Genomic DNA, 122,146 nt, shown 5'->3' with positions numbered 1-122,146 from the left:
CGCGGTTTAACGTAGTCCGTTAACGCCGACATTACTGTCAATGGCAGACACATCGCTAGCGCAAGCCCACAATGGGCGTGCGCAAGCGATGTGCTGTCATTGAGTGACGGACCCGAGACGCGGGCTGCAGCGTTTCCGGGTCCGTCACTGCTAGCGCAGATGGAGCTAGCAGATGCTCCATCTGCACTAGTGCTGTGCAAACGTCAGCACTTGCGCTAGTGCATTCCGTTTAACGGATGTGTTGAACGGACTGCACAACGCAAGTGTGAACTTAGCCCTGCAGTAACCACCGATCGACCAAACCGCTGCATGACCAGCTCTATCCTCACCTACTGTATCCTCACCCATCCCTTGTAGATTGTGAGCCTTCACGGGCAGGGTCCTCTCTCCTCCTGTACCAGTTATGACTGGCATTGTTTAAGATTATTGTACTTGTTTTTATTATGTATACCCCTCCTTACATGTAAAGCACCATGGAATAAATGACGCTATAAATAATAATAATAATAATAATATGCAGGGAATACTATAGCCACTGCCATTACAGGAATCTGATCAAGAGTATAGAACAATTCCAAGGAACCTGGATGGTAAAAGCATTAATAATGGTCTTCTTTATACAATGAAGGGTCGTATAGTTACTTCAGTGTTCTCAAGTAGGTGCAGGTGCGAGTTATCGGCCGGTTGGACATTACTTATTGGTTCTACCTGGGACAACACAAAAACTGACCCACAGGCTGATAGAATCTGTTTTATTATTAATATTATAATTATTTAACAGATAATCTAAAATAAGCCAACGTTATCATTCCACCCCAACAATGGGTGAGCACCCAGCATTCCTCCTGAAGAGGGAGAGGGGAAGAGCAGATGTCCACGGCAGGCGGTCACGCGGGAGCCTTAATTCATTCCACAGCGGGGGACTGCAGGTGGCCTCTTCTATGCTCTGACAGTAAAGCTCATTTTATTCTCACCCCACTTAGGTGCCACTAACATTCTTCCAAAGCCACGGCAAAAAAAAAAAAAAAAAATGCAAATATTTGCTCTCAATAGGATAATAAACATTAGCCAGAAACGGCAGTGCCACCCATAAAAAGAAACAGGAGAAGAAAAGAAGGTAAAGAAGAGAGTCAAGAAGGAGATCGTAACAGATAGAAAAAAAAAAGAAAACAAAGGAAGAAACAAAATAAAAAAGGAGAAAAAAAAAACTTCAAGACACAAATATAAATAAGGTGATACTTGGTGCAACATCCTGCTAAAGATAAGAGCGAGGTCTGCTCCCCATCAGGCTGGGGTAGTACAGGCATGGTTCTCCCCTACTCCAAAACCGGCAGCGCAATACCTAGAACCCCATTTCCCCTGTGCTTTGAGCCGGAAGGTCAGCCAACTCTTTATAGGGGTCAGGGCACGCTGGGATGGGGGCAGTGGAAGGAGAGAAAGAGGGACGTAGGGGAAGGGATGTGGAGAACAACTCATCTCTCCTTTACATGGTTCTGTGCCCCTCCTGTAGCCCCTGCTGCCTCCCGGCTGTCCTCCATGAAGAGCATCTCAGATAGGTCGTCCAGAATGGCCGTCTCCTTGGTGTCCAGTAGGTTAAACTCCCGAATAAAGAGGAGGAAGTGACTAAAGAGAGTGTTTAAGTGTCCGTGTAGTTCCAAAGCGACAATCTCCTTGAAATGAGCTGAGTAAATATGAGCAGTAACATGGAATAGATATCTGCAGATCTTTTTTACCAAGGAATCGAAAGAGCTGGGGAATTCCCTGCCTGTACAACGAATAAAAAACAAATTAACAGAAGATTAGAGAGTGACTATGGAAGAAATGCAGAAAGACATCACATTGTACAATATCCACATCTGCCGATAAGTCTCTCTGTGTCAACCTTGGTTCTCCTCCACAAACAGAAACTTTACCCTTTTAGAACCTTGTCAATTGCCTCTCACCTAGACAACCTCTTAAATTAATAATAATAATCTTTAATTTTTATATAGCGCTAACATATTCCGCAGCGCTTTACAGTTTACACACATTATCATCACTGTCCTCATTGGGGCTCACAATCTAAATTCCCTATCAGTATGTCTTTGGAATGTGGGAGGAAACCGGAGAACCCGGAGGAAACCCACGCAAACACGGAGAGAACATACAAACTCCTTCCAGATGTTGTCCTGGGTGGGATGTGAACCCAGGACTCCCGCGCTGCAGTGCTAACCACTGAGCCACCGTGCTGCCCAAAATAAAGATTATTATTTATTACACTGGGAATGGAGTCGAGGTGTTCCCCTGTGTACTCCCCACAGCTGTGAGACATGCAAACAGCTGATCGCTGGAGATATTGGGCCCAACAATATGATACAGATGACCTATCATATGGAGAAATCATCAATATTATAGTACTGAATAATCCCTTTAACGGATTAACCTCTTCTTCCCATTGCCACTTGTGATGGCGTCTTTGCTCCGACATACTGCAAGTTTGTCCATATCACCATATTTTAAGGCCATGAGAAAGAAGTTTGATACTTGAAGGTCTCACCTCACGGACCCGGACCCATGTAAAAAAAAAAAAAAAAAATAAGGGGGAAGGGGGGGGAGGGTAGGGGGTGTTTTTGGGGCAGGGTCAGTATAGCCCTGTCCCGCATGATAGAACAATCTGTTTTATGGAAGCTATGGGAACAGCCATGTTAGTGTGCCTCAGTAACTCTGTGAAGGTGCGCTCACCTCTCCATTCATTGTCTGGCTGGAATGACCGGACCCCGTCACCAGCAGGAGCACCTAAAATCGACATAGTTGTGGGTCCAGGAGGAGTGTGGCTCAAGGTCTGATAGAAGACCTCTGTACTGGGGTTGTGAGGAGCGTGCTGCGGTTCACACACATTATGCTGAGGCAGGAAGAGAAAGGACCCTTCATCATTCAATCACAAAAGTAGGAAAGTTTTCGCTCACCGTATTTGGTGGGGAAGACGTCCTCGTCTGTCACCAATTTTTGTACAGAACTCATGACAAAATCAATATATTGAGGCGCTGTGCACTTTATCTTCTTTCCCCGCTCGTCATACCAGTAGTACTGTCTGTAGAAGCAGAGTAATATGCGCAGGTTAGCATGGTCAGCGTACAGGTGGAGTCATAACCCGATGGGGCAGCCGGCGGGGAGACCCTCTATACACGCAGCGGCACGGCCTCCTCTACACCACAGGCAATTATACTTAAAGGAGAAATACATAGTCAGGTGAACAATATAGAGAAAGGACACTGTCGGGATACGCCAGACCCAGTATAGGCGATGGATGAAAAATGGTGATGACTGGATAAGAAGGGAATGAGAACAGAGCGTGCTAAAAGGAGTATTTTACGAATATTGACCCTTAGGAAGAATTGGTGTAAAATAAAATAAAAAGTAACCTGTGAGCCCAAGTTTTCACCACACTCTGGTTACTGCCTGTACTTTCTTCCACCGCAGCCACGTGTCAAATATGCTGGCATTAATGCTGAGAACAGCGATTGGCTGCAGCGGTCACACATGCACAAGGACAGTACATCACCGATGCAGGAATCAGTGAGCAAAGATTAGGCCGCAGCACTGAGAATAATACGGACCATAAGACGGCACACTATTGTACACCATTTACTCCTCGGAGTTAATTTTCTTAACGTGGTGGAAAAGCCTTTCCTAAATGGCAGAAGACTCACGTGTTGCAGGCAGCCATGGTCTGGCAAGTCTCCCCTGTGCAGAACTCGGAGATGGTGCTGTACTGAAGGTTGATGTGGTTGAAGAAAGTGGTAACTGCAAGAAGCGCACAGGAAAACTCAGAATAAAAGGACGTCCGGCACTCCATGGACTTCACCCACAATTTCATTAATTCGGCACAATGAACAAGGCAGCAGCAAGTTTTAGACTAATAAAAACGTGATTTCTAGGAGCACAAGCCCCCTTTACGCTGTAGTAATTTCACAGCACCAGACCTTCCAAACGTTTCCGGCTTCTGAACTCTGAGCTGGAAATTTTGAGACCATTTTTGGGTAAATAACAGGCCAAATGCATTTCGATGAGGCCATGAGACCTGCCCCTAACCTGATGGCATAGCCGGCTCTTTCTGAGATTGTCCAGCCCGGCGCTACATCTTTGTGGTGGCCAGACGCACGTGATGAAGCGTTAGGCCAGCTAACAGAAGAGCCATGGACGTTTGGAGGTTCTCATGGATCTTGTCAGAGATCCATAAATCACCGACGTGGCCAATAGACCGGGTCCTGCAAACTGATGTGCACCAACTCTAATATTTCCATGTTCTCACTATGTGACATATCACTAGTATGGGTTGTTACATTGCGACCTCAGATGAGAATAAAGGGTCAGAGGTTCTTTAACCCCTTAGTGACGGAGCCAATTTTTTAAAATCTGACCAGTATCACTTTATGTGATAATAATTCTGGAACCCTTCAACATATCCCAGTGATTTTGAGACTGTTTTTTCGTGACACATTATACTTTATTATAATGGTAAATTTAGGTCGATATATTTTGTGTTTATTTATAAAAAATATTAGAAATATGTGAAAAATGTAAAAAAAAAATAGCAATTTTCTAACTTTGAATGATTATCCCTTTAATCCAGATAGTCATACCGCAGAAAAACACTAATAAATAACATTTGCATTATGTATGCTTTACATCAGCACCATTTGTAAATTGTTCTTTTATTTTGTTAGCATTTTAGGAGATTTAAAAATGTAGCAGCAATTTTTCATTTTTTCAAGGAAATTTACAAAATTTTATTTTTTAGGGACCTATCCATATTTGAAGTGCCTTTAGGGGTCCCATATATTGGGAAACCCCCAAAAGTTATACCATTTTAAAAACAGCACCCCCTGACATATTGAAAACTGCTGTCAGGTCGTTTATTAACCCTTCAGGTGATTTTCAGGAATTAATGCAAAGTGGCATGATAGAAATGAAAAAGTGTATTTTTACCACCTAAATGCCTTTAACTTCTGATCAGATTACTACAGCCGCCAGACTCTAAAGCCGCTATTTGGTCATGAATTGCCATCGCAAACATCAGGACCACACAATCATGATCTGAGGGCACCATTTGGGATAAAGAGGAAGCCCCCACACTCTGTTAACCATTTATATGAAGTAGTCACTATTGACAGCAGTATCTAAGGGGTTAAACAGATTTGGACGGTGCAAACACTGCTCATGGCTGATGAAGCAAGTTGTCAGCTATAGTGTACAGCCGACAACTGCTGGATTGTCACCTGTATGGTGATGCTATTCTCTTATATCTCAGGTCAGTTAAAAGACGTATCAGCGGTCATTAAGGGGTTAATACTTTCTCTCCTTTGACATGCAGGACCCTACCATTAGACTCCATGATCAGAAGACTATCGGGGGAAACTCTCACCGGGATTGCCAGATCTACAGCACAGAGGAGCAGTTTCGGTCTAGAAGGTCATGGCTGGGCTATCCCTTTGTCATGGAGACACTTGCCCCTATGTCTTACGTGCACACACATTACAAGCGGCCACTTACTATTGCTTGCCAGCCACTCGTTCAGGTCTATCTCCTGCGGTAATGTCACTAGTTGCTTGAATTCAAAGTCTGTGACTCGGACACGTGTGTATTCTGGTTCCAGGTATAATTTCTTCTCTTCTGAAACTGGCTTCTTACCGTTGGGCTTAGTCTTTGATTTTCTGCAAGAAATAAAGTAGGAAATGTTGATCATTGTATGAACTGCAATAAAGGGGACCCTACACAAATCCAGGGAAAGCAAAAACTGCAGCAGTGTCTGGAAGACACCAGAAGGGGTATATGGACCGCTTCACAAACATGAAAGCTAGTGTATACAGAGGAACAGCCTGAGCTGTATGATTCATGCAGAGAAAGTCAAGTGACTACCAATACTGCAACCATAAAGCACATATACTTAAAGGAAATCTGTCAGTAAGATCAATCCCCCACCCTGCATATATGGGCATGCGGGTATTTGACAAAAACTGATCGACACCTTTATATCTTCCATCTGTTGCTGCATTCAAGAGTAATTAGCGTTTTCATTCATAAGCAAATAAGAGAATTCCACTATTAGCTGTGAGTGGCATTATTGTAAAGTGGAAGTATTTAGGAGCCAAAGTACAGATCAAGTAAAGTTACAAAGTGGGGTCATTGAGCGCTAAGGTGTGTAGCACATAAGTCTCCAGCGCTCCACCAAACTGCACAACGGGAGCGTCATGGCATGCATATCCATGGCCGAGCAGCACTATGGAAGCCTTACATCACCAAGCACAATGCTAAGTGCCAAATGGAGTGGTGTAATGCACCCGACTCTGGAGCAGTGGAAACATGTTCTGTGAAGTGACGGATCCAGCTGCTGTATCTGACATCTGGTGAGTATGTCTAGGTTTGGCGAATGCCATGCAATCTTTACCTGCCTGGCTGCATTGTGCCAGCTGGAAAGTCCAGTGGAGGAGGGATAGTATTATGGGGTTACTTTGCAGAGGTCGATCGAGGCCCCTTTGTTTGGGTAAAAAGAAATCTTAAAGGGAACCTGTCACCCCCAAAATCGAAGGTGAGCTAAGCCCACCGGCATCAGGGGCTTATCTACAGCATTCTGTAATGCTGTAGGTAAGCCCCCGATGCATCCTGAAAGATGAGAAAGAGAGGTTAGATTATACTCACCCAGGGGCGGTCCGGTTCTGGTCCGATGGGCGTCGCGGTCCGATCCGGGGCCTCCCATCTTCTTACAATGACGTCCTCTTCTTGTCTTCACGCTCCAGCGCAGGGGTACTTTATCTGCCCTGTTGATGGCAAAGCAAAGTACTGCAGTGCGCAGGCGCCAGGAAAGGTCAGAGAGGCCCGGCGCCTGCACACTGCAGTACTTTGATCTGCCCTCAAAAGGGAAAATAAGGTACGCCTGCGCCGGAACCACAGCGTGAAGACAAGAAGAGGACGCCATCGTAAGAAGATGGGAGGCCCCGGACCGGAGCGCGACACCCATCGGACCGGAACAGAACGGGGACCGCCCCTGGGTGAGTATAATCTAGCCTTTTTTTCTTATCTTTCAGGATACATCGGGGGCTTATCTACAGCATTCCAGAATGCTGTAGATAAGCCCCTGATGCCGATGCGCTTAGCTCATCTTCGATTTTGGGGGTGACAGGTTCCCTTTAATACTTCTGCACAAGACAATGTGGACAATTGCAGCTTCAACTTCATGGATACAAGCAATGTGCAGTCAGTAACCACTGTGGGTTGGATGCTGCGTACTTGTGTAGTGTCCAACCCGCAGTAGCCAGATTTTACAGTATTGTGGATGGGATTTTTAAAAATCCCATCCCCACTATGCGTCCAGAGACGCCCATGGATCACCTGTGGAGACGGACATTCGGCGCGTCTCTCCAGACTGCAGCATGCCAATTTGCGAGTCTCCACAAAAGAAATTTCAACCGTACAATGTTTCAATGAACATATGCGGATTCACCTGCATTCAATAGACGGCAGCGCTTTGAACGCTGCCAATTCTGGATCGTGGGCACATACCCTTAGGCTTAGGGGAAGTTCCTTTCTGTTCCCCGTGACTTTGCCAAGTGCATAAAACCAGGTCCACAAAGACATGGTTTTGGAAATTGGTGCAGAAGAACGTAACTAGCATGGGAATTGAAAGCTCAGCCCTCGCGTCCAATATCAGGGTCTGACCTCACAAATGCTCTTCTGGATAAATGGGCAAAAATTCCCACAGACACCTCCAAAATCTTGTAGAAATCCTTCCTAGAAGGGTGGAAGATGTAGCTGCAAGAGGAGGAAGGGGAGCAACTCCATATTAATGCCTATGGATTGAATGGAATATCATAGACGCTCCTGTAGGTGTAATGTGCGGGGGTCTTCATTCTTCTGTCTATATATTGTATATCATTTAGAAATCCAGAAGAACTGGATGCCATGCCTGTTAGGTGCTTTAATAAACTTCATAGGTTGTCACCTAGATTTTCAAAATATAATTATAGGGGCATTGTCTTCTCAAAAAGTCATGGCACATTGCTAGGATACACCATCATTTTAGGATTGTGGGGGGTCCAATTTCTGTGCCCTCCACCACTGATCCTGAGCGTAAAGTAACTGCAGCCCAGAGTCCAAAACTGCATCAGGTCCATTCATTTTAATGGCTCCTTGTTGCGCCTCCCGGCACTTACGGGTGGCTGCAGTGCCCATTTATTCACCTATCCATGCCGAACATTGGTGCCGGCTCCCAGCAGTCGCTTCTGCTTAGATCATAAAGTGATGGCATATCCAAGCATAATATCATCACCCCTTGTCTGTGAACAGCAGGAGAACAGGCAGAAATGTCATCTTACCAACTCTGGCCTGCCTACAGAAGGTAAGGAGTCGGAGTTTTGTTGTACCTTGGAATGACAGGGTTAAGAAAAGAACGATCCCTTGCCAGCCTGGTCTCCCCATGCCCTTATTCTCAGACAAGTCTTTTTCCTTAAAAGGAATCTCAGAGCTGCCAGCGACTCTGGGAGATGGAGGATGAGGAGACGGGGGCAGTGCCCAGGCATGTTACACATACCGCAGCCAGAGCAAAACATGCCTAGGAAACAGATGGGCATGGCGAGGTCAGGTGCCAACACAAGGACCAGCGCAGGACGGGAGCAGTAATGCCAGACGCCAGCCTTCCTGCAGAATAAAGGCCGCTTCTAGGACTACAAAAGTGAAATTGTTACGCACACCATCCTTTCACAGCACTGTCTAACTTCCCTATCATTCTGTCCTTGGATTGTGGGAGGAAACTGGAGAACCCGGAGGAAACACGGGGAGAACATACAAACTCCTTGCAGATGTTGTCCTTGGTGGGATTGCAACTGAGGACCCCAGTGCTGCAAGGCTGCTGTGCTAACCACTGAGCCACCGTGCTGCCCATATATGACCGTGAGCAGCATGACCAGCGATGAGAACGATGCCCACATTACTATGGAAGAATGTTGGAAACTTTGGAAACTGTTTTCAGTCTACAATGACATCTAGATGAGTGGTGCCCAACTTGGCATGTTACTGATGTCCAGGACCACATCTGATGCCCTCGCAACATGAATTTAGGAGTGTGGATTTTGCAGACAATTCTACAGTCTCACTAGGAACAGTAATCCAGATAATAAGGGTTTCAGGGATACCGGTGAAACGTTACACATCAAAGTTGGGACACCCACTGGAGTCTCTCCCCTCCAAAACAGCAGAGAGCTGCAAAAACAATGTAGAGACAAGGGGTGGAGAGTCTAAATTTAAAGAAAACCTTTCACCTTGTGTCCCAATATGGAAGTAGTGATATGGCTGTATAGGTGCTTACCCCTGAATAAAAATGGCACCTTCTTTGTAGAGATCCAATGTGCCAGTCATGAGGAATCAAGTGGGGAAAAAATATGCAACTCAGACCGGAAGGGAGCTTGGAAGCTAAGTGGACCTCCAGCATGATTTACTTGAGGCGTCCTGCTCCATTTCTCAAGGCACTTGGGTCATTTGCAAAACATGTATCATTTTTATTGGGGGCAAGCACTTAGGCATACCACCACTTCCATATGTAAAAATATGCTGACATGTTCTTTTAATTATAACTAGAAATGGTAAATGAACTAGCCACTCATCGAAAAGGTTCTCCAGTTCCAGAGTAGTCCGGAAAGGAATGGTTTAATAGAACCATATACATAGAAAGAAGTCAAATACACGGCTGCAGAAACTGCAGGATCACTTGCACATCACAGTATAACTCCCGAGTCACCACAACTTCAATCTGTCCAGTAAGGAAGCGCAAGGGATTGCAAATTTATTTCGCCTTCTTTGGTGCATAAGAAAACAACATGTACAATTGGTGGAGATGATGGACCTAGGTCTTTTTTCAACCTATGTATCTATGTAAAAGGAGCACAGGAGAGACAACCTCCAAGGAGGGAATGACACATAGGTTTTGACAAAAAAAAAAAAGACTCTCCTTATCCTTTCTGACAGATTCTTCTCCGATTTTGTGTTTTTTCTAGTGTTCTTGCCAATAAAAGTAGCACAACAAGGTACTTGCAGCCTATTCAGGTTTCAGAGTCCAGCTCCTTCAGGATGACACACCCATACGTACCACCACAAGAAAGTTTGGAGAGTCCATCAGCAGTGTCAAGAACATGAAGAAAAAAGCCAGGACACAGACTCAAACACGAGGAGAGATGGACAGGGCCATAGCAGAGCACCAGCCCAGCAGCAGGACTGGTATCTGCTCCTTTATGCAAAGAGGAACATGAGGAGAACTAGCGCCATACTGGAGGGAATGATTCTGGCCAAACTGTCAAGCAGACTTGATGGTGCAGGTCACGAAGGCCCGACTTCTCGTAGTAAGAGCAGTACTCAAAGCTCAGGGCCATGAGACTATTAGCATTTGTCATAGAACATCAGAATAGCTGGTCTTCCCGTTCACAGATGACAGCAGGATCACACTGAGCACATACGAAAGCCATGAAAGCCTGGAGATGCCGTGGAGAACCTTGTTGCCTACATCATCATCCAGCATGACCAGCTTAGTGGTGGCTCAGTGATTGGGCAGACATACCATTGGTGGGTAGTGCAACCTCCAGATAATTGCCAGCAATATCCTGAGAATGTGTGCTGGTGTAGTGGCGCAGAGTCCCCCCTTGGGTAGGACAACAACCGGCCTCATTTCGTCATTGTGTGAAGGCAGTTCCTGGATCAAAGTGCACCCAACGCCACCAACCAATGCCATGACTGTCCAGAACCAACTGATCCGGGTCGGAGGAGCTCTCCCCCCACCATTTTATCAGGAGCACGCTCAGATGTTGTACAAAGTGCATGTAGACATGTGGGGACCAAACACACTATTGAGTCACATTACGAGTTGCTGTAATGAAATTGGATCTTCCTGTGATTCTAAACATTTGCTTTGATTTTTCTGAGAGATTTGAACACTAGCCCTCATCTGGTTGATGAACTTGGTTTACTCAAACATATTATTTTGTCCTCAAAGAATTACACATTATATATCAGTAAGGATCAGCAACCTGAATGTTTCACACATAGAGATCCGCTGTGCCCGTTGAGCGCTCCCTTACATTTTTTATTTTAGCAGCATAGGTTTGGTCATTTTGATTCCAGCAGAACAATTGGCCAACAATCTCCCTTCCCTGGAGATATACCCTGTATAAGTCTGATTGACAGCACAGCAGAAAAATGGTGGTTGGGTAAAATATTATAGGAAATGCCTTTCTTATGTTTTAAGGAGGGAGGGGTGGTCCTCTCGGGGGAGGGAGGGGTGGTCCTCTCGGGGGAGGGAGGGGTGGTCTTCTCGGGGGAGGGAGGGGTGGTCCTCTCGGGGGAGGGAGGGGTGGTCCTCTCGGGGGAGGGAGGGGTGGTCCTCTCGGGGGAGGGAGGGGTGGTCCTCTCGGGGAAGCTTGCATGGGCTTAGCAATCACCATGAGATCTTCACTCATCCAATCACCGATAATGGCCAAAGTGGGAATCAGGGCGCAGACACCGCCACCAAAGCTAAAATGATGCAGGAGAAGCGCGGAGATGACTTCTTATCCTAACAAAGAGTTAGGCGGCTACAGACGGGAATATGAACAATCGTCAGAGTTTTAGCCAGAAATCTTTATCCAAGAAGTATCGTTTCTCCATGAAGAGATCGACATGCTAAGCATGCAGAGATGAGGAGACAAAGCCGCAATGCTTCTCTGGGTAATATGCTAATTATGCAAATTGTCTCTTCGGAGAGGAAGAGAGCTAGAACTCTAGTGCCACCTATTGGAAGTAGCAATCCTACAAGTCAGTGTCAACCCTTCAATGAGCCTTGTTACATGACTTAGGATAATAGCCAAACCAGAATCTCAATTTGCAGACACTGTTTCCGGGCACTGCCCCTCGTCACCTTCCAATAGGTGGCACTAGAGTTCTAGCTCTCTTCCTCTCTGAACAGTCAGAAATCTTGGGATGATTTTTTTTTTTATCCGTCAGATTTTCACAGTGTCCCATTTTTTTTTTTTATTTTTTTTTTTAACATCCATGTGCGATCCGTATTCATACATCCACACTAAAATACATGATCAAATACAGTTTTCTAGTTTAATAATAGAAATGTATCTGGAAACATCAAAGGCTACTCTGATTTTTAGCGTGGGATCTGTTTTTTTTACGCACCCATACACTTGAACTGGTGAGTCTTGTGAGACTGGGAGAATGTAGGACATGCTGTGATTTTTATCTTACAGACAGCTGGATAAACATGGGTCATAAAAATCGGACTTTCAATTTATGCGCTGGTCGGCATGAGCCCCTACACAGACAATATCCCTTTAACAATACCTTAAAGGCTCATTACACTTTACATACCTCTTTGAAAGTGCTAGTGTTACAAACCTATCCTAACCTTATTTAGGAAACTTCCCCCCAAAAGGTGACTCCATGCGACATGTACAGACCTGCCTGCAGGGATTGCGCCAGTCTGCAGATGTTATCGGACTCCGTCTAGTGCGGGAAACACTAACAAAGCGACTTCATGTCTCTGCACCAAATGCGTCATGTATAAGCCACGAGGGGTGAGGGAAAGTACGGACCAACCCGCACCTATGGGCAAAGCTTTCCCAGCAGACACACTGCACTTTATGTTTCCTAAAGCAGCTACTGATGGGAAACTGAAGAACAAAACAAAACACCTCGGAATCTGAGCAGTTACTAATGGGGTTTTTTCAGATGATACTACATTAATGGAATTTTAAAAAGGGGTTTGAGGTTCACTTTTTGTGATGCTAAGGTTTTATTTAATTTGTTAATTTCTTTACAGTCTATACTAAAAACTTATTTAGGGGTTAACCAGGGGTACGCAGTCTATGTCCCTTCACGTCTCAGACGTCCTTACAGTCAGAGGAATTATATATTTTAAAGCTGAAATGAAGCGTTATCAGACTGACATAATAGTGCCACCTAGAGGCTAAACAGGAAACACTGTGTGGGAAGCGTTTACAGCATTTCTCTTCTGATTATATATATATATATATATACACATCAATGCATGTTATATCTGCGGGAGGACCACCCCTCCCTCCCCCGAGAGGACCACCGCTCCCTCCCCCCGAGAGGACCACCGCTTCCTCCCCGGAGAGGACCACCCCTCCCTCCCCTCGAGAGGACCACCCCTCCCTCCCCCCGAGAGGACCACCGCTCCCTCCCCCCGAGAGGACCACCGCTCCCTCCCCCCGAGAGGACCACCGCTCCCTCCCCCCGAGAGGACCACCGCTCCCTCCCCCCGAGAGGACCACCCCTCCCCCGAGAGGGCCACCCCTCCCTCCCCCCGAGAGGACCACCGCTCCCTCCCCCCGAGAGGACCACCGCTCCCTCCCCCCCGAGAGGACCACCGCTCCCTCCCCCCCGAGAGGACCACCGCTCCCTCCCCCGAGAGGACCACCGCTCCCTCCCCCGAGAGGACCACCGCTCCCTCCCCCCGAGAGGACCACCCCTCCCCTCCCCCGAGAGGGCCACCCCTCCCTCCCCCCGAGAGGACCACCGCTCCCTCCCCCCGAGAGGACCACCGCTCCCTCCCCCCCGAGAGGACCACCGCTCCCTCCCCCCCCGAGAGGACCACCGCTCCCTCCCCCGAGAGGACCACCGCTCCCTCCCCCGAGAGGACCACCGCTCCCTCCCCCGAGAGGACCACCGCTCCCTCCCCCGAGAGGACCACCGCTCCCTCCCCCGAGAGGACCACCGCTCCCTCTCCCGAGAGGACCACCGCTCCCTCCCCCGAGAGGACCACCGCTCCCTCCCCCGAGAGGACCACCGCTCCCTCCCCCGAGAGGACCACCGCTCCCTCCCCCGAGAGGACCACCACTCCCTCCCCCGAGAGGACCACCACTCCCTCCCCCGGGCGACAAGCATGGACAGAGGACAGGAAGCTGACTCAACGCTGAGAAAACAAAGCGCTGCACATCCGCCCCCATTTACCTAAGAAGATCAATACGGTTAATGCTCCATTACCTTCCATCAAAGGCAGTGTAGATGAGCAAGAGACACTGAAATCCCCTGACTAGAAACTCTCAGTATTGCGCTCTTACCAGGATCTGGAAATTGCTTTATTGGTAACATTTGCATCTTTCCACCACATTTGGCGAACGAACAATGAAGCCAAGTTAACATTGCTGGCCAGGGTTACCACTGTAGCCAGTAACAAATCACCAGATGCGGAGAGCCGGAATGGACCCTGGGCAGAACGCGGACCATCTGTGTCTGCTAATAGTGTACTGCCGGACATTTACCTAAAATGTCCCATGAGCCATATTTGAAGACGATAACACCTGGCCACATGTTAGTCATGCTACTGTGAGCATCCTGCATGGCCTAAATTAGCTACCATGGCCTGTAGCGTCACCAGACTTGCCTCCCACTGAGCACATCCAGTTCATTGGTTTAAAATTACAAAGGTAGCTGCCAGCAGAGGATCTTGATGAATTCTGAGTCCAAATTAATACAGCAATGCAGAACAATCCTCAGATATCCATTAATAACCTCATTGATAATAGCAATGTGTGTAAGTAGCAGAATTTCTGCGTGTGACACTCAGTTGATACTGATTAACTCAAGATCCTTTGAAAATTGTGTTTACATTTTTTTTTAATTTGCATATAAGTAACATATCTGTCCACCTATTGATTTCCATAATTCCACGACTTTTCCTGACTGGTGTTGCAACTTCAAAGTTGAGTGTGTATATATGTATATGTGGTGGGGCATAAATATCTCTCCATGTTGGATAATGCCTAGCTACATTGGCAACATGGTCAACACTTGGGTGTTACGGTATTTTTCACCCCTTTGTGTAGGTGTATACATACACATACAGTTGTATCCACATTTTGAGACTGACAAAAAAAAAAAAGAGTTTTCATAAAGTATGCAGTTTCAGTTTTAATAGTGACAATCTGCATTAAATCTAGATTGTTATGAAGAGTGGTCAGATGGATTGCAAAAAACTGCAGCCATTCCTTGCCATGAAGATTACTGAAAAATACAGTAACTTAAATCATTAGGGAAAAAAATTCCACAGATTTTCAGCACTGCCACAAAATGACCTACCGATATGTGATCTTCTCCTTAGCTTAAGAAAAAGTGTTAACAAGGACAAGGCAGCTGATATGCTTTCATGCTAATTGAATCATAAGATCAGACCGGTTGCTTTGAAACAATTGTATTTTTCTGTTACACAGAAGGAGCAAGGCAACAAGTGCAGTCATCCATGTTTTGCATTAAAAAAAAAAGCTTTACAGGCAAGGACATTGCTGCTTATAAGACTCCCTCAAAATCAACCATTTATTGGATCATCAAGAAAAGAGGTTTTATTGGTGTGAAGAATGATTCAGGGCACCCAAGAAAGTTCAGCAAATGCCAGCAGAAGCTGCTAAAGACAATAAAACTATGAATAAAGTGCAGAACTTGCTCAGGAGTGGTAGCAAGTAGGGGCAGGTGGCCAGTGCATCTGCACAAACAGTAAGGAGCAGGCTTTTGGAGTCTGATCATGATGCCTAGAAGGGCAGCAAAAAAAAGCCACTTCTCTCCAAGAAAATCATCAAGGACAGGCTGACATTCTGCAGGAAGTACAGGAACTGGACTATACAGAAATGGAATAAAGTTATTTTCTCTGATGACGCCCCCTTCAGACAGTTTGGTGATGTCTGAAAAAAAAAATGATTCTTAAGAGAAGAAAAGGTGAAATCTACCACGAGTCCATTCGTGTGGGGGCTTTTTACTCATGGATGAGACTCACTCACAGTTTTGCCTAAGAATAATCTCAAGTATTAAAACTGAGATCTAAACATCATAGAATGGTATAGCTAGAAGGGACCTCCAGGGTCATCGTATCCAACCCCCTGCTCAATGCAGGATTCACTAAACCATCTCGGACAGATGTCTGCTCAGCCTCTGTTTGAAGACTTCCATTGAAGGAGATCTCACCACCTCTTGTGGCCGCCTGTACTCCCCATGGATCACCCTCACTGTCAAAAATTTCCCAACATCCAATCTGCATCTTCTTCTTAGGTAAAGAAGGGTTGTCATTAGTAAGGATTTGGCCCAGCAGCTGATATTCAACTGCCAAAGTCTTGAAAGATTGGGTCAACTCTGAATATCCAGTCACTATATAAACTTGATGGAGTTGCCAGTAAAAGTTTAAAAACTTACGAGATGCTGGAAATTATACTTACCTAACAATAGAAACATCCGACTAAAAGATTGAAAAAAAATTGAAGAAGCAAACACAGTGCAAACCAACATTTGCATCAGTCTCAAAACATTTGGCCACGACTGACTTTTTTTTTTGCCTATCTCTACGTTACCACGAAAAGTACTTGGTGAGTTTTTCATGTTGTGGATTTTATACTTCTATTAGATATGGATATTGGTGGTTTTATTGCTGCAGTTTCTTTTTGGATGTCATGTTATAAAGCTGCTTTGTTTTTGTTTTTTTATACTTCTAGATATCTGTCTTAGACAAAACTTTACTTATAGAGTCATGTACAGATAACATGCGTCTTTACGTGTGGATTTTCTGAATGTAACCAAAATCTGTGTGGAAAATCTGCACATAAAACTGTGTACCCGCGAGAGAAATTGACATGTTGTGGATGTAAAAGACGCACCGCAGGTCGGAGTATAAAAAAATAAGAGAAATTGACATGTTGTGGATGTAAAAGACGCACCGCAGGTCGGAGTATAAAAAAATAAGAGAAATTGACATGTTGTGGATGTAAAAGACGCACCGCAGGTCGGAGTATAAAAAAATAAAAATAAATTAATAATATAAAAAAAGCACATTGTGCAGGAGATTTCTACAAAACCCATCCACTTTGCTGGAACTGTAAGATGCTGGATGTTTTGCACATAGAAAATACAGAGCGGCAATATCTCATCCTGGGGAGGAAACCTAAGGAGGTTTATGTATAGCAGACCCGGCCTGCTGCAGTAACCACTTTAAGGCTATGTGCACACGTTGCGGATTAGGCTTAGGAATTTTTGGTGCGGATTCTGTATCTCTTGGCAGAAAACGCACCTGCGGATTTTACGCGCTTTTTTGTGCGGATTTACTGCGGATTTTTTGCAGACTTACTGCGTTTTTTACCCCTGCGGTTTTCTAAAATGGAATGGGTACAAAAACGTTGCAGATTCACAAAAAAGAAGTGACATGCTACTTTTAAACCGCAGTGTTTCCGCATGGAATTTTCCACACCATTAGCACAGAATTTTTTTTTTTTTACCATTGATTTACATTGTACTGTAAATCACTTGCGGATCTGCGCGGAAAAAAACGCTGTGGATCCGCAGGAAATCCGTAACGTGTGCACACACCCTAAATGGCGTCAAGATGCATGGATGGAAAACTCGTCACCCATGTGAGCAATGCTGGTGAAACCCTGTGCACAAGGAAGGTGGCACCGTCACCCACCTGTACCAACAGCTACAAATATCCCCCACTGTTTCAGGGTCCGAGGTGATCGGGAAGAAGAGTACATGACATAATGCAAACACACAACGGCGTGCAGACTGGTGCATCGGGCGTGCCAAATATCTCACGTGTGGTTTAATTAGGAGATGCCAACCTAATGACATAAATGTAGAAAATATTCACTGCATGCACTTACAGGCATCGGGCTTATAGCAGTCATGGGAGGGGTGAAGGGTGAGGCCGCACCAAAGTGTGGTGTTCATTTTTACACATCATCCTGCCAACCCAGAGTTTCCACCTCACTCAATAAGGCCACCTATTTCCCAAGTAATAGGACTCAAACTGGTTGTCCCTTGGCACAGTTTGTTATAAAATAAAAAATTAACTGAACTTTATGGTCCCCGGTCCATCACCGAGTCTCTGCCAGTGCTCCCGATGTCTGATATATGTCAATATTATGGCCGCCCATCAGTGAGCTCATAAGCTCTGAGCGGGGCGTTTCTTCTACCTGGGCAGAGCCGCCGAGCTCACTAATCGGCAGTCAATAATGGAAACCAGGAGTAGCAGCAGGTACTGGGATTGGGACGGTGCGTAAACTGGCATTTATACACATACATACACACACTGCCCAAAAAGAAAAGAACAGGAACGCTTAAATACCATAATGTAACTCCCAAGTCAATCCCACTTCTGTGAAATCAACCTGCCCAGTTATGAAGCAACGCTGTTTGTGAATGAATTTCTCCTGCTGTTGTGTAAATGGAACAGACAACAGGTAGAAATGACAGGAAATTAGCAATACAACCCCTATAAAGAAGCGGTTCTGCGGGGGGTGACCACAGACCATTTCTCTGTTCTCATTCTTTTTGGCTGTTGTACTGGTGACTTTTGCATTTTGTCATTGCTCCATCTGTCGGAAGCAGACTCCATGAGGGTAGTATAAGGGCCCGACATCCACAAGGAAATGTTGTGCTTACAGCCCAACACTGTGCAGGACGCTTGGCATTTGCCAAAGAACACCAAAATTGGCAGATTTGACATTGGCGTCCTGTGCTCTTCACGGATGAGAGAAGATTCCAACTGAGCACGTGACAGAGTCTGGAGACGATATTGAAAACATTGTACTGCCTGAAACATCCTCCGGCAGGAGCGGTATGGTAGTCTGTCAGTAATGGTGTGGGGTGGCATTTCTTAGGAGGGCTGCACAGCCCTCCATGTGCTCACCAGAGGTAGCCTGACTGCCATTAAGTACTGGGATGAGATCCTCAGACCCACTGGGAGACCATATGCAGATACTCTGATGCCAGACAACGCTAGGCCTCACGTGGCTGAAGTGTGTCAGCAGTTCCTACGTGATGACGGCATTGATGCTATGGACTGCTCTGCCCACTTCCCAGACCTGAATGCAATCGAGCACATCTGGGACATCACGTCTCATTCTTTTCACCAATGCCACGTTGCACCACAGACCGTCCAAGAGTTAATAAAAGAGTAAAGTTCATTCAGCTCACCCCTGGTCAGTTCCCATGGAACTCAGAAGACAAAGCACAGGATCTCGTCTCTGCCAGACACCGTGGAGAACAATTTCAAGTGAAAAGATCCATCTTCTGTAGGTAAAATTAGGATGCTTTATATGAATCCATTAAAATGGTAACATAGCTGCCAAAGACATACTCAGCCGGGGATACCGGAGGAAGAGTGGCACATGGGGAACGGAACGAGTTTTGAACACGCTATGTGGCACTCTTCCTCCGGTATCCCCGGCTGAGTATGTCTTTGGCAGCCATGTTACCATTTTAATGGATTCATATAAAGCATCCTAATTTTACCTACAAAAGCTGGATCTTTTCACTTGAAACAGTCCAGGAGTTGACTGATGCTTTACTTTTGATTTAGCATGAACTTTGATTTACCGTATTTTCCAGCGTATAAGATGACCCCCAACTTTTCCAGTTAAAATATAATATCTTCTCAAAAGTCGTTGTCTTATAGGGCGGGTGTGGAGCAATCTGCGGTCGCCGCATATGGTGGGGTGAGCGGTCCTGATGACTAGGTGAGGGGGCGCATCACAGAGAAGGTGTAAGTGAAGCAAACTGCAGGCGCCCGGGGGTATGGAATAAAGAGAGCGGCGCTGTGCCCAGAAACACACACCTCTTTCACTCATCGGGCCTGCCCTAATATCCTATTACCTCCCTCTATGCCTCTCAGCTCCCGAGGACTGCAGTGAAGCGGCGCAGGCGCATGTGCGAGATCTGAGAGGCAGAGAAGGAGGTAATAGGGTACACGGGCGGGCCAGACGGGTGAAATGTGTGTTTTTCTGGGTACAGCGCCGCTCTCTTTGTTCCATAACCCGGGCATCTTCCTTCATTTACACCTTCACAGTGAGGCGCCCCCTCACCTCGTCACCGGGACCGCTCCCCCACAATATACGGCAACCGCAGACTGCTCCGCGCACCCGCTCTATAAGACGACACCCGACTTTTGAGAAGATTTTTCAGGGGTTAAAAAGTCATCTTATACGCTGGAAAATACGGTACATGGATCATTTTTAGGTTTTATTGTTCTCAAGGCATTCCACTATGTAATGAACATTTGCAAACAGAATATTTCATTCAGCGATATCTAGCATGTGGGATTTTAGTGTTCCCTTTATTTTTTGAGAAAGCAGACAACCCCTTTTAAGCCTAAGGGCTTATTCACGTGACCAAATTTGAAAATCGTAATTATCCTGAAAAATGGGACGTTTTGACAGTTTTGTATTCGCTTATATCGGAACACATGCCCGTTTTATGTCTGTACATTAATCAAGTCAGTTTTTTCCTCTTATTACACCCGGATCTGTATGTTATCAGGTTTATATAAAACATGCACTTCTCTACTGTCCTAACTTACTGATTATTTTAAAATACGACCCAAAATTTAAATTAAAAAAATTGGAGCCTTTGTTTGATCTGTGTAAGGGATCTTTTTCTTTAGTTGGTTTCATGAGTCAATTTTCATCCATACTAGGATTTATTTTGTTAAAATCAAATTTACACTGTGTTTGTGCCATTTTATAATCATTCATATGACTGGAGGAGCGGTTTTCAGATGTTACCTATCCAAATCACAAGTAAATCTAAAAAGCAGCCATATGAATAAGCCCTAAAAAATACATTTAGGCTTCAATCACCATCAGTCTATGTTCAGTACCTTTTGTGTCTGTCAGCCATTAACATTTACACAAAATATATTCAATTCGTCCATGCCAAAAATTTTTGCCCCAACTTTGCCACAGTTTTTGAATATGTTATTACATATTAGGCCATTTCCCTTTTATGTGCCTTAATCCTGGGAATGTGTGTAGATCATACAATACACATTCTTAAGAGAGAAGAGGATTTTTAATAAGAGGTAAAATGAAAAGTTCATTGGTTCTACAATCACTTTTCAATTTTACCTGTTTTAGAAGCTAAGCAAACTGCTTAAAGTATCAATGTGGGATTTTAAGTAGCTAAAAAATAAAAGCAAGAAATGGAATAAAACAGCAGGACCATGGAAGACCATCTCTACTACACTACGGGATCTATACGATAGTAAGTCATTACACTATCACCTTATAGCTACAATTATATGCAGGAAAAACAGGGAATATATAAAATAATGTAAGGGAAGTACAATGGCAATCATTCTCCCCTGCCGTAGCAGTAATAAAAATCGTGTAAAATGCTGCAGAATCTATTGGTGGCATAGAAGCATAAAAGAAGCATAAAAGATATATGGAGCATTTCAGCGCCACGTGTGGATGTATGCCGCACATCTGCTCCACACCTTGCGGCATCCCAAGAAGGGGACGAGCAAGCAGCACAAAGACAGCCATGTCAGAGGATTGTAAAGACCCTGGGGAAGGAATCCTCAACAATGTCAGATCAGCAGCAGCTAGAAAGGTAAGAGCCTGGAGCAAACCCAGGAGAGCACTGGCCAGAGTATAGCCGCACTACCAGTATTCCTGGATGTGCACAGAGGAATGGGTTTCTGAAGTGGGTCCACTCTGAAAAATGCCCCCCAAAAAACTAAAAAAACAAACAAAAAAAGGCTTAAAACACTCACTCTCTTCATTCCTATTGTAATACAACTTGCTTATCATATCTTCAGTCTCAGAAGTGTTTTTCCCAACTTAACCCAGCGGAAGAAAAAGTGGATGTACAGTAATTCCTTTGCAGGATCTCCTGAAGGAAAATGTTCCGCTCTAGGCACAGTCACAAAAAAACAAACAAAAAAAACAAAAAACAAAAAAAAGAGTGTTGCCTGGGTCGGTACCCCCTAGAAAACGTATTGTTTGACAGCATTATTATTATAGCGCCATTTATTCCATGGCGCTTTACATGCGAGTATCTAAGATAACCCAGTCTTCATACACCCGCATAGGGTATATTCGCACAACTTCTTTTAGATGCTGTGTTAGGGTATCCTCTGAGTTTGACAAAAGTTCACACTTGCTTCTGGAGCTTTGTAATCTGCTCTTAAAGAGGTTCTATGAGACCAGGAAAATGGCTACTTCGTCCAGAAACAGCGCCGCTCTGATCCACAGGCTGCGTCTGGTGCTGCCAACGTCCCGCATACACATGAGCTGGAATACCAGACTGACGATGAGAAGTCACTCACATAGGAACTATATTGTTACCGGTCTACCCCGGGTCCTGGATAGTTGCCAGATCGCTGTGCAAATGGAATTAACACTTATAAAAAACCCTCTGAACACATAAGACATGATTAAAGTCTTCATAGGGGAAATCATACTCAGATTACCCCTATGACGATGGCATTCGGGGCCATGTTCTCATGTGCTGAAACGTTGCATTATTTGCACCGATTCTTGCACTTTCTAGCGGATTTTGGTGCAGATCTTTTAAGTGAAGAAACGCTACGACTCCGCACAGAAAACGCTATTAAGTATTTTCCAGGCTCCTGACAAAAGCCTATAGGGGGAAAAAAACACACCAAAAATCTGCACATAGGGCATTTTTTTTGGAACTGTTAAAACAGTTTTGCAAAAGAAAACATGATAGATGGGAACACGGTCAGACTGAAATCGATTCGCTTCCCCTAATAGAAATGGAAAAGAGGATAAAGGGACAATACGTATCCCACCCTGGGGAAGGCAGTAGGTATGCAAGGTACAGCAGAGCAGAAAGTAACCGGACAACCCTACACAGGTCTGGAGGACGCAGAATTCTTCGTAGGACTATGTAACTGAATCAACAAGCGAAAACCACAAGCCGTCAGCTCACCGTACCTCAGCACTCTGCCCACCGCCTGCAGGACCATCTTACAGGTAAATCCAGACTTGGTGCCGGCCACAAGCAGGGTCCTGTCTGCAGGGAGTGGTGCGGGGTCCCCCAGCATTCTCACCTAAGAGGGTCCCCCCTCCAGTATACCAGAAGACAGCACAGTGACAGGACCTGCTCCCAAACTTCCAAGCACATAAAGCAAGAAAAAAAAAAGTGGGAAAAACCATGCCCTAATAGAGGCTCCTCCAATGGTGGAGTGAGGAGGAGAAAGGGAGGGAGGCGAGGAGGAAAACAAATAGTCTGAAAGGTCTTATTCATAGAGAGGAGGAGAGTGCTCACATCCAAGACCCCCTCCAAACATTGCCAACACTATGCCAGAAGTTTGGGAAGACTGCTCTAATATTTGTTTTGGAGGAGGCTGCTCTGTTCAGGTGAAGGGGCTCAGATACCCCCTACAGTGTGTGCACAGGAGTAGAATAACAGGATGCACATGAAGTCTCACTACAACACTGTTCTGTAAAGGAAAGTGCTGGCTGCGGACATTTCTGCGTGAGGCGGAGGAGCGCAATTGTTCTACCAGCTGCTCACATAAGCAACGCGGAGGACGCAATCACGCTGCCCGCCACATCTCTACAGGCGGGCAAAGTATTCCCAAAGGAAATCCGTGTAAGGCCAGGGTCAAGCCGCTAAGCCCTTCTCCAACCTAAAATATGGATCCCCTCCATAAAGAGACGCTATGTCCTGGCTATCTAGGTGCCTACATGCCGGGAACAAAAGGACTAGCAATGACAATGTGTCACCTTACCATGTCCATGCACATAGCTACGCTATTTACCATGGTTTGATATACAGAAAAAGAAAAAAAAATCTAATATATATGCATACACACAAAAAAGTTATATGTACATACACACAAAAAAGTTATATGTACATACACTTTGTTCTTTATTCATTTGCACTTTTCTTTTTAAAGATGGACATGACTATCCAGGGAAAAGATGGCAGGAGATTGAGGCTATAAGTGGATTTCTGACCCACTTCTCATAAATGAACAGACACCTCTATTTGCGCCATGTTTGTGCCCTATGTCAGACATACAGAATAAATCTATGGCGCCATAGTGCAGACATTTTCTCAGGAGCAGTTTTATGGCGCACACATGCAGGTAGCTATTTTAAGTCCTAATGCATATGTCAGGGAAGTGTGGACTGGGACTAAACATCCCCACGGCATGACATTACAGAGATATTGGGCCACATTTATTATTTATTGGTGGAAATGCATAGCTGACCATACGTAAATATAAAGGACACAAAATTGGAAACAAATGGCTAACCTGCACTGCTGTCGAAGGATAGGAAAAATGGATGTCAACGCGTTTCGGAGTTTACAACTTCATCAAGACAAACTATGGTAACGAACCACAACCATCAGTGGTTTGTTCTGATGAAGTTGGAAACTTCTAAACGGGTTGTCGAATAAACCGCATACATTTGGATTCTGTTTTTCTCATCTTTCTTCAATGGCAGCACAGGGTAACCCATTTGTTTCCAGTTTGGTTTCCTTATTTTCTCCCCATGGGTCTGCAGCAGCCTTATCAGTGGTTGTGTGCACACGACCCAACCAGGTGAGCACCAGTGTGCATGCCCTTTAATCATTTTATACCCAGATTAAAACCTATTGCGCTTTTTGTCCTTTCCAATTTTTCTCCCCACATATGTAAAAATACACTCACAAATTCGGATAATTATTAATGCACCAGATTTATTATGATGTGTACATCGGTCTATAGGGGAAATTCTCTCTAAATAGCCTCTGCAATCTCATAGGCGTAAAATATGCCATACTAATAAATGAGACGCAGTGGAGCACACTATAGCAGCAGTATTTGCTGGAGAGGATCAGACGCAGCTGTACGGTTCGCTCATAGGTTGTGGTAAGACAAGTTTAGAACAAACTTTTTCAAAACATTGACAAAAAAAATAACAGGTCTCCCATTGGAGTGCCGCAGCTCTAGGAGAGTCTGACTTTCTACAAAGGCACGGGTGATGTGTATGGAATCTGACAAGGCATGCTCCATCTGATGCTATATGTACCCAGACTATGGTTTCTAGGGGAGGATAGCTCCGAGAGCTGCACACACCAGTACAGGGGTTGGGAAGGATCATTACACATGGCTCCCCTGCTTACATGAGGCCTTCAGTTACAGTCACAAATTGCCGCTTCAGTGCAAAAAAATAAATGGATAAAAATTCAACAGCAACATCCAAACTTTCTCCCACCTTTATACAGCGCTGTAAAATAGTTACAAGCCTTAGGCCTGTTTCAGAGGAGCATATTGTGGACGCAAGTCCCGGCCCGACTGCCAGTCTAATTACCCAAACTGGCAGATTCATTGGGATCCATAAAACTGTCAGTTCGGGCCACTAAATCTGGAGTTGGGCTGGGACTTGTGTCCTTAACAAGTTAGTCTGAAAACAGGTTTTTTATTATACTATTATTGCTCATTCACAGAAGTGAAGATAGATAGGACAGTGAGGGAATATCCACATGTGAATAGGGTTCTCTGCACAGCTAGGATCCCCAGCGGCTCTCCTGTTATGTAGGTCCCATGCAGATACCTCCCCCTACCCTCCAGGATCCCCAGCGACTCTCCTGATATGTCTGTTACAGCAACCTCCTCCTACCCGCCAGGATCCCCAGCGGCTCTCCTGATATGTAGGTCTCATACAGATACCTCCCCCTACCCTCCAGGATCCCCAGCAGCTCTTCTGATATGTAGGTCTCATACAGATACCTCCTCCTACCCGCCAGGATCCCCAGCGGCTCTCCTGATATGTCTGTTACAGCAACCTCCTCCTACCCGCCAGGATCCCCAGCGGCTCTTCTGATATGTCTGTTACAGCAACCTCCTCCTACCCGCCAGGATCCCCAGCGGCTCTCCTGATATGTAGGTCTCATACAGATACCTCCCCCTACCCTCCAGGATCCCCAGCGGCTCTTCTGATATGTAGGTCCCATGCAGATACCTCCCCCTACCCTCCAGGATCCCCAGCGACTCTCCTGATATGTCTGTTACAGCAACCTCCTCCTACCCGCCAGGATCCCCAGCGGCTCTTCTGATATGTCTGTTACAGCAACCTCCTCCTACCCGCCAGGATCCCCAGCGGCTCTTCTGATATGTCTGTTACAGCAACCTCCTCCTACCCGCCAGGATCCCCAGCGGCTCTTCTGATATGTCTGTTACAGCAACCTCCTCCTACCCGCCAGGATCCCCAGCGGCTCTCCAGATATGTCTGTTACAGCAACCTCCTCCTACCCGCCAGGATCCCCAGCGGCTCTTCTGATATGTCTGTTACAGCAACCTCCTCCTACCCGCCAGGATCCCCAGCGGCTCTCCAGATATGTCTGTTACAGCAACCTCCTCCTACCCGCCAGGATCCCCAGCGACTCTCCTGATATGTCTGTTACAGCAACCTCCTCCTACCCGCCAGGATCCCCAGCGGCTCTTCTGATATGTCTGTTACAGCAACCTCCTCCTACCCGCCAGGATCCCCAGCGGCTCTTCTGATATGTCTGTTACAGCAACCTCCTCCTACCCGCCAGGATCCCCAGCGGCTCTCCAGATATGTCTGTTACAGCAACCTCCTCCTACCCGCCAGGATCCCCAGCGGCTCTTCTGATATGTCTGTTACAGCAACCTCCTCCTACCCGCCAGGATCCCCAGCGGCTCTCCAGATATGTCTGTTACAGCAACCTCCTCCTACCCGCCAGGATCCCCAGCGGCTCTCCAGATATGTCTGTTACAGCAACCTCCTCCTACCCGCCAGGATCCCCAGCGACTCTCCTGATATGTCTGTTACAGCAACCTCCTCCTACCCGCCAGGATCCCCAGCAGCTCTTCTGATATGTAGGTCCCATGCAGATACCTCCCCCTACCCTCCAGGATCCCCAGCGGCTCTTCTGATATGTAGGTCTCATACAGCTACCTCCTCCTACCCGCCAGGATCCCCAGCAGCTCTCCTGATATGTCTGTTACAGCAACCTCCTCCTACCCGCCAGGATCCCCAGCAGCTCTCCTGATATGTAGGTCTCATACAGCTACCTCCTCCTACCCTCCAGGATCCCCAGCAGCTCTCCTGATATGCCTGTTACAGCAACCTCCTCCTACCCGCCAGGATCCCCAGCAGCTCTCCTGATATGTCTGTTACAGCAACCTCCTCCTACCCGCCAGGATCCCCAGCGACTCTCCTGATATGTCTGTTACAGCAACCTCCTCCTACCCGCCAGGATCCCCAGCGACTCTCCTGATATGTCTGTTACAGCAACCTCCTCCTACCCGCCAGGATCCCCAGCGGCTCTTCTGATATGTAGGTCCCATGCAGATACCTCCTCCTACCCGCCAGGATCCCCAGCGACTCTCCTGATATGTCTGTTACAGCAACCTCCTCCTACCCGCCAGGATCCCCAGCGGCTCTCCTGATATGTCTGTTACAGCAACCTCCTCCTACCCGCCAGGATCCCCAGCAGCTCTCCTGATATGTCTGTTACAGCAACCTCCTCCTACCCACCAGGATCCCCAGCGGCTCTTCTGATATGTCTGTTACAGCAACCTCCTCCTACCCGCCAGGATCCCCAGCGGCTCTTCTGATATGTCTGTTACAGCAACCTCCTCCTACCCGCCAGGATCCCCAGCAGCTCTCCTGATATGTCTGTTACAGCAACCTCCTCCTACCCGCCAGGATCCCCAGCGGCTCTCCTGATATGTCTGTTACAGCAACCTCCTCCTACCCGCCAGGATCCCCAGCGACTCTCCTGATATGTCTGTTACAGCAACCTCCTCCTACCCGCCAGGATCCCCAGCGACTCTCCTGATATGTCTGTTACAGCAACCTCCTCCTACCCGCCAGGATCCCCAGCGGCTCTTCTGATATGTAGGTCCCATGCAGATACCTCCTCCTACCCGCCAGGATCCCCAGCGACTCTCCTGATATGTCTGTTACAGCAACCTCCTCCTACCCGCCAGGATCCCCAGCGGCTCTCCTGATATGTCTGTTACAGCAACCTCCTCCTACCCGCCAGGATCCCCAGCAGCTCTCCTGATATGTCTGTTACAGCAACCTCCTCCTACCCACCAGGATCCCCAGCGGCTCTTCTGATATGTCTGTTACAGCAACCTCCTCCTACCCGCCAGGATCCCCAGCAGCTCTTCTGATATGTAGACCCCATGCAGCAACCTCCTCCTACCCTCCAGGATCCCCAGCGGCTCTTCTGATATGTCTGTTACAGCAACCTCCTCCTACCCGCCAGGATCCCCAGTGGTTCTTCTGATATGTCTGTTACAGCAACCTCCTCCTACCCGCCAGGATCCCCAGCAGCTCTTCTGATATGTAGGTCCCATGCAGCTACCTCCTCCTACCCTCCAGGATCCCCAGCGGCTCTTCTGATATGTAGGTCCCATGCAGCTACCTCCCCTTACCCGCCAGGATCCCCAGTGGCTCTTCTGATATGTCTGTTACAGCAACCTCCTCCTACCCTCCAGGATTCCCATCTTTTCTTCTGATATGTAGATCTGATGCAGCTACAGTTATATGAAAAAGTTTGGGCACCCCTATTAATCTTAAGAAATCTTAATGTTTTATAAAAATTGTTTTTTTTGCAACAGCTATTTCAGTTTCATATATCTAATAACTGTTGGACACAGTAATGTTTCTGTCTTGAAATGAGGTTTATTGTACTAACAGAAAATGTGCAATCTGCATTCAAACAAAATTTGACAGGTGCATAAGTATAGGCACCCTTATCATTTTCTTGTTTTAAATACTCCTACCTACTTTTTACTGACTTACTAAAGCACTTTTTTTGGTTTTCTAACCTCATTGAGCTTTGAACTTCATAGCCAAGTGTATGCAACCATGAGAAAAGCTACTTAAAGTGGCCACTTGCAAGTTGTTCTCCTGTTTGAATCTCCTCTGAAGAGTGGCATCATGGGCTCCTCAAAACAACTGTCTAATGATCTGAAAACAAAGATTATTCAACATAGTTGTTCAGGGGAAGGATACAAAAAGCCGTCTCAGAGATTTAACCTGTCAATTTCCACTGTGAGGAACATAGTAAGGAAATGGGAGAACACAGGTACAGTTCTTGTTAAGGCCAGAAGTGGCAGGCCAAGAAACACATCAGAAAGGCAGAGAAGAAGAATGGTGAGATCAGTCAAGGACAATCCTCAGACCACCTCCAGAGAGCTGCGGCATCAACTTGCTGCAGATGGTGTCACTGTGCATCGGTCAACTATACAACGCACTTTGCACAAGGAGAAATTGTATGGGAGAGTGATGCGAAAGAAGCCGTTTCTGCAAGCACGCCACAAACAGAGTTGCCTGAGGCATGTGTTATGATCCGGTGACCTTGGAGCCGCATGGAACTTTCTCTGAGTTGGTGGAAACTATACTGACCGCAAATCCTGAACTTATCAACGCAACTAGAAGTAGCCGTGGGGTGTGCCTAACAAATCCTAGACACCTCGACACAGCCAGAGGACTAAATACCCCTATAGATGGAAATAGGAATACTATCTTGCCTCAGAGCAGAACCCCAAAGGATAGGCAGCCCCCCACAAATATTGACTGTGAGTAGTAGAGGAAAAGACACACACAGGCAGGAAACAGGATTTAGCAAAAGAGGCCACTCTAGCTAAAATAGGAAAGGATAGGACAGAATACTAAGCGGTCAGTATTAAAATCCTTCCAAAAATATCCACAGCAGAAAATACAAAAATTCCACCATCTAACTAAAGATGTGGAGCGTATATCTGCAACTCCAGAGAATCCAACAAGACTGAGAAAACACTGACACAGTCTAAGCTGGACAAGAGAAAACAAATGAATAGCACAGAATTATTAAGCACACAGCATGTGTGCCACAGAAACAAAAACCAGACACTTATCTTTGCTGAATTGGCAGCAAGGCAGGAGGAACCAGACAAAGATCCAAAACCTCCCAGAACCATGGACAACTGGCAAGGACTAATGAATCCTGCACAACTAAATATCCCAGTCAGAACTGCAATCAGCAGATACACCTGGCCAGGACTGCAACTCAGGGACAACTACATTCCCACCTACAACCACTGGAGGGAACCCAAAAGCAGAATTCACAACAGTACCCCCCCCCTTGAGGAGGGGTCACCGAACCCTCACCAGAGCCCCCAGGATGATCAGGACGAGCCAGATGAAAGGCACGGACCAAATCAGCAGCATGGACATCAGAGGCCAAAACCCAAGAATTATCCTCCTGGCCATAACCCTTCCATTTGACAAGGTACTGAAGCCTCCGCCTCGAAAAACGAGAATCCAAAATCTTCTCAACCACATACTCCAACTCTCCATCAACCAACACAGGGACCGGAGGATCAACAGACGGAACAACGGGCACCACATATTTCCGCAATAAAGATCTATGGAAGACATTATGGATAGCAAAAGAGGCCGGATGCGCCAATCGAGAAGACACCGGATTAATAATCTCAGAAATCTTATAAGGACCAATAAAACGAGGCTTAAACTTAGGGGAAGAAACCTTCATAGGAACATGATGGGAAGATAACCAAACCAGATCCCCAACCCGAAGCAGGGAACCAACACACCGACGACGGTTAGCAAAACGTTGAGCCTCCTCCTGAGACAACACCAAATTGTCCACCACATGAGCCCAAATCTGCTGCAACCTGTCAACCACAGAATCCACACCAGGACAGTCAGAAGGCTCAACCTGCCCAGAAGAAAAACGAGGATGAAAACCAAAATTACAAAAGAAAGGCGAAACCAAAGTAGCCGAACTAGCCCGATTATTAAGGGCAAACTCGGCCAATGGCAAGAAGGCCACCCAATCATCCTGATCAGCAGACACAAAGCATCTCAAATAGGTCTCCAAAGTCTGATTAGTTCGCTCGGTCTGGCCATTTGTCTGAGGATGAAATGCAGAAGAAAAAGACAAATCAATGCCCAGCCTAGCACAAAAGGCCCGCCAAAACCTAGAAACAAACTGGGAACCTCTGTCGGACACAACATTCTCCGGAATACCATGCAAGCGAACCACATGCTGAAAAAACAACGGAACCAAATCTGAAGAGGAAGGCAATTTAGGCAAAGGCACCAAATGAACCATCTTAGAGAACCGGTCACAAACAACCCAGATAACAGACATCTTCTGGGAAACCGGAAGATCAGAAATAAAATCCATAGAAATATGCCCAATCCTGTGGATCGCAACGCAGCAGGGAGATGATGATTTTAACCTGCTGAATGGAATCACCAGAGGATCGAGGTCTCAGAGCAAAAAACAGTTTATAGTTGTTTTTTAAGCTCAAAAATTTGGACCTGTCACCAAAAAACAAATCAGGAGTAGGAATCTTCGGCTCTAAAACAGGAGTCTGAACAATATAATCAGAAATACCCTGTACCCTAGCAGCAAGCTGGTCCACACGAGAAGCTAATTCCTGAATATCCATGCTAGCACAAGACTCCTCAGCCACCCAGAGATAAAGAGGGAAGAGAAGAGAAAGCAGAGAAAAAAAAATGGCTCAACACCTTTCTTCCTTTCTTTTGAGATGCATTTAACTCATTATAGGCCAGTTGTACTGTTATGAACCGGTGACCTTGGAGCCGCATGGAACTTTCTCTGAGTTGGTGGAAACTATACTGACCGCAAATCCTGAACTTATCAATGCAACTAGAAGTAGCCGTGGGGTGTGCCTAACAAATCCTAGATACCTCGACACAGCCGGAGGACTAAATACCCCTATAGATGGAAATGGGAAATCTACCTTGCCTCAGAGCAGAACCCCAAAGGATAGGCAGCCCCCCATAAATATTGACTGTGAGTAGTAGAGGAAAAGACACACGCAGGCAGGAAACAGGATTTAGCAAAAGAGGCCACTCTAGCTAAAATAGGAAAGGATAGGACAGATTACTAAGCGGTCAGTATTAAAATCCTTCCAAAAATATCCACAGCAGAAAATACAAAAATTCCACCATCTAACTAAAGATGTGGAGCGTATATCTGCAACTCCAGAGAATCCAACAAGACTGAGAAAACACTGACACAGTCTAAGCTGGACAAGAGAAAACAAATGAATAGCACAGAATTATTAAGCACACAGCATGTGTGCCACAGAAACAAAAACCAGACACTTATCTTTGCTGAATTGGCAGCAAGGCAGGAGGAACCAGACAAAGATCCAAAACCTCCCAGAACCATGGACAACTGGCAAGGACTAATGAATCCTGCACAACTAAATATCCCAGTCAGAACTGCAATCAGCAGATACACCTGGCCAGGACTGCAACTCAGGGACAACTACATTTCCACCTACAACCACTGGAGGGAACCCAAAAGCAGAATTCACAACAGGTATGCAAAAGCACATTTGGAGAAGCCAATTTATTTTTGGAAGAAGGTCCTGTGGACTGATGAAACCAAGATTGAGTTGTTTCGTCATACAAAAAGACGTTATGCATGGCGGCCAAAAAACACAGCATTCCAAGAAAAACACTTGCTACCCACAGTAAAATTTGGTGGAGGTTCCATCATGCTTTGGGGCTGTGTGGCCAATGCCGGCACCGGGAATCTTGTTAAAGTTGAGGGACGCATGGATTCCTCTCAGTATCAGCAGATTCTTGACAATAATGTTCATGAATCAGTGACAAAGTTGAAGTTACGCAGGGGATGGATCTTTCAGCAAGACAATGATCCAAAACACCGCTCCAAATCTACTCAGGCATTCATGCAGAGGAACAATTACATTGTTCTGGAATGGCCATCCCAGTCCCCAGACCTGAATATCATTGAACATCTGTGGGATCATTTGAAGAGGGCTGTCCATGCTCGGCGACCATCAAACTGAACTGAACTGGAATTGTTTTGTAAAGAGGAATGGTCAAAAATACCTTCATCCAGGAACTCATTAAAAGCTACAGGAAGCGACTAGAGGCTGTTATTTTTGCAAAAGGAGGATCTACTAAATATTAATGTCACTTTTCTGGTGGGGTGCCCATACTTATGCACCTGTCAAAGTTTGTTTGAATGCAGATTGCACATTTTCTGTTAGTGCAATAAACCTCATTTCAAGGCAGAAACATTACTGTGTCCAACAGTTATTAGATAGATGAAACTGAAATAGCTGTTGCAAAAAAACCTATTTTTATAAAACAATAAGCTTAAGATTAATAGGGGTGCCCAAACCTTTTCATATAACTGTACCTCCCCCTACCCACCAGGATCCCCAGCGGCTCATATGATATGCAGGTCTGATGCTGCACACGTATGAGGTTTTGTTGGGCCTGCTAATCGGAAGAGACACTGGAGGAGACTGAAAGTAGGAGTAGGTTTACAGGGCTTTACTGGCAGGCCACGGATTACCAGCATAGATGCTGGACTAGGGTCTTGCACATCTTTTCGCCAAATTGTAGAATACAACCATAATCCTAAACAACAAGATTATGGTCAGAACTCTGGGTACATGGATTTTGTTTGTCGGCACGATTAAACCTGCATCAAAAATGCGTAACTACTGCCCGACGGGAAACAAAAAAAAGCGCCAAACTATTACAGATGAACTCGTAAAAAAGAAACCACTTCCTTTCAGTGGATATATTGTTGGTGCCTTCCACTTTCTAGTCTGGTATTAATACGTATCTTCAGCAGTCACATTCCTCCTGGCTCTATCAGGACGCAGGGACAGAGCTGGATGGCGATGGAAAGGCAGCATTTTGCATTTTCGTGTAGTTGCATGGAAAGTGACTCATTTTGCACAAAAAGACCCAGAGCTTGCAACTCCGCATGTAAAAAAAAATAAAAGACTATATCTCAGTATCACACAGTGAATAAGATCTGGCTGCTGATCATTTATTTAGGCGCTGTTCACACGCTGCACACATGCCTGAATGTGGGTTTGTAGGTTCTAGCTGGAATTGTACTAAAAACTGCACATCGCAGTCATAAAATAAATGCTCTAGTTTACCTGCAGTGCTAACAAAAGTCACAGAAGACATGAGCAGTACGACTTCACAATGGAAGCCCTGTTACCACTCCACACACAAGCACGGACATTCAGGTATTTCACTCAATGATGGCGCTAGGAGGGCTCCGGACGGCTCTGACGTTATAGGAGCCTCCGCGCTCCAGGGTGAATGCTTCCTCTGTCCAGTCCTCCCAGCGTTCGCCAGGTGAGACCATCAGCGGTAATTGTGCTTCATTACCCAACCTACAGTACTGGAAAAAACATTCAACAATGGCTCTTTAAAAAAAACAAAAAAAAACACCCCTAAGTTTGGGTTCACAAGTTGCATATTTGATGCAGATTTCATCCACAGTATCTGCACATGTCACGCAGATCTGCTGCAGACTTCTTATTATCTTTTGCAAAGTGAAATATTCAGCAGATTCTGCACAAAATCTAAAAGCTGCAAATTTAAAAAAAGGGCAACAAAAAAAACTTCTGCGCCGAATAAAGCACAGCATGTGCATGGGATTAAGGCCAGCCCCGCATTTGGCGCGGATTTTTTGCAAATAAGATCTGCAGCATTTTACAATATGATCAAAGTGAAATAGTTTCATCTTAATCCCATCCACATGCTATGGCTTTTTTGGCATGAAATCAGTGTGGAAATGGTGTTTGGTAAAGTTTGGGGCTTCTTACCCGCAGCATGTCAATTCTTTGTGCAAAATCAGTGTGGATTACACCATCTGCAAAGTAAAGGGTGAAATCTGCACCAAAATCCACAGCATAGTCCACAAGTAAGATACATAGAGGTGCTGTGGAAAAATCTGCCCCAAATCTGCAACATATGAACCCACACATCTGCGTGCTGCAGTCCGAGTACAGACCGGGATGCATAACCTAGCCGCGGGCTTACTGAGACTCATATGTGCCAGGATCCCCAGAAACAAATGGTTGTGCGCCCAACATTAAGGATACATTTTACACAAGATTTTTTTGACAGCATGGTTAAAGGGAATCAATCAGTAAGCAGATTTCTGCTACCTTATCTGAGAACAGCGTAATGTAGGCCAAGAGACCCTGATTCCAGCGATGTGTCACTTCGTTTACTGGGTGCAGCTGTTCTTACACAATCAAGTGTTTAGATTTAGCAATGCAGCAGAGCTGAGAAAGCTAACCCCGCCCACACCAGAGCATGTATGTACATTGTCTATTGACAGTGAGTGGCTTATCACAGGAGGGGCGGAGTCAGACTAGCAGTCACCTGTATGCAAGACCTGGCAGCGATAATGTCCTATTGATAAAACCTTCACTGTAAGTAAACAACAGCACACAGCCTGATAAGTAACAGATCATTGCATTCTGTGCTTTAAAACCTACCTCATGTAATCCTCAGATTACATAGCAAAAACCTGCTGACAGATCCCCTTTAAAACCGGCATCAAAAACGCCTGCAATTTTACTACAAGTTGCAGTGGTTTTGCACTGTGGCTTTAATTTTTTGGCTGCACATATTTTACAGGTGAAGAAAGTCAAATAAACAGATTCCACCTGTAAAAACCACATTACAAAACAATGATGTTCACACTGCATCTGAAGTGTCTAGCAAACACATACATAGGGATCCATTAACCCGACAGAGGCAAAAAAAAAAAAAAGCCTCCCTTTGGTTCCAGTAAGTGGCAGGCACTTTTTGCCCATACAGTGCGCTTTACCATTCAGAGTGCCCCAACAAAAATAATAATGATAATAGTAATACACCACCTCCTGTAAGGCCTCACTCAGACGTCCATTTTTCATGTGCATGTTCTATCCAGTTTTTGACAGATAGGATTAGTACATGTTACAGTCTATGGGCTTGGTGACATATCTGCTTTTGGACTGAGTTATGAATAAAACACGTCTATTCAAATCATCGTGTCTGTGAAGATGAAAACTGATGGAACATGAAGAATGGCATCGGTGTGTCATCCGAGCCATGCCTGTTTATTTTTTACTATTTAAAGAGAATCCGTCACCAAATTTTTGCTGCCCATCTGAGAGCAGCATGATGTAGGGGCAGAGACCCTGATTCCAGTGATGTGTCACGCATGCTGTCTTTTTCTTAAAATCCCTGTTATCTCTGCTGCAGAACTAGCAGTTCTCTGAATGCTGAGCTCTGTATAACCCCGCCCACACCACTGATAGGCTGCCTTTCGTGTACACTATCAATGCACAGAAAGCTGCCAATCAGTGTTGGGGGGTGTGGTTGGACTACATCACAGCAGGTTTACTAGTCCTCTTATGATAAAAATCACAGTTTTATCAGCAGGAGATTATCAAAATTACATTACACAGCCCAGTAAGTGACACACAGCTGGAATCAGGGCCTCTGTTTCTACATTATGCAGCTCGCTGATCAATCGGCAGAAACCTGGCGACAGATTCCCATTAATGGGTAGGCGACTTTTCCATTCGAGAAAAACAAATACCAAACTGCCGGTAAAAACGGACATAATTTAACTTAAGAAAAACTATATGTTTTTTCTCATTTGCAAAAAATGCATCGAGCCTTGTCTATTTTCTGTGAAGATGAAGACTATGTATTCTCCTTTATCAGCCAATGTGATGAGGCAGGTGGTCCAGGGCAATATACGCTCTCTGCATGTACACAGGGGCAGAGCGGTAAGATGGAGCTGTGCATTACTAGGATCTATTGGACTGCAAAGGGCCCTTCCTTATAGTGATCTCACACAGGGGCCCGCTTCTTTGTGTCCGTCCCAGTTATATATGAATGATACTAGCAGCATAAAAATCTGGGAGGGTAATGGGAGCGGGCACAATGATGGGCACCGCATGGCATGGTGGCAGCAGACTGGGAGAGAGTTAAACTGGAGGAGCAGGAAGCAGGAGGGAGGGGCGGCAGTGCCAGGCAGGGAGCGGCACACCCCACCTGCTATAAATACAGTGGCTGCAAATATAGAAGAGCCAGGGGCAGACAGACCTGGAGGGGAAAGGAGCACAATCTGCTGGAAGACACAGTAACATAGTTAGTAAGGCCGAAAAAAGACATTTGTCCATCCAGTTCAGCCTATATTCCGTCAGAATAAATCCCCGATCTACGTCCTTCTAAAGAACCTAATAATTGTAAGATACAGTAACATGGCAAGGCCGAAAAAAGACACTCAGCAGAAACAGCTCTCCCCAGCCGCCTCTGAATCACCATTCAGCCGCCACGGAGGGAGGATTTTCCATGAGATCGGCTACTGTTAGGACTTTATAAAGCAGAGCAAAGCTGAAAATAGTACAAAGCTGCCCCCACAGTCCTACAGAGAGGGGTCCCGGGCCGTGCTGGAGAGGAGCATCCCTTCATATAAACACCATCATCCACACAATACAGCGCAGCATTTAACCCCTTAAGCCCCGAGGGTGGTTTGCACGTTAATGACCAGGCCAATTTTTACAATTCTGACCACTGTCCCTTTATGAGGTCATAACTCTGGAACGCTTCAACGGATCTTGGCGATTCTGACATTGTTTTCTCGTGACATATTGTACTTAATTTTAGTAGTAACATTTATTCGATATTACTTGCGTTTATTTGTGAAAAAAACGGAAATTTGGCGAAAATTTCGCAATTTTCCAACTTTAAATTATTATGCCCTTAAATCACAGAGATATGTCACGCAAAATACTTAATAAGTAACATTTCCCACATGTCTACTTTACATCAGCACAATTTTGGAACCAAAATTTTTTTTTGTTAGGGAGTTATAAGGGTTAAAAGTTGACCAGCAATTTCTCATTTTTACAACACCATTTTTTTTTTAGGGACCACATCTCATTTGATGTCATTTTGAGGGGTCTATATGATAGAATGGTGTCACACTTGGGTATTTTCTAAAAACTGCACCCCTCAAGGTGCTCAAAACCACATTCAAGAAGTTTATTAACCCTTCAGGGGTTTCACAGGAATTTTTGGAATGTTTAAATAAAAATGAATATTTAACTTTTTTTCACACAAAATTTATTTCAGCTCCAATTTGTTTTATTTTACCAAGGGTATCAGGAGAAAATGGACCCCAAACATTGTTGTACAATCTGTACTGAGTACGCTGATACCCCATATGTGGGGGTAAACCACTGTTTGGGCGTATGGCAGAGCTCGGAAGGAAAGGAGCACCATTTGACTTTTAAATGCAAAATTGACAGGAATTGAGATGGGATGCCATGTTGCGTTTGGAGAGCCCCTCATGTGCCTAAACATTGAAACCCCCCACAAGTGACACCATTTTGGAAAGTAGACACCCTAAGGAACTTATCTAGATGTGTGGTGACCACTTTGACCCACCAATTGCTTCACAGAAGTTTATAATGCAGAGCCGTAAAAATAAAAAATCATATTTTTTCACAAAAATGATCTTTTCGCCTCCAATTTTTTATTTTCCCAAGAGTAAGAGAAGAAATTGGACCTCAAAAATTGTTGGCCAATTTGTCCTGAGTACGCTGATACCCCATATATGGGTGTAAACCATTGTTTGGGCGTATGGCAGAGCTCGGAAGGGAAGGAGCGCCATTTTACTTTTCAATGCAAAATTGACTGGAATTAAGATGGGACGCCATGTTGGTTTGGAGAGCCCCTATTGTGCCTAAACATTAAAAACCCCCACAAGTGACACCATTTTGGAAACTAGACCCCCTAAGGAACTTATCTAGATGTGTTTTGAGAGCTTTGAACCCCCAAGTGTTTCACTACAGTTTATAACGCAGAGCCGTTAAAATAATTTTTTTTTTTTTCGCAAAAATTATTTTTTAGCCCCCCAGCTTTGTATTTTCACATGGGTAACATAATAAATTGGACCCCAAAAGTTGTTGTCCAATTTGTCCTGAGTACGCTGATACCCCATATGTGGGGGGGAACCACTGTTTGGGCGCATGGCAGAGCTCGGAAGGGAAGGAGCGCCATTTGGAATGCAGACTTCTGCAGGAGTCACGTTGCATTTGCAGAGCCCCTGATTTACCCAAACAGTACAAACCCCCCACAAGTGACCCCATATTAGAAACTAGACCTCCCAAGGAACTTATCTAGATGTGTTGTGAGAACTTTGAACCCCTAAGTGTTTCACTACAGTTTACAACGCATAGCCGTGAAAATAAAAAATCCTTTTTTTTCCCACAAAAATGGTTTTTAGCCCCCCAAATTTTTATTTTCCCAAGGATAACAAGAGAACTTGGACCCAAAAAGTTGTTGTCCAATTTGTCTCGAGTACGCTGATACCCCATATGTTGGGGTAAACCCCTGTTTGGGCGCACGTGAGAGCTCGGAAGTGAAGGAGCACTGTTTTACTTTTTCAATGCAGAATTGGCTGGAATTGAGATCGGACGCCATGTCGCGTTTGGAGAGCCCCTGATTATAAATGAAACCCTAATCCAAACGCACCCCTAACCCTAATTCCAACTGTAACCCTAACCACACACCTAACCCTGACACACCCCTAATTCTAATCCCAACCCTAATCCCAACCGTAAATGTAATCCAAACCCTAACCCTAGCCCTAACCCTAATGGGAAAATGGAAATAAATACATTTTTTTTAATTTTATTATTTTTCCCTAAGGCTAGGTTCACATTGCGTTAGGGAAATCCGTTTAGCGCTAGCGGATTGCGCTAACGCAATGTCTTTTTAGGTGTCGTGTTTAGTGGTCGCGTTAATGTCCCCGCTCTGGAAGATCGGGGATCGGACCTCGGGCGCGCCGCGGACGCTGCAAGCAGCGTCCGAGGCGCGCCACAAAAGAATGGCACCTTGCTAGCGCGAGCCGAAAATGGCACGCTCTAGCGATGCGCTACACCCGAAAATCACATTGCTGTCAATGGTTGTGCTAACGGACCCGTTGCACGGCGTTAATTGTGACATTTTCGCCGTGCAACGCTGTCCGTTAGCGTTAACCCATTAACGCAATGTGAACCTAGCCTAACTAAGGGGGTGATGAAGGGGGGTTTGATTTACTTTTATAGCGTTTTTTATATCGGATTTTTATGATTGGCAGCCGTCACACACTAAAAGACGCTTTTTATAGCAAAAAAGTTTTTGCGTCTCCACATTTTGAGACCTATAATTTTTCCATATTTTGGTCCACAGAGTCATGTGAGGTCTTGTTTTTTGCGGGACGAGTTGACGTTTTTATCGGTTATATTTTCGGACATGTGACAGTTTTTGATCGCTTTTTATTCCGATTTTTTGTGAGGCAGAATGACCAAAACCAGCTATTCATGAATTTCTTTTGGGGGAGGCGTTTATACCGTTCCGCGTTTGGTAAAATTGATAAAGCAGTTTTATTCTTCGGGTCAGTACGATTACAGCGACACCTCATTTATATCATTTTTTTTATGTTTTGGCGCTTTTATACGATAAAAGCTATTTTATAGAAAAAATAATTATTTTGGCATCGCTTTATTCTGAGGACTATAACTTTTTTATTTTTTTGGTTATGATGCTATATGGCGGCTCGTTTTTTGCGGGACAAGATGACGTTTTCAGAGGTACCATGGTTATTTATATCTGTCTTTTTAATCGCGTGTTATTCCACTTTTTGTTCAGCGTTATGATAATAAAGTGTTGTTTTTTGGCTCTTTTTTTTTTTTTTTTTCTTACGGTGTTCACTGAAGGGGTTAACTAGTGGGCCAGTTTTATAGGTCGGATCGTTACGGACGCGGCGATACTAAATATGTGTACTTTTATTGTTTTTTTGTTTTTTTTTATGTAAAGAAATGTATTTATGGGATTAATATTTTTTTTTTCTGCTTTATTTAGGATTTTTTTTTTTTTTTTTTTTTTACAAGTGTGGAAATTTTTTTTTTACTTTTTCACTTTGTCCCGGGGGGGACATCACAGATCACCGATCTGACAGTGTGCACAGCACTCTGTTAGATCGGTGATCTGACATACAGCCGGGCAGGATTAGAGCTGCAGCTGCAGCCTGATCCTGACCCGGAAGTGCTCCCTGCAGGACCCGGATGCAGCCCCGCGGCCATTTTGGATCCGGGGACTGCAGGGAGAAGACGCTCGGTACACGGTGAGTACATCACCGTGTACCGATCGTCTCAGGGAAGCCCGCAGGGAGCCCCCTCCCTGCGCGATGCTTCCCTGCACCGCCGGCACACCGCGATCATCTTTGATCGCGGTGTGCCGGGGGTTAATGTGCCGGGAGCGGTCCGTGACCGCTCCTGGCACATAGTGCCGGATGTCAGCTGCGATAGGCAGCTGACACCCGGCCACGATCGGCCGCGCTCCCCCCGTGAGCGCGGCCGATCGCATATGACGTACTATCCCGTCCCTGGGAATTAAGTCCCAGGTCACCTGGAGGGGATAGTACGTCATATGGGATTAAGGGGTTAAAGGTCTACAGTGGGCACACTTTGCTAGGATTAAGACGTCAGTCGAAACGCGTTGGTATAAGCTGCTATATGTGCATAATGCTGTGATATACCAACATTCACATGTGGTTATGGTTAAGAATGAAACATTTTTATTTTAATATGGATTAATAAAAACAGAATTTTAATCTTCATTCCTGCTGGATTCGTCAAACTTTTTTTTTCTTAAAATCCCCTTCACTATGCTGTAACATCTGGATGTTGTACACAGCATCCAATCCACAGCCAATCTGCCACATGGAAACATGCCCTAATAGATCTCCGTCTCTCAGCCGGCAGGATCTTCAGCAGACCGTTCTCACCACATTATCGGTGTCCTACACCCTTTTCGCTGCATCACGTTATCAAATGACAGCAGAGAACCTATAAGTTAAATGAATGCCCTATATTCTACAATAATGACAGTATGAATAGGACTGGAGCAAACTCATCTAACCCCCGTGTAAGAAACTTGCAGCATAAAACTGTCCCGTAGAGCAGAAGCTCAATTAACGCTGCACATTTTCACCACATTTTACATCTACAGCAAATGCCAAAAGATAATATACCAAAAGTTTCACCACCGGCAAAAATTAAGAGACCACTGCAAAATTTTCACTTTGTCTGATTTTTCTCTTTATAGGTACCGTATTATTTGGACTATAAGACGCACCGGACCATAAGACGCACTCCAAATTTTCAGAAGGAAAATCGCGAAAAAAAAATGTGTCAAATGGGGGTCCGTCTTACAGTCCGAATTCAGCTTACCAGGGAAGGGATCGGCACAGGTGGAGTGGTCACAGGGGTCGTTCGGTGGTCCAGGCTCATGGGGTGGCCTCCGGGAAATCCCATCCCAAGCTGGTGCGGGCACTCTGCGCTCCGGGGCAGGGGCGCGCTGCGCTCCGTGCGGGCTCCGCCAGCATTTCATCAAAGCCTGGAGGCCCCCGCACATCCGTTGCTGTCATGTTACGGTGGCTGCCGGGCTCTGTGGTGTGGTGGCGGTGGGCTGTGTTCCGGGGCAGTGGCAGCGGCTCTCTGTGCTCCGTGGGGGGGCTCAGCCAGCATACCACACCACAGAGCCCTGCCGCACCGCCACAGCTTTTGTAAGTATATTGCAACCATTAGATGCACCCCATTTCCACCCAAAAAAATTTGGGGAAAAAGTGTCTAATGGTCCGAAAAATACGGTATATTTTTGAGTAAAATGTAAATTGTTCAATTATTCTACAAACTACTGACAACATGTCTCCGAAGTTCCAAGCAATACATTTTGCATTTATTTTCTGAAAATGAGAAATGGTCAAAATAACAAAAAATGCATTGCTTGCAAACATCAAATAATGCAAAAAAAAACAAAACAAAAAAAAACAAGATCATAATCATTTAGAAACAACAATACTAATGTTTTACCTCAGGAAGAGTTCAGAAATCAATATTTTGTGGAATAACCATGATTTTTAATCATAGCTTCCATGTGTCTTGGCATGCTTTCCACCAGTCTTTCACACTGCTTTTGGGTGATCTTGTGCCACTCCCGGTGCAAAAATGTAAGCAGTTCTTCTTTGTTTGATGGCTAGTGACTATTCATCTTCCTCTTGATTACATTCCAGAGGTTTTCAATGAGGTTCAGGTCTGGAGATTGGGCTGCCCATGACAGGGGTTTGATGCGGTGGTCCTGCATCCACACGTGATCAGAAGGAATCAACTGATTTTTCCAGGACAGGATAACCTTGTATGCAGCTTGAGTCGTACGTCCATCACAAAGAGCAACCTGCCCAATTCCAGCCTTGCTGAAGCATCCCCAGATCAACACCTGGTCGTTTAATGGTTAGACGGAGACATGGAGAGGCGTACAAGCCACAGTGTCTTGCACCCACTGTGAAGTTTGGTGGAGGATCGGTGATGATCTGGGGAGGCTTCAGCAAGGCTGGAATTGAGCAGGTTAATCTTTGCGAATGACATATGAATCAAGCCGCATACAAGGGTATCCTGGAAAAACAGTAGATTCCTTCTGCTCAGGCAATGTTCCCCAACGCTGAGGACTGGTTTTCCAGCAGAACAATGCGCCATGCCACACAGCTAGGTCAATCAAGGTGTGGATGCAGGACCACCACATCAAATCCCTGTCAGGGGCAGCCCAATCTCCAGACCTGAACCCCATTGAAAGCCTCTGGAATGTAATCAAGAGGAAGATCTATAGTCACAAGCCATCAAACAAGGAAGAACTGCTTACATTTTTGTACCAGGAGTGGCATAAGGTCACCCAAAAGCAGTGTGAAAGACTGGTGGAAAGCATGTCAAGACGCATGAAAGCTGGGATTAAAAATCATGGTTATTCCACAAAATATTGATTTCTGAACTCTTCCCGAGTTAAAACATTAGTATTGTTGTTTCTAAAGGATTATGAACTTGGTTTTTTTTTGCATTATTTGAGGTCTGCAAGCAATTAATGTTTTTGTTATTTTGACCATTTCTCATTTTCAGAAATACAAAATTTATGGCTTGGAACATTGGAGACATGTTGTCAGTAGTTTATAGAATAAAAGAACAATTTACATATTACTCAAAAATATACCTATAAAGAGAAAAATCAGACAAACTGAACATTTTGCAGTGGTCTCAATTTTTGCCAGAGCTGTATATGTATATAATTGAAAAAAAAAATGTCAATGGCAAGATGTATGAAGCTGTATGAGAGTGGAATTGGCTGAGTATAGTTTGAAATATATCTGGCAGGATAAAAGTAAAAAATGTGAAGCGCGTGATCGTACTGAGCAGCATGGTTCTTCTGCAAAAAGGCCAGAATCAAAGCCATACCAAGCATTCACATGTCCGCCACCCTTCCTGCATCGATGAAACACAAAAAACAAATAAAGAAAAACAAAGCATTGTGTAGTAACAATAGAAAGCTTCCTCCCAGCCCGCGAGACGGCGGCGCCCGCTGCCGGAGCCCTGTACTGTGGGACAGAAGGGTGCGGAATCTGAAATAGTCACACGTTTACTTACACCGGACAATTGAGCCCAGCAGACGTGCCTTCCATTCGGGTATGTGCACACAACGTCTTATTCAGATGGGTTTGAGGCAGGTCTGCTCCGAAACCCATCTGAAAAAGTACTAAAAAAGCATGAACATAACTTTCCCAAACCTCCAGCGATTGTTTGCACTTCCTAAACATTTACACACTGGTACACGGCCCAGGCACAACTTTTTGCAGAGGTGTTACTGCCACCATCAATTTCTAAAGGAGTTCATTTTTCCCAAAAGAAATGGTAAAATGTCCAACATTCAACCTCTGATCTGTGTCCTATGTTCTATTGAGAATAAAACAGGTTTTAAGAACATTGTATTCTGATTTTCTTTACATTTTACACAGCGTCCTGACTTTATTTTGGAATTGGGTAATACATGTCTATACTCATCAGCTATATGATGTTCTCAGAAATTAATTCCAGATGCCCTGGGCACATATGCCATCATGTTTGCACCTAAAGTCTTTGGTTGTGGGATGCATTCAATTAAAAGAGAAATAATATTTATATGGAGAGAAATGCAGGATGCGCTGTCCCAACACGTTCCACACTTCTCTCCTAATGTGAGTGTGTGAGGTCTTATGCCCGGTCTGCTAATACATATGGAAGGTCTGCAGAACATCCACAGATTAGCATCTCGTCCCATTAATCGCCTTCATCCATCCTAGATGGCATCTCCGAGACACAAGCACAACGCTCTCATAGAATCAATGGGTCTGGATCTACTCTGACAACCGAGCCATATGAGGTCATACGTGTGGCCACATATACGACCCGTCTGCGCACTAACACAAAACGGAATAAGGGAGCGAGACTCAAAATAAATGAGAAATATACTATTGTTCATTATTAATGTTTGTTCAGGAACCTAGCAAAGCACGTTAAGAAAAGACCATGAATAAGGAGAGACTTCTTGGTGTGCGGGAGGGAGACTGCCGGGCTAATCAATGTCTGCAGTCCGTTATCACCATTTACTGCAGCATCCAACCTTGTGTCTATTGATTCTTCTAATACACCGATGACAGCAGTCATTGATCAGCGCAGCAGAGGCACCACTCACATGTGATGGGATACCAGTCACCTAACACCAGACTGAGTCCCATGTTCTGCTACTCCTGCTTTCACAGTTACACCCATCAGCGGTTCTGCGAGTTGTTCCTCTAACAGAAGATGTCGGAATCATCTTATATTTGTTGCTTCTACATTACTACTGGGCGCCTGGCTGGAAGGTGGTCTTAAAGGGTTAATGTACTCTGAGTATCTTAAGAATAAGTTGCCTGTGTGGACATGATTAATAAGAACACTATCTCTGGTCATTATGACTTGTAGCCTGCATTTCCACCAGTTTTCCCTTCCAAAAGATCCATCTATTAATTTGCAATTGACTCTGAGCTGGTGGGCGGAAGCTAGCTAGTATGAGGTCTCCCATACACAGCACACAGATTTCTGCTAATCATTTCTCAGTTAGCACATAAAACGAGCAGCGATAGCATGGAGGACAACACACAGCAATACTGAGCTGTGTAGCTGTGAGTCCAGCTCTGAGGGTGCTTTCACATTGTGTTTAGTTACACACTCCGTGGCATATGTCCAAATGCCCTCAACAAAACAGGGTTCGGACGCATGCGCTGATGGGGCCATAGACCATAATAGTGCTGGCAGGCCGAACGTGCGCTCTGCCGTGCAGCATTTTTGAGCATATATACATATGCAAAATAGCGAATGTATGCTCTGCCGTGCGACCTGTAGGGACCGTTCTAGTCTACAGCCCCATCAGCACATACGTCAAAGTCATGTTTTGCAGGATTGGGGGGGGGGTGTTCGGACGCAACCCCCGACGGAACTCATGAACGTATAACTAAACGCAATGTGAAAGCACCATTAGGTGAGGTACAAGACTTGTTGGAAAGCTCAGCACATTTTTCTGTGTCTACCCCTGTTCCTTCTCCCCTTTCCTCTCTTAGTAGCGTAGGATCGGATGTGTAACCCTGTATCTCAATGTGCTTGCTGTCCGTCAAGTTGAACTGTTTTTAATTTTGTTTTTTTTTTGTGTGTCAGAATGGAAGATAAGTTCAGGATGAAGGTGGCTCATAAGTGGGCAATTAAGCAGTTCACTCTAAGATTACAAATTTTCTAAAATTCGCTTTAATATTGATTTATGAATGAAAGTACAGCTCTCACTTGAATGGATAATCACAAACACAACACCTAGCTAAATTACCCGGTGTCCTCCTTTTCAATCATTCTGGCATGGTTTCTCCGATTCCCCACTTGATTTAGGTGAGATTGTTGTACGTTTTTCAGATCTCCTCCATGTTCTCCGCTAGTCCTTCCAAGAGCTTGGGAGAGATTTTCAGACTAAAAAAAGTAGAAGTTTCTACAATACACTTTTCACATAGGAAAACCCACTCCGTTCTACATTACTTCGCACGTACCCACTGGACTAGATAGGTGATAATTATTTGATTGGTGTGCTGGACCCCACCACCGTCATAGGGAAGGCCTTACAGCCCATGCTCTTTCAGAGTGGACCATTAGTTGAAAGACTGTGGCCAGAAGGAACTGAATTTAACCCCTTTACCCCCAAGGGTGGTTTGCACGTCAATGACCAGGCCAATTTTTACAATTCTGACCACTGTCCCTTTATGAGGTTATAACTCTGGAACGCTTCAACGGATCCTGGTGATTCTGACATTGTTTTCTCGTGACATATTGTACCTCATGATAGTGGTAAAATTTCTTTGATAATACCTGCGTTTGTGGAAAAAAACAGAAATTTGGCGAAAATTTCGCAATTTTCCAACTTTGAATTTTTATGCAATTAAATCACAGAGATACAGTGGGGCAAAAAAGTATTTAGTCAGTCAGCAATAGTGCAAGTTCCACCACTTAAAAAGATGAGAGGCGTCTGTAATTTACATCATAGGTAGACCTCAACTATGGGAGACAAACTGAGAAAAAAAAATCCAGAAAATCACATTGTCTGTTTTTTAACATTTTATTTGCATATTATGGTGGAAAATAAGTATTTGGTCAGAAACAAAATTTCATCTCAATACTTTGTAATATATCCTTTGTTGGCAATGACAGAGGTCAAACGTTTTCTGTAAGTCTTCAAAAGGTTGCCACACATTGTTGTTGGTATGTTGGCCCATTCCTCAATGCAGATCTCCTCTAGAGCAGTGATGTTTTTGGCTTTTCGCTTGGCAACACGGACTTTCAACTCCCTCCAAAGGTTTTCTATAGGGTTGAGATCTGGAGACTGGCTAGGCCACTCCAGGACCTTGAAATGCTTCTTACGAAGCCACTCCTTCGTTGCCCTGGCGGTGTGCTTTGGATCATTGTCATGTTGAAAGACCCAGCCACGTTTCATCTTCAATGCCCTTGCTGATGGAAGGAGGTTTGCACTCAAAATCTCACGATACATGGCCCCATTCATTCTTTCATGTACCCGGATCAGTCGTCCTGGCCCCTTTGCAGAGAAACAGCCCCAAAGCATGATGTTTCCACCACCATGCTTTACAGTAGGTATGGTGTTTGATGGATGCAACTCAGTATTCTTTTTCCTCCAAACACGACAAGTTGTGTTTCTACCAAACAGTTCCAGTTTGGTTTCATCAGACCATAGGACATTCTCCCAAAACTCCTCTGGATCATCCAAATGCTCTCTAGCAAACTTCAGACGGGCCCAGACATGTACTGGCTTAAGCAGTGGGACACGTCTGGCACTGCAGGATCTGAGTCCATGGTGGCGTATTGTGTTACTTATGGTAGGCCTTGTTACATTGGTCCCAGCTCTCTGCAGTTCATTCACTAGGTCCCCCCGCGTGGTTCTGGGATTTTTGCTCACCGTTCTTGTGATCATTCTGACCCCACGGGGTGGGATTTTGCGTGGAGCCCCAGATCAAGGGAGATTATCAGTGGTCTTGTATGTCTTCCATTTTCTAATTATTGCTCCCACTGTTGATTTCTTCACTCCAAGCTGGTTGGCTATTGCAGATTCAGTCTTCCCAGCCTGGTGCAGGGCTACAATTTTGTTTCTGGTGTCCTTTGACAGCTCTTTGGTCTTCACCATAGTGGAGTTTGGAGTCAGACTGTTTGAGGGTGTGCACAGGTGTCTTTTTATACTGATAACAAGTTTAAACAGGTGCCATTACTACAGGTAATGAGTGGAGGAAAGAGGAGACTCTTAAAGAAGAAGTTACAGGTCTGTGAGAGCCAGAAATCTTGATTGTTTGTTTCTGACCAAATACTTATTTTCCACCATAATATGCAAATAAAATGTTAAAAAAACAGACAATGTGATTTTCTGGATTTTTTTTCTCATTTTGTCTCCCATAGTTGAGGTCTATCTATGATGTAAACTACAGACACCTCTCATCTTTTTAAGTGGTGGAACTTGCACTATTGCTGACTGACTAAATACTTTTTTGCCCCACTGTATGTCACACAAAATACTTAATAAGTAACCTTTCCCACATTTCTACTTTTCATCCGGACAATTTTGGAACCAACATTTTTTTTTGTTAGGGAGTTATAAGGGTTAAAAGTTGACCAGCAATTTCTCATTTTTACAACACCATTTTTTTTTTTAGGGACCACATCTCATTTGAAATCATTTTGAGGGGTCTATATGATAGAAAACACCCAAGTGTGACACCATTCTAAAAACTGCACCCCTCAAGGTGCTCAAAACTACATTCAAGAAGTTTATTAACCCTTCTGGTGTTTCACAGGAATTTTTGGAATGTTTAAATAAAAATGAACATTTAACTTTTTTTCACAAAAAAATTAATTCAGCTCCAATTTGTTTTATTTTACCAAGGGTAACAGGACAAATTGTACAACAACTTTTGGGGACCATTTTCTCCTGAGTACGCCGATACCCCATATGTGGGGGTAAACCACTGTTTGGGCGCATGACAGAGCTCGGAAGCGAAGGAGGGCAATTTGACTTTTTAATGCAAAATTGACAGGAATTGAGATGAGACGCCATGTTGCGTTTGGAGAGCCGCTGATGTGCCTAAACATTGAAACCCCCACAAGTGACACCATTTTGGAAAGTAGACCCCCTAAGGAACTTATCTAGATGTGTGGTGAGCACTTTGACCCACCAAGGGCTTCACAGAAGTTTATAATGCAGAGCCATAAAAATAAAACAAAAATTTTTTCCCACAAAAATTATTTTTTAGCCCCCAGTTTTGTATTTTCCCAAGGGTAACAGGAGAAATTGGACCCTAAATCTTGTTGTCCAATTTGTCCTGAGTACGCTGATACCCCATATGTGGGGGGGGGGGGGGGAACCACCGTTTGAGCGCATGGTAGGGCTCGGAAGGGAAGGAGCTTCATTTGGAATGCAGACTTAGATGGATTGGTCTGCAGGCGTCACATTGCGTTTGCAGAGCCCCTAATGTACCTAAACAGTAGAAACCCACAAGTGACCCCATATTGGAAACTAGACCCCTCAAGGAACTTATCTAGATGTGTTGTGAGAACTTTGAACCCCCAAGTGTTTCACTACAGTTTATAACGCAGAGCCGTGAAAATAAAAAATCTTTTTTTTCCCACAAAAATTATTTTACAGCCCCCAGTTTTGTATTTTTCCAAGGGTAACAGGAGAAATTCGACCCCTAAATTTGTTGTCCAATTTGTCCTGAGTACGCTGATACCTGATATGTTGGGGTAAACCCCTGTTTGGGCACACGGGAGAGCTCGGAAGGGAAGGAGCACTGTTTTACTTTTTCAACGCAGAATTGGCTGGAATTGAGATCGGACGCCATGTCGCGTTTGGAGAGCCCCTGATGTGCCTAAACAGTGGAAACCCCCCCAATTATAACTGAAACCCTAATCCAAACACACCCCTAACCCTAATCCCAACAGTAACCCTAACCACACCTCTAACCCTGACACACCCCTAACCCTAATCCAAACCCTATTCCCAACCGTAAATGTAATCCAAACCCTAACCCTAACTTTAGCCCCAACCCTAACTGTAGCCTTAACCCTAGCCCTAACCTTAACCCTAGCCTTAACCCTAATCCTAGCCCTAACCCTAGCCCTAACCTGTTGTGAATTCTGCTTTTGGGCTCCCTCCGGTGGTTGTAGGTGGTAATGCAGTTGTCCCTGGGTTGCAGTCCTGGTCAGGTGTATCTGCTGATTGCAGTTCTGACTGGGGTATTTAGGTGTGCAGGATTCATTAGTCCTTGCCAGTTGTCCATGGTTGTTGGGAGGTGTTCAACCTCTGTCTGGTTCCTCCTGCCTTGCTGCCAAATCAGCAAAGTGTCTGGTTTTGTTTCTGTGGCACACATGCTGTGTGCTTGATAATTCAGTGCTTTTCATTTGTTTTTTCTTGTCTAGCTTAGATTGTGTCAGTATTTTCTCAGTCTTGTTGGATTCTCAGGAGTTGCAGATATACGTTCCACGTCTTTAGTTAGATTGTGGAATTTTTTGTATTATCTGCTGTGGATATTTTTGGAAGGGTTTTAATACTGACCGCTTAGTATTCTGTCCTATCCTTTCCTATTTAGCTAGAGTGGCCTCTTTTGCTAAATCCTGTTTTAAGCCTGCGTGTGTCTTTCCTCTCCTACTCACAGTCAATATTCGTGGGGGGCTGCCTATCTTTTGGGGTTCTGCTCTGAGGCAAGGTAGAATTCCTATTTCCATCTATAAGGGTATTTAGTCCTCCGGCTGTGTCTAGGGTTTGTTAGGCACACCCCACGGCTACTTCTAGCTGCGGTGTTCGTTCAGGATTTGCGGTCAGTACAGTTACCACCTACTCCAGAGAAAGTTTCATGCGGCTCCAAGGTCACCGGATCATAACACTAACCCTAGCCATAACCCTAGCCCTAACCCTAGCCCTAACCCTAGCCCTAACCCTAGCCCTAACCCTAGCCCTAACCCTAGCCCTAACCCTAACCCTAACCCTAGCCCTAACGGGAAAATGGAAATACTTTTTTTAAATTTTTCCCTAACTAAGGGGGTGATAAAGGGGGGTTTGATTTACTTTTATAGCGGGTTTTTTAGCGGATTTTTATGATTGGCAGCCGTCACACACTGAAAGACGCTTTTTATTGCAAAATAATATTTTTTGCGTTACCACATTTTGAGAGCTATAATTTAGCCCTAACCCTAGCTTTAACCCTAACCCCAGCCTTAACCCTAACCCTAGCCTTAACCCTAACCCTAGCCCTAACCCTAACCCTAGCGGGAAAATGGAAATACTTTTTTTAAATTTTTCCCTAACTAAGGGGGTGATAAAGGGGGGTTTGATTTACTTTTATAGCGGGTTTTTTAGCGGATTTTTATGATTGGCAGCCGTCACACACTGAAAGACGCTTTTTATTGCAAAAAATATTTTTTGCGTTACCACATTTTGAGAGCTATAATTTTTCCATATTTTGGTCCACAGAGTCATGTGAGGTCTTGTTTTTTGCGGGACGAGTTGACGTTTTTATTAGTAACATTTTCAGGCATGTGACATTTTTTGATCGCTTCTTATTCCGATTTTTGTGAGGCAGAATGACCAAAAACCAGCTATTCATGAATTTCTTTTAGGGGAGGCGTTTATACCGTTCCGCGTTTGGTAAAATTGATAAAGCAGTTTTATTCTTTGGGTCAGTACGATTACAGCGACACCTCATTTATATTTTTTTATGTTTTGGCGCTTTTATACGATAAAAACTATTTTATAGAAAAAATAATTATTTTGGCATCGCTTTATTCTGAGGACTATAACTTTTTTTTTTGCTGATGATGCTGTATGGCGGCTCATTTTTTGCGGGACAAGATGACGTTTTCAGCAGTACCATGGTTATTTATATCTGTCTTTTTGATCGCGTGTTATTCCACTTTTTGTTCGGCGGTATGATAATAAAGCGTTGTTTTTTGCCTCTTTTTTTCTTATGGTGTTTACTGAAAGGGTTAACTAGTGGGACAGTTTTATAGGTTGGGTCGTTACGGACGCAGTGATACTAAATATGTGTACTTTTATTGTTTGTTTTTTTATTTAGATAAAGAAATGTATTTATGGGAATAATATTTTTTTTTTCATTATTTAGGAATTTTTTTTCATTATAATATTAGTTTATTTTTATTTATTTTTTTTTTACACATTTGGAAACATTTTTTTTTACTTTTTTACTTTGTCCCAGGGGGGGACATCACAGATCTGTGATCTGACAGTTTGCACAGCACTGTCAGATCGGTGATCTGTCTGATAGCAGTGCAGGCTGCTTCACAGTGCCTGGATCTGAGCCTGGAGCAGGGAGGGAGGTAAGGAGACCCTCGGAGCAACGCGATCACATCGCGTTGCTGCGGGGTCTCAGGGAAGCCCGCAGGGAGCGCCCTCCCTGCGAGACGCTTCCCTGTACCGCCGGCACACCGTGATCATGTTTGATCGCGGTGTGCCGGGGGTTAATGTGCCGGGGATGGTCCGTGACCGCTCCTGGCACATTGTGCCGGATGTCAGCTGCGACAGGCAGCTGACACCCGGCCGCGATCGGCCGCGTTCCCCCCGTGAGCGCGGCCAATCGCTATGACGTATTATCCCGTCGAGGGTCAGATAGGCCCAGGGCACCTCGACGGGATAGTACGTCTAAGGTCAGAGAGGGGTTAATATCTGGTCACATATATGTCCTGCTCCTCCCTACTAAGTCCACATCAACAAAAACCGATATCTTTATCATTGCCTCAGACTTAAAAAAGAGCCGCAGCCGGGTGGAGGAAAAAATGTGTATCACATGAAAAATCTGCAAATATACACGTATTACTACACATACATCAGTATATATATATATATATATATATATATATATATATATATATATATATATATATACATACATACATACACACACACAAATAGTACCTGTCAAAAGTTTTTACACACCTGTGCTATATGTAACACTGAAGTCATATGTAAATATACACATGTACTCATGGATGAAAAAAAATCACTTAAAGCGAACCTGTCAGCAGGATTGTGCACAGTAACCTACAGTGTCAGGTTGGCGCCATTATGCTGATTACAAAGAGGATACCTCGGTTGATGAAATCTGTCTTGTGGTTGTTATTTAATCTGTATTTTCAGTTTATAGTTAATGATATTCCTGTGCCCCGGGGCAGCCTGTGGAGGGTCTTCTGTATGGCTTCTGACAGGTCACTGATCCCTCAATGACCTGCCCCCTAGTTTACATAATGCATAGAATATGGATTGAAAAAAAAAATTCACATTCATCATGCAGGCGCTAGCGATGTTGCATGATCCGGTAGATAATATGGATGGATTCCTTTTAATTAGTCAGAATTTTGTTGTAAAAAAAAAAAAAAAAATATGATCTAAATCAAAATGTCACCAGCAGCCACGCTTGTGCAGTAGCGTCTATTGCATTCCGAATTAGGTCATTGCGCAGGCGCCATTTTGCTAGAGAACGTGACAGATGCTGCTGTGCAGGCGCGGTCGCCAGCGCCATTTTGATTAAATTTTTTTTCCAACAAAACTATATGTCTAAATAAAATAAAACCTGGAAATATTATCCACTGCATCATGCTACAGTGCAGGCGCCAGCGCCAGCCTAGTGATTGTGAATTTTTTTTTTTTATAAACCATATGCTACGCAATATGTAAACTAGGGAGCAGGCCAGAGGGATCGGTGACCTGTCAGAAGTCATCAGTATGAATACCTAATCAGAGCCCCACATGAAGCCCCCACAGGCCGTCCCGGAGCTCGAGCATATCATTAACTGAAAATAAAAATTAAACAACAACCACAAGACAGATTTCATCACCAGGTATCATTGTAATCTGTATAACGGCGCCGACCTGACACTGTCTGTAGGTTACTGAGCACAATCCTGCTATAAGAGTAACAGTCTTCATTTTTATTTTTTGTTTCATAAACCAATAGAAAACATGAAAACAAGCAACTTTCTAATATAGGTTATCAGAGGAATCTGCTTTTTTTTCTCCTCCTGGACTGATCAGTCATTATCAAAATTCTCAACTGAAGGGTAAAACCTGTATTCAGTGAATAAAGACTTATTACTGAGATAGGAGATAACAGTTGTTACTCCCAAAATTCTATGCAAATCAGAGGAGTGACAACCAGCTATTCCTTCCTTCTATCCTCTACATAAGAGAGGAGACTTACCTGCGAATTGAGAATTTGGATCATTACCTGTCCAAGAAGCAGGTTTCTCTAATGAGATATGTTACAATATTACAAAGCTTCTTACTTCAGTGTGTACTATTAATTTATGGGGAAAAAAATGAAATGCTGGCTCCTCTGTCAATGTTGGATTAAGCCGCCATAGAGGATAGGTAGTATAGGCCTGTATGCTGAACCATGACGCACAAATCAAAGTACACAGGAGGGTGGAATAGAGGGACATATAACCTAATAGGTGTACAGTATCCTCTATATATGTATAATCGCCAGATCATCGATAGGTGTTGACGGATACATAGAGCCAAGCCAGGCCTGAATCTCTTAGTTGTAATATTTTGCCACAACCTGGACCAGATACCCTCTGCATCCCTCTGATGAACCCCTGGACCTGGTGGGGGACGCTTGAGAAATGTGAACATAGGGAGCACGTTGTGACTTTCCTTGTCCTTATTGGAATGTGCACATTATACATTCAGACTATAGGCAGCAAAAAAGGAAGGAACACATGGAAACAAGGAGAAAAGAAACCACAATAGGTTTTAATTATTGGATTCCTCAACGTACCCCGCTTTTCCTTTGATGACAGCTTGGCTTCTCTCAAGTCATCAGGTATCACCTGGAATGGCATCTAATAAACAGGAATGCCTCTTCTAGAAGTCATTTGTGGAATCACTGACCTTCCCACAGTGTGACCATCAACTGTGTTCTGCAGAGGCAGTGTGGGCACATAGGTCCATACAGTTCTAAGCCACAATATGGCAAGAAGCACTCAAGTAAATAAAGATTAATGATAGTCCATCATTACGTTAAAGACATAAAGGTCAGTCAATCCAGATAAGGCAAGGTTCACATTGTGCTAGGGCAGTCCGTTCAATGCATGCGTTAAATGGACTGCGCAATGTAAGTGCCAGCGGTGACAGACCCCAAAACGCTGCAGACCGCGTCTGTCACAGAATGACGGCACATCGCTAACAAATGCCGATTATGACATGTGTTAGATAATGGCAGTCAATGGGTGCGCTAACGCATCCGTTACATAGCGTTAGTGCCGCTATGTAACGGATGCCATCAGTACATTGCCATTTACGCAATGTGAACCCAGCCTAATTGCCAGAACCTGGAAGATATCCTCAAGTGCAGTCTTGAAAACCATCAATTGATATGATGAAACTGAATTTCATTAATACTGCCCCAGGAGTAGACATTTATCGGATCCCGGTTACAGGGGAAAAAAGAACCCAACAGATACTCAGTCAGCACTCATGATCGTCAAGCAGTCCTGATTGTAGGCTGTGAGCCCTCGCGGGCAGGGTCCTCTCTCCTCCTGTACCAGTTGTGACTTGTATTGTTCAAGATTATTGTACTTGTTTTATTATGTATACCCCTCCTCACATGTAAAGCGCCATGGAATAAACGGCGCTATAATAATAAATAATATTAATAATAATTAGTGATGAGCGAGTGTACTCGTTGCTCGGGTGGTCTCTGAGTATTTGTCACTGCTCGGAGATTTAGTTTTCCTTGCCTCAGATGCATGATTTACAGCTGATAGACAGCTTGGATACATGTGGGGTTTCCCTAGCAACCAGGCAACCCCCACATGTACTCAGGCTGGCTAGTAGCTGTAAATCATGCTGCTGCGTCAACAAAAACCAAATCTCCGAACACTAACAAATATTCGGAGACCACCCGAGTATATTCACTCATCACTAGTCCGGATCCTTCTAGTCCGCACACAGCTCTCCTTGAATGCAATGTTTCAAGCAAAACAGAAGACAGGTACAACAAGCTTTTTCTGTCTTTCCCCAGGGTCCCCGACTCTCTCTGACCTGTCTCCTGCTAGACTGCAGAAGCTTTACTGCGGCACCACAAATTTACAAGTGCGCAGGACTAACAGCGGTTACATTATGGATACCCTAGGACACGCCACATTTTGTAGTTTTACAGTCATTTCAGTAACAAAGTGCATGCTATCCCCTTCTAAAAACTGTACTGCAAATGTATTCTTGGAAGCCTCAATACTACATTAATCTGCATAAATGGAATAAATTGTAATGCCACTCCAGGCAACCATACTTGGATATCATTCATCAGTAGTATATATGGATGTACATAGCCCCAGTCTGCCTTAAAATAAAGTAAAAAATAGTACCCAGCACTTGTAAAGAGCACAACTACCATGAACAAGTTATCCTAGGAACGTTGCTTTCAGGATTTATGGTGCAGTTTACTGCCAAGGAGCCAGTCACTTGTTTGGTGAAAAGATCTTTTTGTTTGCAGGAGAGATCATTGTTTGTGGCAGGAAACCCAGTGGTGTCAAGCACAATGGCAGCCTGAACAATCTATTACTGATCGATAGATGCTCATGTGAAGCGAGGTGGTCTGTCTAAACGGGTGTTTAATGGCCAACGGCCCGGTAAATTTCTTGGCAGCATCACGCAGCCTAAATGCACCCCTAGGCCTTGTGCTCAATACAGTGTGCATTCTGGACACTCCAGAAATAGAAAAAGGTGATACATTGGGGTGTCCTGGCTCTTCCCTAAGAGGATGTTGAGAAGAAGATGGTGTTACATCCTCAAGGAAGATGAGCCAAAGCCAAGTGTCAGCAGCAGCCTACATCCCGATTCTTAGTGAAAACACAAGCACAATCAACCGAGCCCAGCGTGCAGGTGCACGAGGCAATGGGAAAAATGGCAGTCTGAAGAACAAGGGCCATAAATGGCATATTCCCAGCTTATCAGTTGTGAGGCTCATAAACGTGGAGTAAGTCATATGTCACCAGGGAGGACAAGCAGAATTCAGGGCTAAAGGGAAATCACCAAAAGATCCTTCTGTGTGCAACAATAAGGACACATGCAGCGACTGCCAGTTGGGGAACTAGTTGGCGCATTGTACCCAAAAAGTGAACCTTAAAGAGGTCTTCCAATTTTATATGCTGTGTAGGAATGACCTGATTAAAGAATGTCAAAATTAGCATTACTCCTCGACCTCTGCTGTGGCGCTACCTCCCCGCCGCTCCCCCGTCCTTTGCTGACCAGCCTGCATGTACTGCACTAAGCTCTGCCGCTAATGGCTAGGCTCAGCAGTGATGGCGAGGAAGACGGCACAAGACTGGTGCTGTAGATATCAGGGAAGGGTTGGATAGGCAGTAGTGATGAGCGAGTGTACTCAATACTCGAGATTTCCCGAGCACGCTCAGGTGATCTCTGAGTATTTGTTAGTGCTAGGAGATTTAGTTTTCATTGCAGGCAGCTGAATGATTTACAGCTATTAGCCAGCCTGATTACATGTGGGGATTCCCTAGCAACCAGGCAACCCCCACATGTACTCAGCCTGGCTAGTAGCCGCAAATCATTCAGCTGCAGTGATGAAAACTAAATCTCTGAGCAGTCATACATACTCGGAGACCACCCGAGCAACGAGTACACTCGCTCATCACTAATAGGCAGGGATGGAGAAGCAGGAACTCTGTAAAGCTAAGTATATTATTTTTTTAAAACAAGGCAAGCTTAAAATTAAAATGTAGAAGTTGACAACGCATTTAGGGAGTCATTTACGGGTCACTAAAAAGCACATACAGAGTCCTTAATGTCAATCAGAGGCACTTCATGATACAGTCAGACAAGCTCAAACCCTTTCATCAATTCCACAGGGCAGGGAAGCACCAACATGTCAGACAGGGCTTCTTATTTACAAGCAGCATACCCCCTCCCAATCTGATGATTCAGGAGCGTGTCAGTGCCAAGGTCAGGAGTAGTGACAGGCATCAGCTTCAAAAATACTGAATCTGAGCAATATTATTATGTTGAATCCCCCCACACACACCAAACTAGTAGAAATAGATGAAAAGACGATAACGACAATGACTGTAAACCTGTTGTGCTCCCACAAGAGTGTCCATTCCATGCTCGGGGACAAGAAGATTTTAAAGGGTCAGTCCTGCTCCTCTCACTTCTACCTTGCGTGGGGCATGAGATGTCACCTCTACCGATACCTGCCCGGAAGGGTAGTGGATCTGCAGGTACCGGGCACCCGTTTAATTCTAATAAATAGTCCAGGTGCAAAGTACCTGCCGATCGTGCACATATCCTGAACAAGTAGATATTATGGCAGCTGTGATGCTCAGCTCTTAATGGGAAGTAAGTGGAGCAGGACTAACTCTTTAAAGGGGTTGTCCAATGAAAAGAAGTTATCACCTATCCATAGGGGTGGTAACATCTAAATCAGCGGGGGTCCAACCACTGAGACACACTAATTGGCGGAACAGGATACATCTATCCCAGTTAAACTGTATCCGGAGAGTGCATGTCTGACCATCACTCCGTTCATTCTCTATAGGACTGCCAACCGCTGTACTCCGCTGTTTCTGAAAGTCTCTACAGAGAATGAGTGGAGTAGCCATCAAGGAAACGCTGCAGCGCTATTCTATCAGGGATAAAAGTGCCCTGTTCAGCCGACCTGGGTGGATCTCAACAGTTGGACCCCTAACAATCTGTAAGTTATCACCTATTCAGTGGATATCTGATAACTTTTTTTCACCAGAGAAACCCTTTAAGAACTATAACATGAGGCAGTTTATCGTCTCAGCAGTACAGTCTAGATTGGACTGGGTGGTAAGGACACACAAGGTCACATCTGGCCAAGCCGTGTGATAGAAATGGAAGATTTCATTCCAGGACAAAACCCTTCGCAAATAAATGTCCCAAGTTAAAAGTGGCATAAAGAGAACTGAAAACTGTGTGAGTGACAGATCCTCAGAGCATCCAGTGTAATCTGCCGGCACCGGTACATTCTTCATCATCAGCAAATCTGCTGCATTTTCAATAAATAAAACCAAGTTGAACTGAAATCCTGCCAGACTGTGTGTAATACACAAAGGGATGGGAACACCACGCAGAAGAGTCACCTGCAATAATACCAGGAGCTCAAAAACCGGTCCTCAAGATCTATAACCCAAACTGCGTTCTCACCAACACGAAGGGTATGTGCACACGTTGCGGATTCTCGGCGGATCCGCAGTGTTTTTTGAGGTGCAGAAAGGCTGGAGATCCGCAATTGATTTACAGTACAATGTAAATCAATGAGAGAGAAAAATGCTGTGCAGACTTTGCGGAAAATCCGCTGCAGAAACGCACAAAAAACCGCGACAAATCCGCAGCTGCGTTATCTGCCAGGACAGGCAGAATCCACACCAGAAATTCCTAAGCCTAATCTGCAACGTGTGCACATAGCCTTAGTGCAGCTCTCTCCTTAGAACAATTCTTAATCATATAAAAAGATACTTTGACAATCAGCAAATCGCATAGAGCGCCCCTGCATGACGGAAGTGTTCAATTCCTCTGCAGTTCCATCAGAAAGGAAGTAGCACATTGATTAAGGTCCATTTAAAGGACCTCTGTCAGCACAAAATGACTGTTCAAGTACAAGTGCCCGGTGTACCATGGCGATGGCCAAGCGCACCTTCCAGCCTGTTTTTCCTCTATCTCCACCCCCTCTTCTTTGATTGACAGCTTTATTGAGCCACAATATTGAGGGAAACAAGCAGGTGGGAAGGTGCACTTGGCCCCACTGTGAAGCACCAAGTGCTTGTACATGGTTTGAACAGACATTCTGTGCTGGCAGACTCCCTTTAAATCAATGAGCTGCCTGTGTAGTGCAGGACAGGAGAAATTCAATAGAGAAAAAAAAAAACACTTTGTAGCCACGATATAATCTGTTCAAGAAATGAGGATCCTGAATAGGGGGTACTGCCATCCATTAAAATGGTGGTCTAGAGAAAACAAGCTATAACGCATTTACTGATGGGGTCCGACTGCTGGGCCTCTCACAAATAGGCAGAACAAGGCGCTTACACCTCATAGAATGTGAACACTTGACCATCGCTCCATTCATTCTCTAATGGACTGACAAACGATGAGTTTCACAACCAGATATTTCTTTTAACTTTGCTGCCTCTGCTTGACAATTAAAAGCTGGAGTCCATTTTATGGTGATCTATGAGGCTCAATCATAAAAGTAAGCTAGAAAAGAAAAATATCAGGGGTAAAAAGTGTTATCTTAGGGTCACAAAAAGCTCTTCTCACAGGAGACACGTTATTGGGGATTTACATTTATTTGTTTTTTTACTCTAACATAGTAACATAGTTAGTAAGGCCGAAAAAAGACATTTGTCCATCCAGTTCAGCCTATATTCCATCATAATAAATCCCCAGATCTACGTCCTTCTACAGAACCTAATAATTGTATCATACAATATTGTTCTGCTCCAGGAAGACATCCAGGCCTCTTTTGAACCCCTCGACTGAGTTCGCCATCACCACCTCCTCAGGCATAGTAACATAATACTCTGATCGTTCTCTTTTAATAGTGTGGTCTCACTAATGCTAAGAAGCGTGTTCCCTTCTCTGTCCTCAGCTGGGCACCAAATCATGTGCCAGAGAGGTGAAGACTGGAGTAATCTGAGACTCCAGCGAGATACAACCTGACAGCAGTTTTTGGTTGTCAGGTTGGGCATCTACAGCAACCAGTCTGTCTCAAATGACCCAGCTGTCCCGCACGGTGCTGACAGCAGAGGAAGCAAAAAGCAGCTTGGCAGCAGTCCTGTCTTGCCATTCTCATCTCCATATGCATTATTAATAGGATTTATCTAAAAATAAGATGTCAACTTTCAGTTTTCTTCAAGTCTGGAAGTGAAAGGGTTATGTCTGTGCTGTCTCTGAAGCCCAACTACAGAGCCCTGCATAAGCCAGGTAAGATGCTGCAGAGCAATGTTCATGTTTTCATCAGACACATCATTCTTCATGTTTTCATTCTTATCCAAAATGCTCACACCACTAAATCTCAAAATCTGTGGTCCTTCTGACCTCCAATATTCTCTGGGATGCCACCATGCATCAACAATGATGCCAGAACTGGAAATCCTAAAGGTACAGCATTCCCGAATAACATGCTCAGTCCATACATAGAGAACAGTCTGAGTCCGTACATAACTCAGAACTACCACATCCCTCCCCATGTTTGTTTTTGCCGTTTCCAACATTACCATCATCTCCTTCCACTTTCTGCAGCTTCAGATGCCCATTACCGCGAACAGTTACACACACACTGTCACCCCATTACAGCTCTCTGCTGCAGAATTTATAGCATAATTTCTGGTCAGCCATTCTGCCCTATCATTATCAGCGCTACTGATAATGACAACTCTGTCAGGTCAGACCCCCATTAACTGCTGGCACCCCACTGCCATCTCCGCCAGGTCAGACCCCAATAACTGCTGTCACCCCACTGCCATCTCCTCTAGATCAGACCACAATAACCACTGTGTCACCTTACTGCCATCTCCTCCAGGTCAGACCCCAATAACCACTGTCACCCCACTGCCATCTCCGCCAGGTCAGACCCCCAATAACTGCTGTTACCTCACTGCCATCTCTGTCAGGTCAGACCCCCATTAACTGCTGTCTCCCCACTGTCATCTCCGCCAGGTCAGACCACAATAACCACTGTCACCCCACTGCCATCTCCGCCAGGTCAGACCCCCAATAACTGCTGTTACCTCACTGCCATCTCTGTCAGGTCAGACCCCCATTAACTGCTGTCTCCCCACTGTCATCTCCGCCAGGTCAGACCCCAATAACTGCTGTCACCCCACTGTCATCTCCTCCAGGTCAGACCACAATAACCACTGTCACCCCACTGCCAACTCTGTCAGGTCAGACCCCCATTAACTGCTGTCACCCCACTGTCATCTCCGCCAGGTCAGACCCCAATAACTGCTGTCACCCCACTGCCATCTCCTCTAGGTCAGACCCCAATAACTGCTGTCACCTCACTGCCATCTCCGCCAGGTCAGACCCCCAATAACTGCTGTCATCCCACTGCCATCTCAGACCCCCAAAAACCACTGTCACCCCACTGCCATCTCCTCCAGGCCAGATCCCCAATAACTGCTGTCACCCCACAGCCATCTCAGACCCCCAAAAACCACTGTCACCCCACTGCCATCTCCTCCAGGTCAGAGCCCCAATAACTGCTGTCACCCCGCTGCCATCTCCGCCAGGTCAGACCCCAATAACTGCTCTCACCCCACTGCAATCTCCTCTAGGTCAGACCCCAATAACCTCTGTCACCTCACTGCCATCTCCGCCAGATCAGACCCCCAATAACTGCTGTCACCCCACTGCCATCTCCTCCAGGTCAGACCCCAATAACCGCTGTCACCCCACTGCCATCTCCTCCAGGTCAGACCCCAATAACTGCTGTCACCCCACTGTCATCTCCGCCAGGTCAGACCCCAATAACCACTGCCATCTCCTCCAGGTCAGACCCCAATAACCGCTGTCACCCCACTGCCATCTCCTCCAGGTCAGACCCCAATAACCGCTGTCACCCCACTGCCATCTCCTCCAGGTCAGACCCCAATAACCACTGTCATCTTCACCAGGTCAGACCCCCAAATACCAGCACACTGCTGCCCTCCATGCAGCCTGCCATGCCCGCTGTACCCATCACTCGCTGTCTCCCACAGTGTCCTGCCATCCCCACACTGCCGTCACCCCTTCCCCTCCATGTTAGCTCCTTGGTTTTCCTGTGTCCTCCCTAACTTGCTCTTGTCCCAGGTTCCCCTCTCAGCCGCTGCCCTTCATATTACCCCCTGCACCTGCTCCATCCTCCTGCTGCTCCTCCTCAGGAGCCGCTGCCCCAGTCTTACCCCATAAGCCACTCCATGTCTGCTGCCCCCTCCGGCTCAGCTCATCCTCGGTGCCTCCCGCTCCCCGGCTCAGGCTCCGGCGGAAGTAAACACAGCACCGCCCGCAGCACGCGCACTTCCGGATCCGACGTCACCGAGCGGGGCAGCATGGGAGATGGAGAGAGCGGGCGCGGTGCATTGTGGGAAAAGCGCTGCGGGTAGTGGGCGGAGCCTCGTGCGCTGTCTCCGCACTGATGAGACCTGTGCACTCCGCGTGCAGGCATGCTGGGAGTTGTAGTCAGCGGCTGCGACAGCTGCAGAGTCATGGCGCAGGGAGTGACTGGGTGACAACTAAATGTGCCGCCATTGCAGCTGTCACCGGGGTTGTCGGCTGCATTTCCAGTTCCTCACATCTGCCTGGTTACACAATGCGGCTTCCCAGAGCCTCACATCTGCCTGGTTACACAGTGCGGCTTCCCAGAGCCTCACATCTGCCTGGTTACACAGTGCGGCTTCCCAGATCCTCACATCTGCCTGGTTATACAGTGCGGCTTCCCAGAGCCTCACATCTGCCTGGTTACACAGTGCGGCTTCCCAGATCCTCACATCTGCCTGGTTACACAGTGCGGCTTCCCAGATCCTCACATCTGCCTGGTTATACAGTGCGGCTTCCCAGAGCCTCACATCTGCCTGGTTACACAGTGCGGCTTCCCAGATCCTCACATCTGCCTGGTTACACAGTGCGGCTTCCCAGAGCCTCACATCTGCCTGGTTACACAGTGCGGCTTCCCAGAGCCTCACATCTGCCTGGTTACACAGTGCGGCTTCCCAGAGCCTCACATCTGCCTGGTTACACAGTGCGGCTTCCCAGATCCTCACATCTGCCTGGTTACACAGTGCGGCATCCCAGAGCCTCACATCTGCCTGGTTACACAGTGCCGCTTCCCAGAGCCTCACATCTGCCTGGTTACACAGTGCGGCTTCCCAGAGCCTCACATCTGCCTGGTTACACAGTGCGGCTTCCCAGAGCCTCACATCTGCCTGGTTACACAGTGCGGCTTCCCAGAGCCTCACATCTGCCTGGTTACACAGTGCGGCTTCCCAGAGCCTCACATCTGCCTGGTTACACAGTGCCGCTTCCCAGAGCCTCACATCTGCCTGGTTACACAGTGCGGCTTCCCAGAGCCTCACATCTGCCTGGTTACACAGTGCGGCATCCCAGAGCCTCACATCTGCCTGGTTACACAGTGCGGCTTCCCGGAGCCTCACATCTGCCTGGTTACACAGTGCGGCTTCCCAGAGCCTCACATCTGCCTGGTTACACAATGCGGCTTCCCGGAGCCTCACATCTGCCTGGTTACACAGTGCGGCATCCCAGAGCCTCACATCTGCCTGGTTACACAGTGCCGCTTCCCAGATCCTCACATCTGCCTGGTTACACAGTGCGGCTTCCCAGAGCCTCACATCTGCCTGGTTACACAGTGCGGCTTCCCGGAGCCTCACATCTGCCTGGTTACACAATGCGGCTTCCCAGAGCCTCACATCTGCCTGGTTACACAGTGCCGCTTCCCAGAGCCTCACATCTGCCTGGTTACACAGTGCGGCATCCCAGAGCCTCACATCTGCCTGGTTACACAGTGCGGCTTCCCGGAGCCTCACATCTGCCTGGTTACACAGTGCGGCTTCCCAGAGCCTCACATCTGCCTGGTTACACAATGCGGCTTCCCGGAGCCTCACATCTGCCTGGTTACACAGTGCCGCTTCCCAGAGCCTCACATCTGCCTGGTTACACAGTGCCGCTTCCCAGAGCCTCACATCTACCTGGTTACACAGTGCGGCTTCCCAGAGCCTCACATCTGCCTGGTTACACAGTGCGGCTTCCCAGAGCCTCACATCTGCCTGGTTACACAGTGCCGCTTCCCAGATCCTCACATCTGCCTGGTTACACAGTGCGGCTTCCCAGAGCCTCACATCTGCCTGGTTACACAGTGCGGCTTCCCAGAGCCTCACATCTACCTGGTTACACAGTGCCGCTTCCCAGATCCTCACATCTGCCTGGTTACACAGTGCGGCTTCCCAGAGCCTCACATCTGCCTGGTTACACAGTGCGGCTTCCCGGAGCCTCACATCTGCCTGGTTACACAGTGCGGCTTCCCAGAGCCTCACATCTGCCTGGTTACACAATGCGGCTTCCCGGAGCCTCACATCTGCCTGGTTACACAGTGCCGCTTCCCAGAGCCTCACATCTGCCTGGTTACACAGTGCCGCTTCCCGGAGCCTCACATCTGCCTGGTTACACAGTGCCGCTTCCCAGAGCCTCACATCTGCCTGGCTATACAGTGCCGCTTCCCAGAGCCTCACATCTGCCTGGTTACACAGTGCGGCTTCCCAGAGCCTCACATCTGCCTGGTTACACAGTGCGGCTTCCCAGAGCCTCACATCTGCCTGGTTACACAGTGCGGCTTCCCAGAGCCTCACATCTGCCTGGTTACACAGTGCGGCTTCCCGGAGCCTCACATCTGCCTGGTTACACAGTGCGGCTTCCCAGAGCCTCACATCTGCCTGGTTACACAATGTGGCTTCCCGGAGCCTCACATCTGCCTGGTTACACAGTGCCGCTTCCCAGAGCCTCACATCTGCCTGGTTACACAGTGCCGCTTCCCAGAGCCTCACATCTGCCTGGTTACACAGTGCCGCTTCCCGGAGCCTCACATCTGCCTGGTTACACAGTGCCGCTTCCCAGAGCCTCACATCTGCCTGGTTACACAGTGCCGCTTCCCAGATCCTCACATCTACCTGGTTACACAGTGCCGCTTCCCAGAGCCTCACATCTGCCTGGTTACACAGTGCGGCTTCCCGGAGCCTCACATCTGCCTGGTTACACAGTGCGGCTTCCCAGAGCCTCACATCTACCTGGTTACACAGTGCGGCTTCCCGGAGCCTCACATCTGCCTGGTTACACAATGCGGCTTCCCGGAGCCTCACATCTGCCTGGTTACACAGTGCGGCATCCCAGAGCCTCACATCTACCTGGTTACTCAGTGCCGCATCCCAGAGCCTCACATCTGCCTGGTTACACAGTGCGGCTTCCCAGATCCTCACATCTGCCTGGTTACACAGTGCGGCTTCCCAGAGCCTCACATCTACCTGGTTACTCAGTGCCGCATCCCAGAGCCTCACATCTGCCTGGTTACACAGTGCCGCTTCCCAGAGCCTCACATCTGCCTGGTTACACAGTGCCGCTTCCCAGATCCTCACATCTACCTGGTTACACAGTGCCGCTTCCCAGAGCCTCACATCTGCCTGGTTACACAGTGCCGCTTCCCAGATCCTCACATCTACCTGGTTACACAGTGCGGCTTCCCAGAGCCTCACATCTGCCTGGTTACACAGTGCGGCTTCCCAGAGCCTTACATCTGCCTGGTTATACAGTGCGGCTTCCCAGAGCCTCACATCTGCCTGGTTACACAGTGCGGCTTCCCAGAGCCTCACATCTACCTGGTTACACAGTGCGGCTTCCCAGAGCCTCACATCTGCCTGGTTATACAGTGCGGCTTCCCAGAGCCTCACATCTGCCTGGTTACACAGTGCGGCTTCCCAGAGCCTCACATCTGCCTGGTTACACAGTGCCGCTTCCCAGAGCCTCACATCTGCCTGGTTACACAGTGCGGCTTCCCAGAGCCTCACATCTGCCTGGTTACACAGTGCGGCTTCCCAGAGCCTCACATCTACCTGGTTACACAGTGCGGCTTCCCAGAGCCTCACATCTGCCTGGTTACACAGTGCGGCTTCCCAGAGCCTCACATCTACCTGGTTACACAGTGCCGCTTCCCAGAGCCTCACATCTGCCTGGTTACACAGTGCGGCTTCCCGGAGCCTCACATCTGCCTGGTTACACAGTGCGGCTTCCCAGAGCCTCACATCTACCTGGTTACACAGTGCGGCTTCCCGGAGCCTCACATCTGCCTGGTTACACAATGCGGCTTCCCGGAGCCTCACATCTGCCTGGTTACACAGTGCGGCATCCCAGAGCCTCACATCTACCTGGTTACTCAGTGCCGCATCCCAGAGCCTCACATCTGCCTGGTTACACAGTGCGGCTTCCCAGATCCTCACATCTGCCTGGTTACACAGTGCGGCTTCCCAGAGCCTCACATCTACCTGGTTACTCAGTGCCGCATCCCAGAGCCTCACATCTGCCTGGTTACACAGTGCCGCTTCCCAGAGCCTCACATCTGCCTGGTTACACAGTGCCGCTTCCCAGATCCTCACATCTACCTGGTTACACAGTGCGGCTTCCCAGAGCCTCACATCTGCCTGGTTACACAGTGCGGCTTCCCAGAGCCTTACATCTGCCTGGTTATACAGTGCGGCTTCCCAGAGCCTCACATCTGCCTGGTTACACAGTGCGGCTTCCCAGAGCCTCACATCTACCTGGTTACACAGTGCGGCTTCCCAGAGCCTCACATCTGCCTGGTTATACAGTGCAGCTTCCCAGAGCCTCACATCTGCCTGGTTACACAGTGCGGCTTCCCAGAGCCTCACATCTGCCTGGTTACACAGTGCCGCTTCCCAGAGCCTCACATCTGCCTGGTTACACAGTGCGGCTTCCCAGAGCCTCACATCTGCCTGGTTACACAGTGCGGCTTCCCAGAGCCTCACATCTACCTGGTTACACAGTGCGGCTTCCCAGAGCCTCACATCTGCCTGGTTACACAGTGCGGCTTCCCAGAGCCTCACATCTGCCTGGTTACACAGTGCCGCTTCCCAGAGCCTCACATCTGCCTGGTTACACAGTGCGGCTTCCCAGAGCCTCACATCTGCCTGGTTACACAGTGCGGCATCCCAGAGCCTCACATCTACCTGGTTACACAGTGCCGCTTCCCAGAGCCTCACATCTACCTCGTTACACAGTGCCGCTTCCCAGAGCCTCACATCTGCCTGGTTACACATTGCGGCATCCCAGAGCCTCATATCTGCCTGGTTACACAGTGCGGCTTCCCAGATCCTCACATCTGCCTGGTTACACAGTGCCGCTTCCCAGATCCTCATATCTGCCTGGTTACACAGTGCGGCTTCCCAGATCCTCATATCTGCCTGGTTACACAGTGCGGCTTCCCAGAGCCTCTCATCTGCCTGGTTACACAGTGCGGCTTCCCAGAGCCTCACATCTGCCTGGTTACACAGTGCGGCTTCCCAGAGCCTCATATCTGCCTGGTTACACAGTGCGGCTTCCCAGAGCCTCACATCTGCCTGGTTACACAGTGCCGCTTCCCAGAGCCTCACATCTGCCTGGTTACACAGTGCCGCTTCCCAGATCCTCACATCTACCTGGTTACACAGTGCGGCATCCCAGAGCCTCACATCTACCTGGTTACACAGTGCCGCTTCCCAGATCCTCACATCTGCCTGGTTACACAGTGCGGTTTCCCAGAGCCTCACATCTGCCTGGTTATACAGTGCGGCATCCCAGAGCCTCACATCTACCTGGTTACACAGTGCGGCATCCCAGAGCCTCACATCTACCTGGTTACACAGTGCGGCTTCCCAGAGCCTCACATCTGCCTGGTTACACAGTGCCGCTTCCCAGATCCTCACATCTGCCTGGTTACACAGTGCGGCTTCCCAGAGCCTCACATCTGCCTGGTTACACAGTGCGGCTTCCCAGATCCTCACATCTACCTGGTTACACAGTGCGGCTTCCCAGAGCCTCACATCTGCCTGGTTACACAGTGCCGCTTCCCAGAGCCTCACATCTGCCTGGTTACACAGTGCCGCTTCCCAGAGCCTCACATCTGCCTGGTTACACAGTGCGGCTTCCCAGAGCCTCACATCTGCCTGGTTACACAGTGCCGCTTCCCAGAGCCTCACATCTGCCTGGTTACACAGTGCGGCTTCCCAGAGCCTCACATCTGCCTGGTTACACAGTGCGGCATCCCAGAGCCTCACATCTACCTGGTTACACAGTGCCGCTTCCCAGAGCCTCACATCTACCTGGTTACACAGTGCCGCTTCCCAGAGCCTCACATCTGCCTGGTTACACAGTGCGGCATCCCAGAGCCTCATATCTGCCTGGTTACACAGTGCGGCTTCCCAGATCCTCACATCTGCCTGGCTACACAGTGCCGCTTCCCAGATCCTCATATCTGCCTGGTTACACAGTGCGGCTTCCCAGATCCTCATATCTGCCTGGTTACACAGTGCGGCTTCCCAGAGCCTCACATCTGCCTGGTTACACAGTGCGGCTTCCCAGAGCCTCACATCTGCCTGGTTACACAGTGCGGCTTCCCAGAGCCTCATATCTGCCTGGTTACACAGTGCGGCTTCCCAGAGCCTCACATCTGCCTGGTTACACAGTGCCGCTTCCCAGAGCCTCACATCTGCCTGGTTACACAGTGCCGCTTCCCAGATCCTCACATCTACCTGGTTACACAGTGCGGCATCCCAGAGCCTCACATCTACCTGGTTACACAGTGCCGCTTCCCAGATCCTCACATCTGCCTGGTTACACAGTGCGGTTTCCCAGAGCCTCACATCTGCCTGGTTATACAGTGCGGCATCCCAGAGCCTCACATCTACCTGGTTACACAGTGCGGCATCCCAGAGCCTCACATCTACCTGGTTACACAGTGCGGCTTCCCAGAGCCTCACATCTGCCTGGTTACACAGTGCCGCTTCCCAGATCCTCATATCTGCCTGGTTACACAGTGCGGCTTCCCAGAGCCTCACATCTGCCTGGTTACACAGTGCGGCTTCACAGATCCTCACATCTGCCTGGTTACACAGTGCGGCATCCCAGAGCCTCACATCTACCTGGTTACACAGTGCCGCTTCCCAGATCCTCACATCTGCCTGGTTACACAGTGCGGCTTCCCAGATCCTCATATCTGCCTGGTTACACAGTGCGGCTTCCCAGAGCCTCACATCTGCCTGGTTACACAGTGCGGCTTCCCAGAGCCTCACATCTGCCTGGTTACACAGTGCGGCTTCCCAGAGCCTCACATCTGCTTGGTTACACAGTGCGGCATCCCAGAGCCTCACATCTACCTGGTTACACAGTGCGGCTTCCCAGAGCCTCACATCTGCCTGGTTACACAGTGCGGCTTCCCAGAGCCTCACATCTGCCTGGTTACACAGTGCTGCTTCCCAGAGCCTCACATCTGCCTGGTTACACAGTGCTGCTTCCCAGAGCCTCACATCTGCCTGGTTACACAGTGCTGCTTCCCAGAGCCTCACATCTGCCTGGTTACACAGTGCGGCTTCCCAGAGCCTCACATCTGCCTGGTTACACAGTGCGGCTTCCCAGAGCCTCACATCTGCCTGGTTACACAGTGCTGCTTCCCAGAGCCTCACATCTGCCTGGTTACACAGTGCGGCTTCCCAGAGCCTCACATCTGCCTGGTTACACAGTGCGGCTTCCCAGAGCCTCACATCTGCCTGGTTACACAGTGCGGCATCCCAGAGCCTCACATCTACCTGGTTACACAGTGCGGCATCCCAGAGCCTCACATCTGCCTGGTTACACAGTGCGGCTTCCCAGAGCCTCACATCTGCCTGGTTACACAGTGCGGCATCCCAGAGCCTCACATCTACCTGGTTACACAGTGCGGCATCCCAGAGCCTCACATCTGCCTGGTTACACAGTGCGGCTTCCCATAGCCTCACATCTGCCTGGTTACACAGTGCGGCTTCCCAGATCCTCACATCTGCCTGGTTACACAGTGCGGCTTCCCAGAGCCTCACATCTACCTGGTTACACAGTGCGGCATCCCAGAGCCTCACATCTACCTGGTTACACAGTGCGGCTTCCCAGAGCCTCACATCTGCCTGGTTACACAGTGCGGCTTCCCAGAGCCTCACATCTGCCTGGTTATACATTGCGGTTTCCCAGAACCTCACATCTGCCTGGTTATACAGTGCGGCTTCCCAGATCCTCACATCTGCCTGGTTACACAGTGCGGCTTCACAGATCCTCACATCTGCCTGGTTACACAGTGCAACATCCCAGAGCCTCACATCTACCTGGTTACACAGTGCGGCTTCCCAGAGCCTCACATCTGCCTGGTTACACAGTGCCGCTTTCCAAAGCCTCACATCTGCCTGGTTACACAGTGCGGCTTCCCAGAGCCTCACATCTGCCTGGTTACACAGTGCCGCTTCCCAGAGCCTCACATCTGCCTGGTTATACAGTGCGGCTTCCCAGAGCCTCACATCTGCCTGGTTACACAGTGCGGCTTCCCAGAGCCTCACATCTGCCTGGTTACACAGTGCGATTTCCCAGATCCTCACATCTGCCTGGTTATACAGTGCTGCTTCCCAGAGCCTCACATCTGCCTGGTTACACAGTGCGGTTTCCCAGAGCCTCACATCTGCCTGGTTACACAGTGCGGCTTCCCAGAGCCTCACATCTGCCTGGTTACACAGTGCCGCTTCCCAGAGCCTCACATCTGCCTGGTTACACAGTGCGGCTTCCCAGAGCCTCACATCTGCCTGGTTACACAGTGCGGCTTCCCAGAGCCTCACATCTGCCTGGTTACACAGTGCGGCTTCCCAGATCCTCACATCTGCCTGGTTATACAGTGCGGCTTCCCAGAGCCTCACATCTGCCTGGTTACACAGTGCGGCTTCCCAGATCCTCACATCTGCCTGGTTACACAGTGCGGCATCCCAGAGCCTCACATCTGCCTGGTTACACAGTGCCGCTTCCCAGAGCCTCACATCTGCCTGGTTACACAGTGCAACATCCCAGAGCCTCACATCTGCCTGGTTACACAGTGCGGCTTCCCAGAGCCTCACATCTGCCTGGTTACACAGTGCGGCTTCCCAGAGCCTCACATCTGCCTGGTTACACAGTGCGGCTTCCCAGAGCCTCACATCTGCCTGGTTACACAGTGCGGCTTCCCAGAGCCTCACATCTGCCTGGTTACACAGTGCCGCTTCCCAGAGCCTCACATCTGCCTGGTTACACAGTGCGGCTTCCCAGAGCCTCACATCTGCCTGGTTACACAGTGCGGCATCCCAGAGCCTCACATCTGCCTGGTTACACAGTGCGGCTTCCCGGAGCCTCACATCTGCCTGGTTACACAGTGCGGCTTCCCAGAGCCTCACATCTGCCTGGTTACACAATGCGGCTTCCCGGAGCCTCACATCTGCCTGGTTACACAGTGCGGCATCCCAGAGCCTCACATCTGCCTGGTTACACAGTGCCGCTTCCCAGATCCTCACATCTGCCTGGTTACACAGTGCGGCTTCCCAGAGCCTCACATCTGCCTGGTTACACAGTGCGGCTTCCCGGAGCCTCACATCTGCCTGGTTACACAATGCGGCTTCCCAGAGCCTCACATCTGCCTGGTTACACAGTGCCGCTTCCCAGAGCCTCACATCTGCCTGGTTACACAGTGCGGCATCCCAGAGCCTCACATCTGCCTGGTTACACAGTGCGGCTTCCCGGAGCCTCACATCTGCCTGGTTACACAGTGCGGCTTCCCAGAGCCTCACATCTGCCTGGTTACACAATGCGGCTTCCCGGAGCCTCACATCTGCCTGGTTACACAGTGCCGCTTCCCAGAGCCTCACATCTGCCTGGTTACACAGTGCCGCTTCCCAGAGCCTCACATCTACCTGGTTACACAGTGCGGCTTCCCAGAGCCTCACATCTGCCTGGTTACACAGTGCGGCTTCCCAGAGCCTCACATCTGCCTGGTTACACAGTGCCGCTTCCCAGATCCTCACATCTGCCTGGTTACACAGTGCGGCTTCCCAGAGCCTCACATCTGCCTGGTTACACAGTGCGGCTTCCCAGAGCCTCACATCTACCTGGTTACACAGTGCCGCTTCCCAGATCCTCACATCTGCCTGGTTACACAGTGCGGCTTCCCAGAGCCTCACATCTGCCTGGTTACACAGTGCGGCTTCCCGGAGCCTCACATCTGCCTGGTTACACAGTGCGGCTTCCCAGAGCCTCACATCTGCCTGGTTACACAATGCGGCTTCCCGGAGCCTCACATCTGCCTGGTTACACAGTGCCGCTTCCCAGAGCCTCACATCTGCCTGGTTACACAGTGCCGCTTCCCGGAGCCTCACATCTGCCTGGTTACACAGTGCCGCTTCCCAGAGCCTCACATCTGCCTGGCTATACAGTGCCGCTTCCCAGAGCCTCACATCTGCCTGGTTACACAGTGCGGCTTCCCAGAGCCTCACATCTGCCTGGTTACACAGTGCGGCTTCCCAGAGCCTCACATCTGCCTGGTTACACAGTGCGGCTTCCCAGAGCCTCACATCTGCCTGGTTACACAGTGCGGCTTCCCGGAGCCTCACATCTGCCTGGTTACACAGTGCGGCTTCCCAGAGCCTCACATCTGCCTGGTTACACAATGTGGCTTCCCGGAGCCTCACATCTGCCTGGTTACACAGTGCCGCTTCCCAGAGCCTCACATCTGCCTGGTTACACAGTGCCGCTTCCCAGAGCCTCACATCTGCCTGGTTACACAGTGCCGCTTCCCGGAGCCTCACATCTGCCTGGTTACACAGTGCCGCTTCCCAGAGCCTCACATCTGCCTGGTTACACAGTGCCGCTTCCCAGATCCTCACATCTACCTGGTTACACAGTGCCGCTTCCCAGAGCCTCACATCTGCCTGGTTACACAGTGCGGCTTCCCGGAGCCTCACATCTGCCTGGTTACACAGTGCGGCTTCCCAGAGCCTCACATCTACCTGGTTACACAGTGCGGCTTCCCGGAGCCTCACATCTGCCTGGTTACACAATGCGGCTTCCCGGAGCCTCACATCTGCCTGGTTACACAGTGCGGCATCCCAGAGCCTCACATCTACCTGGTTACTCAGTGCCGCATCCCAGAGCCTCACATCTGCCTGGTTACACAGTGCGGCTTCCCAGATCCTCACATCTGCCTGGTTACACAGTGCGGCTTCCCAGAGCCTCACATCTACCTGGTTACTCAGTGCCGCATCCCAGAGCCTCACATCTGCCTGGTTACACAGTGCCGCTTCCCAGAGCCTCACATCTGCCTGGTTACACAGTGCCGCTTCCCAGATCCTCACATCTACCTGGTTACACAGTGCCGCTTCCCAGAGCCTCACATCTGCCTGGTTACACAGTGCCGCTTCCCAGATCCTCACATCTACCTGGTTACACAGTGCGGCTTCCCAGAGCCTCACATCTGCCTGGTTACACAGTGCGGCTTCCCAGAGCCTTACATCTGCCTGGTTATACAGTGCGGCTTCCCAGAGCCTCACATCTGCCTGGTTACACAGTGCGGCTTCCCAGAGCCTCACATCTACCTGGTTACACAGTGCGGCTTCCCAGAGCCTCACATCTGCCTGGTTATACAGTGCGGCTTCCCAGAGCCTCACATCTGCCTGGTTACACAGTGCGGCTTCCCAGAGCCTCACATCTGCCTGGTTACACAGTGCCGCTTCCCAGAGCCTCACATCTGCCTGGTTACACAGTGCGGCTTCCCAGAGCCTCACATCTGCCTGGTTACACAGTGCGGCTTCCCAGAGCCTCACATCTACCTGGTTACACAGTGCGGCTTCCCAGAGCCTCACATCTGCCTGGTTACACAGTGCGGCTTCCCAGAGCCTCACATCTACCTGGTTACACAGTGCCGCTTCCCAGAGCCTCACATCTGCCTGGTTACACAGTGCGGCTTCCCGGAGCCTCACATCTGCCTGGTTACACAGTGCGGCTTCCCAGAGCCTCACATCTACCTGGTTACACAGTGCGGCTTCCCGGAGCCTCACATCTGCCTGGTTACACAATGCGGCTTCCCGGAGCCTCACATCTGCCTGGTTACACAGTGCGGCATCCCAGAGCCTCACATCTACCTGGTTACTCAGTGCCGCATCCCAGAGCCTCACATCTGCCTGGTTACACAGTGCGGCTTCCCAGATCCTCACATCTGCCTGGTTACACAGTGCGGCTTCCCAGAGCCTCACATCTACCTGGTTACTCAGTGCCGCATCCCAGAGCCTCACATCTGCCTGGTTACACAGTGCCGCTTCCCAGAGCCTCACATCTGCCTGGTTACACAGTGCCGCTTCCCAGATCCTCACATCTACCTGGTTACACAGTGCCGCTTCCCAGAGCCTCACATCTGCCTGGTTACACAGTGCCGCTTCCCAGATCCTCACATCTACCTGGTTACACAGTGCGGCTTCCCAGAGCCTCACATCTGCCTGGTTACACAGTGCGGCTTCCCAGAGCCTCACATCTACCTGGTTACACAGTGCGGCTTCCCAGAGCCTCACATCTGCCTGGTTATACAGTGCAGCTTCCCAGAGCCTCACATCTGCCTGGTTACACAGTGCGGCTTCCCAGAGCCTCACATCTGCCTGGTTACACAGTGCCGCTTCCCAGAGCCTCACATCTGCCTGGTTACACAGTGCGGCTTCCCAGAGCCTCACATCTGCCTGGTTACACAGTGCGGCTTCCCAGAGCCTCACATCTACCTGGTTACACAGTGCGGCTTCCCAGAGCCTCACATCTGCCTGGTTACACAGTGCGGCTTCCCAGAGCCTCACATCTGCCTGGTTACACAGTGCCGCTTCCCAGAGCCTCACATCTGCCTGGTTACACAGTGCGGCTTCCCAGAGCCTCACATCTGCCTGGTTACACAGTGCGGCATCCCAGAGCCTCACATCTACCTGGTTACACAGTGCCGCTTCCCAGAGCCTCACATCTACCTCGTTACACAGTGCCGCTTCCCAGAGCCTCACATCTGCCTGGTTACACATTGCGGCATCCCAGAGCCTCATATCTGCCTGGTTACACAGTGCGGCTTCCCAGATCCTCACATCTGCCTGGTTACACAGTGCCGCTTCCCAGATCCTCATATCTGCCTGGTTACACAGTGCGGCTTCCCAGATCCTCATATCTGCCTGGTTACACAGTGCGGCTTCCCAGAGCCTCTCATCTGCCTGGTTACACAGTGCGGCTTCCCAGAGCCTCACATCTGCCTGGTTACACAGTGCGGCTTCCCAGAGCCTCATATCTGCCTGGTTACACAGTGCGGCTTCCCAGAGCCTCACATCTGCCTGGTTACACAGTGCCGCTTCCCAGAGCCTCACATCTGCCTGGTTACACAGTGCCGCTTCCCAGATCCTCACATCTACCTGGTTACACAGTGCGGCATCCCAGAGCCTCACATCTACCTGGTTACACAGTGCCGCTTCCCAGATCCTCACATCTGCCTGGTTACACAGTGCGGTTTCCCAGAGCCTCACATCTGCCTGGTTATACAGTGCGGCATCCCAGAGCCTCACATCTACCTGGTTACACAGTGCGGCATCCCAGAGCCTCACATCTACCTGGTTACACAGTGCGGCTTCCCAGAGCCTCACATCTGCCTGGTTACACAGTGCCGCTTCCCAGATCCTCACATCTGCCTGGTTACACAGTGCGGCTTCCCAGAGCCTCACATCTGCCTGGTTACACAGTGCGGCTTCCCAGATCCTCACATCTACCTGGTTACACAGTGCGGCTTCCCAGAGCCTCACATCTGCCTGGTTACACAGTGCCGCTTCCCAGAGCCTCACATCTGCCTGGTTACACAGTGCCGCTTCCCAGAGCCTCACATCTGCCTGGTTACACAGTGCGGCTTCCCAGAGCCTCACATCTGCCTGGTTACACAGTGCCGCTTCCCAGAGCCTCACATCTGCCTGGTTACACAGTGCGGCTTCCCAGAGCCTCACATCTGCCTGGTTACACAGTGCGGCATCCCAGAGCCTCACATCTACCTGGTTACACAGTGCCGCTTCCCAGAGCCTCACATCTACCTGGTTACACAGTGCCGCTTCCCAGAGCCTCACATCTGCCTGGTTACACAGTGCGGCATCCCAGAGCCTCATATCTGCCTGGTTACACAGTGCGGCTTCCCAGATCCTCACATCTGCCTGGCTACACAGTGCCGCTTCCCAGATCCTCATATCTGCCTGGTTACACAGTGCGGCTTCCCAGATCCTCATATCTGCCTGGTTACACAGTGCGGCTTCCCAGAGCCTCACATCTGCCTGGTTACACAGTGCGGCTTCCCAGAGCCTCACATCTGCCTGGTTACACAGTGCGGCTTCCCAGAGCCTCATATCTGCCTGGTTACACAGTGCGGCTTCCCAGAGCCTCACATCTGCCTGGTTACACAGTGCCGCTTCCCAGAGCCTCACATCTGCCTGGTTACACAGTGCCGCTTCCCAGATCCTCACATCTACCTGGTTACACAGTGCGGCATCCCAGAGCCTCACATCTACCTGGTTACACAGTGCCGCTTCCCAGATCCTCACATCTGCCTGGTTACACAGTGCGGTTTCCCAGAGCCTCACATCTGCCTGGTTATACAGTGCGGCATCCCAGAGCCTCACATCTACCTGGTTACACAGTGCGGCATCCCAGAGCCTCACATCTACCTGGTTACACAGTGCGGCTTCCCAGAGCCTCACATCTGCCTGGTTACACAGTGCCGCTTCCCAGAGCCTCACATCTGCCTGGTTACACAGTGCCGCTTCCCAGATCCTCACATCTACCTGTTTACACAGTGCGGCATCCCAGAGCCTCACATCTACCTGGTTACACAGTGCCGCTTCCCAGATCCTCACATCTGCCTGGTTACACAGTGCGGTTTCCCAGAGCCTCACATCTGCCTGGTTATACAGTGCGGCATCCCAGAGCCTCACATCTACCTGGTTACACAGTGCGGCATCCCAGAGCCTCACATCTACCTGGTTACACAGTGCGGCTTCCCAGAGCCTCACATCTGCCTGGTTACACAGTGCCGCTTCCCAGATCCTCACATCTGCCTGGTTACACAGTGCGGCTTCCCAGAGCCTCACATCTGCCTGGTTACACAGTGCGGCTTCCCAGATCCTCACATCTACCTGGTTACACAGTGCGGCTTCCCAGAGCCTCACATCTGCCTGGTTACACAGTGCCGCTTCCCAGAGCCTCACATCTGCCTGGTTACACAGTGCCGCTTCCCAGAGCCTCACATCTGCCTGGTTACACAGTGCGGCTTCCCAGAGCCTCACATCTGCCTGGTTACACAGTGCCGCTTCCCAGAGCCTCACATCTGCCTGGTTACACAGTGCGGCTTCCCAGAGCCTCACATCTGCCTGGTTACACAGTGCGGCATCCCAGAGCCTCACATCTACCTGGTTACACAGTGCCGCTTCCCAGAGCCTCACATCTACCTGGTTACACAGTGCCGCTTCCCAGAGCCTCACATCTGCCTGGTTACACAGTGCGGCATCCCAGAGCCTCATATCTGCCTGGTTACACAGTGCGGCTTCCCAGATCCTCACATCTGCCTGGCTACACAGTGCCGCTTCCCAGATCCTCATATCTGCCTGGTTACACAGTGCGGCTTCCCAGATCCTCATATCTGCCTGGTTACACAGTGCGGCTTCCCAGAGCCTCACATCTGCCTGGTTACACAGTGCGGCTTCCCAGAGCCTCACATCTGCCTGGTTACACAGTGCGGCTTCCCAGAGCCTCATATCTGCCTGGTTACACAGTGCGGCTTCCCAGAGCCTCACATCTGCCTGGTTACACAGTGCCGCTTCCCAGAGCCTCACATCTGCCTGGTTACACAGTGCCGCTTCCCAGATCCTCACATCTACCTGGTTACACAGTGCGGCATCCCAGAGCCTCACATCTACCTGGTTACACAGTGCCGCTTCCCAGATCCTCACATCTGCCTGGTTACACAGTGCGGTTTCCCAGAGCCTCACATCTGCCTGGTTATACAGTGCGGCATCCCAGAGCCTCACATCTACCTGGTTACACAGTGCGGCATCCCAGAGCCTCACATCTACCTGGTTACACAGTGCGGCTTCCCAGAGCCTCACATCTGCCTGGTTACACAGTGCCGCTTCCCAGATCCTCATATCTGCCTGGTTACACAGTGCGGCTTCCCAGAGCCTCACATCTGCCTGGTTACACAGTGCGGCTTCACAGATCCTCACATCTGCCTGGTTACACAGTGCGGCATCCCAGAGCCTCACATCTACCTGGTTACACAGTGCCGCTTCCCAGATCCTCACATCTGCCTGGTTACACAGTGCGGCTTCCCAGATCCTCATATCTGCCTGGTTACACAGTGCGGCTTCCCAGAGCCTCACATCTGCCTGGTTACACAGTGCGGCTTCCCAGAGCCTCACATCTGCCTGGTTACACAGTGCGGCTTCCCAGAGCCTCACATCTGCTTGGTTACACAGTGCGGCATCCCAGAGCCTCACATCTACCTGGTTACACAGTGCGGCTTCCCAGAGCCTCACATCTGCCTGGTTACACAGTGCGGCTTCCCAGAGCCTCACATCTGCCTGGTTACACAGTGCTGCTTCCCAGAGCCTCACATCTGCCTGGTTACACAGTGCTGCTTCCCAGAGCCTCACATCTGCCTGGTTACACAGTGCTGCTTCCCAGAGCCTCACATCTGCCTGGTTACACAGTGCGGCTTCCCAGAGCCTCACATCTGCCTGGTTACACAGTGCGGCTTCCCAGAGCCTCACATCTGCCTGGTTACACAGTGCTGCTTCCCAGAGCCTCACATCTGCCTGGTTACACAGTGCGGCTTCCCAGAGCCTCACATCTGCCTGGTTACACAGTGCGGCTTCCCAGAGCCTCACATCTGCCTGGTTACACAGTGCGGCATCCCAGAGCCTCACATCTACCTGGTTACACAGTGCGGCATCCCAGAGCCTCACATCTGCCTGGTTACACAGTGCGGCTTCCCAGAGCCTCACATCTGCCTGGTTACACAGTGCGGCATCCCAGAGCCTCACATCTACCTGGTTACACAGTGCGGCATCCCAGAGCCTCACATCTGCCTGGTTACACAGTGCGGCTTCCCATAGCCTCACATCTGCCTGGTTACACAGTGCGGCTTCCCAGATCCTCACATCTGCCTGGTTACACAGTGCGGCTTCCCAGAGCCTCACATCTACCTGGTTACACAGTGCGGCATCCCAGAGCCTCACATCTACCTGGTTACACAGTGCGGCTTCCCAGAGCCTCACATCTGCCTGGTTACACAGTGCGGCTTCCCAGAGCCTCACATCTGCCTGGTTATACATTGCGGTTTCCCAGAACCTCACATCTGCCTGGTTATACAGTGCGGCTTCCCAGATCCTCACATCTGCCTGGTTACACAGTGCGGCTTCACAGATCCTCACATCTGCCTGGTTACACAGTGCAACATCCCAGAGCCTCACATCTACCTGGTTACACAGTGCGGCTTCCCAGAGCCTCACATCTGCCTGGTTACACAGTGCCGCTTTCCAAAGCCTCACATCTGCCTGGTTACACAGTGCGGCTTCCCAGAGCCTCACATCTGCCTGGTTACACAGTGCCGCTTCCCAGAGCCTCACATCTGCCTGGTTATACAGTGCGGCTTCCCAGAGCCTCACATCTGCCTGGTTACACAGTGCGGCTTCCCAGAGCCTCACATCTGCCTGGTTACACAGTGCGATTTCCCAGATCCTCACATCTGCCTGGTTATACAGTGCTGCTTCCCAGAGCCTCACATCTGCCTGGTTACACAGTGCGGTTTCCCAGAGCCTCACATCTGCCTGGTTACACAGTGCGGCTTCCCAGAGCCTCACATCTGCCTGGTTACACAGTGCCGCTTCCCAGAGCCTCACATCTGCCTGGTTACACAGTGCGGCTTCCCAGAGCCTCACATCTGCCTGGTTACACAGTGCCGCTTCCCAGAGCCTCACATCTACCTGGTTACACAGTGCCGCTTCCCAGAGCCTCACATCTGCCTGGTTACACAGTGCGGCATCCCAGAGCCTCACATCTACCTGGTTACACAGTGCGGCATCCCAGAGCCTCACATCTGCCTGGTTACACAGTGCGGCTTCCCATAGCCTCACATCTGCCTGGTTACACAGTGCGGCTTCCCAGATCCTCACATCTGCCTGGTTACACAGTGCGGCTTCCCAGAGCCTCACATCTACCTGGTTACACAGTGCGGCATCCCAGAGCCTCACATCTACCTGGTTACACAGTGCGGCTTCCCAGAGCCTCACATCTGCCTGGTTACACAGTGCGGCTTCCCAGAGCCTCACATCTGCCTGGTTATACATTGCGGTTTCCCAGAACCTCACATCTGCCTGGTTATACAGTGCGGCTTCCCAGATCCTCACATCTGCCTGGTTACACAGTGCGGCTTCACAGATCCTCACATCTGCCTGGTTACACAGTGCAACATCCCAGAGCCTCACATCTACCTGGTTACACAGTGCGGCTTCCCAGAGCCTCACATCTGCCTGGTTACACAGTGCCGCTTTCCAAAGCCTCACATCTGCCTGGTTACACAGTGCGGCTTCCCAGAGCCTCACATCTGCCTGGTTACACAGTGCCGCTTCCCAGAGCCTCACATCTGCCTGGTTATACAGTGCGGCTTCCCAGAGCCTCACATCTGCCTGGTTACACAGTGCGGCTTCCCAGAGCCTCACATCTGCCTGGTTACACAGTGCGATTTCCCAGATCCTCACATCTGCCTGGTTATACAGTGCTGCTTCCCAGAGCCTCACATCTGCCTGGTTACACAGTGCGGTTTCCCAGAGCCTCACATCTGCCTGGTTACACAGTGCGGCTTCCCAGAGCCTCACATCTGCCTGGTTACACAGTGCCGCTTCCCAGAGCCTCACATCTGCCTGGTTACACAGTGCGGCTTCCCAGAGCCTCACATCTGCCTGGTTACACAGTGCCGCTTCCCAGAGCCTCACATCTACCTGGTTACACAGTGCCGCTTCCCAGAGCCTCACATCTGCCTGGTTACACAGTGTGGCATCCCAGAGCCTCATATCTGCCTGGTTACACAGTGCGGCTTCCCAGATCCTCACATCTGCCTGGTTACACAGTGCCGCTTCCCAGATCCTCATATCTGCCTGGTTACACAGTGCGGATTCCCAGAGCCTCACATCTGCCTGGTTACACAGTGCGGCTTCCCAGAGCCTCACATCTGCCTGGTTACACAGTGCGGCTTCCCAGAGCCTCATATCTGCCTGGTTACACAGTGCGGCTTCCCAGAGCCTCACATCTGCCTGGTTACACAGTGCCGCTTCCCAGAGCCTCACATCTGCCTGGTTACACAGTGCCGCTTCCCAGATCCTCACATCTACCTGGTTACACAGTGCGGCATCCCAGAGCCTCACATCTACCTGGTTACACAGTGCCGCTTCCCAGATCCTCACATCTGCCTGGTTACACAGTGCGGTTTCCCAGAGCCTCACATCTGCCTGGTTATACAGTGCGGCATCCCAGAGCCTCACATCTACCTGGTTACACAGTGCGGCATCCCAGAGCCTCACATCTACCTGGTTACACAGTGCGGCTTCCCAGAGCCTCACATCTGCCTGGTTACACAGTGCGGCTTCCCAGATCCTCACATCTGCCTGGTTACACAGTGCGGCTTCCCAGAGCCTCACATCTGCCTGGTTACACAGTGCGGCTTCACAGATCCTCACATCTGCCTGGTTACACAGTGCGGCATCCCAGAGCCTCACATCTACCTGGTTACACAGTGCCGCTTCCCAGATCCTCACATCTGCCTGGTTACACAGTGCGGCTTCCCAAATCCTCATATCTGCCTGGTTACACAGTGCGGCTTCCCAGAGCCTCACATCTGCCTGGTTACACAGTGCGGCTTCCCAGGGCCTCAGATCTGCCTGGTTACACAGTGCGGCTTCCCAGAGCCTCACATCTGCCTGGTTACACAGTGCGGCATCCCAGAGCCTCACATCTACCTGGTTACACAGTGCGGCTTCCCAGAGCCTCACATATGCCTGGTTACACAGTGCGGCTTCCCAGAGCCTCACATCTGCCTGGTTACACAGTGCTGCTTCTCAGAGCCTCACATCTGCCTGGTTACACAGTGCGGCTTCCCAGAGCCTCACATCTGCCTGGTTACACAGTGCGGCTTCCCAGAGCCTCACATCTGCCTGGTTACACAGTGCGGCTTCCCAGAGCCTCACATCTGCCTGGTTACACAGTGCGGCATCCCAGAGCCTCACATCTACCTGGTTACACAGTGCGGCATCCCAGAGCCTCACATCTGCCTGGTTACACAGTGCGGCTTCCCAGAGCCTCACATCTACCTGGTTACACAGTGCGGCATCCCAGAGCCTCACATCTGCCTGGTTACACAGTGCGGCTTCCCATAGCCTCACATCTGCCTGGTTACACAGTGCGGCTTCCCAGATCCTCACATCTGCCTGGTTACACAGTGCGGCTTCCCAGAGCCTCACATCTACCTGGTTACACAGTGCGGCATCCCAGAGCCTCACATCTACCTGGTTACACAGTGCGGCTTCCCAGAGCCTCACATCTGCCTGGTTACACAGTGCGGCTTCCCAGAGCCTCACATCTGCCTGGTTATACATTGCGGTTTCCCAGAACCTCACATCTGCCTGGTTATACAGTGCGGCTTCACAGATCCTCACATCTACCTGGTTACACAGTGCGGCATCCCAGAGCCTCACATCTACCTGGTTACACAGTGCGGCTTCCCAGAGCCTCACATCTGCCTGGTTACACAGTGCGGCTTCCCAGAGCCTCACATCTGCCTGGTTATACATTGCGGTTTCCCAGAACCTCACATCTGCCTGGTTACACAGTGCGGCTTCCCAGATCCTCACATCTGCCTGGTTACACAGTGCGGCTTCACAGATCCTCACATCTGCCTGGTTACACAGTGCAACATCCCAGAGCCTCACATCTACCTGGTTACACAGTGCGGCTTCCCAGAGCCTCACATCTGCCTGGTTACACAGTGCCGCTTTCCAAAGCCTCACATCTGCCTGGTTACACAGTGCGGCTTCCCAGAGCCTCACATCTGCCTGGTTACACAGTGCCGCTTCCCAGAGCCTCACATCTGCCTGGTTATACAGTGCGGCTTCCCAGAGCCTCACATCTGCCTGGTTACACAGTGCGGCTTCCCAGAGCCTCACATCTGCCTGGTTACACAGTGCGATTTCCCAGATCCTCACATCTGCCTGGTTATACAGTGCTGCTTCCCAGAGCCTCACATCTGCCTGGTTACACAGTGCGGTTTCCCAGAGCCTCACATCTGCCTGGTTACACAGTGCGGCTTCCCAGAGCCTCACATCTGCCTGGTTACACAGTGCCGCTTCCCAGAGTCTCACATCTGCCTGGTTACACAGTGCGGCTTCCCAGAGCCTCACATCTGCCTGGTTACACAGTGCCGCTTCCCAGAGCCTCACATCTACCTGGTTACACAGTGCCGCTTCCCAGAGCCTCACATCTGCCTGGTTACACAGTGCGGCATCCCAGAGCCTCATATCTGCCTGGTTACACAGTGCGGCTTCCCAGATCCTCACATCTGCCTGGTTACACAGTGGCGCTTCCCAGATCCTCATATCTGCCTGGTTACACAGTGCGGCTTCCCAGATCCTCATATCTGCCTGGTTACACAGTGCGGCTTCCCAGAGCCTCACATCTGCCTGGTTACACAGTGCGGCTTCCCAGAGCCTCACATCTGCCTGGTTACACAGTGCGGCTTCCCAGAGCCTCACATCTGCCTGTTTACACAGTGCCGCTTCCCAGAGCCTCACATCTGCCTGGTTACACAGTGCCGCTTCCCAGATCCTCACATCTACCTGGTTACACAGTGCGGCATCCCAGAGCCTCACATCTACCTGGTTACACAGTGCCGCTTCCCAGATCCTCACATCTGCCTGGTTACACAGTGCGGTTTCCCAGAGCCTCACATCTGCCTGGTTATACAGTGCGGCATCCCAGAGCCTCACATCTACCTGGTTACACAGTGCGGCATCCCAGAGCCTCACATCTACCTGGTAACACAGTGCGGCTTCCCAGAGCCTCACATCTGCCTGGTTACACAGTGCCGCTTCCCAGATCCTCACATCTGCCTGGTTACACAGTGCGGCTTCCCAGAGCCTCACATCTGCCTGGTTACACAGTGCGGCTTCCCAGAGCCTCACATCTGCCTGGTTACACAGTGCGGCTTCCCAGGGCCTCAGATCTGCCTGGTTACACAGTGCGGCTTCCCAGAGCCTCACATCTGCCTGGTTACACAGTGCGGCATCCCAGAGCCTCACATCTACCTGGTTACACAGTGCGGCTTCCCAGAGCCTCACATCTGCCTGGTTACACAGTGCGGCTTCCCAGAGCCTCACATCTGCCTGGTTACACAGTGCTGCTTCTCAGAGCCTCACATCTGCCTGGTTACACAGTGCGGCTTCCCAGAGCCTCACATCTGCCTGGTTACACAGTGCGGCTTCCCAGAGCCTCACATCTGCCTGGTTACACAGTGCGGCTTCCCAGAGCCTCACATCTGCCTGGTTACACAGTGCGGCATCCCAGAGCCTCACATCTACCTGGTTACACAGTGCGGCATCCCAGAGCCTCACATCTGCCTGGTTACACAGTGCGGCTTCCCAGAGCCTCACATCTGCCTGGTTACACAGTGCGGCATCCCAGAGCCTCACATCTACCTGGTTACACAGTGCGGCATCCCAGAGCCTCACATCTGCCTGGTTACACAGTGCGGCTTCCCAGAGCCTCACATCTGCCTGGTTACACAGTGCGGCTTCCCAGAACCTCACATCTGCCTGGTTACACAGTGCGGCTTCCCAGAGCCTCACATCTACCTGGTTACACAGTGCGGCATCCCAGAGCCTCACATCTACCTGGTTACACAGTGCGGCTTCCCAGAGCCTCACACCTGCCTGGTTACACAGTGCGGCTTCCCAGAGCCTCACATCTGCCTGGTTATACATTGCGGTTTCCCAGAACCTCACATCTGCCTGGTTATACAGTGCGGCTTCCCAGATCCTCACATCTGCCTGGTTACACAGTGCGGCTTCACAGATCCTCACATCTGCCTGGTTACACAGTGCAACATCCCAGAGCCTCACATCTACCTGGTTACACAGTGCGGCTTCCCAGAGACTCACATCTGCCTGGTTACACAGTGCCGCTTCCCAGAGCCTCACATCTGCCTGGTTACACAGTGCGGCTTCCCAGAGCCTCACATCTGCCTGGTTACACAGTGCCGCTTCCCAGAGCCTCACATCTGCCTGGTTATACAGTGCGGCTTCCCAGAGCCTCACATCTGCCTGGTTACACAGTGCGGCTTCCCAGAGCCTCACATCTGCCTGGTTACACAGTGCGGCTTCCCAGAGCCTCACATCTGCCTGGTTACACAGTGCGGTTTCCCAGATCCTCACATCTGCCTGGTTATACAGTGCTGCTTCCCAGAGCCTCACATCTGCCTGGTTACACAGTGCGGTTTCCCAGAGCCTCACATCTGCCTGGTTACACAGTGCCGCTTCCCAGAGCCTCACATCTGCCTGGTTACACAGTGCCGTTTCCCAGAGCCTCACATCTGCCTGGCTATACAGTGCTGCTTCCCAGAGCCTCACATCTACCTGGTTACACAGTGCGGCTTCCCAGAGCCTCACATCTGCCTGGTTACACAGTGCGGATTCCCAGAGCCTCACATCTGCCTGGTTACACAGTGCGGCTTCACAGAGCCTCACATCTGCCTGGTTACACAGTGCGGTTTCCCAGATCCTCACATCTGCCTGGTTACACAGTGCCACTTCCCAGAGCCTCACATCTGCCTGGTTACACAGTGCGGCTTCCCAGAGCCTCACATCTGCCTGGTTACACAGTGCCGCTTCCCAGAGCCTCACATCTGCCTGGTTACACAGTGCCGCTTCCCAGATCCTCACATCTACCTGGTTACACAGTGCGGCTTCCCAGAGCCTCACATCTACCTGGTTACACAGTGCGGCTTCCCAGAGCCTCACATCTGCCTGGTTACACAGTGCGGCTTCCCAGAGCCTCACATCTGCCTGGTTACACAGTGCGGCTTCCCAGATCCTCACATCTGCCTGGTTACACAGTGCGGCTTCCCAGAGCCTCACATCTGCCTGGTTACACAGTGCCGCTTCCCAGATCCTCACATCTGCCTGGTTACACAGTGCCGCTTCCCAGATCCTCACATCTGCCTGGTTACACAGTGCCGCTTCCCAGATCCTCACATCTGCCTGATTACACAGTGCCGCTTCCTGGAGCCTCACATCTGCCTGGTTACACAGTGCCGCTTCCCAGATCCTCACATCTGCCTGGTTACACAGTGCCGCTTCCCAGATCCTCACATCTGCCTGGTTACACAGTGCGGTTTCCCAGAGCCTCACATCTGCCTGGTTACACAGTGCCGCTTCCCAGATCCTCACATCTGCCTGGTTACACAGTGCGGCTTCCCAGAGCCTCACATCTGCCTGGCTATACAGTGCCGCTTCCCAGAGCCTCACATCTGCCTGGTTACACAGTGCGGCATCCCAGAGCCTCACATCTGCCTGGTTACACAGTGCCGCTTCCTGGAGTCTCACATCTGCCTGGTTACACAGTGCCGCTTCCCAGATCCTCACATCTGCCTGGTTACACAGTGCCGCTTCCCAGATCCTCACATCTGCCTGGTTACACAGTGCGGTTTCCCAGAGCCTCACATCTGCCTGGTTACACAGTGCCGCTTCCCAGATCCTCACATCTGCCTGGTTACACAGTGCGGCTTCCCAGAGCCTCACATCTGCCTGGTTACACAGTGCCGCTTCCCAGATCCTCACATCTGCCTGGTTACACAGTGCGGTTTCCCAGAGCCTCACATCTGCCTGGTTACACAGTGCGGTTTCCCAGATCCTCACATCTGCCTGGTTACACAGTGCGGCTTCCCAGAGCCTCACATCTGCCTGGTTACACAGTGCGGTTTCCCAGAGCCTCACATCTGCCTGGTTACACAGTGCGGTTTCCCAGATCCTCACATCTGCCTGGTTACACAGTGCGGTTTCCCAGAGCCTCACATCTGCCTGGTTACACAGTGCGGTTTCCCAGATCCTCACATCTGCCTGGTTACATAGTGCGGCTTCCCAGATCCTCACATCTGCCTGGTTACACAGTGCGGCTTCCCAGAGCCTCACATCTGCCTGGTTACACAGTGCCGCTTCCCAGATCCTCACATCTGCCTGGTTACACAGTGCGGCTTCCCAGATCCTCACATCTGCCTGGTTACACAGTGCCGCTTCCCAGATCCTCACATCTGCCTGGTTACACAGTGCCGCTTCCTGGAGCCTCACATCTGCCTGGTTACACAGTGCCGCTTCCCAGATCCTCACATCTGCCTGGTTACACAGTGCCGCTTCCCAGATCCTCACATCTGCCTGGTTACACAGTGCGGTTTCCCAGAGCCTCACATCTGCCTGGTTACACAGTGCCGCTTCCCAGATCCTCACATCTGCCTGGTTACACAGTGCGGCTTCCCAGAGCCTCACATCTGCCTGGCTATACAGTGCCGCTTCCCAGAGCCTCACATCTGCCTGGTTACACAGTGCCGCTTCCCAGATCCTCACATCTACCTGGTTACACAGTGCGGCTTCCCAGATCCTCACATCTGCCTGGTTACACAGTGCCGCTTCCCAGAGCCTCACATCTGCCTGGTTACACAGTGCGGCTTCACAGATCCTCACATCTGCCTGGTTACACAGTGCGGCATCCCAGAGCCTCACATCTGCCTGGTTACACAGTGCCGCTTCCTGGAGCCTCACATCTGCCTGGTTACACAGTGCCGCTTCCCAGATCCTCACATCTGCCTGGTTACACAGTGCCGCTTCCCAGATCCTCACATCTGCCTGGTTACACAGTGCGGTTTCCCAGAGCCTCACATCTGCCTGGTTACACAGTGCCGCTTCCCAGATCCTCACATCTGCCTGGTTACACAGTGCGGCTTCCCAGAGCCTCACATCTGCCTGGTTACACAGTGCCGCTTCCCAGATCCTCACATCTGCCTGGTTACACAGTGCGGCTTCCCAGAGCCTCACATCTACCTGGTTACACAGTGCGGTTTCCCAGAGCCTCACATCTGCCTGGTTACACAGTGCGGTTTCCCAGAGCCTCACATCTGCCTGGTTATACAGTGCGGTTTCCCAGATCCTCACATCTGCCTGGTTACACAGTGCGGCTTCCCAGAGCCTCACATCTGCCTGGTTACACAGTGCGGTTTCCCAGATCCTCACATCTGCCTGGTTACACAGTGCGGCTTCCCAGAGCCTCACATCTGCCTGGTTACACAGTGCGGTTTCCCAGAGCCTCACATCTGCCTGGTTACACAGTGCGGCTTCCCATAGCCTCACATCTGCCTGGTTACACAGTGCCGCTTCCCAGATCCTCACATCTGCCTGGTTACACAGTGCCGCTTCCCAGAGCCTCACATCTACCTGGTTACACAGTGCGGTTTCCCAGAGCCTCACATCTGCCTGGTTACACAGTGCGGTTTCCCAGATCCTCACATCTGCCTGGTTACACAGTGCGGCTTCCCAGAGCCTCACATCTGCCTGGTTACACAGTGCGGTTTCCCAGAGCCTCACATCTGCCTGGTTACACAGTGCGGTTTCCCAGATCCTCACATCTGCCTGGTTACACAGTGCGGTTTCCCAGAGCCTCACATCTGCCTGGTTACACAGTGCGGTTTCCCAGATCCTCACATCTGCCTGGTTACACATTGCGGTTTCCCAGAGCCTCACATCTGCCTGGTTACACAGTGCGGTTTCCCAGAGCCTCACATCTGCCTGGTTACACAGTGCGGTTTCCCAGAGCCTCACATCTGCCTGGTTACACAGTGCGGCTTCCCAGAGCCTCACATCTGCCTGGTTACACAGTGCGGCTTCCCAGATCCTCACATCTGCCTGGTTACACATTGCGGTTTCCCAGAGCCTTACATCTGCCTGGTTACACAGTGCGGTTTCCCAGAGCCTCACATCTGCCTGGTTACACAGTGCGGCTTCCCAGAGCCTCACATCTGCCTGGTTACACATTGCGGTTTCCCAGAGCCTCACATCTGCCTGGTTATACAGTGCGGCATCCCAGAGCCTCACATCTACCTGGTTACACAGTGCGGCATCCCAGAGCCTCACATCTACCTGGTTACACAGTGCGGCTTCCCAGAGCCTCACATCTGCCTGGTTACACAGTGCGGCTTCCCAGATCCTCACATCTGCCTGGTTACACAGTGCGGCTTCCCAGAGCCTCACATCTGCCTGGTTACACAGTGCGGCTTCACAGATCCTCACATCTGCCTGGTTACACAGTGCGGCATCCCAGAGCCTCACATCTACCTGGTTACACAGTGCCGCTTCCCAGATCCTCACATCTGCCTGGTTACACAGTGCGGCTTCCCAAATCCTCATATCTGCCTGGTTACACAGTGCGGCTTCCCAGAGCCTCACATCTGCCTGGTTACACAGTGCGGCTTCCCAGGGCCTCAGATCTGCCTGGTTACACAGTGCGGCTTCCCAGAGCCTCACATCTGCCTGGTTACACAGTGCGGCATCCCAGAGCCTCACATCTACCTGGTTACACAGTGCGGCTTCCCAGAGCCTCACATATGCCTGGTTACACAGTGCGGCTTCCCAGAGCCTCACATCTGCCTGGTTACACAGTGCTGCTTCTCAGAGCCTCACATCTGCCTGGTTACACAGTGCGGCTTCCCAGAGCCTCACATCTGCCTGGTTACACAGTGCGGCTTCCCAGAGCCTCACATCTGCCTGGTTACACAGTGCGGCTTCCCAGAGCCTCACATCTGCCTGGTTACACAGTGCGGCATCCCAGAGCCTCACATCTACCTGGTTACACAGTGCGGCATCCCAGAGCCTCACATCTGCCTGGTTACACAGTGCGGCTTCCCAGAGCCTCACATCTACCTGGTTACACAGTGCGGCATCCCAGAGCCTCACATCTGCCTGGTTACACAGTGCGGCTTCCCATAGCCTCACATCTGCCTGGTTACACAGTGCGGCTTCCCAGATCCTCACATCTGCCTGGTTACACAGTGCGGCTTCCCAGAGCCTCACATCTACCTGGTTACACAGTGCGGCATCCCAGAGCCTCACATCTACCTGGTTACACAGTGCGGCTTCCCAGAGCCTCACATCTGCCTGGTTACACAGTGCGGCTTCCCAGAGCCTCACATCTGCCTGGTTATACATTGCGGTTTCCCAGAACCTCACATCTGCCTGGTTATACAGTGCGGCTTCACAGATCCTCACATCTACCTGGTTACACAGTGCGGCATCCCAGAGCCTCACATCTACCTGGTTACACAGTGCGGCTTCCCAGAGCCTCACATCTGCCTGGTTACACAGTGCGGCTTCCCAGAGCCTCACATCTGCCTGGTTATACATTGCGGTTTCCCAGAACCTCACATCTGCCTGGTTACACAGTGCGGCTTCCCAGATCCTCACATCTGCCTGGTTACACAGTGCGGCTTCACAGATCCTCACATCTGCCTGGTTACACAGTGCAACATCCCAGAGCCTCACATCTACCTGGTTACACAGTGCGGCTTCCCAGAGCCTCACATCTGCCTGGTTACACAGTGCCGCTTTCCAAAGCCTCACATCTGCCTGGTTACACAGTGCGGCTTCCCAGAGCCTCACATCTGCCTGGTTACACAGTGCCGCTTCCCAGAGCCTCACATCTGCCTGGTTATACAGTGCGGCTTCCCAGAGCCTCACATCTGCCTGGTTACACAGTGCGGCTTCCCAGAGCCTCACATCTGCCTGGTTACACAGTGCGATTTCCCAGATCCTCACATCTGCCTGGTTATACAGTGCTGCTTCCCAGAGCCTCACATCTGCCTGGTTACACAGTGCGGTTTCCCAGAGCCTCACATCTGCCTGGTTACACAGTGCGGCTTCCCAGAGCCTCACATCTGCCTGGTTACACAGTGCCGCTTCCCAGAGTCTCACATCTGCCTGGTTACACAGTGCGGCTTCCCAGAGCCTCACATCTGCCTGGTTACACAGTGCCGCTTCCCAGAGCCTCACATCTACCTGGTTACACAGTGCCGCTTCCCAGAGCCTCACATCTGCCTGGTTACACAGTGCGGCATCCCAGAGCCTCATATCTGCCTGGTTACACAGTGCGGCTTCCCAGATCCTCACATCTGCCTGGTTACACAGTGGCGCTTCCCAGATCCTCATATCTGCCTGGTTACACAGTGCGGCTTCCCAGATCCTCATATCTGCCTGGTTACACAGTGCGGCTTCCCAGAGCCTCACATCTGCCTGGTTACACAGTGCGGCTTCCCAGAGCCTCACATCTGCCTGGTTACACAGTGCGGCTTCCCAGAGCCTCATATCTGCCTGGTTACACAGTGCGGCTTCCCAGAGCCTCACATCTGCCTGTTTACACAGTGCCGCTTCCCAGAGCCTCACATCTGCCTGGTTACACAGTGCCGCTTCCCAGATCCTCACATCTACCTGGTTACACAGTGCGGCATCCCAGAGCCTCACATCTACCTGGTTACACAGTGCCGCTTCCCAGATCCTCACATCTGCCTGGTTACACAGTGCGGTTTCCCAGAGCCTCACATCTGCCTGGTTATACAGTGCGGCATCCCAGAGCCTCACATCTACCTGGTTACACAGTGCGGCATCCCAGAGCCTCACATCTACCTGGTAACACAGTGCGGCTTCCCAGAGCCTCACATCTGCCTGGTTACACAGTGCCGCTTCCCAGATCCTCACATCTGCCTGGTTACACAGTGCGGCTTCCCAGAGCCTCACATCTGCCTGGTTACACAGTGCGGCTTCCCAGAGCCTCACATCTGCCTGGTTACACAGTGCGGCTTCCCAGGGCCTCAGATCTGCCTGGTTACACAGTGCGGCTTCCCAGAGCCTCACATCTGCCTGGTTACACAGTGCGGCATCCCAGAGCCTCACATCTACCTGGTTACACAGTGCGGCTTCCCAGAGCCTCACATCTGCCTGGTTACACAGTGCGGCTTCCCAGAGCCTCACATCTGCCTGGTTACACAGTGCTGCTTCTCAGAGCCTCACATCTGCCTGGTTACACAGTGCGGCTTCCCAGAGCCTCACATCTGCCTGGTTACACAGTGCGGCTTCCCAGAGCCTCACATCTGCCTGGTTACACAGTGCGGCTTCCCAGAGCCTCACATCTGCCTGGTTACACAGTGCGGCATCCCAGAGCCTCACATCTACCTGGTTACACAGTGCGGCATCCCAGAGCCTCACATCTGCCTGGTTACACAGTGCGGCTTCCCAGAGCCTCACATCTGCCTGGTTACACAGTGCGGCATCCCAGAGCCTCACATCTACCTGGTTACACAGTGCGGCATCCCAGAGCCTCACATCTGCCTGGTTACACAGTGCGGCTTCCCAGAGCCTCACATCTGCCTGGTTACACAGTGCGGCTTCCCAGAACCTCACATCTGCCTGGTTACACAGTGCGGCTTCCCAGAGCCTCACATCTACCTGGTTACACAGTGCGGCATCCCAGAGCCTCACATCTACCTGGTTACACAGTGCGGCTTCCCAGAGCCTCACACCTGCCTGGTTACACAGTGCGGCTTCCCAGAGCCTCACATCTGCCTGGTTATACATTGCGGTTTCCCAGAACCTCACATCTGCCTGGTTATACAGTGCGGCTTCCCAGATCCTCACATCTGCCTGGTTACACAGTGCGGCTTCACAGATCCTCACATCTGCCTGGTTACACAGTGCAACATCCCAGAGCCTCACATCTACCTGGTTACACAGTGCGGCTTCCCAGAGACTCACATCTGCCTGGTTACACAGTGCCGCTTCCCAGAGCCTCACATCTGCCTGGTTACACAGTGCGGCTTCCCAGAGCCTCACATCTGCCTGGTTACACAGTGCCGCTTCCCAGAGCCTCACATCTGCCTGGTTATACAGTGCGGCTTCCCAGAGCCTCACATCTGCCTGGTTACACAGTGCGGCTTCCCAGAGCCTCACATCTGCCTGGTTACACAGTGCGGCTTCCCAGAGCCTCACATCTGCCTGGTTACACAGTGCGGTTTCCCAGATCCTCACATCTGCCTGGTTATACAGTGCTGCTTCCCAGAGCCTCACATCTGCCTGGTTACACAGTGCGGTTTCCCAGAGCCTCACATCTGCCTGGTTACACAGTGCCGCTTCCCAGAGCCTCACATCTGCCTGGTTACACAGTGCCGTTTCCCAGAGCCTCACATCTGCCTGGCTATACAGTGCTGCTTCCCAGAGCCTCACATCTACCTGGTTACACAGTGCGGCTTCCCAGAGCCTCACATCTGCCTGGTTACACAGTGCGGATTCCCAGAGCCTCACATCTGCCTGGTTACACAGTGCGGCTTCACAGAGCCTCACATCTGCCTGGTTACACAGTGCGGTTTCCCAGATCCTCACATCTGCCTGGTTACACAGTGCCACTTCCCAGAGCCTCACATCTGCCTGGTTACACAGTGCGGCTTCCCAGAGCCTCACATCTGCCTGGTTACACAGTGCCGCTTCCCAGAGCCTCACATCTGCCTGGTTACACAGTGCCGCTTCCCAGATCCTCACATCTACCTGGTTACACAGTGCGGCTTCCCAGAGCCTCACATCTACCTGGTTACACAGTGCGGCTTCCCAGAGCCTCACATCTGCCTGGTTACACAGTGCGGCTTCCCAGAGCCTCACATCTGCCTGGTTACACAGTGCGGCTTCCCAGATCCTCACATCTGCCTGGTTACACAGTGCGGCTTCCCAGAGCCTCACATCTGCCTGGTTACACAGTGCCGCTTCCCAGATCCTCACATCTGCCTGGTTACACAGTGCCGCTTCCCAGATCCTCACATCTGCCTGGTTACACAGTGCCGCTTCCCAGATCCTCACATCTGCCTGATTACACAGTGCCGCTTCCTGGAGCCTCACATCTGCCTGGTTACACAGTGCCGCTTCCCAGATCCTCACATCTGCCTGGTTACACAGTGCCGCTTCCCAGATCCTCACATCTGCCTGGTTACACAGTGCGGTTTCCCAGAGCCTCACATCTGCCTGGTTACACAGTGCCGCTTCCCAGATCCTCACATCTGCCTGGTTACACAGTGCGGCTTCCCAGAGCCTCACATCTGCCTGGCTATACAGTGCCGCTTCCCAGAGCCTCACATCTGCCTGGTTACACAGTGCGGCATCCCAGAGCCTCACATCTGCCTGGTTACACAGTGCCGCTTCCTGGAGTCTCACATCTGCCTGGTTACACAGTGCCGCTTCCCAGATCCTCACATCTGCCTGGTTACACAGTGCCGCTTCCCAGATCCTCACATCTGCCTGGTTACACAGTGCGGTTTCCCAGAGCCTCACATCTGCCTGGTTACACAGTGCCGCTTCCCAGATCCTCACATCTGCCTGGTTACACAGTGCGGCTTCCCAGAGCCTCACATCTGCCTGGTTACACAGTGCCGCTTCCCAGATCCTCACATCTGCCTGGTTACACAGTGCGGTTTCCCAGAGCCTCACATCTGCCTGGTTACACAGTGCGGTTTCCCAGATCCTCACATCTGCCTGGTTACACAGTGCGGCTTCCCAGAGCCTCACATCTGCCTGGTTACACAGTGCGGTTTCCCAGAGCCTCACATCTGCCTGGTTACACAGTGCGGTTTCCCAGATCCTCACATCTGCCTGGTTACACAGTGCGGTTTCCCAGAGCCTCACATCTGCCTGGTTACACAGTGCGGTTTCCCAGATCCTCACATCTGCCTGGTTACATAGTGCGGCTTCCCAGATCCTCACATCTGCCTGGTTACACAGTGCGGCTTCCCAGAGCCTCACATCTGCCTGGTTACACAGTGCCGCTTCCCAGATCCTCACATCTGCCTGGTTACACAGTGCGGCTTCCCAGATCCTCACATCTGCCTGGTTACACAGTGCCGCTTCCCAGATCCTCACATCTGCCTGGTTACACAGTGCCGCTTCCTGGAGCCTCACATCTGCCTGGTTACACAGTGCCGCTTCCCAGATCCTCACATCTGCCTGGTTACACAGTGCCGCTTCCCAGATCCTCACATCTGCCTGGTTACACAGTGCGGTTTCCCAGAGCCTCACATCTGCCTGGTTACACAGTGCCGCTTCCCAGATCCTCACATCTGCCTGGTTACACAGTGCGGCTTCCCAGAGCCTCACATCTGCCTGGCTATACAGTGCCGCTTCCCAGAGCCTCACATCTGCCTGGTTACACAGTGCCGCTTCCCAGATCCTCACATCTACCTGGTTACACAGTGCGGCTTCCCAGATCCTCACATCTGCCTGGTTACACAGTGCCGCTTCCCAGAGCCTCACATCTGCCTGGTTACACAGTGCGGCTTCACAGATCCTCACATCTGCCTGGTTACACAGTGCGGCATCCCAGAGCCTCACATCTGCCTGGTTACACAGTGCCGCTTCCTGGAGCCTCACATCTGCCTGGTTACACAGTGCCGCTTCCCAGATCCTCACATCTGCCTGGTTACACAGTGCCGCTTCCCAGATCCTCACATCTGCCTGGTTACACAGTGCGGTTTCCCAGAGCCTCACATCTGCCTGGTTACACAGTGCCGCTTCCCAGATCCTCACATCTGCCTGGTTACACAGTGCGGCTTCCCAGAGCCTCACATCTGCCTGGTTACACAGTGCCGCTTCCCAGATCCTCACATCTGCCTGGTTACACAGTGCGGCTTCCCAGAGCCTCACATCTACCTGGTTACACAGTGCGGTTTCCCAGAGCCTCACATCTGCCTGGTTACACAGTGCGGTTTCCCAGAGCCTCACATCTGCCTGGTTATACAGTGCGGTTTCCCAGATCCTCACATCTGCCTGGTTACACAGTGCGGCTTCCCAGAGCCTCACATCTGCCTGGTTACACAGTGCGGTTTCCCAGATCCTCACATCTGCCTGGTTACACAGTGCGGCTTCCCAGAGCCTCACATCTGCCTGGTTACACAGTGCGGTTTCCCAGAGCCTCACATCTGCCTGGTTACACAGTGCGGCTTCCCATAGCCTCACATCTGCCTGGTTACACAGTGCCGCTTCCCAGATCCTCACATCTGCCTGGTTACACAGTGCCGCTTCCCAGAGCCTCACATCTACCTGGTTACACAGTGCGGTTTCCCAGAGCCTCACATCTGCCTGGTTACACAGTGCGGTTTCCCAGATCCTCACATCTGCCTGGTTACACAGTGCGGCTTCCCAGAGCCTCACATCTGCCTGGTTACACAGTGCGGTTTCCCAGAGCCTCACATCTGCCTGGTTACACAGTGCGGTTTCCCAGATCCTCACATCTGCCTGGTTACACAGTGCGGTTTCCCAGAGCCTCACATCTGCCTGGTTACACAGTGCGGTTTCCCAGATCCTCACATCTGCCTGGTTACACATTGCGGTTTCCCAGAGCCTCACATCTGCCTGGTTACACAGTGCGGTTTCCCAGAGCCTCACATCTGCCTGGTTACACAGTGCGGTTTCCCAGAGCCTCACATCTGCCTGGTTACACAGTGCGGCTTCCCAGAGCCTCACATCTGCCTGGTTACACAGTGCGGCTTCCCAGATCCTCACATCTGCCTGGTTACACATTGCGGTTTCCCAGAGCCTTACATCTGCCTGGTTACACAGTGCGGTTTCCCAGAGCCTCACATCTGCCTGGTTACACAGTGCGGCTTCCCAGAGCCTCACATCTGCCTGGTTACACATTGCGGTTTCCCAGAGCCTCACATCTGCCTAGTTACACAGTGCGGCTTCCCAGAGCCTCACATCTGCCTGGTTACACAGTGCGGCTTCCCAGAGCTTCACATCTGCCTGGTTACACAGTGCGGTTTCCCAGATCCTCACATCTGCCTGGTTACACAGTGCGGTTTCCCAGAGCCTCACATCTGCCTGGTTACACAGTGCGGTTTCCCAGAGCCTCACATCTGCCTGGTTACACAGTGCCGCTTCCCAGAGCAATTCAGGAGTCTGAAAACTGGCTGACAATCCTGCTTTTCTGTTTTTCTTCCACTTCTTTTATATTCTTTGTATAATATGCTGAAAAACATAAAAATTCGAAGTGAAGGAAAAAAAGCATAAATTCCTTCATTGTTTTTTTTGTTGTTGTTGCATTTTTATAATGTTTGTTATGCAGTAAAACTCCCTTGTCGTCCTGCGGTCCGTACGAATACAGCGACACCATACTTGTGAAGTTTTATTTTAGGTTTTAATGATTAAAAAAATGAAAAACTTTGTAAAGAAAAATTGTGTTTTTATTGCTGTTCTCAGAGCCTGATAGTTTCCTTATTTTTCTGTGAGGGGACGTGTTTTGCTGGTGAGCTGACGCCTTCATTGGTCACATTTTAGGCTACATGCAATGCTTCAGTTTCTTGTAAAAGTATTCGCCCCCATCACCCCCTCTCCTGGACTTTTTTTGTGTCTTCCACCTCACAACCTGGAATTTCACTGTTTTTTTAGGGTTTGCATCAGTTCATGTAAAGAATATTCCTACAACTGTGAAAATTTGGTCTTTTTCTCGTGAAGCAAACAATTATTAGGACAAAATAACAAAACTTCAGAGTGCATAACTATTCACCCCCCTCCCCAAGTCAGTATTTTGTAGAGCCTCCTTTTGCGGCAATTACAGCTACAAGTCGTTTTGGATAAGTCTCTATGAGTTTTCCACATCTTGCTACTTGGATTTTTGTCCATTCCTCAAGGCAAAACTGTTCCAGCTCCTTTAAAATAAGATGGATTCCTCTGGTGAACAGCAATCTTCAAGTCTGACCACAGATTCTACACTGGAGTAAGGTCCGAGCTTTGATCAGACCACTGTAAAAAATTGACACGTTTCCCCTTAAACCACTCGAGTGTTGTTTAGCAGTATGCTTTGGGTCACTGTCTTGCTGGAAGGTGAACCTCCGTCCCAGTCTCAAATCACTGACAGACTGAAACAGGTTTTGCACTAGAATATTCCTTTATTTCGCACCATCCATCTTCCCCTTGACTTGGACCATGCTGCTGAAAAACATCCTTTAGCATGATGCTTCCGCCACCATGTTTCACTGTTGGGATGGTGTTCTTGTGGTGATAAGCTGTGTAGATTTGGCGCCAGAAATTGCATTTACCTTGGTGGCCAAAAAGTAAAATTTTTTCCTCATCTGACCATAGCACTTTCCTCCATACATTTGGGAAGTCTCTCACTTGTTTTTTGGAAAACTCAACACGACCTTTAAAATTTTTTCTGCCCACTCTTCCACAAAAGCCATCTCTGTAGAGTGTATGTTTTATTGTAGTCATATGGACAGATCCTCCAGTCTCTGCATGGGAACTCTGCACCTTCAGGGTTACCTTTGGTGTCTGTGCTGCCTCTCTGATTAATGCCCTCCTTGGCCGGGCTGAGAGTTTTGGTGGACGGCCCTCTCCTGGCAGGTTTGTTGTGGTACCATGCTCTTTACATTTGATGACATCGTCTTTTTTTCCCCGGTTTTGCTTCATGTTCCCAGTGTCCTATGTATGCTTTCTTTATCATACAATTACTATAGCCGCGCTCAGGTAGTCATAATTACAGATCCCCAGCTTGTTTCATGAAGTCGACTTCAGTAGAACATAATCTACGAAGTCGCAAAAGTTGTCCCATGGGGACGGACTGGATCATGTGCATAGGATGTGAGGAGGAGGCATGCGACAACATATTAGTGGATGTAGACTTTTGGAATATGTCGGCCTGCACCTCATCGTTCCTGTCCCTCCTCATTGTGACATCCAAACATTTGATGGTATCATGATCACATGTGATGTGAATGTTGCAGTCATTGACATTCAGGAAAGCCATAAATTCTTGTTCATTATTTTTGACTGATAGATAAGGTGAAGTGTATATACTGGCAGACATGTGACACTTAGATTGCACACCGGTGGACTTCATTCACTAAGCATGTGACTTCTGAAGGTAATTGCTTGTACCAGAAATTATTAGAGACTTCATAGCAAAAGGCGTTTATTTAGTGCAGACGCATCAGACACAAATCGGATTACAAAGATATTTAAACACAGGTTATAATGTAACAAAATAGGTAAAAAGCCAAGAGGGTGAATACTTTCATAAGTCACTGTGAGTCGCCCGCCGGGGCCGTGGGGTACACGGTACCGGGTCCGGTGTTCACAGGGGAATGTCACGGTGGCGACCCGGTCCGTGGCCCTGGGTGCCCATGTAAAAGGGGTAATTGAATAGTTTATGTTCGTGACGCCACCTGTGGTATTCGGTCAGTGGGGACCGACGCTGCTTTAAGGGGTTCACTGGGGTGATGTTATGGCAGCTAGATGGTATACCTTCCCACAGGTGAAGTATATCCCCAGGGCTCCCGGTGTGTAGATGGAAGATGGTGGAAGGTGCAGTAAAGAACGAGGACACAGGTTTCCAGTCTCTTTACCTTATTTACTGAAGACTTCAGGCAGCCACAGTCCAGGGCACCAGATCACAGGGCAGGCAGGGTCCGGCCGGCTTGGGAGCGAATCCAGAGTCCGCTTTACCAGGTGGAGTTAAAAGCCTTCCTCATAGCGCGGTGGTGTTGTAGTCCCTTACTGCCTATGGCTTCAGATAAGGTCCTCACATTTCTCTCTATCCCCCATATAGGATAGGACATAAACCCGTTTGACTGGAGACTTGAGCCTTTTTACAGGGACTCTTGCGTGCCCAGGGCTTTATAGGTGTCACCGTGCCTCCTGGGTATTAAGGCGGACAGGTAACTTGCAGTTCAGCTGTCCTGCCAGTCTCTTTTGTAAGTCGTAGAGTCCCTTGCAACCTCGGTGGTCCGGCTGTTGTGAATTCTGTTGTCGAACTCCCTCCTGTGGTCGTGAATGGTACTTCGGCGAGTTCTGTCTATGGGCTCCCTCTGGTGGCTATGAGTGAAGCTGCTGCTTCTGAGGTTCCTTACACAGGTGACGTGGTTTATCCTTTGGTTGGCTTCTCTATTTAACTCCACTCAGATCGTTACTCCATGCCAGCTGTCAATGTTTTAGCATTGGTTCAGTTCGCTCCTGGATCTGCCTGGTGACCTGTCTTCTCCTGCAGAAGCTAAGTTCCTTATTGTTATTTTTGCTCATTGTTTCTTTGTCCAGCTGGTTATCCTGATTTTGTCTTGCTAGCTGGAAGCTCTGGGATGCAGAGTGGCACCCCGCACCGTGAGTCGGTGCGGAGGACCCTTTTGCACACTCTGTATGGTCTTTTGTAGGTTTTTGTGCTGACCGCAAAGATTCCTTTCCTATCCTCTGTCTATTTAGTAAGTCTGGCCTCCCTTTGCTGAAACCTATTTCATTTCTGCGTTTGTGACTTTCATCTTTACTCACAGTCATTATATGTGGGGGGCTGCCTATTCCTTTGGGGAATTTCTCTGAGGCAAGGTAGGCTTTATTTTCTATCTCTAGGGCTAGCTAGCTCTGAGGCTGTGACGAGGCGCCTAGGGAGCGTCAGGAGCGCTCCACGGCTATTTCTAGTTGTTGTGATAGGATTAGGGCTTGCGGTCAGCAGAGCTCCCACATCCCAGAGCTCGTCCTGTATGAGTTTAACTATCAGGTCGGGTGCTCCTAACCACCAGGTCATAACATCCGGCTACCGGTTATCTGCGCCTCAGAGGGAGGCAGCCTGCTCTTAGCTGGTCTCCCCTGATGTCACTCTTCTGTGCTTCGCTCTCCTGCACGCTCAGTGAACAATGTTCAGCTTTTTGTGTGTCTCTTTCCAGGAGCTGTGGTACTTCAGACCACATGGCCCCTTTAGACCTTCTTCCTGCCTCAGACTGCTCCTGGCACTAACTCTCTAACTTTTCCTCCAAAACCACAATATATATGCATATGCAGGGGAGTCACCTAGTAAATAGGATCAAAAGCTCCCCCTTGTGGCCTGGAGTGTGAACATGTTGTGTGTATGGTGGTTACCTGATAAGAGTTATCCTTCATCGCTTCCAGGCGTAACATCACTCTCCCTGTGAGGAAAGCAATGCTACTGTGACGACCAGGACCCTGGGGCGCCACAACTGTGTCACTTAAAGGGAACACAGCCGACTTTTTAACATCTCTTAGACACGTAGGAAGACTTCCAACTGACTGTCTGTTCGTTTCTATGGATGTCAATAGCCTATATACAAGCATAAGGCACGAGGATGGCATTAAGTCAGTTATGTCCTTTTTAACCAATCATACAGACTTCTCCATTCAACAACAGAGATTTTGTAAGGATCTACTCACGCTAGTTTTGACTCGTAATTTTTTCATTTTTGAGGACCAGTTTTTTGTACAGAGGAAGGGGACTGCCATGGGGTCCAACATGGCGCCCCCATATGCAAATATTTTTATGGACAATTTCGAACTTACATATGTCTATACACATCCTAGTTTTACGTCTTCCGTGATTTACTGGCGTCGGTATATAGACGACATTTTCCTCATATGGACTGGCGATATACAAACCCTTTGTAACTTTCATTCAGACCTTAATTCTAGTTTACCGGGCCTTACTTTTTCTTTATCTCACGATCCAGTTTCCATGAGTTTTTTGGACACCAGAGTCATTATCAATGAACATAGAGAGGTTGAGACGGATCTGTTTGTGAAGTCCACAGATAGGAACAGTCTTTTGAAATATGACAGCTGTCATCCACATCATATAAAAAGAGCTCTTCCGAAATCCCAACATGTCAGGATCGATAGGATTGTGTCTAATTCTGAGATTAGTCGTATCCGACATCAAGAAATGAATGAGAAATTTCGTATTAGGGGGTACCCGGAACATGTTCTTACATTTCATAGGGACACAACCAGACCTGACGAATGCCCTAAGACTCCTAGGATGGCTTTTGTTAGCACGTTTCATCCTTTGAACCATCTCATTAATAAATGTATCCTTCAACATTGGGATATTTTAACCCCTTACCGGCATCGGACGTACTATACCGTCCGATGCCGGCTCCCCTGCTTTGATGCAGGGCTCCGCGGTGAGCCCGCATCAAAGCCGGGACATGTCAGCTGTTTTGAACAGCTGACATGTGCCCGTAATAGGCGCGGGCAGAATCGCGATCTGCCCGCACCTATTAACTAGTTAAATGCCGCTGTCAAACGCAGACAGCGGCATTTAACTACCGCTTCCGGCCGGGCGGCCGGAAATGACGTCATCGCCGACCCCCGTCACATGATCGGGGGTCGGCGATGCTTGTATATTGTAACCATAGAGGTCCTTGAGACCTCTATGGTTACTGATGACCGGTGGCTGTGAGCGCCACCCTGTGGTCGGCGCTCACAGCACACCTCCATTTCTGCTACATAGTATGTATGTAGCAGAGCCGATCGCGTTGTGCCTGCTTCTAGCCTCCCATGGAGGCTATTGAAGCATGGCAAAAGTTAAAAAAAAAGTTTAAAAAAATGTGAAAAAAATAAAAAAAACATAAAAGTTTAAATCACCCCCCTTTCGCCCCAATCAAAATAAATCAATTAAAAAAATATCAAATCTACGCATATTTGGTATCGCCGCGCTCAGAATCGCCCGATCTATGAATTAAAAAAAAGTATTAACCTGATCGCTAAACAGCGTAGCGGGAAAAAAATTCGAAACGCCAGAATTACGTTTTTTTGGTCGCCGCGACATTGCATTAAAATGCAATAACGGGCGATCAAAAGAACGTATCTGCACCGAAATGCTATCATTAAAAACGTCATCTCGGCACGCAAAAAATAAGCCCTCAACCGACCCCAGATCACGAAAAATGGAGACGCTACGAGTATCGGAAAATGGCGCAACTTTTTTTTTTTTTTTTTTTTTTTAGCAAAGTTTGGAATTTTTTTTCACCACTTAGATAAAAAATAACCTAGTCATGTTAGGTGTCTATGAACTCGTACTGACCTGGAGAATCATAATGGCAGGTCATTTTTAGCATTTAGTGAACCTAGCAAAAAAGCCAAACAAAAAACAAGTGTGGGATTGCACTTTTTTTGCAATTTCACCGCACTTGGAATTTTGTTCCCGTTTTCTAGTACACAACATGCTAAAACCAATGATGTCGTTCAAAAGTACAACTCGTCCCGCAAAAAATAAGCCCTCACATGGCCAAATTGACGGAAAAATAAAAAAGTTATGGCTCTGGGAAGGAGGGGAGCGAAAAACGAGCACGGAAAAACGAAAAATCCCCTGGTCATGAAGGGGTTAAAGAACGCATACCCGCAGGTCAAGGAATTTGACTCCAAACCTATAATATGTAGCAAACGTTGTTCCAATATCAAAGATCATTTAATCAGGGCTGATGTAGGCCCGAGTAAGAGGGGCTTCACACAGGGAGTCTTGACTTCCCCTCGTAATGGCACATTCCCATGTTTGAATTGTCAACAATGCTCTAATGTACTTAGGGGTGATTCTTTTACACACCCACGGTTGGGTAAGAGGTTTCCCATTAAGGGGCAGTTCAACTGTAACTCATCCTTCGTGGTATATTTGATCAAGTGTCCTTGCGGTCTCGGATATGTTGGAGAGACCACCCAACATATCCGAGACCGCATTTCAAAACACAAGTCCACCATTAGATGTGGCAGGACCCTTCTACCTATTCCGGCTCATTTTCTACAAAACAATCATAATGTATCCCAATTGAGGTTCCAAATAATAGACCATGTACCGGTTTTGAGGAGGAGAGGAGACAGAATTAAGAGACTGAAGGAGCGGGAGTCCTTTTGGATTTATACATTGCAAACTTTGGCCCCGTTGCCCCTTAAAAAATAGTGAGGAAAAAATGGTTGTAGATGACGAGGAAAAAGCTAACATATTAAACACCTTCTTCTCCACGGTATTCACGGTGGAAAATGAAATGCTAGGTGAAATCCCAAGAAACAATGAAAACCCTATATTAAGGGTCACCAATCTAACCCAAGAAGAGGTGCGAAACCGGCTAAATAAGATTAAAATAGATAAATCTCCGGGTCCGGATGGCATACACCCACGAGTACTAAGAGAACTAAGTAATGTAATAGATAAACCATTATTTCTTATTTTTAGGGACTCTATAGCGACAGGGTCTGTTCCGCAGGACTGGCGCATAGCAAATGTGGTGCCAATATTCAAAAAGGACTCTAAAAGTGAACCTGGAAATTATAGGCCAGTAAGTCTAACCTCTATTGTTGGTAAAATATTTGAAGGGTTTCTGAGGGATGTTATTCTGCATTATCTCAATGAGAATAACTGTTTAACTCCATATCAGCATGGGTTTATGAGAAATCGCTCCTGTCAAACCAATCTAATCAGTTTTTATGAAGAGGTAAGCTATAGGCTGGACCACGGTGAGTCATTGGACGTGGTATATCTCGATTTTTCCAAAGCGTTTGATACCGTGCCGCACGAGAGGTTGGTACACAAAATGAGAATGCTTGGTCTGGGGGAAATTGTGTGTAAATGGGTTAGTAACTGGCTTAGTGATAGAAAGCAGAGGGTGGTTATAAATGGTATAGTCTCTAACTGGGTCGCTGTGACCAGTGGGGTACCGCAGGGGTCAGTATTGGGACCTGTTCTCTTCAACATATTCATTAAGGATCTGGTAGAAGGTTTACACAGTAAAATATCGATATTTGCAGATGATACAAAACTATGTAAAGCAGTTAATACAAGAGAAGATAGTATTCTGCTACAGATGGATCTGGATAAGTTGGAAACTTGGGCTGAAAGGTGGCAGATGAGGTTTAACAATGATAAATGTAAGGTTATACACATGGGAAGAAGGAATCAATGTCACCATTACACACTGAATGGGAAACCACTGGGTAAATCTGACAGGGAGAAGGACTTGGGGATCCTAGTTAATGATAAACTTACCTGGAGCAGCCAGTGCCAGGCAGCAGCTGCCAAGGCAAACAGGATCATGGGGTGCATTAAAAGAGGTCTGGATACACATGATGAGAGCATTATACTGCCTCTGTACAAATCCCTAGTTAGACCGCACATGGAGTACTGTGTCCAGTTTTGGGCACCGGTGCTCAGGAAGGATATAATGGAACTAGAGAGAGTACAAAGGAGGGCAACAAAATTAATAAAGGGGATGGGAGAACTACAATACCCAGATAGATTAGCGAAATTAGGATTATTTAGTCTAGAAAAAAGACGACTGAGGGGCGATCTAATAACCATGTATAAGTATATAAGGGGACAATACAAATATCTCGCTGAGGATCTGTTTATACCAAGGAAGGTGACGGGCACAAGGGGGCATTCTTTGCGTCTGGAGGAGAGAAGGTTTTTCCACCAACATAGAAGAGGATTCTTTACTGTTAGGGCAGTGAGAATCTGGAATTGCTTGCCTGAGGAGGTGGTGATGGCGAACTCAGTCGAGGGGTTCAAGAGAGGCCTGGATGTCTTCCTGGAGCAGAACAATATTGTATCATACAATTATTAGGTTCTGTAGAAGGACGTAGATCTGGGGATTTATTATGGAATATAGGCTGAACTGGATGGACAAATGTCTTTTTTCGGCCTTACTAACTATGTTACTATGTTACTATGTTACTATGGTTTAAACAGGGAATATGAGGTCTATTGTAAATTATGGTTCATATTGTGGTCTTGTTCAGATCTGGGTCAATTACGAGTATCATCATGTTAGATGTTTGATTTTCAATCTCTTTTTATTATATGCCATGTCAATATGTCATTCTTCATACACCTTCTCTTTGTATATCCAGCGGGCATTTATAAGTATTTGAGCCCTCTTGGTTGTTTTATTATGTTTATATAAGTTCTCCTTGTATTATATACCTAGAAATAATTGTACTTATATATTGTTTACCCGTGCCTTTAATTCATGGTCTTTTCTTTCTATTATTCTGCAGCACTGAGAAGCTGTGTGAAGCCCGGGCTCGGGCTCTTCTGCGCAAGCGCACTATCTCGGCCTCCCTCAACTTTCCCTGTCTCTCTCCGGACCTCTTTGCGCAGGTCCGGCACTTGCACCTTTACCCAGAAGTTCTTTCACGGGCACGAGCGCCGGTACAGCATAAAATGTCGGCCGCACAGTCACTTCTCACTGCCTCCCGTCAGTGGTTTTCCTTGCGGTCGCAGCAGCACCTCTATGGCAGTCACCATATATTAAGGTAATTCCACTAGACTCTCTTTATGCGGCACGTGCATTGTAAGGATTCATTCGTTTATCTTAAGCGTTTTTTATGTATACTTATTCCCACAGTGGGTTTTCTTTATCCGGCGCTCCACATTGTGCAAGTATGAATTTTTACTATTTCACCCTTGGTACATATGGGGGTTTCTTGAGGGTACGCCAATGGTTTGGGATATTATAACGCTATCCATCACTGTGTCATCGCACTCCAGTGCTTGCCACCCCTCATACCATTACTTCATATGGGTATTTTTAGAGGTATTTCCTACTGGTTCCGTTTATTTAAGGGGTTACTATCCATAAAAAACCCCATAGTTTGGGATACTTCCTTTTTAAGGTTCTCGTTATATTAATACTATATGGCATTCTAGAAGGTGAATCATGTAGAATTTACATGTTAAAGGGGTCTCACAACACTTTGTCCCCCTGCTTTTTGTCTTTTGTTTTTTGCCTTTTGTTTTTTCTTTTTTTCTTTTGTGTTCCTCATTTACTTCTCCACTATCTGGATATTAATGCATATTTTTCCATATATGTTACAGAAGGATTTTTTTCTCTTGAAAAAGGCTTCACAGCCGAAACGTTGAGAGACTAAAAGGATTGATTATTGTGTCCATACAGAGTATAAGAGATGTATATCTGATGATGGAAATATAACCCACGTCCTTTTTGAAGCATGAGGATATATGGAAATTCACCATTTTGAAATATGATGATATCTTTGTTGGAAATTCACCGTTATTTTTGAAATAAAATTAATAATAAGAGACTTTCTGAGTATCTAATAGTGTGCCGGAGTTTTTTCACAATATTGTTATTTAGTCCTGAGCACCTCTAAACAAACAGTGAGCACCTTTTCTACCGCTATACTTAAAGGGAACCTGTCACCTGAATTTGGCGGGACCGGTTTTCGGTCATATGGGCGGAGTTTTCAGGTGTTTGATTCACCCTTTCCTTACCCGCTGGCTGCATGCTGGCCGCAATATTGGATTGAAGATTGCCTTGCGCAGGCGTGTACTACGGAGGACAGAGAATGAACTTCAATCCAATATTGCGGCCAGCATGCAGCCAGCGGGTAAGGAAAGGGTGAATCAAACACCCGAAAACTCCGCTCATATGACCGAAAACCGGTCCCGCCAAATTCAGGTGACAGGTTCCCTTTAACTTCCTGACCTATAGGTGTCTGACCTCTGGGACCTCACCAATTTGCAGAATGGGGAATTTTTATCCCTTTTATGAAATGGAGCGGCAGGCTGGATGCCCAAATGCGATTCTTCTAGTTCTCCATTAGACTGCTGAAAAACAACCAGTGCAGCGCTCGGCAGACTCACAGGGAATGAATGGAGGGGCAGTCGAGCATTCACGCTAATGTTTCAATCTAAGGCCATGTTCACACGTTCAGTATTTGGTCAGTATTCCACATCATTATTTGTAAGCCAAAATCAGAACTGGAACAGTATAATAGAAACACGTCACCACATCTGTATTTATCACCCACTCCTGGTTTTGGCCTACACATACTGATGGGAAATCCTGACCAAATACTGAACGTGTGAACGTGGCCTATCAGGGATGAAAATGTCCTGTTCTGCCAATTGGCGCGAGTCCCAGCAGTCGGACCTCCACGATCAATAAGTTATGACATATCTTGTAGATAGATGTTAAAGGGAACCTGTCACCCCCAAAATCGAAGGTGAGCTAAGCCCACCAGCATCAGGGGTTTATACACAGCATTCTGGAATACTGTAGATAAGCCCCCGATGCATCCTTAAAGATGAGAAAAGAGGTTAGATCATACTGACCCAGGGGCGGTCCTGCTGCGGTCCAGCTGCGGTGGGTGTCGCGGTCCGATCTGGGGCCTCCCATCTTCTTACTATGACGTCCTCTTCTTGTCTTCACGCTCCTGCGCAGGCGTACTTTGTCTGTCCTGTTGAGGGCAGAGCAAAACACTGCAGTGCGCAGGCGCCAGGAAAGGTCAGAGAGGCCCCACACCTGCGCACTGCAGTACTTTGCTCTGCCCTCAACAGGACAGATAAAGTACGCCTGCGCCGGAGCCGCAGCGTGAAGACAAGAAGAGGATGTCATCGTATGAAGATGGGAGGTCCCGGACCGGACAGCGACGCCCATCGGACCACCTGGGCCACCCCTGGGTGAGTATAATCTAACCTCTTTTTCTCATCCTTCAGGATACATCAGGGGCTTATCTACAGCATTACAGAATGCTGTAGATAAGCCCCTGATGCCGGTGGGCTTAGCTCACCTTCGATTTTGGGGGTGACAGGTTCCCTTTAACTTGTCTTCACTGGACAACTCCTTAGAGACGTTCTTGCTGTATAACAGCTGACACCTCCATGTATAGTGCTGGCTCAGTTCCTGAGCCCGCTCCATACTCATGCACCTGGCATTTGTCATTCAGCTACAGTGCATGGCAGGAAAGGGTTATGGAAGCAATGTGCTGGTATTGTAGATATAGTGCTGCTTAGTTTCCAATCTTTTAGGTCCGTGCCAATTCTCCTGTGATAGGGGTTAGTGTTGGCTGCTGGTTTCAGTATCTAACAGCGGGTTCTCTTTCAGTGGAATGACTCTGGGGTGGTTTTCAGGGAGACTAGCCATTCCCAAGCATTTCTTCATGTGGGAACATTGGCTCATATTTTGTGGCTAACGCAGGAACATTGGTCCAGGTATTCTCGTCAAAAGGAACAACATGACATGTTGGTAGTTAGTTGACACCAAGACTTAGTTGGGTGCACGCCTTGTCCTGGGTCGGGTCTTGACATGTGACCCAGTGAAGAGAGAGAGAGAAGCCACTGCTCTCAGAGAAGGTAGTGAAAGAGGGATAGCCATGACTGCATTGTACCCCCTGGGCTCTTGGGCCTGGGAACTTGTTTGTCCTCTCCTAGGCTCCTGAATCTGGATACTTTTTGAGTCCCCCCTGGGCTCCCGGTTCCGAATACTTTTGGTTCCCCCTAGGCTCCTTGGTGTGGGTACTTTTGTGTCCCCCTGGGTCTGGATAATTTGGGGTCCTTATAGGCTCCCTCTGGGTCTGGGTAATTTTGAGTCCCCTTAAGCTCCTAGTTCTGGGTACATTTGGGACCTCCTAGACTCCTGGGTCTGGTACTCTTGAGTCCTCCTAGGCTCCTTGGTCTGTGTAGGTTTGGGTCCTCTTAGGCTCCTGGGCCTGGGTACGTTTGGGTCCCCTGGGCTCCTGGGTCTTGGTACTTTTAGGAACCCTGGGTCTGGGTACTTTTCGATCCCCTGGGCTCCTGGGTCTGGATACTTTTGGGTCCCCTAGGCTCCTGGGTCTGGGTACTCTTAGGAACCCTGGGTCTGGGTACTTTTTGGTCCCCTGGGCTCCTGGGTCTGGATACTTTTGGGTCCCCTAGGCTCCTGGGTCTGGGAACTCTTAGGAACCCTGGGTCTGGGTACTTTTCGATCCCCTGGGCTCCTGGGTCTGGATACTTTTGAGTCCACCTAGGCTAATGAGTCTGGGTATGTTTAGATCCCCCTAGGCTCCTGATTCTGGATACTTCTTGTTCCCCCTTGGTCTGGGTACTTTCGGGTCCCCCTGGGCTCATAAACCCTGGGACCAGGGCAGTACTGTTGGCAGGAAATGTATGAATTGATGATCAGGTTTTTTTTATCTGAAAAGTCAATAAAGTCAGTAGAGTAAAAAAAAATCTTTCTGGGAAGAGAAGTGGTTAAACCTGAAATACTTGCGATTCTATAGGTGATAATCCAACACTTCTGCACTTAAATTGCCTTTCATGATCCCCAGCAGATATTTACCTATATACCATGTAGGAGACATTTGTACAGTGTTGTGAAGGTGAAAACTCTCACTTTTCCTAAGATCTAGCTCCAGGTACTGTTACATCAGAATACTTGGCTTATATTATTTATTATATTTTGCTTATACAGCGCCATCATATTCTGCAGTGGGCAATGAGTAAGGAGTAGGACCAACAGGGTAAGTGATTGGTGACCTGGGAGGCTGGAGCTAGATGATTTTGGGGTGGAAAATTGGTTTGGGTGTAATATAGTTAGCGGTCAATGATCTAAAATAGTTTTTATTGGCCATCTGTGGTGCTCAGGAGCTATGTGAGCAGTGCTCCGATCTACTGTGCCATGGGGAGAGCGCCACCATGGAGGAAAGTCACGAGCCTGCTCTGTAGTGCCATCTAGTGGAAACTTGGGCTAAACTCACAATCTTGCTGTTTAATACCATCTTATTTTTTAGACAATAATTTGGAGGACAAAAAACCCCATAAAATATAGATTAATAAAAATGTATTTTATAAATAAGCTCAGACATTGCACTGCAGCATTCACATAACTGAACATCCATAAGCAATTCTATCTTCCCCTATAAATAGAGGAGGCTGCTTGTCGGGTGGCACCTGTCAGACTTTAATATAGTTCTGACAGCTAAATAGATATTTCTTTCTACCAGCACTAGATGGTGATTTATAATGAAACAAACGCCTCCCTCCCCGCCCCAAAAAAGGGCACGCACACATTTAGTATTAAATTAATGTTCAAGTGCACAAATACACAAATTCAGGCATGTAAAAGTTTGGACACCCCAGGTCAAAATTACAATTAAGCAAGTTGAAGATTAAATTATCTCTAAAAGGCTTAAAGATAAAAATGACCCATTTTCTTTGTATTTTAGGCAAGAAGATATATTTATATATTTTTTTCCTCTTTTACATTTTAAAAATTACAAGAAGGAAAATGGGCTGATTTGTGAGCTCGGATAACTGTGACCAATGTTTGAGATGTTAATTAGCCTGTCAGAGTCATGACTTGTTCATCGTTAGCAAAGGCCAGGTGATGCAAATTTCCCAGCTTTATAAAAACCCAGCCTTCTCTAACCTTGTGCCAAAAAACAGCAGCCATGGATTCTTCTAAGCAGCTGCCTAGCACCCTGAAAATAGCGGAGGCCCACAAAGCAGGAGAAGACTATGAGAAGGTAGCAAAGAGTTTTCAAATTTTCCTTTCCTCAGTTCGAAATATAATTAAGAAATTGCAGATGGCAGTTAAACAGAAACAATGGAGGTCAAGATAAGGTCTGGAAGACCAAGAAAAATTTCAGTGAGAGCTGTTCGTAGGATTGCTAAAGAGGCAAACCAGAATCCCCTCTTGACTACAAAAGACATTCAGAAAGATTTAGCATACTCGAGTTGTGATACATTGTTCTACTGTTCAGAGACACCTGCACAAATATGGCCTTCATGGAAGAGTAATCAGAAGAAAACCTCTCCTGTGTCCTCACCTTAAAATTCAGTGTCAGAAGTATGAAAAAGAATATCTAAACAAGCCTAATGCATTTTGAAAACAAGACTTGTGGCTCGATGAGGTTAAAATAGAAGTCTTTTGCCAAAATAATCAAAGGTTCAGTATATGTGGAGAAAAAAGGGCACAGAATTTCAGGAAAATAACATCTCGCCAACTGTTAAGCATGGGGGTGGATCAATCACACTTTAGAGTTATGTTGCAGCGAATGGCACAGGGAACATTTCACGGGTAGAGGGAAGAATGGATTCAATTAACTTTCAACAAATTCTTGATGCAAACATAACACCATCTGTAAAAAAGCTGAAGTCGAAAAGAGGATGGCTTCTACAAATGGATAATGATCCTAAACACACATCAAAATCCACAATAGCCTACCTCAAAAGGCGCAAGCTGAAGGTTTTACAATGGCCCTCACAGTCCCCTGATCTGAATGTAATTGAAAATCTGTGGATAGAACTCAAAATAGCAGATGATGCAAGACTACTCAGGAATTTCACAGAACTGGAAGAATTTTCCAAGGAGGAATGGATGAAAATTCCTCAAACAAGAATTGAAAGACTATTGGCTGGCTACAAAAAGTGATTACAAGCTGTGATACTAGTAAAAGGGGGTGCTACTGGGTACTAACCATACAGGGTGCCCAAACTTTTGCATTGCCTATTTTCCTTTTTGCAACTTTTAAAATGTAAAAGACGAAAAAATATATATACATTTTTGTCAAAAATACAAAGGAAATGTGTACTCTACAACTTTAGGCCTCCTAAAGATTATTTCATCGTCAACCTGCTTAAAGTGCTTACAATGACAGAAAATTTGACCAGGGGTATTCAAACTTTTACATGCGTCAGCATACTGCGATTAATGAGTATGCATGGACCGCATAGCTTATTAGTGCATCTGTACATTCATTAAATATTAAAGGTGTGCGGACCCCATTTCTTAGTTTTTTAGGTGTGCATGGGCTTCTCCAGGATTCAGCACTCTTATCTACACATCATTCCCAGACAAGGTATTAAAGGGACTCTGTCACCTGAATTTGGAGGGAACAATCTTCAGCCATAGGGGGCGGGGTTTTCGGGTGTTTGATTCACCCTTTCCTTACCCGCTGGCTGCATGCTGGCTGCAATATTGGATTGAAGTTCATTCTCTGTCCTCCGTAGTACAGCAAGATTTCCTTGCGCAGGCGTGTACTATGGAGGACAGAGAATGAACTTCAATCCAATATTGCGGCCAGCATGCAGCCAGTGGGTAAGGAAAGGGTGAATCAAACACCCGAAAACCCCGCCCCTATGGCTGAAGATTGTTCCCTCCAAATTCAGGTGACAGAGTCCCTTTAATTACGAGCTGTGTACCTGCTGTTCTTTCACTTTCCCAATCAGATGAGGCCTGGTCTGGCACATGGAGAAGTACATCCTTAGTAACAGGGGCCATCCACATTTAGGTACACCCTGAAGTGGTTGGATGGCTTTTGTGCTTTGATCAAAACATGGTAATAGAACTGCAAAGGGCTGCTGTTGGCATCTATTGCATTACTGTCACGCAGTAGTAATGTCTGTTATAAATAGTCTCCAGGATGCACATGTGGGCCAAGAGTATATGAAGAATATGTTCTAGGATTCATGTGTGTATACTTTTTAAGTGCTAAGACTAGGTTTTCAGATATTTACTTGGGAGCTGAGGTAAGAAGAGGCTGCTCACACTGCTGTCCACCCTGTCTATCTGATCTAATAGTGGAGATACCTGGGCTACTGAGGTAAGAAGATGCTGCTCACACTGCTGTCCACCCTGTCTATCTGATCTAATACTAGAGATACCAGGAGGTGCTGAGGTAAGAAGAGACTGCTCACACTCCTGCCCAACCTAACTGATCTAATACTGGAGATACAGGGGGTGTTGAGGTAAGAAGAGGCTGCTCACACTGCTGTCCACCCTGTCTATCTGATCTAATAGTGGAGATACCAGGGCTACTGAGGTAAGAAGATGCTGCTCACACTGCTGTCCACCCTGTCTATCTGATCTAATACTAGAGATACCAGGAGGTGCTGAGGTAAGAAGAGACTGCTCACACTCCTGCCCAACCTAACTGATCTAATACTGGAGATACAGGGGGTGCTGAGGTAAGAAGAGGCTGCTCACACTGCTGTCCACCCTGTCTATCTGATCTAATACTGGAGATACCAGGAGGTGCTGAGGTAAGAAGAGGCTGCTCACACTTCTGCCCACCCTGTCTATCTGGTCTAATACTGGATATACCAGGGCTACTGAGGTAAGAAGAGGCTGCTCACACTGCTGTCCACCCCATCTATCTGGTCTAATACTGGATATACCAGGGCTACTGAGGTAAGAAGAGGGTGTTCAAACTGCTGTTTACATTGTCTATCTGATCTACTACTAGATATACCAGGGGTGCTGAGGTAAGAAGAGGCTGCTCACACTGCTATCCACCCTGTCTATCTGATCTAATACTAGAGATACCAGGGGTGCTGAGGTAAGAAGAAGCTGCCTACACTGCTGTCTACCCTGTCTATCTGATCTAATACTGGAGATACAGGGGGTGCTCAGGTAAGAAGAGGCTGTTCACACTGCTGTCCACCCTGTCTATCTAATCTAATACTGGAGATACCAGGGGTGGTGAGGTAAGAAGAGGCTGCTCACACTGCTATCCACCTGGTCTATCTGATCTAATATTGGAGATACAGGGGGTGCTGAGGTAAGAAGGGACTCACACTGCTGTCCACCCTATCTGATCTAATACTGGAGATACCAGGGGTGCTGAGGTAAGAAGAGGCTGTCCACACTGGCTATCTGATCTATTACTGGACATACAGGGGGTGCTGAGGTAAGAAGAGGCTGCTCACACTGCTGTACACCCTATCTGATCTAATACTGCAGATACCCAGGGGTGCTGAGGTAAGACGAGGCTGTCTGTTGTGAATTTTTTTGTCAAGCTCCCTCCTGTGGTCGTGAATGGTACTTCGGTGAGTTCTGTCCGTGGGCTCCCTCTGGTGGCTGTCAGTGGAGCTGCTGCTTCTGAGGTTCCTTACACAGGTGACGTGGTTTATCCTTTGGTTGGCTTCTCTATTTAACTCCACTTAGATCGTTACTCCATGCCAGCTGTCAAAGTTTCTGCATTGGTTCAGTTCGCTCTTGGATCTTTCTGGTGACCTGTCTACTCCAGCAGAAGCTAAGTTCCTGATAGTATCTAATTCGTTCATTGTTTTCTTGTCCAGGTGGATATCATGATTTTGTCTTGCTAGCTGGAAGCTCTGGGATGCAGAGTGGCATCTCCGCACCGTTAGTCGGTGCAGAGGTCTTTTTGCACACTCTGTGTGGTCTTTTGTAGTTTTTTGTGCTGATCGCAAAGCTACCTTTCCTATCCTCTGTCTATTTAGTAAGTCTGGCCTCCCTTTGCTGAAACCTGTTTCATTTCTGCGTTTGTGACTTTCATCTTTACTCACAGTCAATATATGTGGTGGGCTGCCTTTTCCTTTGGGGAATTTCTCTGAGGCAAGGTAGGCTTTATTTTCTATCTCTAGGGCTAGCTAGCTCTTAGGCTGTGACAAGGCGCCTAGGGAGCATCAGGAGCGCTCCACAGCTATTTCTAGTGTGTGTGATAGGATTAGGGATTGCGGTCAGCAGAGCTCCCACATCCCAGAGCTTGTCCTGTGTGAGTTTTAACTATCAGGTCATTCCGGGTGCTCCTAACCACCAGGTCATAACAGTACAGCTGGCCCAAAGTATTAATGCATCTCAATAGAGGGATAAGAGAAGTTCTGAGACCATTTTTTTTTCTTTGCACTGTATTTTGTCTTTCTTTTCCCCTAAACCTTTGGGTGGTTCAGGACACAGGTGTAGATATGGACATTCAAGGTCTGTCCTCTTGTGTGGATCATCTCACTGCAAGGGTACAAAACATTCAAGATTTTGTGGTTCAGAATCCGATGTTAGAGCCTAGAATTCCTATTCCTGATTTATTTTCTGGGAATAGATCTAAGTTTCTGAATTTCAAAAATAATTGTAAATTGTTTCTTGCTTTGAAACCCCGCTCCTCTGGTGACCCTGTGTTGTGAGTTCTGTTTTTGGGCTCCCTCTGGTGGTTACTGATGGTACTGGGTGACTTGTGTTCTCTGCGGTCTCTGGTGTCCACCTGTTCCATCAGGTTATGGGAGTTTCCTATTTAACCTGGCTTTTTTGTCATTTCCTCGCCGGCTATCAATGTAATCAGCGTGTCTTTTTACCTCTGCTCCCTGCGTCTGTTTTCTTCAGGACAAGCTAAGTTTTGATTTTCCTGTTCCACGTTTTGCTTAATTTTTGTCTTAGTCCAGCTTGCAGAGATGTGATTCCTTGCTGCTGGTTGCTCTAGTGGGCTGAAATTACTCCTCATGTTCCATGAGTTGGCACATGAGTTCAAGTAATTTCAGGATGGTTTTTTGAAGGGTTTTTCGCTGACCGCGCAGTTCACTTTTGTATCCTCTGCTATCTAGCTTTAGCGGGCCTCATTTTTGCTGATTCTATTTTCATAACTACGTATGTGCTTTCCTCTCATTTCACCGTTATTACATGTGGGGGGCTGCTATTTCTGTGGGGTGTTTCTCTGGAGGCAAGTGAGGTCTGTGTTTCTTCTTATAGGGGAAGTTAATCCTTCGGCTGGCGCGAGACGTCTAGGAATCATCGTAGGCACGTTCCCCGGCTACTGCTAGTTGTGTGTTTAGGTTCAGGATCGCGGTCAGCTCAGGTTCCATCTCCCTAGAGCTTGTTTTGTTTTTGTGCTTGTCCTTTTGTGATCCCCTGCCATTGGGATCATGACAGTATAGCCGGCCAGAAAAAAATTGGTCATCGTTTTGGCTGAAGTAGGAGGAAAAGTAGTCTGAGGAAGTTTTTTTTTTTTATTTTTTCTCCTCCTCAGTGTTTGCTGCCTAGCCTTAATTGCAGCTTGACTGCTTCTTTCCTCCTCTTAATCCTTGAATGGCTCTGACCTCAGCTGTTTATCATGGATGTCCAGAGTTTGGCTTCCAGCCTGAATAATCTTGCTGCTAAGGTTCAAAATATACAAGATTTTGTTGTACATACGCCTATGTCTGAACCTAGAATTCCTGTCCCAGAGTTTTTTTCTGGAGATAGATCTAGTTTTCTGAATTTTAGGAACAATTGCAAGTTGTTTCTTTCCTTGAAATCTCGCTCCTCTGGAGACCCTGCTCAGCAGGTCAAGATTGTTATATCTTTCCTGCGGGGTGACCCTCAGAATTGGGCATTTGCATTGGCACCAGGGGATCCTGCGTTGCTCAATGTGGATGCGTTTTTTCTGGCATTGGGTTTGCTCTATGAGGAACCTAACCTAGAGATTCAGGCTGAAAAAGCTTTATTGGCTCTCTCTCAGGGGCAAGATGAAGCAGAAATATATTGTCAGAAATTTCGGAAGTGGTCGGTGCTTATTCAGTGGAATGAGTGCGCTCTGGCTGCAAAATTCAGAGATGGCCTTTCTGAGGCCATTAAAGATGTTATGATGGGGTTCCCGGCGCCTACAGGTCTGAATGAGTCCATGACTATGGCTATTCAGATTTATCGGCGTTTACGGGAGCGCAAACCTGTGCACCATTTGGCGGTGTCTTCTGAACAGGCACCTGAGATAATGCAATGTGATAGAATTCAGTCCAGAAGTGAACGGCAAAATTATAGGCGGAAAAATGGATTGTGTTTTTATTGTGGTGATTCAGCTCATGTTATATCAGCATGCTCTAACAAAAAAGGTTGATAAGTCTGTTGCCATTGGTACTTTACAGTCTAAGTTCATTCTGTCTGTGACGCTGATTTGTTCATTATCATCCATTTCCGTCGATGCCTATGTAGATTCAGGCGCTGCCCTGAGTCTTATGGATTGGTCATTTGCCAATCGCTGTGGGTTTAGTCTGGAGCCTCTGGAAGTTCCTATTCCTTTGAAAGGAATTGACTCTACACCTTTGGCTATAAATAAACCTCAGTACTGGACACAAGTGACCATGCGTATGACTCCCGTTCATCAGGAGGTGATTCGCTTCCTGGTACTGTATAATTTACATGATGTCTTAGTGCTTGGTCTGCCATGGTTACAAACTCATAACCCAGTCCTGGACTGGAAAACAATGTCTGTGTTAAGCTGGGGATGTCAGGGGGTTCATGATGATGCATCTCCAATTTCTATCGCTTCATCTACTCCTTCTGAGGTTCCGGTATTTTTGTCTGATTATCGGAAGGTTTTTGAGGAGCCTAAGCTCAGTTCGCTTCCTCCTCACAGGGATTGCGATTGTGCTATAGATTTGATTCCCGGCAGTAAATTCCCTAAAGGTCGTTTGTTCAATCTGTCAGTGCCAGAGCATACTGCTATGCGGAATTATGTTAAGGAGTCCTTGGAAAAGGGACATATCCGTCCATCTTCGTCCCCTTTGGGAGCAGGTTTTTTTTTTGTGGCCAAAAAAGATGGTTCCTTGAGGCCTTGCATAGATTATCGTCTTTTAAATAAGATTACAGTCAAATATCAGTATCCTTTGCCATTGTTGACTGATTTGTTCGCTCGCATTAAGGGGGCTAAATGGTTCACTAAGATTGATCTTCGGGGTGCGTATAATCTTGTGCGGATAAGGCAGGGTGATGAGTGGAAAACCGCATTTAATACGCCTGAGGGCCATTTCGAGTATTTGGTGATGCCTTTTGGACTTTCTAATGCTCCTTCTGTCTTCCAGTCTTTTATGCACGATATTTTCCGTGAATATCTGGATAAATTTATTATCGTGTATTTGGATGATGTTTTGTTTTTTTCTGATGACTGGGAGTCTCATGTTCAGCAGGTCAGGAAGGTGTTTCAGGTCCTGCGGGCCAATTCTTTGTTTGTAAAGGGTTCTAAATGTCTCTTTGGAGTCCAGAAGATTTCTTTTTTGGGGTATATTTTTTCCCCTTCTACTATTAAGATGGATCCCGTCAAGGTTCAGGCTATTTGTAACTGGACGCAGCCTACATATCTTAAGAGTCTACAGAAGTTCTTGGGCTTTGCTAATTTTTATCGTCGCTTCATAACCAATTTTTCTAGTGTTGTTAAGCCTTTGACGGATTTGACTAAAAAGGGTGCTGATGTTACTGATTGGTCTCCTGCGGCTGTGGAGGCCTTTCAGGAACTTAAGCGCCGGTTTTCTTCTGCTCCTGTGTTGCGTCAGCCAGATACGTCGCTTCCTTTTCAGGTTGAGGTCGATGCTTCCGAGATCGGAGCGGGGGCGGTTTTGTCACAGAGAAGCTCCGATGGCTCAGTGATGAATCCATGTGCGTTCTTTTCTAGAAAATTTTCGCCCGCTGAACGGAATTATGATGTTGGTAATCGGGAGCTTTTGGCCATGAAGTGGGCATTTGAGGAGTGGCGTCATTGGCTTGAGGGTGCTAGACATCGTGTGGTGGACTTGACTGATCACAAAAATCTGATGTACCTTGAGTCTGCCAAGCGTCTGAATCCTAGACAGGCTCGTTGGTCACTGTTTTTCTCCCGTTTCAATTTTGTGGTTTCATACCTGCCAGGTTCAAAGAATGTGAAGGCGGATGCTCTTTCTAGGAGTTTTGTGCCTGACTCCCCTGGAAATTCTGAGCCCACTGGTATCCTTAGGGATGGGGTGATTTTGTCGGCTGTCTCCCCAGACTTGCGACGTGCTTTGCAGGAGTTTCAGGCGGATAAACCTGATTGTTGTCCGCCGGAAAGACTGTTTGTTCCGGATAATTGGACCAGTAGAGTCATCTCCGAGGTCCATTCTTCTGTGTTGGCAGGTCATCCTGGAATATTTGGTACTAGAGACTTGGTGGCCAGGTCTTTTTGGTGGCCTTCCTTGTCGAGGGATGTGCGTTCTTTCGTGCAGTCTTGTGGAGTTTGCGCTCGGGCTAAGCCTTGCTGTTCTCGGGCCAGTGGATTGTTGTTACCTTTGCCTATCCCGAAGAGGCCTTGGACGCACATTTCCATGGACTTTATTTAGGATCTCCCTGTCTCTCAAAAAATGTCCGTCATATGGGTTGTGTGTGACCGCTTTTCTAAGATGGTTCATCTGGTACCCTTGCCTAAGTTACCTTCCTCCTCTGAGTTGGTCCCTCTGTTTTTTCAAAACGTGGTCCGTCTGCATGGCATTCCGGAGAACATCGTTTCTGACAGGGGATCCCAGTTTGTGTCAAGATTTTGGCGGACGTTCTGTGCTAAGATGGGCATTGATTTGTCCTTTTCGTCTGCATTCCATCCTCAGACGAATGGCCAGACGGAACGAACTAATCAGACTTTAGAAACTTATTTAAGGTGTTTTGTTTCTGCTGATCAAGATGACTGGGTTTCCTTTTTGCCGCTTGCCGAGTTTGCCCTTAATAATCGGGCTAGTTCTGCTACCTTGGTTTCTCCTTTCTTTTGTAATTCGGGGTTTCATCCTCGTTTTTCCTCTGGTCAGGTGGAGCCTTCTGATTGTCCTGGAGTGGACATGGTGGTGGATAGGTTGCATCGGATTTGGAGTCATGTGGTGGACAATTTGAAGTTGTCCCAGGAGAGGGCTCAGCAGTTTGCTAATCGCCGTCGCCGCGTGGGTCCTCGACTTCTTGTTGGGGACTTGGTGTGGTTGTCTTCTCGTTTTGTTCCTATGAAGGTCTCTTCTCCTAAGTTCAAGCCTCGGTTCATCGGTCCCTATAGGATCTTGGAAATTCTTAACCCTGTGTCGTTTCGTTTGGATCTCCCGGCATCATTTGCTATTCATAATGTGTTCCATCGGTCGTTGTTGCGGAAGTATGAGGTTCCTGTCGTTCCTTCACTTGAGCCTCCTGCTCCGGTGCTGGTGGAGGGTGAATTGGAGTATGTTGTGGAGAAGATCTTGGATTCTCGTGTTTCCAGACGGAAACTCCAGTATTTGGTCAAGTGGAAGGGTTATGGTCAGGAGGATAATTCTTGGGTGATTGCCTCTGATGTTCATGCTGCCGATTTGGTCCGTGCTTTTCATAGGGCTCATCCTGGTCGCCCTGGTGGTTCTCGTGAGGGTTCGGTGACCCCTCCTCAATGGGGGGGTACTGTTGTGAGTTCTGTTTTTGGGCTCCCTCTGGTGGTTACTGATGGTACTGGGTGACTTGTGTTCTCTACGGTCTCTGGTGTCCACCTGTTCCATCAGGTTATGGGAGTTTCCTATTTAACCTGGCTTTTTTGTCATTTCCTCGCCGGCTATAAATGTAATCAGCGTGTCTTTTTACCTCTGCTCCCTGCGTCTGTTTTCTTCAGGACAAGCTAAGTTTTGATTTTCCTGTTCCACGTTTTGCTTAATTTTTGTCTTAGTCCAGCTTGCAGAGATGTGATTCCTTGCTGCTGGTTGCTCTAGTGGGCTGAAATTACTCCTCATGTTCCATGAGTTGGCACATGAGTTCAAGTAATTTCAGGATGGTTTTTTGAAGGGTTTTTCGCTGACCGCGCAGTTCACTTTTGTATCCTCTGCTATCTAGCTTTAGCGGGCCTCATTTTTGCTGATTCTATTTTCATAACTACGTATGTGCTTTCCTCTCATTTCACCGTTATTACATGTGGGGGGCTGCTATTTCTGTGGGGTGTTTCTCTGGAGGCAAGTGAGGTCTGTGTTTCTTCTTATAGGGGAAGTTAATCCTTCGGCTGGCGCGAGACGTCTAGGAATCATCGTAGGCACGTTCCCCGGCTACTGCTAGTTGTGTGTTTAAGTTCAGGATCGCGGTCAGCTCAGGTTCCATCTCCCTAGAGCTTGTTTTGTTTTTGTGCTTGTCCTTTTGTGATCCCCTGCCATTGGGATCATGACACCCTGCTCAACAAGTAAAAATCATTATTTCTTTGTTGCGTGGTGACCCTCAAGACTGGGCATTTTCCCTTGCGCCAGGAGAT

The 122,146-nt window shown here is 48.4% G+C and overlaps 1 protein-coding gene across 2 annotated transcripts; it reads right to left on the bottom strand.

Annotated features, from left to right (window-relative positions):
• Positions 1-738: 738 nt before the first annotated feature.
• MOB2 (MOB kinase activator 2) lies at positions 739-63,181 on the bottom strand. Of its 2 annotated transcripts, none has more exons than XM_069740448.1 (5): positions 63,038-63,181; positions 5,533-5,693; positions 3,690-3,783; positions 2,946-3,070; positions 739-1,765 (listed from the first exon to the last, which is right to left on the bottom strand). In XM_069740448.1, the coding sequence occupies exons 1-5, from the start codon at positions 63,052-63,054 to the stop codon at positions 1,473-1,475; spliced, it is 690 nt and encodes a 229-aa protein (XP_069596549.1). In that variant the 5' UTR covers positions 63,055-63,181; the 3' UTR covers positions 739-1,472. The 2 variants fall into 2 exon arrangements, with proteins under 2 accessions (XP_069596549.1, XP_069596548.1); XM_069740447.1 differs by lacking the exon at positions 63,038-63,181 and adding an exon at positions 22,746-22,920.
• Between the last annotated feature and the right edge of the window lie 58,965 nt (positions 63,182-122,146).

The sequence above is a fragment of the Ranitomeya imitator genome, chromosome 9 (assembly GCF_032444005.1).
Source record: "Ranitomeya imitator isolate aRanImi1 chromosome 9, aRanImi1.pri, whole genome shotgun sequence".
NCBI classification, from domain to species: domain Eukaryota; kingdom Metazoa; phylum Chordata; class Amphibia; order Anura; family Dendrobatidae; genus Ranitomeya; species Ranitomeya imitator.
This window is presented reverse-complemented; position numbering and strand designations above follow the sequence as displayed.

Coding starts and splice junctions, on each gene's coding strand:
- MOB2 (XM_069740447.1), bottom strand. CDS start 22,855: ATGCTGGGGGACCCCGCACCACTCCCTGCAGACAGGACCCTGCTTGTG. Junction 3,784..5,532: donor CGAGTGGCTGGCAAGCAATA/GTAAGTGGCCGC, acceptor CGCTTCTTGCAG/TTACCACTTTCTTCAACCAC. Junction 3,071..3,689: donor ACCATGGCTGCCTGCAACAC/GTGAGTCTTCTG, acceptor CTGCTTCTACAG/ACAGTACTACTGGTATGACG.